This window comes from Vipera berus (genome assembly GCF_964194415.1).
Source record: "Vipera berus genome assembly, chromosome: 1".
NCBI lineage: Eukaryota > Metazoa > Chordata > Lepidosauria > Squamata > Viperidae > Vipera > Vipera berus.
In genome coordinates this window covers 335133543-335274264 of record NC_138202.1, presented here as the reverse complement: position 1 = coordinate 335274264, position 140722 = coordinate 335133543, and the positions used below count along the sequence as shown (strand labels likewise).

The 140722-nt window shown below is 40.9% G+C and overlaps 4 protein-coding genes across 19 annotated transcripts in view; 2 read left to right on the top strand and 2 right to left on the bottom strand.

Annotated features, from left to right (window-relative positions):
- The window catches only part of PTK2B (protein tyrosine kinase 2 beta), a 117856-nt gene extending 101991 nt beyond the window's left edge, over positions 1-15865 (top strand). For 6 of the 8 annotated variants that reach the window (XM_081318156.1, XM_081318162.1, XM_081318160.1 and 3 more), the window contains 5 exons: positions 3892-3919; positions 4553-4608; positions 12587-12733; positions 13432-13512; positions 14274-15865. In XM_081318156.1, coding sequence (XP_081174282.1) covers positions 3892-3919; positions 4553-4608; positions 12587-12733; positions 13432-13512; positions 14274-14489 — 528 coding nt within the window. In that variant the 3' untranslated portion in view covers positions 14490-15865. The remainder of the gene's footprint in view (positions 1-3891; positions 3920-4552; positions 4609-12586; positions 12734-13431; positions 13513-14273) is intronic. The other 2 variants (XM_081318159.1, XM_081318157.1) reach the window with 1 other exon arrangement.
- A 3550-nt stretch (positions 15866-19415) lies between these two features.
- Positions 19416-38048, bottom strand: CHRNA2 (cholinergic receptor nicotinic alpha 2 subunit; the record flags this gene model as incomplete). The annotated part of the gene is made up of 6 exons (XM_081320160.1): positions 19416-19887; positions 22665-23757; positions 28939-29048; positions 30846-30890; positions 32263-32420; positions 37979-38048. 6 exons carry the CDS (start codon positions 38046-38048, stop codon positions 19762-19764), a joined length of 1602 nt encoding a protein of 533 aa, XP_081176286.1. The 3' UTR covers positions 19416-19761.
- A 3143-nt stretch (positions 38049-41191) lies between these two features.
- Positions 41192-71501, bottom strand: LOC308665120 (uncharacterized protein; the record flags this gene model as incomplete). Of its 4 annotated transcripts, XR_014025825.1 has the most annotated exons (4): positions 70548-71501; positions 68074-68737; positions 60829-60936; positions 48652-49004 (listed from the first exon to the last, which is right to left on the bottom strand). XR_014025825.1 is itself a non-coding variant. In XM_081322786.1 (3 exons), the coding sequence occupies exons 1-3, from the start codon at positions 71413-71415 to the stop codon at positions 41327-41329; spliced, it is 1104 nt and encodes a 367-aa protein (XP_081178912.1). In that variant the 5' UTR covers positions 71416-71501. The 4 variants fall into 4 exon arrangements, 3 of the variants coding, with proteins under 3 accessions (XP_081178912.1, XP_081178910.1, XP_081178911.1); XM_081322786.1 differs by lacking the exons at positions 48652-49004; positions 60829-60936 and adding an exon at positions 41192-41341 and having other exon boundaries at positions 68517-68737; XM_081322784.1 differs by lacking the exon at positions 60829-60936 and having other exon boundaries at positions 48510-49004; positions 68517-68737.
- A 476-nt stretch (positions 71502-71977) lies between these two features.
- EPHX2 (epoxide hydrolase 2) lies at positions 71978-140334 on the top strand. Of its 6 annotated transcripts, XM_081314427.1 has the most exons (20): positions 72017-72112; positions 72841-72921; positions 79426-79510; positions 85484-85643; positions 88636-88826; positions 89840-89962; positions 92257-92331; positions 93206-93301; positions 93886-93964; positions 97990-98024; positions 100638-100664; positions 115201-115286; positions 116318-116429; positions 124312-124386; positions 125089-125137; positions 125858-125960; positions 126761-126830; positions 128670-128750; positions 129318-129376; positions 137376-140334. In XM_081314427.1, exons 3-20 carry the CDS (start codon positions 79484-79486, stop codon positions 137458-137460), a joined length of 1533 nt encoding a protein of 510 aa, XP_081170553.1. In that variant the 5' UTR covers positions 72017-72112; positions 72841-72921; positions 79426-79483; the 3' UTR covers positions 137461-140334. The 6 variants fall into 6 exon arrangements, with proteins under 6 accessions (XP_081170551.1, XP_081170550.1, XP_081170553.1 ...); XM_081314425.1 differs by lacking the exon at positions 72841-72921 and having other exon boundaries at positions 71978-72112; XM_081314424.1 differs by lacking the exon at positions 72841-72921 and having other exon boundaries at positions 72003-72128.
- The last annotated feature ends 388 nt before the right edge of the window (positions 140335-140722 follow it).

Sequence of the window (140722 nt, the reverse complement as noted above, 5' to 3'; positions counted from 1 at the left end):
CTTAATCTCTTCTGCCTCTGTTAGGTCCCTGCCATTTTGGTCCTTTATCATGCCCATTTTTGCATTAAACGTTCCCTTCATCTCTCCAATTTTCTTGAAAAGATCTCTGGTCCTCCCTATTCTATTGTTTTCTTCTATTTCTTTGCACTGTTCATTTAAGAAGGCATTCTTATCTCTTCTAGCTATTCTCTGGAATTCTGCATTCAATTGGGCATATCTATGTTTTTCTCCCTTGCCTTTTGCTTCCCTCCTTTCCTCAGCTATTTGCAAAGCTTCCTCAGACAGCCATTTTGCTTTCTTGCATTTCTTTTTCTTTGGGATGGTTTTGGTTGCTACCTGTTGTACAATGTCGCGAACCTCTGTCCATAGTTCTTCAGGCACTCTGTCTATCAGATCTAATTCCTTAAATCTATTTGTCACCTCTACTGTATATTCAACAGGGATATGATTTAATTCATACCTGAGTGGCCTAGTGCTTTTCCCTACTTTCTTCAGTTTAAGCTTAAACTTTGCAAGGAGAAGCTCATGATCTGAGCCACAGTCAGCTCCTGGTCTTGTTTTTACTGACTGTATAGAGCTTCTCCATCTTTGGCTGCAGAGCATATAGTCAATCTGATTTCTGTGTTGACCGTCTGGTGATGTCCATGTGTAGAGCCGTCTCTTGGGTTGTTGGAAAAGAGTGTTTGCTATGACCATCGTATTCTCTTGACAAAATTCTATCAGCCTGTGCCCTGCTTCATTTTGTACTCCAAGGCCAAACTTGCCTGTTATTCCGGTTATCTTTTGGCTTCCTACTTTAGCATTCCAATCCCCCATGATGATAAGGACATCATTTTTTGGTGTTAGTTCTATAAGGTGCTGTAGGGCTTCATAGAACTGGTCAATTTCATCCTCTTCAGCACTGGTGGTTGGGGCATAGACTTGGACTACTGTGATATTGAATGGTTTGCCTTGGATTCGAACTGAGATCATTCTGTCATTTTGAGGATTGTATCCCAGTATTGCTTTTCCTACTCTTTTATTGACTATGAAGGCTACTCCATTTCTTCTGAGGGATTCTTGCCCGCAGTAGTATACCTGGTGGTCATCTGAATTAAATTCACCCATTCCTGTCCATTTTAGTTCGCTGATACCTAAGATGTCGATGTTCAGTCTTGTCATCTCTTGTTTGACCACGTCCAGCTTTCCTTGATTCATGGATCTTACATTCCAGGTTCCTATGGAGAAAAAATCTTTACAGCATCGGACTTTCCTTTCACCACCAGACACATCCACAGCTGAGCGTCCTTTCGGCTTTGGCCCAGTCGCTTCATTCTTTCTGGCGCTACTAGTACTAGCCCTCTGCTCTTCCCCAGTAGCATATTGGACGCCTTCCGACCTGAGGGGCTCATCTTCCAGCGTCATATCGTTTTGCCTTTTGGTACTGTCCATAGGGTTTTCATGGCAAAGATACTGGAGTGGGTTGCCATTTCCTTCTCCAGTGGATCACGTTTTGTCAGAACTCTCGGCTATGACCTGTCCGTCTTGGGTGGCCCTGCACGGCATAGCTCATAGCTTCATTGAATTACGCAAGCCCCTTCGCCACGACAAGGCAGTAATCCATGAAGGGGATATATATATATATATATATATATATATATATATATATATATATATATATATATATATATATATATATATATATATATATATATATATATATATATATATATATATATTTGTTTTCTGAGGTTTTCGTGGGTGTTCGTATGTGGATCTTTGGTTATTCGGGTTTTTCCCCGCGTAGAACTAAAGGTGTAGGAGCGACGTTTCGACGGAATCCCATCCGTCATCATCAGGCTGGTGGCTTCTGCTTCCTTCTTCTGGGAGAAGCATGTGGCTGTTTGTTCCTCTTTTTTAAACTGCCAGAGGGGGTGTGTTCTGTGGGTGGAGGTGTGCTCTGATTGGGTGGGGGATTAAGTGTGTTCTGATTGGGTGGGAGTGTGTTTTGAATGGTGGGTGTGTTCTGATTGGGTGGGGGTGTGTTTTGAGTGGATGGGCTGGTCTCAGCTGCCAGCCTTAGACCTGAGCTGGTGAGTTGTGCTGCTTTTGTTCGGCTTCGTGTTTGTGGTGGTGCCATGTTTTTATAGTGGGTGTCAGTTTGCTTATTGTGTAGTTTGGAGGGGTTTAAAGTGGCTGATGTTGCAGCTGTAGTTAGGTTTCTGTTTTGTGGTTGTGCCTCGTTATCATTGTGGGTTCGGATTTGCTTTTTGAATGGTTGTGTGGTGGTGATGTCATGTGGTGTTATCATGAGTTTGGGTCTGATATCATTCTTGGTGGTTGGGACTCGTCTGTCAATCAAGGCGGGTTTCCAAATGGCTGGTAGGCGAGAGGTATCATCTCGTTTGTTCATGCTGTGGGGGCATTTTTCTATCTCAATGGCTTCTCTGATTATTCTGTTGTTAAAATGTTCAATTTTGGCGATAGTTTTGGTTTTTTTAAAATCAATTTCATGTCCCGTGGCTTCAAAGTGTTGGACCAGGGATGAAGTTTGTTCTCCCTTTCTGAGTGAGTTTTTGTGCTCTTCAATGCGTGCACTTATTCTTCTGTTGGTCTGTCCGATGTATGTGGTGGGGCAGGTGGTGCATGGGATTTCGTATACTCCTTGGTTTTCTACATATATATATGTAAACCTCCACTTACAACCATTCGTTTAGTGACTGTTGAAGTTGAACAGCACTGACAAAAGTGACTTATGACCACTTTTCACATTTATGACTGTTGCAGCCTCCCCATAGTTATGTGGTCTAAATTTGTATGCCTGGCAACTGGCATGTATTTAACACAGTTGCACTTTCCTAAGGCCATATGACAACTACTGGCAAGCAAAGTCAATGATTCAGTTAACCACTGCAGTGTTGCACTTAATAACTGTGACAAAAAGGACAAAAAGGGGAAGAGCCATGGTGGCACAGTGGTTAGAATGCAGTACTACTTCTGCTGACTGCTGACTGCCAGCATTTCGGCAGTTCGATTCTCACCAACTCAAGGTTGACTCAGCTTTCCATCCTTCCGAGGTTGATTGAATGGGGATCCAGATTGTTGGGGACAATATGCTGACTGCCTAAACCACTTAGAGAGGGCTGTAAAGCACTGTGATAAGTGGTATTACTATTGCTGTTGTAAGTCAAGGACTACCAGTATTTACTTTATTTTTAAATACCTCTTTCTTTCATTTTTGCTCCTAATACTAGATTTTTTTTTTCCAGATTGGCAGTTCACAATCTCATCTAAGACTTGTTACACATAATGGACCCTCCTTTATCCTTCCATATTTACTGCCAAACCACCCTTTGCTGTTATTCGGTGTTTCTCAACCTTGGCAACTTAAAAATGCCTGCCCTTCACCTCCCAGAATTCCCCAGTTGGTACAGGTTTGGGATACTGAAGTCCATGAATCTTAAAGATTGCCAGGGTTGAGAAACACTGCCGTAGTTCCTAGAACTTCCCAGTTCTTTTGAGGGTAGACTTCAAGACTGCAATATGATGGTACTAGTTTACTGAAGCATTGTTACACTGGGGAGCTGGGGAGCTTTGCTTGACTTCTGACAAGTGGGAGCTGTGGGGCTTTGCTTGACTTGTCTTCCTTCCTTCTCTCCAACATCAACTTCCCAATGGTTTATTCTCCAATGGAGGAAAAGGAAAGATCTTTTTACTGATGCAAAAAATGTGTTCCATTCCATATAAAAGAGGGGTCCAGAAGTGTCTGATCTGTCTGATGCTTCAAACCTCCAAATAATTTCTCTGCTTTGTGGACTTGGAAAACTGGAGCTTCCTTATGAAGCCTTTGTGTAGCATTGTGCTGCAGGCATGAAAGGCTTTATTTATTTTATTTTGTTTTATTCTTTTCAGAAACTGCCAGAGAAGGAGACAAGCTACAGTGAGTATCTCTCCCAGGCTGACCGTTCTTCATAAACTATTGTTATCTATTCTTTTTCACCTATTTTCCATTGATTCTATGTATTTTGCCTCTCCTTCTGTGCAGTGAAGGATGTTTACCCCTTACGCCAGTGGTTTTCAAATTTCACAAGTTTAAGATAATAAAATAAACCTTTATTGTCAAAGTACAACATGTGTACATTGAGATTAGCTGAGTGTACACATGTTGTACTTTGACAATAAAGGTTTATTTTATTATCTTAAACTTGTGAAATTTGAAAACCACTGGCGTAAGGGGTAAACATCCTTCACTCTACAGAAGGAGAGGCAAAATACATAGAATCAATGGAAAATAGATAAAAAAGAATAGATAACAATAGTTATAGATATGGGAATATAAGCTATGGAATTGTGAGAGTTGAAGCCTGCTCATCTTAAAGTTGCCAAGTTTGAAAAACATTGCCCTGTGGGCTGCAAAGTGTAATATATGTGTGTATATAATCTATTAACTGGCTAATTAAAAACAGGAGGATGTTTCAGCACTTTCAACACTTCATAGCTGCTGCTACAATCATATTATGATGCTCACAATGTTATTGATAATAATAATAATTTATTTTGTTTCTCTTTATTGATGGCTTAGCTGAGTTTACAGGACCACCCAAAAAGCCACCCAGGTTTGGACCACAGGTACATAATTGGTGCTTATTTTTACTATCTATTTCTTCTTAATCTGAAGCCAGAAATCAAGCAGTTCATGCAAGAGATCTGGTGTGATTTCCCAAATGCATTAATTGATCTATCCTCATACTTGGGGGAAAGATGAGATAGTTTTAGTATTCATGGTCTGGACTACCTCAAAGGTAGATTTGCAAGTTGGAAACTGCTTTCCCCCTCCTTGTATCAAGTCCTAGGGAGATCAGGACATCCAGGCAGTTCAAATGAGTATAAAAATTTATTGCAAGCTTAAGCTCGCTACAAGAATTACTAATGGGCCAAGCAATTTGGCCGGAGATAAGAGTCAAAGGAATTCAAGGTGGGCTGGACTTAGATCTCTTGTGAGTGCAAAAGTACTCATGGCTGATGACGCATTTGACTCCTCCCTCAGGTTGAGCCTGGTTATTTCCTATACCCTGCCTTTACATTCTAGAAAACTAAGGAAAGTTAATTTTGAACTGCTTTTTCAAAATGCATTACTGGTTTAGACTCAGATTTCAACTATGAGACATTGTGCTGGCTATAGTTCTTCCTCCTCTCTCAAGATTATTCACAGCCCATTACCTTTACAGTCCCAGCCTTGTTTCTCTATTAATATACTGTGTTTACCTGAAAATAAGACCCACCTGTTATGGAATTTATTGTGCAGAGGTCTCCTTGTGCTACCAAAGAGTTGCACAGACAAGGAAGGGCACTGAGAGCAGTAAAAATCACACACAGAAATACACTGAGTTCTAAAAGCAAAAAGTATTTTACTTTGAGGTGGTGTAAAAACAAAAATGCACAGTCAAAAATAAACAGTCCAGGTCATAAACAATAGCAACAGTCCAAGTAGCAATCCAAACTACAAAGTCTTCTTACCGGTCCAGAGGTCAATACACAGTTTAGGTTACAACAGTAGTAAACCAACAGCAGAGCAAAAACAGTAACAGTAGAGATCAGTGAATTCAGAGAGAGAGAGAAGCTACTTTCCTAGCTTCCTCTTATGGCCATGAGAACACTTACACACCCATTGGCCAATTAACTTCTTAAAGCCATAGCATTATGGTTAATATATTTTCAACCCAACATTGTAGGCTAACACCATATGCCTAACATTCTCCCCTTTGGGTAGAATAATATATAACTCTTACAATCTTATGCACATTCTTTCACAATTAGCATTGTGTTTCACAGCACTTTGTACCTTTGTAAAATGGTCTGCAATATTTACATCAGATGGACAATACTCTAACTGTATTAATTTATCTTTGACACATTGTCTGACATTTAAATAACGAAGATCAGTATGTTTAGATCTTGTTCTTACTGCAGCATTATTAGCCATCTTTATCGCAGCTTGATTGTCCTCATACACAATAAATGGATCATTTACATTTAAACCCATATCTAACAATAATTGTTTGTACACTAGCAGTTCTGTACATAACACTGATAGACATGAAAATTCAGCCTCCATTGTAGATAAGCTTATGTGTTTTTGTCTAATAGACTTCCATCCAATCAAAGAATCACCCAACATTACAGCCAACCCTGAGGTAGATTTACGACTGTTTGAATCAGAGGCAAAACTCGCATCTGCATATGCAGTAAGGATTAACTCACGATTTGGCTCTAAATATAACGAGTAGTGAATAGTTTGCTTCAGATATCTTAATACTCGTTTAGCTGATTGCCAGTGTCTAACAGTTGGATTATTGTTATACCTAGCTAATTGATTTACACAGTAAGAAATATCAGGTCTAGACCAATTACTCAGATACATAAGACTTCCTATCAAAGATTGGTACATAGTCTTATCAAATACAGGACTCTCAACATTAGTGTCCTTAAAATCCATAGCCATCGGAGTTTTAGCTGGTTTACACATTTCCATATTGTATCTCTTTAATAACTGAGATATTTTACTGGCTTGTGACACCTTAAAACCCCTATTTGTTTTCACAATATCTAACCCCAAATAGTGGCTAATTTCTCCAAGATTTCTAATTGTGAATTTATTTTGCAATCTTGAAATGATAGTTTGTGCTTCTAACTCAGTTTTTGTTATTATTGCAATATCATCTGTGAATAATAAAAGAAAAGATAATGCTCCGTTGTGTTCTCTTCTAAACAAACAAGGATCAGCATTACTGGCTACAAAACCTAATGCACTTAACTCATTAACTATACATTTATTCCACTCATAGCCTGATTGTTTCAATCCATAGAGGCTTTTCTTTAATTCCCAACAATCATGGTCTCTATCACTGGTCAATCCTGGTGGTATTCTTAAATAAATAGTATGTTGCAATGGAGCATGTAGATATGCAGTTTCAACATCTACATGGTTAACCATATATTGGTTTTTAGCCGCCCATACTAAAGCTGCTCTTAAAGTAGTCGCCCTTAGACTGGGTGCAAACACTTCGTCATAATCCTCAGTAGTTTGGGCAAAACCTTGTGCAACCAAACGTGCCTTATGGGTTACAGTCCCGTCTACACCCTTCTTTAACTTATATATCCATTTACAACCTATAGCTTGCTCACCAGGTGGCAGTTTAGCTTTCTCATAAACGTTAAGATCCTGCAAAGACTTCAACTCCCTGTTCATTGCAGCTTTCCATGATGCCTGTTCCTTTTCAGGATACATCCTGATCTCATCATAGTTAAAAGGCTCTACACTAACTTGACATATACTAGCTTCATAGCGATCAGGTGGATGTCTGATACGCATTGAACGCCAGGGAATTACAGGGCTTTGAGTTTCTGACTCCTTTCCTTCCTCTGATTCATCTATTATCTCCCCTAGCTCCTCTTCATCTTTTATATTTACAGGAGATGTATTATCAGTACTAGTTCCGTTATCAGAGGAGTCCTCAAACACTAGAGGATCAGTATTAACAGTTTCTTGCTCTAACCTATCCCAACCAACGTGCTCAAGGAATTTTGCATTCGCACTGTTATATACATTAGTTGTGCCTCGTTCCCAGAAACGATAGGATCTGTGGTTAGCTTCATAACCTACAAAGTATAATTGCCTAGCCCTATGTTGGCCTTTACTCCTGAGTTGTGCAGGAATGTGGACCCAAGCTGGGGTGCCAAACGTGTGCAGGTAATCAAGGTTTGGTTTTCTACCATGCCATATTGTATATGGTATTTTACCAGTAGAAGTATTAACAACTATATTCAGAACATGGTTTGCACATTTTGCTGCCTCCCCCCACAGTCTATCTGTTAAGCCAGAATCTTTTAACATGGTTCTCATCATGGCTTGTAACGTTTGCCCACGTCTCTCAACAAATGCATTATGTTGAGGCCTATAAGGGGCTGAACGTTTATGCTCAATGCCAGCTGATTCTAACATATCAACAAAACGCTTATTTGTAAATTCAGTACCATTATCAGTAATTATGCACTGAACCTTTCTCTTTGTTTTCCTCTCCACGAACTTCAGCCAGTTTGCAAATTGTTGGAAAGTGTCTGCCTTTGATTTAAGCAGATAACAAAAACCATATCTAGAGTAGTGGTCCAATATACTTAAAACATAACATGACCCTCCTAAACTTGGTTTCATGGGTCCAATTAAATCAGCAAACACAACTTCCAAAGGTACAGTTGTTTTGAAGCTGTTTATCCTGTTTGCCGGACTTGCCTTACTCTTTTCCTGATTACAGGCATTGCAATTCAAATACTTACTACATGGCTTCAGTTTAATTCCCTCTACTAATTCCACTGTTTTACGTAGTGAGTTAAAGTTTACATGCCCTAACCGCCTATGCAATAAATGTATACATTCATCATGTGGCTTCTTGTTCTCACATATCGAGTTAGCTTTAACTGTACTAACCTGGTTACTTGTGAGAACAAATAAACCATTTTTCAAATTTGCAGTTACACAGGTTCCATTCCTCTCAATAGTGCATTGCTCCCCTCTGAATGTTACCACAAACCCAACCTTAACCAATTCCCTTACAGATAACAAGTTGAATCTTAGTTTAGGTATATATAACATAGGTAACTGTTCATCAATGCATGGACAATAGGAATTACCTTCACCAGAGGCCTTCATCCTCCAACCATTGGCCAGTGAAACATATTGGTTGCTGTTTTTCATATTAACAAACCTCTTTTTCACTTTAGTAATGCATTGTGAAGCCCCACTATCAACAACCCACAATTCATTATTTCTGGATGTTGGTTTACCAGAAATAGCCAAACCAATGCCCTTCTTAGCCTTCCCACTGCTATTTACATTCTGTTTTCTACCCTTTCTACAGAATTTGGCTATATGCCCTCTAGCCCCACAAGAATAACATTTCTTGACGTTGTAAGCAGTGGTGAATTGCTGCTTCTCTCGTGGCTGTGTCTCTCTCAGCTGGTCTCTGTCACGCCTCCTTCTGGACTCTTCCAGCAATCTCCCAGTAATGTTAGTCAATGTCAGTTCCTCTCTGGTCAGGACTTCCAAAGAAGAAACATATCCATCATAACTCTCATCCAAAGATGACAGAATAATGTAGACCTGATGCAACTCTGAAAAAATCAGCTCCTTTTCATGAAGCTCTTGAAAAGTTGCCTTCATGTAATTTAAATGGGTCAGCATATCTCCATTCTTCTGCAGACGAGCCCTAAACAGCTTACGTGTAAGGTGTATATGTGCACCCACACTGTCACGAACATAAAGCCTTCGCAAAACATCCCAACACCTAGCAGCAGACTCCTCACCACGAATATGGACAAGCTGCTGGTCAGTCAGTGTTAGTCCAATAATGCAAAGAGCTTTCTCATTGCTACGTTTAAAGTCGTCTAACTTCTTTGCATCCTCTTCGTCATCTGGATCCCAAGCAGTAGTATCTGGTGGGTTATTTACAACAGCCCATAGTCCTTCCTTGCGCAAAAGCAAGCAGCATTTTGTGGACCAGGAAACATAGTTTGTCCCATCCAACCGGGTTATCCAGGAGATGCCTGACAACAGGTCTTGTGCCATTTTACACCAAAATAGTTAACACAAACTCAGCTAGGAAAACTGTGTGTATTAACTCTCAGTACAGGTCTGGGCCCATAACCAGTGTTATGGAATTTATTGTGCAGAGGTCTCCTTGTGCTACCAAAGAGTTGCACAGACAAGGAAGGGCACTGAGAGCAGTAAAAATCACACACAGAAATACACTGAGTTCTAAAAGCAAAAAGTATTTTACTTTGAGGTGGTGTAAAAACAAAAATGCACAGTCAAAAATAAACAGTCCAGGTCATAAACAATAGCAACAGTCCAAGTAGCAATCCAAACTACAAAGTCTTCTTACCGGTCCAGAGGTCAATACACAGTTTAGGTTACAACAGTAGTAAACCAACAGCAGAGCAAAAACAGTAACAGTAGAGATCAGTGAATTCAGAGAGAGAGAGAAGCTACTTTCCTAGCTTCCTCTTATGGCCATGAGAACACTTACACACCCATTGGCCAATTAACTTCTTAAAGCCATAGCATTATGGTTAATATATTTTCAACCCAACATTGTAGGCTAACACCATATGCCTAACACCACCCCAAAACAAGTCCTAGCCTGATTTTTTTGGGGTGGGCCTAATATAAGCCCTACCCCAAAAATAAGCCCGAGGGGGTGAACATAGCCAGCACAAACAGCAGCAAGCCAACAGAGTCCAGCAGCAACCACAGCCACCTAGCCCTTAGCACAGCGCAGTTAAGTCCAAGCATGGAGGCAGAGGCAGGGGGAAGCAAGCGATCTGGATACACCATGCACCTTTCACCCAGAGGTAGACTGGAAGCTTTGTCTGCTTGTGAATAGGGCGTGTTCTGTTCTAGCCTATGACCGGCCCTGTTTGTGTGACAGGGATAACGCCATTTTCCTTTTGACAAATTAATAGGCTGAAAAAAACCCAACCCAAATTTATTTACAGTTCCAAAATGATAATGTCTTTCAAACAAAAAAGCAGCAGAATATTTTCTTCAATAAATGATTCAAAACATCAAACAAGAGTCAACAAACAAGAGTCAAACAGATTAGCAAGAACAGACCAGGATTCTCTTTGAATATCTCCAAACGGTTGCCTTCAGCAAACAGCACCACCGACACCTTCCCCTTTTATTATCTGTCCCAAGGCGTAGCTTCTCAGTGCCTTCTCCTCCTTTCACTGAGTTGCCTCATAGATTTTCTGTGCTCTGCTCTGCTAGATTGCCTTCTGCTTCTAGCGTCTCTGAACAGATTCAGCTGTGACTCCTCTGAGTCTGACACCTCCTCCTCACATAGCTGAGCCTCATGAGGAACACAACTGGAGGGGCCAGGCTGAGAGTCCTGCAGTGCATCAGAGCCTCCCTCTGACACTGAAGGCTCTCCAAACCCCTCCTCCTCCTCCTCCTCCTCCTCCTTTTTAGATTCCTCAGACTCAGCTGCTGGGAGCACAGGCTGACACTGAATCACAACAGGGCGCTTGGAGATGGAGCGAATCACTAGGTTTCTAAGCATCTCATTTGCAAGCAGACAAAGCTTCCAGCCCCCCTCTAGGCAAAAAGTGTTTGGATGTTTAAGGGGCACTTGGGGCAGCTCCACCCCCTCCCACACCTGCCTCGCCTTATGGCGGCGGCAGGGCATGGCGGGCCACATGGCCTTCTGCCATGAGCAGACGCAGAAGTGTGCCGGCGGCCACACAAGCTTCTGCTGGATTGGGCTGTTGGTGCCGCCGCCGCAAGGTGAGGCAAGTATCAGGGGGGGGGAAATAAAACATCTCCCCAAAATAAGACCTACTGAAGGCAAAATAATATAACACCGGGTCTTATTTTTGGGGAAACATGGTAACACTGAGGGACCAAACATAAGAGAGATACAAAGGTTTCAGAGAGGAGCCTGCACCATGCATGGATGCTGTAAAGCTCCTTTCCTTGTAATGCTGAGATGCACAATGTAATGGTATGTGAGAAAAAGCTTGGGAGATGGGATGAATAGATGCTGCTCAGGGGACAGCCAGATAAGAGACAGTATAGCCCACAAAGCAAGAAGCTTAGGAGGGACCCTTCCTAGTTTTTAAGGCTGTAAAGGTGAGGGTGGAGAAGTTTTGCTCTTAGACTTAAAACATTCTGTTACAATAGCTTTACGATAAACTAGAATTGGTTTTGCTGACTGTGTTTCCTTTCTGGTCTACCTGGTAAGGCTGACCTATCCAATGAGAAATTCAGCATGGTCACTGCCTTTGCTTTCCCTGTGTGTCTCCATATTTGTTTTGTGTGTGGTGTCTGTGTCTGTGTAGCTTTGCTGCCTGTTCCAGGGGAAGTGTCTTATGCATACACAGGCTAGGAGAGCATTCAAAGCACTTGCTACTATCCTTTCAGAGAACACAACACCTTCTCGCTCTTGCTCCTACACATATTTTGGGTGCATGCTTGATGGTTTGTTTTTCACATTTTTTTATTTGTTTCTGTTTTTATTATTATTTTTTCTTGAATCTGTATTTTAATCTTGGAAACAAATAAAAATTTATACAAAAATAGAGGGGGGGAGGATTCTTTCTTTATGCCAAAAATTCTTGCAAAAGTGCCCAACCCAGCCTAGTGAACCCTGACAAAAAAAACTGATGCAAAAATGGGCTAACAGAGGAAGTGATATTAGCAAGCTTGGAGGAACCTCAGAATTGGTAAATCTCCAGTAGAATCTTTAAAAATCTGTTCATGTAAAGGGAAAAAGTTAATATCCTGAGAGATGGTACTGAATATGCTTAATAGTATGGACATTAGATATCAGTTAGAAATGAAATGGAGACTTTATCCTGGTAGATGTTCTATTGCATTTCTAATTGTTATTTTATGTCACTTTGAAAGTCCTCCAGAATCCAAAGTCTATATTACCTGGTAATAAAATAAGTAAAAAGGGGGATTAACAAGAATGATAAGAAATAAGGAAGAGGAACGCCTCTGAGTTGGGGGAATGCTGGTTGGAGAGTAACCGTGTACCCTCTTTTTCAGATGTCTCTGCAGCCAACTCCCACAGCCAATCTCGATCGAACAGACGATCCTGTGTATAGTGATGTCATGGGGCTGGTGAAGGCTGTCCTGCGGCTGAAGAATGAAGTCAGCAACCATCCACCTGAGCGATATATTCTGGTTGTTAAGGTAAAACAGTATGAGCTTTACTTCACCCAACCCTGAACAAGTTCTCAGAATGGTATCTGTCCCAGGAAAGAAAGCAGTGAGATGTATAGCACAAAATGAGGCTACCCTTAAGTAGAAACCAATCTAAGCCCATGCATTAAGAGAGGCCAGAATTAAGAGGAAGGAACAAGCAAAGAATCCAGTTGTTGGGACTAAGTAATAGGCAGTTGCCACGGTAGTCTGCCAGGATTTATAAAGTCGGTATTATCATTATATTGGTATTGCTTTAGGAAGTGCCAGTTAGAGTTGGCTGAGTTAAAAGAATCATTAAGGCAATAGGGAGTGTAAGAGAGACCTATCAGAAGCTCAGAAAAACCACAAAGGCAAGCTGAACATATGCTGTAGGCCAAGGAGTGTCAAAATTTATTCAGGTCTCATAGCTGCTAATAACAAAAAAAAATCTAGACTCAAAAGGCAAAACTGTAGTCATAGAAAATTGATGGTGTCCTAAAGAATATTTGTTTGTTTCTTTTCAGTCTTTCACAGAACTCAAAGTTCTGATAGGTTTCTGCAAAAAATAATAATAATACTCCAGGCAATTATTTTCTAGAATGCATCTTCCATTTGTGCAAGTTCTCTATCTAATTAGAACCTTTATGCGAAGAACCAAAACAGCTCAGAGAATTTTCACATTACATTATGACTTCTTCCTTTTGCAGGATGTGGGTCTTTCTCTTCGAAAACTCATTGGGAGTGTGGATGACATCCTTCCGGCTCTACCTGCATCCTCACGCACAGAGGTGAATCTTGCTCAACAATAAATCTTTCTGATTCCTAAGTGAGACCATCCCTCTTAAAACTCAAGAATGATCAGAAATGGGCCTGCCACTCTTGGCTAATTTATGGCAAGAGACTGTGGCCAATTATGAGAATAATTTGTTTGAAATCTTATATCTACTAGTCCATGTAGAATGCAAAAACTGAGATGAGTTTGCTTGGCCTGCAGAAGGTCCAAGATTCAATACTTGGTATCATCTCTTTAAAGCAGGGGTCCTCAATCTTGGCAACTTTAAGCAAAGCTGGCTTAGGGATTCTGGGAGTTGAAGTCCACAAGTCTTAAAGTTGCCAGGGCTGAGGACCCCTGCTTTAAAGAAATGAGATAACCTTTTATCCAAGATTTAGAAAGGACTTATTCTGAGAGTCAGTAACATCACCAGAAGATACTTAGATGGTATATATGAAATTAATGCTTATCAGAATAGACTAAGTTGCCAGCTTTGCAAGTCTTTTGTCCCAGCATCAAGAAGCTTTTAATATGCTGATAGTATTTCGTAGTTGTGCTTCTGTTTGTTAATCTACTTTGAAATAGTTAACAAAATATCCTTTTGCATTTTGAATGTATTACTTTTTTTCCTAAAAGCCAAAGCAAATAAATAAGGAATTAGGTGTTTTTCTGCAATACAGTTAATTGGGGTTGACTTAAAACACCTTATTAAAATTGGCCTTGAAATAATACTGGATTTAATTGCCACTTACCTGTGTGTGTGTTTTCCATTGGCAGATTGAGGGTACCCAGAAGCTCCTAAATAAGGACCTTGCAGAACTGATCAACAAGATGCGTCTGGCTCAACAGAACGCTATGACCTCATTGAGCGAGGAATGCAAGCGCCAGATGTTAGGAGCTTCACATACTCTGGCTGTGGATGCAAAGAATCTCCTGGATGCTGTAGACCAAGCCAAAATGCGAGCCAACCTTGTGAAGGTCTCCTTTGAGTGATCAAGAGGGCTGACTTACGGTTTTTTAAAATATCCCTCCACAACTTTCACATCCTCTCCCCCATCCTGCCTCACCAAAAACTGCTTGTGTCTTTGATTTTGTCACGTCTGTCTTATGAGAGCAACAGAGAAGCCAAGTTCAGGGCGAGGAAGAGACTTATTTTTCCCAGGGTTCTGTGGACAATGCTACTAAAGGGCGCTGTGCATGATAGGATCCTAGTCCCAAGATGAGGATACTTTCAACCAAACTTTGAACTCTGGATCTGCACCAGTAGTCCCATCATAGAAAGTGACTTCTGAATATATTCTGCTTCCTTTGACAGACAGTACCTCTGGCATCAAGTGATACAGTCTGTCCCTCTGGTGAAAGGAATCAAAGGCAGGGGTGGGTGGGGTGGCTTGTGAGCCTTTACACTGTTCTCAGGATAAGCCAAAAAATGACGTGTAAGATTTCTCCTTGGTTGATCCAAGGGTTCTAGAAAGCCTAGTGAGAGAGAATATGTTTGCTAGGTCTTGCTACATCTATTTTGATTGAGGATATTCCCATGGGGATGCTGGTTCCTCAGAAGAGACTGTTTGCATCTTTCTGTGCTGTATAGAAACATATATTTAATGGCCATATCTGAATGTGTGCACCCTCCCTAAATCTTCTTCCCTTAATAGCCTCATTTATTGAAATTTTGAATCAGTTTAAACAATAGGTCTCTCTCTGTCAATTACACAGATCCAAATAAATGTATAAAGCCATAAGAAGTGTGGAAGGGCATCAGGGTTTAATAAGTTGGAGGTGTTTCAGCCTTTATAAGCTGATTAACTTGAAAAGTTGCTTGTAGCCACAACAGTCTTTCTGGTTTTTTAGGTATAAGGTTGCAATTTTAGATGCAAATGACATTAGCTGCAGTGTGCTTGTACATATCTTCCTTCCCCTTATGAATATATATCAAACACAGATCTGATCCCATATTTGCTACTGAATTATAATTTGAAAAGAAAGATGTTATATCTCATAAATATGGGGCTTAAATTTTGCTACTGAAATTGACGTTTTTGTTGAAAACAACCATGTTTTGAAGGACTAGAAGCCATTAATATATTTGTAATTCTATTGTCTTGAATGCAAGTATCTCATTCCTGGGAGAGAAGTAGAGATGGGGGGTGGGGGAAAGGGAATCTGGAAAAGGTGCCTAAGAAATTGTCACGGTATTTATATTTCTTGACCTACATGAGGTCAGCACAGTTTATCCATACTTCTTCATATTATCTTTATGTGTTTAAAAAAAACAAGTTTAGAAAACTTTGTTTGCTATGTGGGTTTTGACCAGAAAATTAAAGCAATGTGGTTTATTTTGCCTGAGATAAATTAAATATAAAACTCCAGTGGCTGATCTTCCATTTCTTTGTCACAAATAACACTTTTTCTAAGTTAAAGATCTTATGTGGTGTTATAATGCAGTGTCATGCTTTACTATCTGCACACAGAGTTTGCAGGTTTGGCCCCTGACATTTTACAGTTGAAAATGCTCTACAGCCGGGAGGACTCCCTGACTGCAATCTGGAGAACTATAGTTGATGTAATCATTCTACAACTAGGCTGTTACACAAAGGACTTGATAGCTACTAAATGCAACAGTAAAGTAGCTACAATGATTACAGTAATGTAGTGGCCACTCCATACAAATTTTCTTGGGGCTTCAGCTTATTACAACTTCCATTCTATTGAAAGAGCCAAGCTACTTCTGTTTCAAACATCTCATGTGTAGCCTGCTTGTGATACTTTGCTACATTCACTAGATTCACAGAGAATTACAATATATACATATTTTTGGTTGTTCAGTAAGCCAGTATTAATAGCTGTCTCAAACTCCAGATCCAATGATTTTCTGAAGGCCATACGTTGTAACCCTAGCCAAAATGCAAGGAAGTGTGTGTGTTACTTCTGACTCCAATGCAAAATTCTCAAAGCAGATAGCAAAACTGCACAAAAACACATATGACTCTAATTAAGGTTACCCCCCGTTGATAGGGCTCGCAACTTGGGCGTCCTCCTGGATTCACGGCTCAGTTTTGAAGATCATATAGGAGCCGTGACCAGGGGGGCTTTTGCCCAGATTCGCCTGGTGCACCAGTTGCAGCCCTATCTGGACCGAGATGCCCTACGCACAGTCACTCATGTGCTCGTGACCTCTCGGTTAGACTACTGCAATGCCCTCTACATGGGGCTGCCCTTGAGGACCACTCGGAGGCTTCAACTGGTGCAGAATTCAGCTGCGCGAGTTGTGATGGGAGCTTCCCGATACTCCCATGTAACACCTCTTCTCCACGAGCTGCATGGGCTTCCGGTTGCCCTCCGGGTGAGATTCAAGGTGCTGGTGATGACCTATAAAGCCCTAAATGGCATGGGTCCGGACTATCTAAGGGAACACCTGCTGCCGGCATCATCTTCCCATCGTCCTGTGTGCTCCCACAGGGAGGGCCTTCTCAGGGTACCGCCGGTTAATGAATGCCAGCGGGTTATTCCCAGGGGAAGGGCGTTCCCTGTGGGTGTGCCTGCCCTATGGAACCAACTACCCACGGAACTTAGGACTGCCCCTGACCTTCGCTCATTTCACCAGGACCTGAAAACTTGGCTCTTTGAGCTGTTTGGCCCAGACTGTGGGGTTTTTAATTTAATTGGGTTTTAGTTCTACTTTTGGGGCTTGAATTTAATTTAATTGTTTTAATTGATTTTATTTTTTGTATTTCATGGTTTTAACTGCCCTGTAAACCGCCCTGAGTCCTATGGGAATAGGGCGGTATACAAATTCAATAAAATAAATAAATAAATAAATAAAATTACATTTCACGTAAAAAATGCAAAGCCAAGGGAAAAACAATTAAAACAAAATTGGTTATGCTGGATGTTTTAAAAAATGTTGTATATTCGCTTGCTGTTGGAAACTCCTTGGCAATTTATTGATTCTTACAAATACTCTGCATGATGGGTAGTTTGTGGGCATTTTTCCAATGCTTGAGGGTGTTTTAAAAAGCGAAATCAATGACTTAATCACCCCTTCAAAAATAAAAAAACCTATCAGCATTTTTCTAAGCTTGCCAGGATGAAATGTATTAAAGGAATAACATTTATAGTTCCTTGATGCCTCGTAAAACAAATGAAACATTTTGTTTATTGTAATGACATGTTACTGTTCACCTATATCCACTGCCCCAAATCTTTTAAAGTAGCTCCAAAATCCTGCATTATGGCTTAGTGTTACATATGAACCAAGCCCCAAAGTGACTAAATTAGCTGTATGGATCCCCATGCGCTTGCATCTCATCAAGGGAGATGGGTTGTACCGCCAAGTACACAATTCAAGAGAAAATTTTGATGCAGAGGCAAGATTACTCACCAATTTGGAGAGTGGAACAGGGTTCTCAATCAAAACTACAAATTCTACTTTCTGAAGTTTTGTAAAAGCAGCATTTTAAAAATTTGATTGCAAAGGTGTTATTCTAGCCCAGGGTTAGGCAACCTTGGCTGTTTTATGACTTGTGGACTTCAATTCTAGCTGGCTCAGGAATTCTGGGAGTTGAAGTCCACGAGTCATAAAAGAGCCCAGGTTGCCTATCCCTGAGCTAGTAAAATGATTTGCAAATTTTCTATGATCAGTGGTTGGCTCACAACCATCACAGATTGCACACACTCTGCTAGTCTTTGTCCTCTGTGAATCCATCCACTTTGCCTAACAAAGAGGAGCTGAGGCTACCGATACTGGCAAGCCATCAAGAATAACTGTTCGTCAGAAGAAAGAACTGTAGCAAAGGGGAAATCAATTGCCACTAGTCAAAAAGAAGGGCATTCTCTCATTCCACCCATCCTGAGATATTTGCAAACATTTTTTTTGCCTGCAGTTCAAAGCAAAATCTCTAAAAAGTTATTCAACAGTTACTCCATTTTCTATAACTACTAACTGTATGCATTCCTCATGCTCATAGTTTTTGGTTTTTTTTTGAAGGACAGAATATGATATTCTGAAAACCCGGTTTTAAAACTTTGTTCTTGCCCCCACAGATTTACAGAGATGTGTATAACAAGAAAGAGGAAGCCTAAAGGCAAATTATACAGGGACATCTTTGTCTCTTAACATCCTAGGAAAAGAGGGTGCTTGGTGTGATTTAAACAGGAGACTTTGCACACCCGAAACTTCTGTGCTTCACAGACAAGAAATTGGCCACATACAATAGGAGTCATATCTGAAAATCTGCACCAATGAATGGATCAGCTAATTTTCATGCATGAAGGCAGCAAATAACCAAGGAATGAATTAGAGTTACTTAGAGAGAACATTCATACCCTCTCCAAAGTGGTGCCCTCCAAATGTACCATTTTACAATTCCCATCATTCCCAGCCAGCACAACCTTCGATCAGAGTTGCAATCCAACATATCTAACAAAAATCACATTGGGAGAAGTTGCTGTGCCCTTATCGAGGAACAGAACCCAGGATGCAATAAGTTGGAAGCATTTTTACTTTCATTAACAGTGGTTCTCAGAGGGTATGGATGAATAGTTACTGTCTTAATAACATTTCTACTTTAAGTCCCTTAATAGAAAATTTATTATCTACCTGACTGCTTGCTAGAGCAGGAAGATGAGGTATAAACCAAATGAATGCATAATAAATATTTTCCATGCATCTCCAGAAATTCTCATAACTTATAAATCCTCAACACAGAGACTCCCTAGCACATTTTTCTAATACAAGGAATTAAATGCTGCTTCAACAGCAGATAATAGGGAGACTTTGTTAAATCAAAGTACTTTCCCAGTGTGGAAATTAGTCTAGCTCACATTGTGACATTTTCCCACTGCAACAAACTTTTTAACTTTCCTCTTGGCTTTCTGGAGTAACAGCAGAGAAGCTTAATGAGCAACAGCATCAAGAATTTCTGGCCACTGCACTATATGTGGCTCACAAGCCCCTTCTGTGCCCCACAGAGCTGCTCCCAAATAATGTACTGCTGAATAATGGTGACATGATTTTCTCTTGATTTTTGGTAAAACAAAAATATGTAAAATAGGTACACATTATTGTTCTTTGTTTAGGTTTTGGGGGTTTTATATGATGTTAATAATTGAGAAAAATATCTGTTAAAATTCCTGGGCAACAGATACAGGACCAAGATGATGATCCTGTTATTGGCTTCTTTAGGAAGGTGAATGGAAGTTTGGGTGGCATTTTTGTGGAGACTGTATGGTGGTATTGATATATTTAAAGTTCTTCATCCTGCAGCTAGATCATGCCTGCCAGAAATGGAGGAAGAAAAAGTCCAATTGTCCCCAGCAAGCAGACAAAGATAAACATCCAGAGGAAGATGCGGTCAATCACCATGGCAACATATTTCCAATCCTCTTTGACCTGCAACAAATGAAAAATCATGACTAGGGCAACTAATCACCAGGTTAACTGGAATTCATCATGATTGGGATAGGAATACTTAAAAACATACCACAAATGCTTCAGTAACTTAGACCTAGATGCAATAGGTTAAGTAAGCAAGTAGGCATAGTAAGTATCAATATGCCATACTATAGAATAATTATCCATCAGTTAAAACAGACCAAAAAAAAAATTCAGACTGGGCTGAAAAAAATCCAGCTGAGCATTAGATAGCAGCAAAGAGGATGCCTTATGTATCCTATAGTTATCTACTGAATAGTTGTCAAGATTTTGGTATTCCAGATCTGGCAGCTCTACAGAGTATAGAGAATGTTCTGGATGAAACTATTCAGCCAGTTGGGTTCCTTCGGGGGTTGGGAAGTTTGATTAAGAAAAAACAAAGTCTCCTGGGAAAGATTTTGGCAACCTGTGGGGAGAGGTATAACACTTCATCTGGAGCCCACAGTTCCATCTAAATTGGGCAAACCTGAAATGGGAGGCCTTCTTTAAAAAGGATGGGGGCAAGGCTAAAACCAGTATCACATGCCTTATAGATCAATGTCCCTACTCTTGTACATTGGGTGTTCAGAGAGAAACGAAAGGACAAACCAGCTATATTTCCTCTCTAGACCATTACCAGCCCTGTCTTTCAAACAGGGGGTGAAATCACAATATGTCCCCCAGGGTAAAAGAGTGAACCTTGCCCAGGAAGAAATTTTAGGGATGGAGTTCCTATGGGCAGATCAACCTGGACCCGTGATGTAAGAGAGGTATGGTCTGTGGGTGATACTAACCGTCATGGTTGGCTGAGAGGTTTGTGTCACAATTGTGAATGTGAATGAATCCAGCCTGTAGAAAATTATGGTAGCAGAGATGGCACTGCCTTAACTGTTCTGCCTCAAGGTCTTTTAATGCCACGCAAATTAAAGAAAGTAGGCAGCGGACTCTGCTGCCTTTGTTTCCCTTCCCACTGAGCGTTACCTGCAGCTTGGAAAATATCTTACCAATGCTGATGCTACTTCTTAATTTGTGATGAGACAACTTTAGGCAGGGGTAAATGTGTTCCTGGAGCAGAAAGTTTAACCACCGTCCAAATTTTATTACTTAACTGCTTGACTGATTGATTGCGGAGGCTTTACACTGCCTCAGTTTCAGTCACCTGTAAGAAATTCTCCAAAGCGCCCGAAGGCAGGACAAGAAGCAACGGATGGAAACTAATCAAGGAGAGAAGCAACCTAGAACTAAGGAGAAACTTCCTGACAGTTAGAACAATTAACCAGTGGAACAAGCTGCCTCCAGAAGCGGTGAATGCTCCAACACTGGAGGTTTTTAAGAAGAGACTGGACAGCCATTTGTCCGAAATGGTATAGGGTTTCGTGCCTGAGCAGGGGGTTGGACTAGATGACCTCCAAGGTCCCTTCCAACTTTATTATTATTATTATTATTATTATTATTATTATTATTATTATTATTATTATTATTATTATTATTATTATTATTACTATTACTATTATTACTATTATTACTATTATTATTATTAAATTCACAGCTCTAAAAAAGGCAAGGGGGTAAAACAGTATAATATAGCTTCCCACAACATTAATTTGTGGCAACACATCTTTCTCAGCAGCCTGGTCTCCAGAGGCCTTCAATAACCAGGAACCAGAATAAACTATTCCTTAAGGCAGGGGCTGGGGGGGGGGATGGTGGTGCATAGAGGAAGCCCATTTCTGAACTCCCTGCCATTGCCTAAGTAATAAGGTGCCAGTATGGAGATGCATTCAAAGAGTGTCCAGTGGGGGAGGGAATTGCACCAAACCAGTAAGAAAAGCCTAGCCAAGATATTTCCTTCTTCCAGGAAAATGGGTGGTAACCAAACGGGTTTGTGTATCCTATAACTGGATGTGCTATGCAGTCACAACACAAATATACACACACATATCTCCAGGTGAAAGCCCTTTCGGTGAAATGGGTTACTTCAGTTTGTTGATTCTTTCTGAAAAGAAAAAGGACCCTCTTGTAAAATCCCAGTGAGGTTTCAGCTGGAAGGAGCTCCTAAGGTTAAAACAAAGACTGCATGCCATATCTGGCAGACAATGAAATCATAAATTAACAGTGCAGCCCAATGCAGGCTGAATCAGCATAAGCCCATTAAACCTAATTGATCTTATGCGCAAATAAAAAGACTGTAGAATAAGTTAAATGAGTCAGCAAAAACAAATATGCGTTGTGGGGATGCAGTGGGAGAGGTTCATGAAATATTTGTCCTTCAATTACTGTGTTAATATTGTGATTTGTGATTTTGCACTAATTCTGGTTATATTCCTTCCTACTCCCCTTTTTTTTCACAAAAGGTTGTCAACCAGGCTTCTTTCTCCAATCCTTCTATCCTGCTGGGCTGATTTCTCTCTTAGATTGAATTCCATCTTAGAATTTTGGTCTAAGGCAGGGGTCTTCAAACCTGGCCCTTTTATGACTTGTGGACTTCAACTCCCAGAATACACTGGCTGAGGAATTCTGGGAGTTGAAGTCCACAAGTCATAAAAGGGCCAAGTTTGAAGACCCCTGGTCTAAGTGCTAAGAACATTCTTGCAGACAGGTCTTCAGTCTACTGAATTTAAGTGATTCCATATGATTTAAGTGGAAGCTGGGGCAATATTCCTCAGAGCTAAGGATATATGACAAAATATGTACTGAGTAGGCCAAAGTTCTAATCCAGAAAAACAGTTCTTAGTATCTTAAACTTAGCAACTCACCGAGAAATCTGCATCCTCAGCCCGCAGGTGATTTGCTATGTAGTGCACCCCTTCCAGCGCCTTCAAGATGCTTGGAGACAGCTGGATCCCCTGCTCAGATGAAGCTGAACTTTCTGTTTTGATAGTGGCTGGGCGATGAACCAGTTCCACAAATCTTCTTCCCAGATGTTGAGCACTGTTGTAGCGATATTGAAGGCATTGATGATGACAAATGCTTGGTAGGGGTAGTCTGCCAGCCTGAATCATCTCTTCGTGATTCTCCTCTTCCTCGTCCCACCTATCATCTACGTCTGTCTCCAGCCAACACTGTGAAGTGCTGAGATTTACCGGAGGCATGTCATATTGTGCAATTACTTCTTCACTGGTCACCCTCAACCCTGAAGCTATTACTGGAGGACGTTTCATGAAGAGCCAGCGGGGAATGAAATCCAAAAAAACATTCTGGACCCAGTGTGGCATCTTATGAGTACTGGGTGAGCGATGATGGACATTGAGAACGAAAACTGTGATGACAATGGAGAGGGTGACAAAGATCATGGTGAAAAGCAAATATTCGCCAATCAGTGGGATAACTAGGGAAGTGGATGGAATGATTTCAGTGATAAGTAGGAGAAAGACAGTGAGGGACAAAAGGACAGAGATGCACAGGGTGATCTTCTCACCACAGTCAGATGGCAGGTAGAAGACCAATACAGTCAAGCAGGAAATTAGAAGGCAAGGGATAATGAGATTAATGGTGTAGAAGAGAGGCAAACGGCGGATGATGAAGCTATAAGTGATGTCAGGGTAGATCTCACTGCAACAATCGTATTTCTTGGTATTATAAGTGCCCACTGCACTGATAATGGCCCATTCCCCACTTTCCCAGTAGTCCTTAAGGTCTACATGGTGCTCCATACTCTCCAAGTCAATCTTGGCCTTGTCATAAGTCCATGAGCCAAATTTCATTTTGCAGTTTTGTTGATCAAAGGGGAAGAAGGTTACATCAATGCTGCAGGAACTCTTATAGATGGCTGGTGGCACCCACTTCACACTGCCATTAGAGAAAAGGTGAGCCTTTATCATATGGGTGACAGCAAATTCTCCATCAGCACTTGAGAGAGAAAAAAGACAGGAGGTAAGAGGAGACTGTTTAACCTTAAACAAACTTCTTGAGTGTTGAGGCATCATATAGGGACAGCATTGTAGTCCACTGAGTTAAAGCCAATCAAGAAAGTCTTCTTGTATATTGATTTATTGTGACAAAAGCCTTGAGGAACCAGACAGTCCTCTCCTCCAAAACAAGACTATTTTGAAACTCACATTTTTCTCTGTTCACAAATATTATTTTACAAATACTAAGAAAATACATTTGCACAATATTTTGAACCCTAGGTTAAGAGTTAAGTATAAGTCATCATTCAGTAATGTTATAAGTATGTAAAATAAGGAAGATGAAATAAATATAACTAGGTTGCACTGTGCCTACGATCATAGCTGCATGGAAATTGTCCTTTTAGAAAGCTTGAGAAATGTTAACTGAACTACTTGAAGATGACTTTGGAACTAAAAAGCCACAAGTAAAGAAAAATAATAAATGGCGTAGATTAACATCAGACTGGAAATCAATATTCATTTTAATATCAGCTGCCAGAATTCATATTTATTAGCCCTCCTGCAAGCTCTGTTCATCAAACCATTTAGCTCAGATTTGTTGGCACCCACTTTTTCTGACCCTCCACTTCAGGAACAATGTAAAACTTGTTCTGTGCTGTCTACCAGTACTTCTGTAGGATTTCAGATGAATTTCTGAGCTCTGTCTGGTGATGCTGGTAAGCAAACCTGTGACTTTCCTCATCCAGAGGCTGTCCTCCACCACAAATACGAGTGGTAGACACATCTCACAGAGACTTGGGGTGTCTACAAGGTGCTTGTTTTGGGAATCAGAGGAATAACTGTCAACTTTCAAACAAAAGAGCTACTGAGAGCATTTTAGAAAGTCAAAAATGTCAAGTGATTTTAATAAACTGTCTGACCTTCAAAGAGGCACAGAAAATATAACTGATTCCAACCTCACAGCAACTGCAATGCATATTTAAGAGATGCTTTTCTGCAGGTTAATAATATATTGATGTATAAGCCTCAGCAGAAGAGAGCTGATATGGCTATTTGCTCAGAAAGCACATGGGTTTGCACATTTCACAACTAAATATTACTTTAATTCAAACATAAGTACTTTACAATTTGCATAGTTTAAGAATTCGTGGTCTGTTATTCCCTTCACCATTTCTGGTGATGACTGCTGAATTGGCTAGTAGTTCAAAGCAACAGCATGTGGGAAAGAGTTAAATGAACCACTCCCTCCCAGCTCCATAGATTATAAACAGAATATCAGGGTTGGAAGGGACCTTAGAGGTCTTCTAGTCCAACCCCTTGCTCCAGCAGAAGACCATGTATCATTTCAGACAAATGGTTGTCCAATCTCTTCTTAAAAGCTTCCAGTGATGGAGCACCCAAAACTTCTTGAGCTGTCCCACTGACTGGTTGTTCTCACTGTCAGGAAATTTCTCCCTAGTTCTAGGCTGCTTCTCTCTTTAATGATCTTCCACCTATTATTTCTTGTCCTGCCCTCTGGTGCTTTGGAGAATAAGTTGACTCCCTCTTTTCTGTGTAAAAGTAAAGGTAAAGGTTCCCCCGCACATGCGTGCTAGTCGTTTCCGACTCTAGGGGCCGGTGCTCATCTCCGTTTCAAAGCCGAAGAGCCAGCGTTTGTCCGAGGACGTCTCCGTGGTCATGTGGCCGGCATGACTAGACACCAAAGGCGCACGGGACGCTGTTACCTTCCCACCGTAGTGGTCCCTATTTTTCTACTTGCATTTTTACGTGCTTTCAAACTTCTAGGTTGGCAGAAGCTGGGACGAGTAACAGGCGCTCACTCTGCTACGCGGCACTCGGGATTCAACCCGCCAAACTGCCGACCTTCTGATCAACAAGCTCAGCGTCCCAACCCACTGAGCCACCATGTCCCTTTTCTTTTCTGTGACAGCCCCTCAAATACTATAAGACAGCTATCAGGTCTCCCCTAATCTTTCTCTTTAATATGCTAGACATACCCAGTTCCCTTAACCGTTCATCCTACAGTTTAGCCTCCAGACCCCTTATCATAATTGTTGCTAAATATACCAAATCTGGTATATTTATGTATATTCTGGACAATCCTGTCTCTCATCCTTCCCATCAAATGCTCCCCTCCTCACTCCTCTTCCTGCCCACAATTAAGAAAATGTCAAAGATATGAGACAAATAGACTAGAACTGAAGGCAGAACTGTTATTATTCATGAGGGCCATTTGATGGCAGCATAATACCAGCCAATTGAAGAAAGCCATTCCTCGCAAATTAAACTAAGATTTGCACACAGACAGAAAGAAGAAATTTTTGCCAGTATTCCTTGGAGGAGAACAGGCTGGACATCGTCCTTTAAGTTGCTACTGAGGGAATACAAAATTTCAGCAGCTGTTAAAATGCATCATCCTATTGTGTGTGCAGTGTGATTGCAGAAAGTAATTCATTAAGATCAAAATCTGTTAATGTTATGCTATGTTTTCAAGAACAAACCCAAAACACAGCACAAGTTTGGAACTGCAGAGGCCACAAATTTTGCTCAAGGCCATTTATGAAGCAGGAGAGATCGTATCTGAATAAAGTATGATTTGTTGGAGCAATCACAGATTCATCTAACTTAGCATCTCATTTCCACCAGAAGACAGGGGCTTCTGGTAAGCGGGATAAGAAAGGAACAACAAGGATATAAAAATAGCATGACTCACCTAAAATGTCTCCCATTCTGACAAAATATTTTACTGGATAGAAAATCTCACCACGAGGATGAAATGAATGCCCAATTTGCTTAACAGTATCCTAAGTCTCATGAGTTACAAGTAGCAAATTGCACTACATATTGGAAAACAACTGGAATGTATTAAGATTAAGCATCTTATTAAGCTTTTTCTTTACTTGGAATAAACAAATGATTGTTCATATGATATTGTACAAGTAGAAGGACTGCTAGTTTTCTGAATGACAATTATTACTCTGTACATCTGCATTTAATTTCTCTTAGAGCTTATTGTTTCATATCATCATGATATCACTCTCTAATATCATTTATTGAAGTCTACAGCTGGTGGGGATATATGTATATTTCTGAAATGGCAATACCTGCATTTTCTGCATGACTACAAGATGGACATAACTTATAGATATGTTTACATTTCAGGTGTATTGCTATTCTACTAAGAATGCAAGGATGGTTGACGCCTTTGGAATTATTCATGGTTGAAGGTCTTCATCCTCTTACTAGCTAACACTTGTTTCATTTATTTTTTCATTTTATGTTTTCATTTATTTTAGGATGCAGATGTAAATATTCATAAATATAAATATTCATAAGAGCGTCCAAAAAGATCTATCTTATGGCTGAAAAATATAGAACTTATCCTAACGAAGTGGTGTGGATATGGATGTGTATGTTCTGTTTTTGTGTCTTTTTTCTCACCTTTCAGTGGACTACTTGGACACGATCCACCAATTCAAAATTAACAAGTAAAATAACAGTACATATGACACCATCACTCTGTCTCTGTCACACACGCACAATGTAGAGGAACACAGAGATGATCTTGGAGAAGGTACATGATGACCATGAATGAGAAATAGGTTTAGCCCAGGGAAACAAAACAAACATGAAAAAAAAACTTAAGACTGCTTTTCTCTTGCTTTATGTAGGAGAGAGGGAAAGCAAGTCTGACAGGCTTTCAAGATTCTATTATTATAGCCTATATCAATAAAGTAGTATTTCTTGTGCTACCTATTTCCTGACCCATTTACCTTAAAGTGCTATACACATGCATTTGTGTGTATGGAAATGTACATACTTAGCATATCTCTGCCCTGAGAAACTCTTGGTTCTTAACTCCCACAGTCAGACAGGAAAATTTGGCTTATCTTCAGTTTAAGAAAATGAACTTCTGTGTAGCTTTTTTCTATGTAGGATGTTGCCAAGGCTCCTCTATTTCATTTGCATTTCTAACATCCTTTCAAACTGTACACAAGAAGACAGATGAATGCCAAGGACATGTACCAGAAGGCTATGGCTTTCCACAAAAATCTCTAAAATATGAGATGCAAAAAGCCACATTTGGGAGAAATCGTGGAATGTTTTTTTTTAAAAAAGTAAGACAGCAATCATGATCCTGTGATGGAAACCCCACTCCTTTTTTATGTGCATTGTGGAACACATTACATCAGGGGTGTCCAACCTTGCAACTTTAAGACTTGGACTTCAAATCCCAGAATTCACCAACTAGCCATGGTCAATTCTGGGAGTTGAAGTCCAAGTCTTAAAGTTGCCAGGGTTGGAAACCCCTACATTAAACAGTAATAGGGTTTTGACCACATGTCATGATCACCATCTTGATTTTTTTTTTTGCTTCTCCTTATGGATGCTTGTGGAAATGGAAAAGTCTCTCTCCCTTGAAATTCAGATCTGCTGTTGATCTTCATTCATGCAACAAAAGGAAAATTGCTCACTACCAATCAACTCCAAATGAAGTACAGAACTACTATATGTGGAAGCCAACTTTTGAAATTAAGTTAGAACAAAAGGGGACTTAACCTGTTCTTTGAAATTCTCTGTCTCCCCTTGACACCACTTTGCTCCACATCAGGTTAGTATCAGAGCAGTTGGCAACCACTCCACAAATCTATTCAGGCAATGTTAACACAACATATTTAATCTACTTACAGAACTAATTAATTCTCTGGTTTGTGTTTTATATATACGTTTACAAAGTCACAGAATGACCTTGATTCACATCATACATTAAGCCCCCAAAGAAAATCAGTGGAGGTCAAGAGAACCAAATTTAGCATCTGATGTTAATGCAGCCTTTACATTTGCAGATGTTTGGTCCAACTTTCAAAAAGCATCAATTTGGATACAGAACAGGCAGAAAGTTGGAGTTACCATCAACAGATATAAGTGGTCTCCACATTTGTTCCCATGGGTGAAAAATACATAATAGCCCTCTGTCTCCATTTCCCAGTGTGTATTATGATTCTGGACTATGCTTCACTCCGCTGCATTATTTTAAGATATTTAGTGAAATTTGCCTCTGTGTGTCTTTTCATTAGTCCTATGTTAGGTTTTAAGGAAGATTTTTTTTTATTCACTGCAATGTTGAGATCTCTTTACATCTGTACAGTTCATCCAGAAGTACAATGCCATCACCTACTTGTTATACAGTACAATATCTGGAATCCAAATCATCTCAGAAGGTACTCGAATAGATGTAACATTGTCGAACTCTGTTGGATTCCACTGAAGCTTGTAGTCATTCCATTCCTGATGGTAAGGAAAAAGTCTTTGTTCAATCCTCTCTAGTGGGATGATGTGATTATTTACAAGGGCACTACAAAGATTATTTATTTCTTTATTTACAAGAGTTATATGACCTCCCATCTCACACAATGATTCTAGGTGGCTCACAACAACTCATAAAACATAATTTTTAAAAAAGATATTGTTCTTTCCATGCACTGACTAGACCAGGGGTAGGCAACCTTGGATCTTTTATGACTCATGGACTTCAACTCCCAGAATTCCTGAGCCAGCCTGGCTCAGGAATTCTGGGAGTTGAAGTCCATGAGTCATAAAAGAGCCAAGGTTGCCTACCCCTGGACTAGACCAAACATCCTCATAGCTCAACCCCCATCTGAGATCAATGCTTAGGGGAAGAACCAGGTCTTTACAGCTCTGTCCCACTAGAGGGCCACAAGAAAGGGAGGGGACCTGGGGCACACCCATCTTATCTAATCTTGTAAGACAGATAGATATCCTCAAGGAGAGGCTGTCCTGCAAATAACCTGGCCCTGTGCCATGTAGAGGTATAAAGGTACAGGTAATCCTTGACTTACAATAGTTCATTTAGTGATTGTTCAAAATTATAGTACAACGGCAGTGAAAAGAGTGACTTATGAGCATTTTTCACACTTATGACCATTGCAGCATCCCCATGGCCATGTGATCAGAATTCAGATACTTGGCAACTGATTCATATTTATGACAACTGTGGTGTCCTGAGGTCATATGATCACCCTTTTGCAACCTTCTGATACATAACGTCAATGGGGAAGCCAGATTCATTTAGCAACAATGTTACTATAACTTAACGAATGTAGTGATTCACTTAACAACTTGGTAAGAAAGGTCATAAAATGGGGCAAAACTCAGTTAACAAATGTCTCACTAAGCAACATATATTTTGGGCTCAATTGTGGTCGTAAGTCAAGGACTACCTGTACTAATCAATACTTTGAATTGCACCAGAAAACAACTGGAAGCCAATGCCGCTCATACTACTAGTGATGCTACTTGGGTGATCAGCAGGGAACCCAAATTGTGTGCACTGCTGCATTCTGGACCAGTTGCATTTTTGGGATGGTCTTCAAGGACAGCCCCCAAAAGAGCACATTGCAGTAATCTCAATGACTAAGCCATGGGTGACTATGAGCAAGACCTCCTGGTCCAGCAATTGGTTCAACTGGTGCACAAGATAGATTTGTGCAAAGGCTCTCCTGGCCACATCTGCCACGTGTTCTTCCATCAGGAGCCACGAGTCCAAGGAGACTCTCAAATTATACTTCAGATCTGGAAGGGGGAATGTTAACCATCCAGAGTCAGAGATATAAATTTTCCCACAAGTAAGCTAGATTTATAGGACACACTAACCCAGAAAACCTAACTTAGGTTAACAGTAACCAAGACCATATTGTACAAAAGCAGCAGCTAGCTTTTTACTGAACTTGATGGTATGAACACAATGAGTGTGTGCTCGCCTCACACATTGACTTCTCTGGATTTTAAAAAGAATTAAATAAACAGATGATAGCTCTAAAAAAATAGAATACATTGACCAGCCTACAGTAGACACCCACCATGTTCAGATTTGGGTAAAAGTTTGAAAAACAGCACAAAAATTGCTGTAAGGCTCTTTGGATTCTCTATTAGAAGTGAAAAAACAAAGAAGGACACTAACCCTTTTTACATGACACAAGATCCATGTAATGTGGTTGTATTTGAATAATCAATCCTTGGAGTCTCCCAGATTCAAAATTACTAGATTGTACCTATCCTGCTTACCTGTTTCAGCCAAACATTTGTGGTCATCATTTGGTTCTTTTCATCCTTCATAGGCAAAGAAAAAAAAATGGAGGTATTTGGATTGAAGGGAAATGCATACATTAAATCTCATCACTGCGTTTAACCCTAGAAAGGAGGCCATATTTTGTACTTGTATGCCTGGCTTGTTCAGAATGCTAGATAAGGATAAAATTTGAAGTTTCAGCATAGAGCAGGACGTCAGCTGTTGCCTTAGCAGGTTGTGTGAAGCCATTGCACTAAACATAAGGAGGCTCATATTTTCAGGCACAATACATTGCACAAATACAGCAGTATAATTGCTGTTTTTCTAGATTTAGCAGGTTGTATGAAGTCAGTCTCTGGGAACTAAGGATAGCGATTCCCTTTTTTCATCAGAATGAAGAGCACAAATACCTTCTCTTTTGACTTCTAAAGATGATTGTTATAACTGGTTGTGTAAGAGGCATGGTGGCACAGTCATTAGAATGCAGTATTGCAGCTAACCCTGCCCACAGCCTGGAGTTCGATCCTGACCGGCTCAAAGTTACTCAGCCTTCCATCCAATCTGAAGAATCAGATTGTTGGGGACAATAGGCTGACATTTGTAAACCGCTCAGAGAGTGCTGTAAAGCACTTTGGAGGATTATATAAATCTAAGTGGTATTGCCATTGCTACTGTGCTTTCCAAAACATCTAAGGAAACATATATCCCTGCCGGTTTCCTGTCACAAAATATGTCTTCCATGATACATATAACGCAAATCATTTTCTAGAAAAAAGTCCCCAAACAAATTAATTTTGAAACCACAAAGCTAATTCCAAAAGAGGGCTTCAGTCTGTGAGAGGGACCTTGGAGTCTTAGTGGATGATCACTTGACTATGAGCCAGCAACGTGCAGCAGCAGCCAAAAAGCTAATACATTACTGGGTTGTATAAACAGACACATGGAATCATGATCACGCAAAGTATTAATACCGCTTTATAAAACCCTAGTAAGACCACACCTGGAATACTGCAACTAATTTTGGTCACCATATTAGATGGTGACTCTGGAAAAAGTTCAGAGAAGAGCAACTAAAATGATCAAAGGCCTGGAGACTAAAACATATGAAGAATGGCTGCAGCACTTGGGTTTGGCTAATCTAAAGAAAAGAAGAAAAAGGGGTGACATGATAGCAGTATTCCAGTATTTGAGGGGTTGCCACAAAGAAGACATCAAACTATTCTCCAAAGCACCAGCAGGCAGAACAATAAAGCGATGGGGCTGGACTAGAAGACCTCCAAGGTCCTTTCCACCTCTATTCTATTCTTATTTTCTTAGTACACTTGACAATACAATTAATATGTGTTTTCTCCAGCTGCAAATATTTTGGCTGAAAGTGCTACAGAAAGATCAGGTGCCAGTTTGTATACATACCACATCAATTAGCTGAGCTATGGACAGTCCAAACCTGACAATCACAACATCAGAGGTATTGGGGACCGGCCTGGACCATCGGTTGTAAGCATGGAAAAGATATCTGAAGAGCCGTTCTTCTGCCTGGGTCTGTGTCCGACCTTGGAGAGACGCAGATTCTACAAACAGGATCATGCAAACCTGCTATGGTCAGTCTAACCAAACCTTAAAAACTGGCATATCATTCCCAAATAATCCAAAATAAGTACTGCAAGTCAGTTTAAAAAATGAAATCAAATATTGAGATCAATATTCAAACATGGCCAAATGCTATTTTTTAAATACTTAAGCTGAACAATCCTTCCACATTTTCGACATTAATCATTCTGACAACCCTGTAAAGCCGAAATCAGCAACTTTATTGAGCCTTCAGCATCTGTATGATTTTGCATAATGGCCTAGGTGGCTTAAATAAATGGAAAAAAATCCACCCACAACTCTGAATCTTGCAAGACTACTTTATTGTGCAAGAGTTTAATCATCTCATGACAAGGTCTATGCAAAGACAACTAACTCCATAAACTCTTGTATACTGGTGTGAACTCGCATGAGACTGTAGTAATTTCCACAGCCGCTATTAGGTAAGGTAGTGAACATTTTAGTACCTAAGAATTGTTCGGGTGGATGGGCAGCTATATAAATTTGTTAAATCAAACAATCAATCACTAGAATCCTCAAACTGGAAGACGGATTCATTCTGCTCAGTGCAGGCATCCAGATTAAAACATTGGAAACAAATGATGGCTGAGACCGAGAGAGACACCGAACAAACTATCAAAACAAGTTAGAGATAAGCATTACTGGAATTTGCACCTATATTGTATCACATTATGCAAAAACGCATTTATATGTAGAAAAACACAAAACACAAATGAAACACAGATGTTTTATTACCCACCTAGGCAAAATCATCAGTGCTAGATATGAACCTAATTGGATAATGGAATGTCTGCAAGAAAACAACCAGGCTCAGAGAGTATCAAGACCCCACAGTTATTCTTTTCCTGTTCATATTATTTTCAACTGTTTTTAATATTCTACACCAGGGGTGTCAAACTCACAGCGTCACATGACGTGTCGCAACATATCGTAACTTTTTTCCCCTTGCCAGAGCTGGTGTAGGCACGGCTTCCGCACAACGCATCTAGCCCATAGGCCGGCAGTTTGACACCCCTGTTCTACACCAACCAGTGTCATTATGGTATATGTGCATGTGCCTTTATGTCACTTTTTGAATCCTGGTGACTGTCTGGATTAATTCCTGCACTTTTCTTGACAATATTTTCAGAAGTGGTTTGTCATTGTTTGCTTTGTAGGGTTGAGAGAGAGTCACTTGCCCAAGGTCACCTAGGCTTTGTGCCTAAGACAAGACTAGAATTTATGGTCTCACAAATGCATTTTGCTACGAAACCTTGAAAGGTAAGCAGGCATGAGGACCATCTTTCTGCATCAAGTCTTTCAATGGCAAATCTTTAAGTAACTCAAGATAAAATAAGATATGATTGCAGAGGCCAATTCTGAGGTGGAAGTACACTCAAGAGCAAAGTTTAAGACCAAATTATACCTGGTGAAGCTGCCAGCGGAAATAACTAATGAGACTTGTATTCCATCCAGGCTGGCTATTCCAAAGCAAAGATTTTCTGGTTCTTTGTTTATCTCCTCCATTGTACCGAACGAGTTCTTTCATTTGGACTCATATTGCTGACATCCTTAAGAACTAATGGTTCTCTATCTTTGCATTCTGAGCCAAAATACCTTTTGAAACAACATCATGGACAACACCTAACACTCAGGTCTTGAATAAGAAGCAGCATGATATATGTGACAGATTGCAATCTTTGGGAATATAAAGGAGACAGGAAGAAAGATACAGGAAGAAACAGGGCTATTGCAGAAAACAGTCTTAAGTCCAAGGGAGGCGTAAAACCTAAAAAAAGGACTTAGCAAAACTGCCTTAATTACACTAAAGCATACGTTGTGTAGGAGAATTGCTTTGGTAGGCTTTCAAGATTCTGATATGTTACCCTACTAGCAATAAACATATTTCCAAAAACTCAAATAGTTCTTGTTTCCTGAGTTTGCCAGCTTTACAGAATTTAACAATATAAGACACTATCCTTGTCTAAAACGTAATCTGAATATTGCACAGAATATCTACTTCAAACACCTTAGTTTTTAAAGTCCTGAATAACAGAATAACAGAGTTGGAAGGGACCTTAAATGTCTTTTATTCCAACCCCTTCCTCAAGCAGGAAGCCCTATAGAATTTTAGACAAATGGTTGTCCAATCTATTCTTAAAAGCTTCCAGTGTTGGAGCACCCACAACTTCTGGAGGCAAACTGATTAATTGTTCTGTCAGGAAATTTATTCTTAGTTCTATGTTGGTTCTCTACTTGATTAGTTTCCATCCATTGCTTCTTGTTCTGCCTTCAGGTGCCTCCCAACTCTGTTATTCTGTTATTCACATTCAATATTACTTTTGACTACAACAGTCTGTATGACATTTGTATCACACAGGAAAAAATGTTATTTATTCTGGTGCCTCCATGTTACATAGATCTTTGTCATCAATAGTGATGAGCTTTATTTAGTCATGAGGCTGGTGAAATTTGAAAGTTTGGAAATGATGATGATAGCAACTGAATGAAATGTCCTTTGTCCAAGAAAAAGGCCATATACTAGAGTGCATTTAATTGTATGTCTGATCTAGTTGTCAGGGATTGTAGGAATTTCTGAAATGCTATATCCCAGCAATTATTTTCAGCATTGGTGAACTATATGGGTTCACAGCTATCCATGGCCCCTAAGGGAAGCCATTTTGAGAGCTAAACTCAAGTCACAGTTGAATAAAATTAGTGTCCTGGATTTTGTCACTTGAGATGTCAATCAGAACAGAGCTACAAGGGACCTTGGAGGTCTTCCAGTCCAACCCTCTGCTCAAGCAACAGGCCCTATACCATTTCAGATGGTTGTACAGTCTTTTCTTTTAAAGCTCCAATGATGAAGCACCCACAACTTTTGAATGCACACTGTTCCACTGGCTAATTGTCCTCACTGTTAGGAAGTTTTTTGTAATGTGGTGACCAAAACCGAATACAGTATTCCAGGAGTGGTCTTACTATGGCTTTATAAAGCTCTACTAATACTTCATGTGAATTTGATTCTATGCCTCTGTTTATACAACCAAGGACTGTGTTAGCTTTTTTGGCTGTTGCTGCACACTACTGGCTCATGTTTAAGTGATCATCCAATAGGACTCCAAGGTCCCTCTCATAGTTACTGTTTTTGAGCCAGTTTTGCCTAATCTGTACTTTTACCTTTGGTTTTTCTCGCCTAGGTGTAAAACCATGCTTTTCTATATGCATTCTTTTTTAAGTGGGCATTTGCTTTTCATGCAGTTTATGTATTTATTTGCAAATTCATATTCTGGATCTTCAAGATGAGACAATGCATTTGGATATATAAACTGACAAACTACTGTGCCAAACAATTGTCAGGGTAAGAAACAAATCCACCAAAGGAAAAAGCTAGTAAATCACATAATAAATAGGTGGTGTTGGCTCAGACTGACACAAAGAAAAAGTAGCCGTTTTGCATCTGAGAGGCTTTATCTGGCCCTTGGCTGCCTAGATTATTATTTTTTTTCCTGCTACTGGCAAGTGGATTTGAAATACAGACACAGCACTACATCTGTATGAGTGGACTCATTTGGGGAGCACTGAAAGAAAGATCGAACAAGAGGAAGCTTGTGCAATCAACACTATCAGAAGCATGCAAGACCAAAAACCCCATCTGTTAACTCACAGCTGATGAAGGAAATTGCAGAAGGACATTTTACTTGTTTTGTAGCTGTTCATACATTTATTGCTATATTCGTACAGGTCGGGACTCAAGTCAACCACCTGAATTTTGCCTCTGGAATTCACTCAAAGTGAAGAACTGGCCGTAAGTGAATAGAGCTTTGCCAGCAGCACAAGCAAGGACAGGAGTTAAAATTGTCAAGATGGCAGAGGGTTGTAATCAACGATCACTCCCACCCTTTTGAAGATGCATCACACAATTTAAAAGGGGCAAACTGCATGCTTTATCTGCTATGGTGCTGATTTTGATACTTCCCCTCCCATGAGTGCCAGTGAGGTTTGTCATCAGAAAGAAGGAAACAAATTTGGTGCTAGGAATCTGGGTGGCCAGAGCTCATAATTAACGATCACTCCCACCCTTTTGAAGATGCATCACACAATTCAAAAGGGGCAAACTGCATGCTTTATCTGCTATGGTGCTGATTTTGACACTTCCCCTCGCATGAGTGCCAGTGAGGTTCGTCATCAGAAAGAAGGAAACAAATTTGGTGCTAGGAATCTGGGTGGCCAGAGCTCATAATTAACTGGACGTAGAAAAGAGGTGGGGAAGGGGAGAAGTATTAAGGGAACAAATGGAAAACATAGCTAAGAATCACAAAATGAAACAAAGAAGTTCCAACAGACAGAATGGAACCTGAATGGAAATCACGGCACTGGCCCTTCTGAAGGGATGGGAAGGCTCATTTCCCCAAGAAATGACAAGAAGAAACAAAACTCCTGGGAAAGTATCAAAGGTATGGAGTAAAGGAACAGACACATGGGACAAAAAGCAGATCTAAGGACTCCACTTGATATAGAGCTACCCCACAGATGGCCTTCAACATAAATCATACCCTCTGAGCAGTACAAACAGACTAGCCAAAGTCAGCTTGGATGAGATTGCCTCTTAGTATCTTGGGCTTTTTTATCCTTTAGCACTAAATAAGTTAAAACCGTCACTTGAATTGCGCTTGTGCAATAGTCACAAAATATATGTTCTATTGCTAAAGGAGCTGGAGCTTATCAGCACACAAGCCACTGCTTTTTACACCAACTGCAATTTCCCAGCAGTCATCAAGGCCAGTCTCTGATGGAGTGAATTGCAGTAACCCCATATGGAGATCATGATGACATGAATTACTGTTGCCAGAGTTTCCTACTCTAAAAAGTTGCAATTGACCCATCAGCCAAAGCTGCTTACCCATAATCACAGCTTCTACGTACAAATCTAGGCAAAGCTATCAATCCAGGAGCCTACCAAGCTATTGACAGGCTCTTTTGGATAGAGGACAACTTCTTCCAAAGCCAGCAGGAGAGCTACCCAACCATTACATAGTCAGTGAACAAACTGCCACACTATCTCATCAGGATTCAACTCCAGATGCTGGGAAATTACTTCTACAGCATCTCATATTTGGCTCTGGATAGAGAAGTACAACCAAAAGCCACCAATGAATTAATGATACCTCTCCCCCAATCATTGGGGGGAGCAACTTCTAATTAATGCTAAATGATGCAGGTGAGAGGATGGACCCTGCAGCACCCCATATATAACCTTGACCACTCGTCCCCCTGCCCCTGTTGACAAATATTACCTACCCAGATAGGAGTAAAACAAGTATGAAATCATTCCCCCAATTCCTGAAACCTTATAGACAGCCCAGAAGATACTCACTGAGAAATAACTCATTTGACATTTGGGATATCTCAAACTTTTTCTTTGCAACATCCCATTAATTACTCCCTACACTAATTTGCATAATAGACACTGTTTAAAGAAGGAAGTAGATCATTTTACAATTGAGGTGGTGAAAGGGAAAGCATAGTTGTCCCTTACCTGACAACAGCACAAAACAAAAAGATAGGATGATCCGGAAAGGTGAAGATCCACTCATAAACAGTTCCATCATCTCAAAGGTTGTTGTTCATCACTTTCCCTTGAAATTCTTGGCCCAGATATAGAAATTTGGTCAGTGCCTCTTTTACTGGTAAAGTCTCGCGAATGACACCTAGGAAGGGAATGAACATACACATTCATCCCATTTGACTCTGCCAAGGAAGGCAGCTGAGCTCAGTGCTACATCAATTGGGTTCCTTCGTGGCTGAGAGCTGGCTGGTCTTATCGTTGGAGGAGCTTCTTGTCACCTGAGATTTGTACATCTACAGGGACCTCCACAGTAAAGAGATAGTTCAAATGAGTTGTCCCATGTTTACAAGGAAACAAAAGAAGGAAAATGTTTGATTGCAGCTTAAGGCAGGACATTCAAGCAAATCTGACGGCAAGCACATTAGGACCTAGGACCCTAACAGAATGATATCATGAGGTAGACATCCAGAGGAAGAGAGTAGGACCGGTGTTAACAATCCAGTATGTTTTAAACAAGATATGCTTGGGGTTACAAGAGGGAAGGTGAGATTAATTCCTCATGGCAGGAGTGTGGGAGAGGTTTGAGCCTCCAGTACTAAAACTGGGATTCAGATAGTTGTTTCTTTGCTACTTTTTAAAACAGGATACATTGATTAGGACTTAAGCATCACAAACACAGACACACAAACACTTAAACAGAGAGAGGGGAGAGGGAGGGAGGAGAGAGGGCCCATGAATTACATACATTCACATTTTGTAAATCACATACATGTATAAATTCATACACACTGTGATGAGATAGATCCTTTCAGCAGATACAGGCACGTAATAGAGGGGTGAAGCAAATGGCTTTTTAGAAGCCTATGTACAGTAGGCAGATTTGAGCACATCCCTCACTTCTCTTTCCTACTTGCCTTTTTAGTAATAGCAGCAAGGAAGGGGGAAAAATAGATGGGAAGGGATGTGAGTGACAGTCATTCACTGTAAGATCAGGATAGGCCAAGGGTAGGCAACCTTGGCTCTTTTATGACTCATGGACTTCAACTCCCAGAATTCCTGAGCCAGCTATGGAATTCTGGGAGTTGAAGTCCACGAGTCATAAAAGAGCCAAGGTTGCCTACCCCTGGGATAGGCCGTTCCAAGAAGCACAGAGTAAGCAAGAGGATGAAACCAAACATATACAATACAATGCTTTATTTTCCATAACAACTAACTGAGTGAGCTTGGGCAAAGTCAAATGCAGGGGAAAAGACCAATGCTTCTCTCCTCATGGATCCACCACAATTTTCTTTCAAAGCTGTGAAGTTGGTAAGGCCAGGATCCATCAATTCTGTACATAATGTAAGACATTCATTTTTCTCTATTATTTCCCATTTTAAAGAAACAACTAAAATGTTGACATCTTCCACTCTGGGAGGGTTCTGAGAGCTACAAATACAGTAATGCAGGTCCCATAAGGCCCCAAGTCACATTCTTTACATAATATAATTTTATTGAGGTTCATCATAAGATAAAATATAAATTAAACTAAAGATAATAGGGAAACAGGGGAAGAAATAGAAGGGAAAAAGAAGTGTGGGGTAAAGGGGACAGAAAATAGAGCAATAACCTCCAACCTTTTTTAGGTGCGGTAAAATACAAAACACAGTTACAACCTCAGCTTTTTACTTTTCTATATAGAGCAGACAGTCGTCATTTCTATAACAACAAACTAATCTATACAGCAAAACTCAAAGCCAAAATTTCATATATATTTTTTTCTGGTTTGAGCACAAAATCTAGAAGTGGTCTCCAAGTAGAAACAAGCTGTGTGCATTAAAACAGCTAATTTTGCCCTCTCTACTAGTTCCATCACTTTTTCCATCTGTTCTTCCATTGTGGGAATTGATCACATTCTGTGCAGCCTTGTTTTTGGTTATAACAACATCAGACCCATTTGTAATATTCAGAGCATCTGGTTCAATCTCCTGCTCTTTTTCTACACTTCCTCACCCAGAGACTGGTTAGAACAGCATATAGGTATCAAAGAAGAGGTCATGACATGAGAGCAAGACTTCAAGTCTCTCTACATAAATTAATAGGCTTTGCAATTTTTTTTTTTAAAAAAAGGTTCGGAATTTTCTGTGCCATAAATGTATGGTATGAGGAGTGGAGGCAGTCATGTTTGAGCCCCAGCCAACATATCCTATTATAAAAAGGAGCCCAAAGCAACTGTCTGAATCCCAAACGGCTCTCGATGCTACAAAATATTTCTCTTTAAAACTTGGGAATTTGATAGCATTGGAATCAAGGCCAAAAAAAAGAAAGAACACCATTTGCATGCAAATCTTTCCCTTTCAGATCTATAAATCTGTTGCTACCGGAAACTTAGATATTCTTCTGACAATTTGGCAAATCACTGTATATTTCATTTGGCTCATAGGAATTTAATTTAATTTAATTTAATAATTTGATTTCTATACCGCCCTTCTCCCGAAGGACTCAGGGCGGTGAACAGGGCAATACACAATAAAAATCGAATACAAAAATTAAAAAGCCATTAAACATCATGCCCATAAAATCAATACATATTAAAGTTAAAACTAGTTTTAAAAACCCAACCCCATCCCGTCAGACCAGGCCAGCTTGTTCAAAAAAGAATGTTTTGAGATCGCGCCGGAAGGAGCGAAGGTCGGGGGCCATCCAGAGCTCAACCGGTAAGCGGTTCCAAAGGTCTGGCGTGCCCACAGAGAACGCCCTCCCCCTGGGGGTCACCAATCGGCATTCTTTGATCGGCGGCACCCTGAGGAGGCCCTCTCTGTGGGAGCGCACTGGACGGAGGGAAGTTGACGCCGGCCGCAGGTGTTGCCGTAGGTAATCCGGACCCATGCCATGAAGGGCTTTGTAAGTCATAACTAACACCTTGAACCTCACCCGGAGAGCAACCGGTAGCCAATGCAGCTCGCGGAGCAAAGGTGTAACATGGGAGTATCGGGAAACTCCCAAGACAACTCGCGCAGCTGCATTCTGCACCAGTTGGAGTCTCCGGGTGGACCTCAAGGGCAGCCCCATGTAGAGAGCATTACAGTAGTTTAGACGAGAGGTCACGAGCGCATGAGTGACTGTGCGCAAGGCATCCCGGTCTAGATAGGGCCGCAACTGGCGCACCAGGCGAACCTGGGCAAAGGCCCAGACTTCATGGCTGGTTTTACCTAATTGAAAATATCAGGTATCTCTTTGCAGTCATAGGAGACAGCACAACACCAAAGTGGTCAGGGTAAGCAGGTGCCTATTTCCAAGAGGATGAGCACAAGGGTATCTCTTTCAGGATTCTGCCCTTCATCTCATATAGACCTGAATGAAGAAGAAAAAACAAAATATTATAAAAATATCAGAATTATCAGCAGGCATGTGTGAAACTACTTGGACCTATTTCAGTGAAGAACTCTATGCCCAGGAGACCAGGCCATTCTCTTAACAAGGCAAAGAGGTGACACAATGGAGGCTGATAAGCACTTTGTGTCACTTGGCCTATCTTGACCAGCATTCACACCAGTTGGAAGATGTTTCTTCCAGTTATTGCAATTGCCAGTCTAAAGAGGCAGAAAGAAACAATGGTTGTAAAGTGTAAGGTCACATCTTCCATGTCAAAAAAACCCTATTCTTTATGGAACAAACTAGAGAAATTCTAGGCAACCAACCCAAGTCACCTCATTTTACAATGAAAATGAAGCTTCACCAGGATATTCTGACTATTTACAGTTATCTGGATGCTACAGGAATAGGTACATTTGAAAAATGAAAGAAGGAACAGACAAATTAGAGCATGCCATTTGGCCAGTAAGATGTATCACACATTCGCTTTTGCATCAGATCCCAGACAGGTCAAATATCCATCAATTTGGCAACCTTCATTCTGTCTGCTGTGGCTTATTTACCCAATAACCCTGATTTCCACTGCTATGCGGGAATTTACTGCCACAATGCTGGAATGCTGGCCAAGCTGAGTCAAGCATTCTCTTCAACGTTCCCATAATGTTCCATGCAACATTATTTGCACTACACTGTTGCTTCTACAGCATCATTCCTTGTCTAAAAATTGTAGCGATCCTCCTAATTGCAGCAGAAATAAGCTAGGAAGAAGCACAATAGTCACTGATTGATGGTCGTAGTAAAAAGTCAGCTTGCTTTAATAGCACAATTGCTTCTCCATCTGATAGCACCAAGAGTCTAACTTGGCCTGTTATTCCACTGCTTTCAGATGCCTTGGCTGTCCCACTAAGTTTGTTCATTTCAAGCACTCAGAAGGACTATATAACGACACATTCAGTCCTACATGCTGCATATTTATTTCCAAATGTCAAGGATACCTTTTAAAAAACATATATTTAAGGATTTGTTTGATAAGGCAAATGGAATCCCCTGAAAAAGCCAGCTAACCCCAATCTGGGGGCCCAGCCTGGAAGGGTCTCAAAATTTTCAGAAGATTGGGAGGGTGAGTTACAGCCACCCAACCCTCCTGCCTCTCAGTGGTGGTTCACTGTAACTGGTAGCAGCCAAATGAAATACCAGCTGAGAAAAGAATCCTTCAAAAAGACAAACATCTTTTCAGGAGTGCCTTCCTTCTCCCAAAAGACACTATTAGTTCTGATTTTGACTGGGCATTTACTGAGTGAAAATAAATCCAAACTTATTTGTGATAAAGTTGCTGCTTTGCCACTGAGCAGTTTAAAGAGTTGAAGGCAGCAGGGACCAATGAAGCAAAGAACAATCATTTCTGTGCTTCAAATGGTAAAGCCAGTTAGAAGCTGCTAGCTGGGGAGGTGGGGTGGGGGGATAGAAATCTATGCAGAATTAAAACAGGCAGAGAGTGATGCCTGCACAGAACCGCCTGTTTGGCATGCATCCTCAGTGGAGTTTAAACTGCAAAAACATTAATTAAAGGAATATCTAAGTAAAATAAGATCTAAGTTTGTTTTTTTAAAAAAAAAATAGTGTTAATATAGATGATAATGGTGGGGAAACCTCTTTCCTGAAATGTGGAAAAACAAAAACACTCAGCTCCTTTTAGCCCAGGAAAGAGACAATAGGAGAATGGGGACCACGTTTTGATAGCGGTGTAAAAAAGGATAGACAGGTGGGGATTTATTTATTTTTTTGTCTCTCTCCTCCATAACTCTGACATTTAAGATCCAACCAATGACATTCTGGGCAGCAGATTCAAGACAGAAAAAGGCAGTACTTTTTCACAATGCATAATTACTTCTAGCACTGACTGCCACATGATACCCACCGGTAATGGGCTTAGCTGGAAGGGGGAATTGGACACGTGCAATAATACCAAGGCAATGTTCTCCTCTGGGGAAGAAGCTGGGGGCACAAAGCGTTGGGCTCATTGTTGCTTTCATGCCAGCTTTTGGGGAACATTTGGCTAAACTGTTGGAAAGAATAATCAATCCCTTGTTCTGATGCTGCAACAAGGATGCTGCTTCTGTCCCAAATGATTAAGCAAACGATACCTCCAGCACTGCAAACTCCCACATCCTGCAAATTTAACAACTTCATACAAAGCAACGCACAGGTTCCCTGGGCGTATCTTTCAGCTTTGGTTTTGGAGGCAAGTCCTAGAGTTTGTAGGATTCCTCCAGTAGACCAGCTGCATTTCTTTTCCCAAAAGGGGGCTATAATCTCCAAATCCACCTCTTTAGTCCTGAATATTTCTATAAAAAGTTCTAAAATGCTGAGGAACTAAGAGTAAAGCTAGGCAGGGTCCTCATCCCACCTATAAGACAGAGATAACTGATCCCAGAATATGAGGCTGCAAGGAGGGAGGCAGGACACATTACTGCAAAAACCTTGTATTAGTAGTGATTGTCATTGCTTAATAGCAAAATGCCTATCATTGTAGTTGGTCAAGGAGCCTGCAGGACCAATGGTCACGGAGATTTCCAAACAGGGACACCTTCATTTGTATACATTTATGTATCCGTCACATGCATTCACTTACACGGTTATCATTATCATTAACACACACACACAAATCTCAAACTCTCAGGCAGGCGCAAGTGGGGCTCTGGTGTCTGGGCTGCAAAAATCCGAACCGTCTGCTGTCATCTGGTGGCCGTCCAGATTGCTACAGCCTAGATACGATGGCCCCAGGTACTGAACGCGAGAGAGCCGTCCTAGGATGCAACTTGTCGCATCCTCCCCTTGCTACCGCCGCCGCCACCGCCTGCCTGAAGGGACGGAAGGATGGACTCCTGGAAATCGGAACATTTTGAAAATGTGCGGGGGGCGGGAGCAGCAGCGCCTGGAACGTGTCCCCCAATCGAGAGCAAAAGAGCAAAGCTTGTTTTAGCTTCATAGGACTGAACGGGCTAGGAGGCAAAGGGAACGCAGACAGACAAGTTTAACTCGGAGTCTTTCCTGCCTACCCTGTATGTTTAGTAGCGCCCCCTAGAGCTTGGTGGAAAGAAAACTTCTTCCATTCTGCTATCTACTGTAAAGTTTTCAAGCGGACGGGAGGGGGAGGGAGGGATCACGAGAAAAGTCAAAGTAAATTGGAGTAAGCCAGGTGGAGGCGCTGTCCGAGCTCATGTAAATGCAACACTTTACATTTCTGAGTTTTATGCTCTTGCATACTCAACTCGCTTTCAGCCTATATAGTGCGCCAACATCATATAAATACGCATTGTGGCTACAGTTAAGAGTATCATAACTGTTGCCATCATAACGATTTTTGTTTTATTTAATTTTTATAGAGATATCCCATTAGTTTGATCACTTATAATCCATCCCGCAGGGAGCATAACTTGGGTGCCACTTTAAGGGTACAGATGAATTACCTTTGTCCTTCCTCAATTTAATCTATAGGTAATATGTTGCTTGGGCTTTTCAGAGTTCATGTTAATGGAAGCTTATGTTGGAGAATGTTACAGACTATCCCACCACTTTACATGTGTCTCTGCCCCTTGGCTGGGGATGTCCCACTTTTCCCCAGTGCCATTGCAGGTCTGAAGGCTCAGGGAAGCACAACAAATGGCCCTCTTGCAATTTCAGCTGCTTCTTTAAATTATATGTGTTTATTAAGTCTGACAACTGTCTTTCCCAGTCTGGTGCCTTCCAGATGTTGCCTGGAAGTTCTCAGAGTTACATTGCTCATGTTCAGATTGGCAAAATTATCTATAACCAACTCTGTAAAGCAGACCATAAGCTGTATTAACACTGTACAGGTGAAGGAACCACAGTTTAGCTTATGTTACTTGAACCATTGTTCAGGCAAGGCACCTCAACTGGCTCGTTCCTAAAAATTATCAAGATCTTTAGCTGGTCCCATAGAAGGCAGGTATGAACAGAAAATTGGTAGTGATCCATTCAATTTCAGGAAGTTCCACTCCTCTATTTATATGCCCATAGAAAGAAAAGTTTCTGCTTCAAGGTTTAAAATTGGCATCTTCTTGAGGAAACAAAATATATCGGGAAACTTAAGTTCTTCCACTGCTCCCATTCTTTGGAACAGGGTTTGTGTTAGAGGATTTCCTGAAGGATCCTGCCCTGAGAAAACTTTGCTTCCTTCTGCTGTTGCTGTGGCCAACTTTTTTGCACCAACCACTATGCATGGCGGTCCCTATGTAATGACTTGTGCCAACACAGAAAGCAAACAAGAATTACTTTTAATCCATTCCTCTGGATAGGTGCTAGCCTAGTAGCTACTCTGCAAAGATTAGAAACCAAAGGACTTACCTTCAGGGAGAAGAAAAGAGGAAACATGTGCTAGCCAGTATTAAATAGGCAGAGCCTCTTGCCCTGGAGAGCACTCTTCTGAATCCCTCGATTCATAAACTCCAGACGCATCTCCTTAAGAATAAGGTGGAAAATCCACTAGAGCAGAAGCAGGCAAACTGAAAAGCAAAATGTGCACAAACACCCTTCTGGGCATCTCTCTCTCTCTCTCTCTCTCTCTCTCTCTCTCTCTCTCTCTCTCTCTCTCTCTCTCTCTCTCTCTCTCTCTCTCTCTCTCTCTCTCTCTCTCTCTCTCTCTCTCTCTCTCTCTCTCTCTCTCTCTCTCTGCTGTTTCTTGGCTATGAGTTCAGCTCAAGTTGCCAAGTGAGCATCAGTCGTCTTTCTGCTCTGAAAGCTAAATGGTCCCAGGAAACCTTCCTATCCAAATGCAGCAATGTGTTTGCATGAAAGAGGGAGAGAGCATTTCTAGTCTAGTGACGACAGAGGCTGGAAGGAGGAGAGGCTCCCAGCTGGTTGGTCTGTAGGTGAGAAGAAGGAGAGAAAGATTTGGAGTTTGGCCATGGAATGGTAAACACAGGGAGCTACTTCAGGGAAGGGGCAGTTGTGGTTCTGTTGGGCTGCCTAGATTGCTTCCTCATCCTTTGGTGCAAATCCTTTATTCTCTCCTTCACTTCTGTAAAGACTACTTGCTGATGTGAAACAGGCAGGCAAATTTGATTAATTTTCAGTCTACGGGAAGAACGGAGAAGACCAAAAGATGTCTTGTTAGGCAACATCCTGAGCGCATTTCAAATCTTAACCCAAAAATTTGAGTCTCCCTCCCATTCACAACTTCTCCAGCTGAGAAACAGACATCTAGAAAGTCACCTATTCTCCGGCTATACATAAGGAAAAATCTTTGTGTGTTAAAATCTTGGAGTAGAAATTAGTTACAGTAGCTTAGGAAATCTGCATATATTGGGAAGAAGGCAGAGAGGACCAAGAAAGAGAAGTACTTCATCAGTATGCATTTTAAAAACAACATAAGATACATTTTGATATAAGGGTGGTCATAGATTGTCTGAACTCAGATTTAAATCTGGAAGAGGAAGGAGAAGAAGGAGAAGAAGAAGAAGAAGAAGAAGAAGAAGAAGAAGAAGAAGAAGAAGAAGAAGAAGAAGAAGAAGAAGAAGAAGAAGAAGAAGAAGAAGAAGAAGAAGAAGAAGAAGAAGAAGAAGCAGCTTATTCATTATCTTTCATTATTTATAGTTTCTATAAACCCAAAATAGCAACCCTTCCAAACTGTTGACATAATCGGTCACAATAATAGTCTCTCCTGAACTGGGATTTTTGGCTTAATGTACTATGTAAATACAACCCCACTGGGGTGATTAATATAGACATAGCTTATCCCAGCCTGGAACCCTCCTAATAGGTTGCGCTATAACACCCATCTTCCTCCAACAGCAACGCCAACTAACATGCTGTCTGCAGTAGGGAATTCTAATGTAACATTTCCAAGAGGCAGGTTTAGAGGATTCCCTTTTTAAGTATAAAAGTATAATGATGATGACAAGACTGCTTGGAAGTTTCAGCCTGTATGATGTGTCCAAATCAATTCACTGAAAGATGATTAGTATGATTATAGGATGACCATAATATATGAGCTGATCTAGTCTAGATTAATAAACAGATGTTTTCCAACTTCCCAGACTACAGTAGGGCTATGTGAGAATGATAGGCTCAAAGTTATGCAAACATCTAATGTGCCTAAGGGAGGACTAGAATGTGGGAGAAATTCCTTGTGATCCCACAATAGCTGATGATAGAAGAAGCAGCTTTTCAGTGGCAGTACTGTTGATGCGGAACGGTCTCTGCAGAGGTCAGGTTGCCCTCCCCAGCTTATGTCTTTCCAGTGGTTTTCACTCACTGCGACATCTTTAACTTTCTTTTTTCATTGCTACAGTGTAGGTCTGTAGGAGATTGGTAATTTATTTTCATTCTTTTTTATGTTCTTGTGTTTTCATCCTATGGATATTTTAATTGTTTTCTCTTATCTTGTACAGTGCTGAGAGTTATGAGATTGCAATAGGATAGATATTCAGTAAATAAATGCTAACGCACAGAGGCACAATCTTTTGTGTAACTTTCAGTCACAATAGTTTGAAGATGGTGGGAGCATTTTCTTTTTGCATCAAGTGGGAAAGGTGACTTTTATTCAAAACTCCCAACAGTTTAGGGGGCTGAGCAATGATTGGATAACATTTTTACAGACTTTTGCTGTTAGCTGAATGGTACTGCTTGGCCCAGGATGGTCTGACACATTCCATGGTTTTCAAGAGAAGCAGCAGCAATGAAGACAGATATAAATCAATAAAAGAGAATATTTGCAGCTCAGGGTTGAAATAAGAGGTCTTTGGGGCTCTGTGAGTTTGGTTGTTTTCTTGTGGACATTTGATTATCCAAACTAGATAACATCAGTACTAGCACTGATTATGTTACCTAGTTTGGGTAATGAAACATCCACAAGAAAACAACCAAGCTCAAAGAGCACCAAGAATCTCTTAGGTATAAAACAGGATTAAACTATTTTGGCATGATTGGGAAATAAAATAATAATAATAATAATTTAATTTCTATACCGCCCTTCTCCCGAAGGACTCAGGGCGGTGTACAGGGCAAATACAATAAAAATACAGTATACAAAAGTTAAGAAAGAATTAAATAATAAAGCCCAAATTAAAATAAAAATCAATACAATTAATATTAAAATAATTAATATTAAAATACCCCAATCCCATCAGACCAGGCCGGCTTGTTCAAATAAGTATGTTTTTAGGTCACGGTGGAAGGAGCGAAGGTCGGGAGCCATCCGGAGCTCAACCGGTAAACAGTTCCAAAGGTCTGGCACGCCCACAGAGAATGCCCTCCCCCTGGGGGTCGACAGTCGACACTCTTTGACCGACGGCACCCTAAGGAGGCCCTCTCTGTGGGAGTGCACTGGATGAAGGGAAGTTGATGCCGGCAGCAGGTGCTCCCGTAAGTAATCCGGACCCATGCCATTTAGGGCTTTATAGGTCATTACCAGCACCTTGAATCTCACCCGGAGGGGAACCGGAAGCCAATGCAGCTCGCGGAGTAGAGGTGTTACATGGGAGTATCGGGAAACCCCCACCACCACTCGCGTGGCTGCATTCTGCGCCAGCTGAAGCCTCCGAGTAGTCCTCAAGGGCAAATAACTGGTAGAATAGAAGTGCTGAAGCAAGAGCCATCTTTTCTTCCAGGAATTTACAATCTATAATGCATCAGGTGGGAAAGAATGTAAAGCCGATGAGGCAAGAATTACAAGGAGCATATAGAAATAAACAATGCAATGACATCTACCTAGTTTTCAGTGGCTAGCAAAGCAACTAAAAATGTGAACCAAAGAGTCTGGGGGAAAGTGAATGGTTTGAAAGAGATTTTGGGGAAAGAAAGAGAAATTTGCATCATTGAAAAATGTTCTAGTGGAGATTAGGAGCAACAGTGGGTATTATATGCAGGAAGCCACCTTGAATATTTGAAAGTCAATGAAATGAGTGAATGAGAAAAGAGTGAATTGAAAGGATGAAGTAGTAAGATGCTTTTTAGTGGCATCTGAGGATTGGTAACTTTGAACTGCATCAATGCAGCACTCATCCCTTCTCCAAAAATCCAAAGGGTTTTCTTCAGTGCAGGAAATCCAATATTTTCTAGCAGACAACTAATGATGGGGAAAAAAATCCTATAATCCTTCTAGATTTGTCTCCATTGCTGAGCTGCTATTACAAACATAATATTTCTTAAAACTTTTGACTGAAGCAACCTAGAACTAAGGAGAAATTTCCTAACAGTGAGAACAATTAACCAGTGGAATGGCTTGCCTTCAGAAGTTGTAGGTGCTCCATCACTGGAGGCCTTTGAGAAGAGATTGGAAAGCCACTCGTCTGGAATGACATATGGTCTCCTGTTTGAGTAGTGGGTTGGACTAGAAGACTTCCAAAGTCCCTTCTAACTCTGTTGTTCTTTTATTCTGTACATGGAACCATCTTCCGGTCGAGCTCCGGATGGCGCCTGATCTCCGCTCCTTCCGGCGCGATCTTAAAACCCACCTTTTTGAACAAGCCGGCCTGGCCTGATGGGATGGAGTTGGGTTTTATAAATTGGTCTTAACTTTTAATCTGTACTAATTTATTACGGGCATTGCTGTTTAATTACTTTTTAATAATTTTTAATTTTTGTATCTTGTTTTTATTATGTATTGCCCTGTTCACCGCCCTGAGTCCTTCGGGAGAAGGGCGGTATACAAATTAAATTAATAATAATAATAATAATTCCTGTAACTTAAATCTATTCAAGTTAAACCTGGCCCAGAGAACAGAAAATTACAACTTTCAAATTTTCTGTCTCAATGCTGCAGTTATCAGTTGCACAATAATTTAAAAATGTTTCAATTTAAATGCTTAAATAAATGAAGGTCTTAATGATATTGTGATCACCCACAAAACATCCCTATAAAATAGACCATTTAAAAAAATTGATAAAGAATTGTGTCTGGCAGCTGAACCTCTTTCTGTAGTGCCAAGTCAGCTACAGAACAGATATGAACCTGACCCCTGTGTTTATTCTGACCTCCACCAAAGTCTTTAGTGTCATTTAGTCCTGGCACAGAAAAAAAATCATTTTGGATCATGCCCAAAGTCTAATGAATTGTCAGTAAGTGTATTTGAATGTGAACGTTAACAACTTTGCTTTATTTCATTAGATTTACAGGGCAAGGCTAAATGATTTAAACAAACTGGCAATAGACTAAGATCGAGGCCTAGTGCAGGATTTTTAGCTTTAGAATAATTGATTTCCCCTTTTTTACTACAAAAAGAATAGGAGCCAATAATGTGTGCCACAAGAGGGCACTGGAGTCAGTGGCAACACATCCTGCGTATGGCACTGAGAGCTGTTCTACTGTGTTCCAGAACTAATATTGATCAATTTTTCTCACTCTCCTGGAGACTAAAGAGACAGGATATGCTGGATTCAAAAAGGATGATGATAGGCTGAATTCCTGGGAAATACCTGTGAGAGGCAGATGATTGAATACCCCCTCATCTGATATTAATAGTGCAGAAGCTTTAAGTGGGATTCCAATAAAAGAGCTCAGTATTTTACCTCAAGGTTGAAATGAGCAATCGTTGGTGCTCTCTGAACTTGCTTGTTTTCTTGCAGAGGTTTTATTATCCAAACTAGGTAACTTCATCAGATGTTACCTAGTTTGGGTAATGAAAGTTCTGCAGAAGACTAGTCCATGAACAAAGACACTAATTGCAATATAGCAATATAATTTAGACTTATAACTGCTCCATAGTGCTTTACAGTACTCGCTGGGCAATTTACAACATCAGCATAGTTCCCCCAACAATCTGGCTCCTCATTTTACTGAATTCAGAAGGATGGAAGGCTGAGTCAACCTTCTGCCCCATCACGATTAAACTCCTGGCTGTGGGCAGTTAGCCTGCAATACTGCATTCTAACTACTGCACTATGAATCAGTCAGATTTCAGATGACACCAGCTCATTTTACAACCAGTTTTTCCACAAATCTAGTATTTATAGTATGGCCACCTCCCTCCTGGCAGAGGAATGTGCTGATCCATAGTCTCTGCTTACCACCAGGAGCCATGGTGGCACAGTGGCTAGAATGCAGTCTTGCAGGCTAACTCTGCCCATTGCCAGGAGTTTGATCTTGACCAGCTCAAGGTTGACTCAGCCTTCCATCCTTCCAAGGTTGGTAAAATGAAGACCCAGATTGTTGGGGGCAATATGCAATCTCTGTAAACCGCTCAGAGAGTGCTGAAAAGCACCATGAAGCAATATATAAGTCTAAGTGCTATTGCTATTTATTGTGCAAAATGACAATCAAGCTTTTTAAAAAGATAGACCCTTTTTAGCTTCTAACTCCCAAACGGAATTAATCCATCATGCTAACCCATGGTATGGTTAACCCTATTTTGGAGTCCTTGGTGCTCCCCAAGTTTGGTTGTTTGCATGCAGACATTCATTACCCCACTAGGTAACCTCATCATTGCTAGTGACTGTGGAGTTGCCATTGGCAGGACAAGCTATTGCATATAAGCAGTAAGTAAACCCCCACACTCCCTATCAGTGTTGATGTTAGCTAAGTGGGTAATGAAACATATGCAAGAAAAAACAAAGCTCAGAGAGCACCAAGAACTCAACAGTTCAACCCTGAATTACGTATACTCCTACTGTAAACATGCTTTACCTAATAAGCCACATGTGTATGGATTTACACATTACGTTCAACCAAAATCAAACAATCCATAGCAAGGGATTGGATGAGAAGACTTCCAAGGTCTCAACTTTGGTTATTCTGTTATAGTGTGGCACCATTGTGGAATTCAACCAGAAGTCAACAATATCATCTAAGATGGGCAGCTTTAGATTTTTTTCTTTTGCCATGCCATATTGATAACACATGAAATGCAAATGATTAGTTTTTCCCATAGTCATATTATGAGTGATCTCAGAATAAATAAATGAAGGACACTCATTTCAACTTTCTGATTACTAGTTTCCTGTGCCTATAAAGGCAGCTAACTTGGCACAAGCAGATCCCAATACTGCAGATATATTCTCCACCAGTTTCAATGGATGTGCTCAGCACCAATTTCTAGAGCCTTGAAGACTATCTGATATAATGTTTCCACCCATTTAATGTAAGAAACCCATTGGGTAGCATGCCTAGGAAACTGGTGCTTAACCTTTATCCAAGAACTTTCAGTAAGAGAAAGAAACCAGGCCCCTTTAAGGACATTGGCTTGGTCTGAATGACATAAAAAAACTTGTATTCAAAGCTCTTTAGACTAGGTAGGACAAGGGTCTATTACAGTGTTTCTCAACCTTGGCAGCTTGAAGGTTCTGGGGTTTGAAGTCCATATATCTGCAAGCTGCCAAAGTTGAGAAATTGTCAGAATCCATTTATAATCACATTCATAAATGTATGTTTAAAACATTATCCCCGCCCCCCCCCCCCCTGGATTCTGCCATCTCCCGAGGAAGGAGGAGCGGATGTGGATTCAGCCTGCCTTAGGTTATTTCAAAGACCAAGGGAAACCTTTTAAACTGGGGTAACAAAGGGGAGGGTTAGGGAAGAGGGCATCTGGCCTGTGTTTCCATTTGAATCTGTAAAGGAAGAAGGCAATAACCATAAAGATCCGAAGTTCCCTTTTTCCCAAGAAAGGTATGACACGAAGTAAATGATGGGGGGCTGACCAAATGGGGTTGAAGGAAGTGGGGTTGAACTGGGAACTCTTTATAAAGTTTCAATCTGTAAAACAATACCAGGTCCTGTCTTGTATTTCCACAACCAAACATGTCCTAGTAAAAATTCCTTTTGGACTAGAACTGACTCCAAGAGTTTTTGTTTTCCTAAGACATGGATTGGGGTGGGTCCTGACAGAAATGCTGGTCTACTGTATTCAACATGTGGACTTTCAGCATTTCAACATATTAATGTGTATCCTGTCAGTCCTGTCTCTTTCAGATTAGACATATTTGTGTCTTTCAAATTCTTTTTATGAGACTTGTTTTTCGCTCTGCAGCTAAACTCTGATAATTTGTTTAGAATCCATTTTGTTTCCACTTCAAAAATGTTGCTACCCAAAAATCCAATCCTGGTTTAACTTTCTTCTGCAGTTAAGAATTACCTTGCTTGGCATAGGCAAAGCCCTGAGTTGCTTCCCAGGAGGAGGAAAGCTATTTGAGAACTCTTTTGGATGTAATAACCATAGGGGGACATACAGAAAGCAAATTAAATATACAGTTGCCTCAGTATATCCCTGCCTCTTCTGAAATTAATCTTGCACGTGTTTCCAAATGGGAAATCACCCAAGCTTGCATGAGAGAGAGAGATGTAAAAAGGAAAGGATGGAAGGGGGCCAGGATGGGAAACCTATTTCAAAACATTCAGAACAGATTTTGCCAGAGGAAGTATGAACACCTGTCTTGCAAGCCAAATGCTTGATTGTAAACATCAGCAGTTAAAAAGACAGTCTCTTTTTACCTATAACTTTGGAGAACCACTGCCAGTTGGTATCAGCTGTGGCAGATAAGACAACCAGCACATTTTTAATTTATTAAATAGATTTATATGGCCATCCAACTAGCACACAGTGATTCCAGTCAGCATACAACCTTAAAAATCAACAATATAACACCAACCAAACCACCCACCCACCTACCCCTCCACAAACCATGATTATACAAGCCACTTTATTGATTCCAAATCAACCTGCGGTCCCCAAGCCCACTGACAAAACCATGTTTTCACAGCCTTCTGGAAAAGTAGCAAGGAAGGGCCAATCTTATTTCCTGTCATCGAAGAAAGATGAAGCTAATTGGGTTGAAATTCATGGCCCCAAAGAAAATGCTGGCCCACAAGGGCCAGCATAAGGTGCTGGTTTAGAAAAACAGGAGACCTTTGCCACATTTTCCCACACAGGAATAGCTGTGAGAAATATACGGAGCTAAGAGAGAAACAGGTCTAACATACTTAGTGAAATTTCATAGTTGACAGTGAAACATCGTAACCTCTGCTTCGCATAATATTTCTTGTTGGTGAGTATTTAATTTTTAAATGATATGATCAGCCATTTGTTTGAAATGATATAGGATCTCCTGTTCAAGCAGAGGGTTAGATTAGAAGACCTCTGAGATCCCTTCCAATTCTATTATTCTATGTTTTATATTCCTTTTAAAGTACTTTATATGAAAGGGCCCCTTTGATTTGTGGTTCAAAGACAGAAAATCTGCAGTTGAAACCGGCTGCAGATATACAGTTCTTGTGTACTTTCAGAATCCCTAAATTCAACATAAGAGTATATTTTTTAAAAAAAAACATGAGTGCCAGAAAAAATTGCAGCCTTGCAATAAGATAACATATGTTTGTCCAAAATCAAGCATCTCTGTAGAAATTCCAAACTGATTAAAATAATGTTTTATTTGCACAACATACAGTATACTTAACCAGCAGAATTCACTGCCACCCAATATGACAAATTGGATGGTGGATTAAATTATAATAGTTTTGATGTCTGCGTATCATCTCCCAACCTAGAACTAAGGAGAAATTTCCTGACAGTTAGAACAATTAATCAATGGAACGACTTGCCTCCAGAAGTTGTGAATGCTCCAACACTGGAGGTTTTTAAGAAGAGATTGGATAGCCACTTGTCTGAAATGGAACAGGACATGCCTCCCACCGGATTTCGACAAACATCAGTTTGCCTACAGGGGGAATAGGTAGACAGACAGTGCCATAGCTACTGCCTTACATTCTGTAGCAAGCCATCTGGAGAAACCTGGAAGCTATGTCAGGATGCTTTTCATAGACTATAGCTCGGCTTTCAACAATATTCTGCTGAGCATCCTTATTGAAAAGCTGAGTGACTTGAATTTTTCCCCCTCCATCTGTGATTGGATTAAAGACTTTCTGAGGGACCGGCTACAAATAGTGAGGGTCGGGTCTGTTTCATCCACCCCCATGAAGCTTTGTACGGGCTCACCACAGGGCTGCGCGCTTAGCCCCTACCTGTACTCACTGTACACGTACGATTTGATTTGATTTATTATATTTATATGCCGCCCTTCTCCCTAAGGACTCAGGGCGGCTTACAACAATAAAAACTAAAAAAGAACATGAAAATACATAATTTAAAAAAGAATTAAACAGTAGATATGTTCAATACATAGTAATTTAACCCCATAAAACCAAATTTAAAACTATAGTCAGTCCAGGCCCGATTGTTGAAGCATCCATGTCTTCAGGTCACGGAGAAAGGACCGAAGGTTGGGGGCCATCCGCAGCTCCGGAGGCAACTCATTCCAGAGGGTCGGCGCGCCCACAGAGAAGGCTCTCCCCCTAGGGGTCACCAGCCGGCATTGCTTAACCGACGGAACTCTGAGGAGGCCGACTCTGTGGGAGCGATTGTGATTGTGTATCATCCAACCCGTTCACTGCGATCATTAAGTTTGCAGATGATACCACCATACTGGGTCTTATTACAGGTGGAGATGAAACAGCATAAAGGGGCGAGGTACAAAAGCTATCCTTATGGTGTTTAGAGCACAACTTGCACCTGAACATCAGCAAGACAAAGGAGATGGTGCTAGACTTCAGGAGGAAAAGAGAGGAACCTGCCCCACTTTACATCGGGGGGGGCTGTGTGGAGAGAGTTTCCTCCTTTAAATTCCTGGGAATCTACCTCTGTGAAGATCTTACCTAGAAAGTTAATATAACCCAGATGGCCAGAAAGGCCCAACAGAGACTCCACTTCCTCAGGGTCTTGCAGAAGAACAGGGTAGAACAACGACTAATGACCTTCTTCTACCAGTCTACTATAGAGAACATCCTCTCGCATTGTATTGTGGTTTGGTATGCTGGCCTGACAGCCGCGGATAGGAAGATATTACAGAAGGTGTTGAGCACAGCACAAAACATCGTGGGCTGTCCCCTGACACCACTGGATGACATCGCCAGGGCTCACTACCTTGGAAGAGTGAGGAAAATTCTCAGGGACTACTCACACCCTGGACGGTACCTCTTTACTCTCCTACCATTCGGTAGGAGATACAGGAGTATAGCCAGCTGTACCAACAGGCTGAAGAACAGCTTCTATCCATGGGCTGTCAGGCTCCTGAACAAGAAATAACTCTATGTATGATTGACTTGCGAGGCCAGTGTGTTGTGCAATTAGCTCACATGGTGTAACAAGATGGTGGGTTTATCATCACTGTGAGTTGTGGGGGGGGCACGAAGGGTGGCTCAGCCAATCTCACTGTACACATGTTGTACTTTGACAATAAAGGTTCATTCATTGTAGAACAGGAAAATATGAATTCAAGATTCCTTTTGGTGGGTCATGTAAGTTTAAAATGTTATTCCTGTTCTCTGAATATGATTGCTAAAGCATCTCCAATCCATAATTAGCAGGTTGTATGGAAGAGCCTAAGACAGAGAAGTTGTCTTCCTCACTATCAACCTACACAAAGGCATGGTGGCTCAGTGGCTTAATGATGCTGGAGATGGTCTCTGCTCCAGCGGTTCAAGTCCTAACACTGCTCCTATTACTCACCTCAGTTTCTGCCCACCTAACAGTTTGAAAGCATGTTCTATACAAGTAGATAAATATGTACCACTTCGGTATAGAGACAGGTTGGTGCTTCATGCAGGCAGTCAAATTCCTGCCAACTCTGAACCTTCCCAGTTGCAGCACCAGTTTGTGAGGTGGCTCTGGGAAGAGAGGATCCATGGATGACACTGCAGGAAGAGTTGCTTGTCTTTCTTTCTGGTGCAAAACCAGCTCCCCTTCCTGTGGCGCACCTTGGGAAGCACATGAGTGTGTTCTACAACAGAACTGGTAAATTGGCAGCCGACTACCCTGCAATATCATTGTGATCTTCTTGTGCTAATATAACAACAACAACAACAACAACCTACACAGACTCTGTGCATAGAAAAGTATTTAAGACTCTTGTATAGTTCCTATTTAATTAAACTGGACTTGTGCAGAAGTTATACTGTGCATTTGAGTACACAGTATTCAAAACTGCCATCAAACAATGTGCTCACTGTTCCTGTTTACTGAGTTAATTGGCAGTTCCTCCTATAGGGAAAAATAAAGGGGGAAAGGAAAAGAGGCCTTGGTGGAGGGAGCTAAGAAAAGATAGATGCTTTTGTACCATACTTAATCTCTAGCAAGCCCACTCCTTTCATGGTCTCACTTGTACATTTTTGTGAGCTTGACAGCATTTAAAGAGAGCTGTCTTCCAAGAACTTCTGCACAAGTCCAGTTGAATTAAATGGGAACTATACAAGAGTCTCAAATATTTTCCTATACAACTCCTGCTCATTTTGACTTGGATTAGAAAACCTTCTGCAGGGCAGTCCCCAAAGTTTGAGATCTAGCCTTGAAGTAGGTCTTCTGCTTCAGAGCAAGACATCTTGCTTGCCTAAGCTACTGTGATTGACAAGTGGCGCAATCTCAGAAATACGTGTTGCAAGAAGAGATGTTTGTACATTCAGCCTGCAGTGTTACAGCCAGGATCACTTGAATGGGATTTTTGCTGATTCTTAGAGGTTTCTCCAGGGGAAATCACATTTCTCAGGTTCAGTTTCATATCTCAGCGGAAATTTGGCTCAGAGTTCTTGAGTCTGCTAGAGTATGAGGGCCAAGAACAAAACTATTCCCTTGCTGTTTCATCTATGACCTCCCTTTCTTGTACTTATCCTCCTGGTCTCACAGTTCCATGTCACTGGAAACTCCTCCTGCTCTGTGTTGCTTAATAACTCTCAGATAAAGTGGATAAGCAATAAATGAAGAATCTATAAATTATACAAGAGAGCAAACAATTCTTCACACAATTTACAGAATTCACTGTTGCATAAGGAGGGTGAAGCCACTGATTTTGAGAATGTCAGGCTAACTGATTTCATGGAATGATCACTTTTTGCATTTGGAGATTTGATCATGGAAGACAAGTTCGCCAGTCTTTCTTGCCCCTCCCTCTCCCACCCCAGAGAAGCTGATCAGGCCAACTTATGGACAGAGAATTCTTTCATAATTTTTCAACCCAAGAGAAAAATAGAACCTCTAAAAGCAGAATAGTTATATCCTGTAGAGCCAAGCACAATCCTACATGCTACCCTCCCACACAAACACCTTAATTTGTTCTGTTGATAACACCAAATCATCTCATATCCCAACAGTAGGATTTTTCACCCTTCTCTGTTCGGGATCAACTTCTTATTTAACCAATCTAGGACCTTCCCAATATTGCTCCAACTACAACTCCAAGAGAGCTAATTTGATGTCATAGTTAAAAGACACTAGACTAAAAGCTTGAATTCAAATTCTGCCTTAGATCCAGAAACCAGCTGGCTGGCTTTGAGCCAGTCACTTTTTCTCAGCCCTAGAAAAAATAAATAGCATTCATTCTAATGTTGCCAAGAAAACTGCATGGTTTTGTTCATGTAGTTGACAGGAATCAAGTGATTCAAAGGCACACCAGCAGAGCCACCCCCACCCCCTCTAAGGATCTCCAATTAATACAGACAGTTCTAAAGCATGCATTCGGAAGTCACCATTTTCCTAACTCTGTATTAAGTTATCCTTAAGGATAACTTAAGTATGTAAGTATGTCTACCTTTCAATAGATGAGAATAGTGTATGTGCAGTTTAGGACTGAATTATGGAGTCCTTTCTGCTTTCTGAGCTTGGCTGTTTGAGTTTGCAGACATTTCATTACCCAACCCCCATTGAGGGGAAAAAGAATTCTAGAAATAAACCACTGGCTAAAGGGTTGGTGTCATCAAGGAAACTTTGGTTTCCTGGACCATGGACTGCATTTCCTACATGAAGGACTCTTGGCAAGGGATGGGCTGCACCTCACGAAAACAGGGAAAAATGTACTCAGAAAAAGACTGGCCCAATTCATCAGAAGAGCTTTAAACTAAAATTGAGGGGGAAGAGTGACCAATCTTTAGAACCTCTAGAACACAAAACCAGTCATAAATCCCAAGAAAGCAAATCAAACAACGAGGTAGGGAGTAGTGAGAAAAAAGAAAAACTCAAACAGCATTCAGGAGATGCAGGAAACATACCCATGGACAGGCATAAAGGTCTTAAATGCTTATATACCAATGCTCAAAGCTTGGGAACAAACAGGGTGAACTAGAAGCAATAGTACACAAGGGTGGGTATGACATAGTTGGCATTACAGAAATCTGGTGGGACGAAACCCATGACTGGAATGTACCAATAGATGGATACAAATTGTTCAAAAGAAATAGATCTACAAAAAGAGGAGGGGGAGTTGCACTATATGTAAGAGAATACTACATATCTACAGAAATGCATATGATCAAAGATAAAAACCCTCCAGAATGTATATGGGTCAATATAAAAGCGAAAAAAGTGACATTGCCATAGATGTATATTACAGGCCACCCAAGCAATCAGAAGAAATAGATGAACTCTTTGCCAACCAATTAACAAATGTATGTAGGAAGCATACCACAGTAGTAATGGGAGACTTCAACTATCCAGATATCAACTGGGAGACAAACTCTGCAGCTAGTGGGAGATCAGACAGATTCTTAACCAACCTAGCCAACACCTTTATCATCCAAAAGGTGGAGGAGGGAACTAGAAGTAAAGCTATACTGGAGCTAATGAAGAAGTGATAGAGGGAGTTGAAGTTGCTGGAACCTTGGGTGAAAGTGACAATGTCATACTGAAATTCAATATAATGCAAACACAAACAACAGAAAATAATCCAACCAGTGTCTTAAACTTCAAATGATCTGATTTTAACAAACTCAGAGAGAACCTAGGAAAGATTCCATGGATGAAAATCCTAAAGGGGAAAACAACTCAAGAAGTGTGGGAAACTCTGAAAAATACGATCATAAAAGCCCAGTCCAGCACAATACCACTAAAAAACAACAAGAAGAAATTCAAGAAGAAACCAGTATGGCTGCATAAAGCTGTCTCTGACAAACTGAAAGAGAAAAAGGACAAATACAAAAAACGAAAAGCGGGACACATAACTAAGGCTGATTATCACAGACAGCCAGAACATGCAAAGATGAAGTCAGGAAAGCAAAGGCTCAGAATGAACAAAGACTTGCAACAGAAATCAAGGACAATAAAAAACAGTTTCTTTCAACATATTAATAACAAGAAAAAAAATCAAGAAAACTGTATGTCTACTAAAAAGAGAAGATGGCAAGGAAGTAACAGGCAGTAGGGAGAAAGCAGAGCTGCTTAACTCGTTCTTTGCATCAGTCTTTACACAAAAAGAAATTATAACCCAACATACAAAAAAAAAACTACTGCAAAAGACAAACTAGAAACAAAAATTAAAATAAGAAGAAAATGCTAAGAGAACACCTATCCAACCTTGATGAATATAAATCACCAGGATCCGACAAATTACATCCCAGAGTTCTGAAAGAGCTGGCAGATGTTATCTCAAACTATTGCACCATATCTTTCAAAAATCCTGGAGCAACAGGGAAGTACCTGAGGATTGGAAAAGGGCTGATGTGGTTCCCATCTTCAAGAAAGGGGGGGGAAACAGACCCAGGAAACTACAAACCAATCAGTCTAACATCAATATCTGGGAAGATCCTGGGAAAAATAATAAAAAATCAGATCTGCAAACAACTAGAAGCAAACAAACTTATAATTAGCGGCCAGCATGGGTTTGTTAAAAACAGATCATGCCAAACCAATCTTATTTCATTCTTTGATAAAGTGACTAAATTAGTAGACCAGCGAAACGCTGTGGACATAGTATACTTAGATATGAGTAAGGCATTTGTCAAAGTAGACCACAACCTGCTGCTTAGTAAGCTAGAAAAAGGTGGGATAGACAACATCACCACCAGATGGAGCTGTAGCTGGCTGACAAACTGTACTCAATGAGTAGACCTCAATGGCACAGTACTACATCCACATGGAGAGAAGTAAGCAGTGAGGTACCACAAGGCTCCGTCCTAGGCCTAGTACTCTTTAATATCTTCATAAATGACTTAGATGAGGGAATAGAAGGGGAACTCATCAAATTTGCAGATGACACTAAACTGCCAGGAATAGCCAACACCTCAGAAGACAAGCTCAGGATCCAAAAAGATCTTGACAAACTTGAACAATGGGCCCTATCCAACAAAATTAATTTTAATGTGGAAAAAAGCAAAGACATTTAGGCAGGAAAAACAGGTATAAATACATATTTAGTGAGACCTGGCTCAAAAACAGTATCAGTGAGAGGGACCTTGGAGTCCTAGTGGACGATCATTTGACCATGAGCCAGTAGTGTGCAGCCGCTGCCAAAAAATCTAATACAATCCGGGGTTGTATAAACAGAGGCATAGAATCAAGATCATGCAAAGTATTATTACCGCTTTATAAAACTCTAGTAAGACCACACTGGAATACTGCAACCAATTTTGGTCACCATACTACAAAAGAGATGTTGAGACTTTGGAAAAAGTTCAGAGAAGGGCCTGGAGATCAAAGGCCTGGAGACTAAAACATGTGAAGAATGGCTGCAGGACTTGGGTTTGGCTAGTCTAAAGAAAAGAAGAAACAGGGGTGACATGATAGCAGTATTCTGGTATTGGAGGGGCTGCTGTAGGATTCAGAGACCAGTCAACGCAGTGTGTCCCAAATATGTCTATCTGCCTACACAGAGTTTATTGTATTTACACAGTTTTAACAAGCAGGAAACTACGCACAGCAAAAGCATTGTTTATTGGTGTACTCCCTAGTCAATCTTAGAGAACATCTGAATCATCCAAGCCAGGGCAGAGTCTTCCTTATCTTGCTGGTTCCTGGCAGTCCTTGGCAAGGCTAATTGGAATGAGCTCATAGAGCATGTGAATAACAAGATACTAAGGCAGGCAGTTTGCTGCCCACGGTCCCTTCATATCCTTGACCTCCATCTCTACATCTCACTCTTTTCTTTTTAGTTTGCCAAGCACTTACAAAAAAGGTTTAATGGATGGGTCCTAATCAGGAGAGGAATATCCTTGCAATTGCTTATACAAGGCACATACCTGGCCTTGAGGCAGTGTGGGAGGGGGTTTAGGGCAAAAAGCTGTGATGCATATGTTGCAAAAGGAAGGGAGACACTGAACAAAGTAGCATCCACCAATCAAAATAGCACAAATAATGACTAAATAGCATAGGATATTCCCCAATAAATTTGTGGGTAGCCAGGTCCATAGGCTCTCCCACCAAGATTTTAAAGGGTCAATTTTCAAATCAGAGGCCAAATTGTGTAAAATATTGAGCTGGTGTTGGATGGTTCGTGATTCATCTGACAGATTGAAACAACACATTCCTTCAAAACTTTCACAACCCAAATGCTGACGTAGAAGCAAATAATCAATAGCAGCACGATTTTGTAAAATACCTTTACACAAAGCTTGCAGCTTGTGGTTGAGTGCTGAAATAGCTATAGAAGTAGCATTAATTGTTTTTGCCTAATTGCATGCAATGGTTTCGTCCCGCGGTTCCGGGAACGAGGATGAGCAGCCACCTGAGCTCAGGCTTGTGTATTTTAATGCCAGGTCCATAGTCAATAAGGCTCCTCTCATCCGTGATTTGGTTGAGGAGGAGCGTGCGGACCTGGCTTGCATTACAGAGACCTGGTTGGGCCCAGAGGGAGGTGTCCCTCTGGTTGATATCTGCCCACCATTTTTCCGGGTGCTTCACCAGCCTCGGGCTCAGGGTAGGGGCGGGGGTGTGGTGGTAGTTGTGAGGGAGACCTTATGTCCGTGGGCTTGCTGCTGGTGTACTTTTCACCTAGTCGCGTAGCAGCAGCCCTGCCTGAGCTTCTCGACATCCTCTCGGGGTTGGTGGTTGAGTTCCCCAAATTTATGATTTTGGGTGACTTCAATCTACCATCCCTGGGGGGATCATCTGAGTTAGCTCGGGAGTTCATGGCTTCCATGACGGCCATGGACCTGATGCAAGTAATTCAGGGCCCGACTCATGGGGGGGGGATCACACACTCGATTTGATTTTTCTATCTGGACGGTGGTTAGATGATCTGGGTGCGGGTTCTCCAATTGTTATGCCCCTGTCATGGACCGATCATCATCACCTGCGGCTGGTCTTCCGTTTTGCCACTCCCCGTTGTGGGGTCGTTGAACCAACACGATGGTTCCGCCCTAGGCGCTTAATGGACCCTGAGTGGTTCCAGGCGGCGCTTGGGCCCCCACCTGCCGCCTTTGCTCACAGCTCGGCCGATGCCTTAGTGGAAGCCTGGGAAAAGGCAGCCACGGAGGCACTCGACCAAGTTGTACCCATGCGGCCCCTGACCCGGTGCAGATCCCAGTGGGCTCCGTGGTTCTCCGAAGAGCTCCGGGAGATGAAGCATCGGAGACGGGGCCTAGAGAGCTGTTGGAGGTCCAGCCGGTCTGAATCCGACCGATTGCGACTAAGGTCCTCTATGAGGTCTTATTTCACGGCAATGAGGACGGCAAGGTCTAACTACTTTGCTACCCTCATCGCTTCCGCAGATAATCACCCGGCCGCCCCGTTTAGGGTGACCTGCTCCCTCCTTAATCAGGAGGTGAGGGAGGAGCCCTTGCAGGGTCGTGCCGAGGAGTTTAGCCAACATCTGTCGGACAAAATCGCTCAGATCCGGACCGGTTTGGACTTCGACTGGGCAGAGTCTGACGGTGAGGACATGGGCGGTCTTGGTGATGTCATCTGGGAGGAGTTCGATCCTGTGACTCTGGAAGAGGTGGACAGGATTATGGGGAAGCTGAGCTCCACCATGTGTTTATTGGACCCGTGCCCCTCCTGGCTGGTTTATGCAGCTCAGGAGGGGACACGAGGCTGGCTTCAGGCAGTGATAACTGCTTCTTTGAGTGAGGGTAGTTTTCCCACCGCCTTGAAGGAGGCGGTGGTGAGACCCCTCCTCCAGAAGCCTGCCCTGGACCCAGCTGTTTTAAACAACTATCGTCCGGTCTCCAACCTTCGCTTTCTTGCGAAGGTTGTTGAGAGCGTGGTGGCGCATCAGCTCCCTTTGTTCCTGGAGGAAGCTGATTATCTGGACCCGTACCAATCGGGCTTCAGGCCCGGTCACAGCACGGAGACGGCATTGGTCGCGCTGGTGAATGATCTCTGGCGGGCTCAGGACAGGGGTTGTTCCTCTGTCCTAGTCCTATTAGACCTCTCAGCGGCTTTCGATACCATCGACCATGGTATCTTACTGCGGCGTCTCAGGGGGTTGGGATTGGGAGGCACCGTTTTACGGTGGTTCTCCTCCTACCTCCTGGGACGTTCGCAGTCGGTGTTGGCAGGAGGGCAGAGGTCAGCCTCGAGGCCTCTCATTTGTGGAATTCCTCAGGGGTCGGTCCTCTCGCCTCTCCTGTTCAACATCTATATGAAGCCACTGGGTGAGATCATTCGTGGTTTTGGGGTTGGGTATCATCAATATGCTGATGATACCCAGCTTTTCATCTCTACCCCAAACCACCCCAGTGATGCTCTCGATGTGATGTCCTGTTGCCTGGAGGCGGTTCGGGTCTGGATGGGGAGGAACAGGCTTCGGCTCAATCCCGACAAGACTGAGTGGTTGTGCGTGCCAGCATCTCGGGAAATTCAGATTATTCCATCTCTAATCATGGGGGGTGAGATATAACCCCCTTAGATAGGGCTCGCAACTTGGGTGTCCTCCTAGATTCACAGCTCTCCTTGGAAGATCATATAGGAGCTGTGACTAGGGGGGCCTTCGCCCAGGTTCGCCTGGTGCGCCAGTTGCGGCCCTATCTGGACCGGGATGCCTTGCGTACACTCATGCGCTCGTGACCTCTCGTTTAGACTACTGCAATGCTCTCTACATGGGGCTGCCCTTGAGGACTACTCGGAGGCTTCAGCTGGTGCAGAATGCGGCCGCGCGAGTGGTGGTGGGGGTTTCCCGATACTCCCATGTAACACCTCTACTCTGTGAGCTGCATTGGCTTCCGGTTGCCCTCCGGGTGAGATTCAAGGTGCTGGTAATGACCTATAAAGCCCTAAATGGCATGGGTCTGGATTACTTATGGGAGCACCTGCTGCCGGCATCAACTTCCCTTCGTCCAGTGTGCTCCCACAGAGAGGGCCTCCTCAGGGTGCCGTTGGTCAAAGAGTGTCGACTGGCAACCCCCAGGGGGAGGGCGTTCTCTGTGGACGCACCAGACCTTTGGAACCGTTTACCGGTTGAGCTCCGGATGGCTCCTGACCTTCGCTCCTTTCACCGTGACCTACAAAGTTACTTATTTGAACAAGCCGGCCTGGTCTGATGGGTGTGGGTTATTTTAATATTAATTTTATTAATTTTTATTGTAATTGGGCTACATTATTTAATTCTTTCTTAACTTTTGTACATTGTATTTTTATTGTATTTATTGCCGTGTACACCGCCCTGAGTCCTTCAGGAGAAGGGTGGTATAGAAATTAAATAATAATAATAATAATAATAATAATAATTATTATTATTATTATTATTATTATTATTATTATTATTATTATTATTATTATTATTATTATTACCGTATTTTCCGGCGTATAAGATGACTTTTTAACCCATGAAAATCATCTCAAAAGTTGGGGGGTCGTCTTATACGCCCAGTCGTCTTATACGCCGGAAAATAGTACATAAATCAATCGAGCGCCCCCGTTCTTGCAAAGCAACTTCAAGCCTCCTTAGTCCAGTCCCCCCTCCAACGTGACTCTCCCTTCCCACCCCCAAGAGCCTCTCAGCCCCTTCCCCTCCCCCTTGCAAACGCCAGACCCCGGGAGCTCTTGCGTCTATTCCAAAGGGTGGGTGGAAGGAAAAGCCCCTTTCGGCTCCGGCTTGGCTGCAAGTCAGCGAGCCCGGGAAGGCGCGCCCTCCCCTCTCACTGTGGAGGAAGCAGGGCAGGCTGGCGTCTGGCGGGAGCCGGCAGGGCAGTCCTGTGCACATGTGTGCTCCCCGGCTCCTAAGGAGTCCTTGGGGAGCCATGGAAGGCGCCTCACGCTCTTCCCTCTTGAAGCAGCTTCGGCGGAGCCGTCTGGCGTCGGGTGGGAGCCGGCAGGGCAGTCCTGCGCACGCGCACGCTCCCCGGCTCCTAAGGAGTCCTCGGGGAGCCATGGCAGGCGCCTCATGCTCTTCCCTCTTGAAGCAGCTTCGGCGGAGCCGTCTGGCATCAGGCGGGAGCCGGCAGGGCAGTCCTGCACACGCGCGCACTCCCCGGCTGCTAAGGAGCACTCCTTAGCAGCCGGGGAGTGCGCGCGTGTGCAGGACTGCCCTGCCGGCTCCCGCCCGACGCTCTTCCCTCTTGAGGCAGCATCCCCGAGGACCCCTTAGGAGCCGGGGAGCGATGCTGCCTCAAGAGGGAAGAGCGTCGGGCGGGAGCCGGCAGGGCAGTCCTGCATACGCGCGCACTCCCCGGCTGCTAAGGAGCGCTCCTTAGCAGCCGGGGAGTGCGCGCGTGTGCAGGACTGCCCTGCCGGCTCCCGCCCGACGCTCTTCCCTCTTGAGGCAGCATCCCCGAGGACTCCTTAGGAGCCGGGGAGCGATGCTGCCTCAAGAGGGAAGAGCGTTGGGCGGGAGCCGGCAGGGCAGTCCTGCACACGTGCGCACTCCCCAGCTGCTAAGGAGCGCTCCTTAGCAGCCGGGGAGTCCGTGCGTGTGCAGGACTGCCCTGCCGGCTCCCGCCCAATGCCAGACGGCTCCGCCGATGCTGCCTCAAGAGGGAAGAGCGTGAGGCGCCTGCCATGGCTCCCCGAGGACTCCTTAGGAGCCGGGGAGCGCGCGTGTACGCAGGACTGCCCTGCCGGCTCCCGCCAGATGCCAGCCTGCCCTGCTTCCTCCACAGTGAGAGGGGAGGGCGTGCCTTCCTGGGCTCGCTGATTTTCCGGCATATAAGACGAAAAATCTTGAAAATCATTTCAAAAGTTGGGGGGTCGTCTTATACGCCCAGTCGTCTTATACGCTGGAAAATACGGTATTATTATTAATGTTAAGATGAGCACGAGTAGCAAGCGCTGGCACACCCAGTATAGATATAGCCAAAGCTACATATTCTGCTTTATTAAGTAAAGCTGGTTCAGAATCACAGGTGTTATCTAGCGTGACTCCTCGTCGAAAACGATTGGAGTGAATTTGCTTTTTGGAAAGCAAAACAGGAATCAACCGGCTGAGACAACACTGTGCTTCACTAATATTAGCAGGAATGTAATTAAAAGTTTCTTGACCACATGTAAAAAACCATCCTTGCGGGAGCCATACATGAGCAAAATTAAAGGAAGTTTCCTCAAAAGCTGTACAATTTAAAACAGGTGAACTAATATAAAAACAGTGAGGTTTTTTACTTGAAGATGTACAATTAACTATTTTAGCACATGTCATATTTTCAGGGATTGCTACTATCGGGGTGTGCAAAGCAATTACATCAGGGGGTAGATCATAGGCAGTCAACCCCCAACTAGGTATAGTCCCATAGTTAAAGTTTTTATACAATAGAAATTTGCTCAAGCCAGGGAAATTTTGAATTACTGCAGAAGGAGTACAGACAGGGATCAAACATGTAGAAAGCAAATTTTCCATGTCATACGATTCAGATAAGCAAAAGAATTCATTTTGTGTAATGTTAGCTAGCTGCACCCATAGGTTTTGCTTCATTTGCTAAGTGAATGTTTGGGTGAGATGACAGCTGCTGACACTAAAGGGCAACAATTAATAATCAAGCATAAACAAATAATGGCTAAGGAATTGGTAATTAAAACCTCAAAAACAGCAGCGCATAAATTCTCGGGGGTTTGCTCCACATGCTGCTGTTGCAACACTGCCTGCGCTTTGGTGGTCAGTCTTCATATCTCCCCACGTTACTGGACGGCTGGTCTGGCAAGATCGTATTGGCCACTGTGTCATCTGTAAAATCATTTTGGCCATTTCTGAAACCAGATTCGGGGACTGGTGCCACGACATCCTTAGCTGGGCGGATGCAACGTGCTGGAATCCACAAAGGTCCTGTAGGAGCAAGCACAGCAGCATATCCTCCTCCCCAAGTAATTAGAGGGACTGGCCCTAACCATGTTTTGTCTGGCAATGCCCGATAATATACTAGAGGGAGAGGCAAACTTGTTTTCTGTTGAAAGTGTCTCTGATAAGCGGTCAAATTTTGAATAGAGACATTCAACTGATTTAAGGTAAATAAAACTTTTTTAACCTGTTGTGTTACCCACGACAAATTGGGCACCCGAGATGCCTCCTTTTTTATTTGCTTGTGAAAACAGTCCTTAAAGGACTGATTAGCACGTTCCACAATGGCTTGACCTGTGGAATTGTAGAGTAACCCATGAGTAAGAACAATATTCCAGGTTGTACAAAATTGCAAAAAGGCTGATGAAGAATAGGCCGGGCCGGAGGGTTTGCCCAAGGCAGTAATGGCTGAAAAAAAATGAGAAATAACATAATTAGCCGTTTACCCTCATTGAGGTGTGGCCCAAAGTGCTCCTGAATATCAATAGATAAGTGAATATACTTCCAGGGAGCCGAGGATGGAACATGAGTGACATCCATTTGCCATAGTTGATTAGAGGCAAAACCACAGGGATTAACTCCCGTGTCCCCTGAGAGGGATGCCCCAGAACATTGGGGACAGGATAAAACAGGGGTGTCAAACTCCATTTCATTGAGGGCCGCATCAGCATTGCGGTTGCCCTCAGGGGGCCGGGTGGGTATGGCCTACTGGGTGGGTGTGGCTAGAGTGCATATGGCCTACTGGGTGGGTGTGGCCAGCTCTACATCATTCGCATCAAGGGTGCCTATGGGGGCCTTGGCAGGAGTGGGACACATCTGGGGGTCTCTGGCAGAAGGAGGGTCTCTGGGCCAGGGCCAAGTCAGTGGGGGCTGTTCCCTCACTGTTTCCAGGATGGCTTCGCGGGCCACATGAAGCCACTTCGCGGGCCGGATCCGGCCCCCGGGCCTTGTGTTTGACATGTCTGGGATAAAACAATTTGCTTGGCTTGGTCAAGTGGAATATAGCAAGCTTGTGCCAGCCCCCTGGAATTTTGATGAAAAAAAGAGTGACTGAAAAAAGGATCTGAAAACAAAGTAGGTAAAACATGAACAGCAGTATCGGCACGACTGTTGCCTTCAGAAAAAGGTCCAGGAAGAGATGAGTGACTGCGTATATGAAAAACAAAATATAAATGCTTTCTGTCTTGTAATAATTGCTGTAAAGTTAAAAACAAAGCCATTAGATTGGAGTCAATCCTGGGTGTGATGTAAGCACCTGGAAGATTAAAAATAAGTTAACACACATAATGAGAATCAGAGATTAAATTAAAAGGCTGTTGAGGAAAAAGTATAAAAAGTCAAAAGTCAAAAGATTTCAAAAAGAATTGTCCAATAAATACTGTCTCCTCCTTCCAGGAAAAGAAAAAAACTGCAAGCTGAAACTGCAAGAGTGGGTATTAAATTTCACATCCACCTTCCCTTTCTCAAATCAGAATTCTAAGCAGAGAGAAAAAAACAGTTAAAACGGCCAGTTCCCCCCACCCCCTTCTTCTGTCTCTCTCTCATTCTTAAAGTAACACAGTGGGGAGGGGAGGGGAGGGGAAAGAGACTGGAGGGGTAAAAGGAATTTTACTGTTTCTTTCACAGCCTGGGACGAAGGTGGGGGTGGTAGGGTTTTGAGGCTAACACACACATTTACACATCAGCAAATTAACTCATTCACGTCCATTCCAACTGCTGGCATAAACAATTTCACATACAAAAATTTCATTTCATATTTTATCCAGGCAAACCAATCACTATTATTATAATTTCAGGGAGCTATTTACAAGCCAATGAGCTCCTTGTTCCAAATCTGTTTGTTTGTTTGTTTGTTTTTAAATAAGGCCTTTTTGTTTATTGTTATCAGAGGGGATTTATACCCTCTTCCAAGTCTTGGAATAACACAGAACAACATAGACAGACATATATACACAGATACTAGTAAAACAACATTCATTTAGACATATGGCCTGTCCTCCAAGAAGCGAGGAAATCAGGAGGTGATTATAACCAAACACAGTTTTATAGGGCCCTTTAACCATCTCCCATTTTTCTCACCATTCCAAGTCCAAGCTTAATGTTACAAATGTACAGATATAAGTATATAACAAAACAAAACACACATCAATTTGGAGTTTGAAGCCAAAACAAGCTTCCCCTTTTAACTGAAAGGAGAGGAACTTTTATGGTTACTTACAATTTATCCCACCAACTGCAAAAGACAGTGGGAAAAGACTAAAAGGAATATTGAACCTGGTATTTTTTGTAGGTGTGAAGTGGGCGGTGTCCTCACCTCCGACAAAAGAATCAAATAGTCCAAAGAGCCAGATTAAAAGAAAAAGACAGAAGAAAAAACTTGCTTTTGGTTTCAACCTCTGATAGAAAGGGCTGCAAGATGCTGCAGACATGTGCCCCCCCCCTGGATTTCGACATTCCCTTTTAAAATGACCGGATTTTCCACAGTTATAACACTTTGCTTGAGGCTTGCCGCTTTGCGATAAAGCGGCTGCCAATAAATTGGTTTGATAAAAGGCTGTTCCTATATCCTGTAATCTGTTAACAAAATCAGGATACGGCTCAGTAGCCTTCTGCCTGATGTTATAGAAGGCTTGATGAGGTTTGCCAGAAACAGGTACTTTTCCAAATGCTTGGTAAATGTATTCAGAAGAAACCTGTAGAGTGGCAGCTGGTAAAACAATTTCAGCATCAACTGGAACAAAGGGACCAGACCCGTCAGCAATTTCTTCTACATTCCCCCCTTCTTTTGCTAATTGTTCCTCTAAAATTTGCCTTATGGGGGTATACAATGGCTGTGAAGAAGCAGAAGAATTAACCTCTTCATGAGGAGCTGAAGGTCCAATTAAAGATAACTTTGGAGGAAAAAAAATTATTTGATCATAATCAGGTGGAGTTTTTGTGGTCAATTGTTGTCCTGCCGAAGCATCAAAGGCAAATTTTTCCACTGCTTGACGGCATTGAAGCCATAGATGTAATATCTGAACTGGAGCCCGGGGTTCAAGATGTAAAGTATGCCCTATCTTTACCCAGTCCTGTAAACGGAGCATCCCACACTCCGGATACCAAGGACAATGTTTTCCTATCTCTCCTACGAGCTTCTTTATCTCTGCCACAGGTGCTTTAAGCCCTGACTTTTGTAGCAGGAAGGTAAGTTCCTCTACATGCTGCTGCTGCTGATGAGATAGATTGCAACCCATACTTACCTCGGAGGGGTCCCGTAGGACGAAGGTACCTTCGGGGTCTATTCCAGACAAAGGTAAATATGTTGAAAGTTGCTCCCCCAGGGAGGTTCCTTTTGTTTGTCTCAAAAGATTTATGATCCCTATTAATTTGTTTTTAAAGATCTATTGTCCCTGTTCGGGCGGATTCAGAGACCAGTCAACGCAGGGTGTCCCAAATATGTCTATCTGCCTACGCAGAGTTTATTGTATTTATACAGTTTTAACAAGCAGGAAACTAGGCACAGCAAAAGCATTGTTTATTGGTGTACTCCCTAGTCAATCTTAGAGAACATCCGAATCATCCAAGTCAGGGCAGAGTCTCTCATATCTCGCTGGTTCCTGGCAGTCCTTGGCAAGGCTAATTGGAATGAGCTCATAGACCATGTGAATAACAAAATACTAAGGCAGGCAGTTTGCTGCGCATGGTCCCTTCATATCCTTGACCTCCATCTCTACAGGCTGCTACAAAGAAGAGGATGTCAAATTATTCTCCAAAGCACCAGAGGGCAAGACAAGAAAAATGGTTGGAAATTGATGGGGTGGGGAGTATGGTTTTCTCCTTAATATTGCCTTGATTAGGGTAGTTTTCTGCTTTACTGTTTCTCTGTTATTAATCTCTACTTATCTGAATGCTGGCTACTGGTAAGGATGTGTTCTGATCTTTTTGTTTCCTTAATTTATTGTCCCTTTTGAATGGCTGTAATTGTGATTTATCTCCATGCATCTATTGATGATTAATTTGTCTGAAGCCAAACTTCCAGGAATTCCCTAGAATTTTTGCATTTAGCTTGATCTAGGATGCTCACAGTTGAAACTATGGTTGAACTTGTCCATGTGTTGTGAGAATAAAAAGTTTTCATTGTATTTTTTTTACTACTACTTGGTGTTCATGGATGCACTCTCCTAGTCTTCTGCCCATCTATCCTACATAGGGACTGTTACAATCCTGACACTATATATTGCAGATGACTCCAACTTTTTTCATTTTGGGCTATTGAGTCTTTTGGTTTACTTGATGTTTTGGAGGGCTTTAGATGGTTTGTGTGCTACAATGATGATGGTTTGTGTGGTTGTAATAGTCTTGGTTTTTCCTGAGATTTTTGATGTATGGTAGTATTTTCCTTTTCAAAGCTTGTGTTGTTTGTGCTATAGTGGGTGAGTGGTCAGGCACTTTTTGATAAAATTGTGTTGGGAAACAACATTCTTCAAAAGGCTATCACAGAGAAGATTAAGACCTGCTCTATTCCCTAGAACAGGACTTTTCAACCTGTGGTATACCTTACGGACCATAGGTGGCAAGTGATACAGGACCGTCCTAGACAAGTATAGCGGGTGAGAAAGAGAGACGGAGAAGTGCAGCCTTCCAGAAGGCGGATTGTAAAAGAAACTAACTTGCAGAACAGAAGAACAAAGTATATATTAGAGAATTAACCTTTGCCATACTACTGTCTGAGGAAAAAAGTTAGGCAGCCATCTGTTGAGTCTCTTAACAGTAATGTGGACATTTGCCTCTGAGCAGAAGATTCATGGCCAATTCCATGAATCAATCAGTGATACTTATGGAATCTCCATTTCAGAGAAGAAGCACCTCCGGTTGGTAGCTGCCCCGATAAGCACCAACTTTTGTTTCATGCGTTGCTTAGAGGCATCCAATTCATCCAGTGTAAGAAGTAGCTGGGAGGACCTTTGCTGTGTCTTTCTTTTCTTTTCTTTTTTCCCTATAGAACCGATAGCGCTAGGACCCAGAATACTTTCGAGAAAAATCAGACCTATCGTCTCTCTGGTTTGAAGGAGGTCGCTGTGAGTCGCCGAGGGCGTGGCCCAATGAGTTCCTACACAGTGGGGAGGTGTGGCTTGCAGGAGGGCGTGGTTTGTGTTATGATTTCTCTTAAGTGAGAGTACAGTACTGAACTGTACTGTACTGTACTGTAACCTGTTTCAGAGCGTCTGGTCGGCCGTCTCGGAGAGCTATGGCGGGGAAGCGGCCGCTAGTAGTCTTGTTCGACCTGGGCGGCGTCCTTTTGGGTAGCAGTCAGATACTTTTGCGAAATCTGGAGAAGACTCTGGGCTTGCCTGGGTGGGTAATCGAAAGGAGTGGAAGTGGTGATTGGGGGGTCTGCCTGATTCTGTTTCTGTGTCTTTAGATATGTCGACTTTACCCTAACCCCCCCCCCGCAGTTACGATCCAAAACTTAATTTCTGCAAGTGCAATGGGCTTAATAAACATAAACGCCTGTGGCGCTTTCGCCGTGTACTTCAAGACGTGGAGGAAAAGCTTTGCAAGTTGACCAGTGGCGATTGACTTTCACTGCGTATAGGCAATTAAGTTTTCGAACGTATTTATTCAAAAGCTCCAAGTATGAGACGTTGACAACTAAGTTCGGTGTGAACTTCACGAAAGTCTCTGGGTGAATGGCGATTTTGAGTGCAGGAATAGGGGAATATAGCCGGCATTTTATCCACTGATCTGCAGCACTGAGAGAACAGATATGTTCAGTTCTTCGGGATTTTGAAGAATTTTAAAATAGGAGAGAGAAATCCCAATGCTGTCTTGCAGTTAGGATTATTATGATAAATGTAAACAAAGGCGTTGTAGTAATTGTTATTTTTTTATAGTGCCACTGATGTGTGTGATACATCTACAAAATTATGTATGGAAAATGAGAACAAAACGGAAGGAAAAGTAAATCAGGAAATAATGCACAATGATGGCACTTAAGATTTGTCATGACAGACTGCTCACTAATCGAGTGAAGATGTATATGCTGCTTTTTATTGTAAAAATCTCAAAAGTAGTTTACAACCATTATAAAAGCAGTCCATTGAAAAGGCAGTTTATATATTGGAAGTTACTGCTTTGGTAAGGCCAGTATAAGAGGATTTAATTTAGCTTAAAGGATGGCAATGTTGAGAGTCAGCAATACCTTAAAAGGGGTTGTCTATGGAGATTCTAAGTCATCCAGGTCACAGTTGTTCCAAATGTGCTTTTTTTTCTCAAAAGGCAGCTGGAATTTTTTTCCTTGAAGCTTCTTGGATGAGAAGCGAAACTTTGTCAAGGAAAAACAAAGTCCAGCTGCCTTTTGAGAGAGAGAGAAAAAAAACATCTTTGGGATACAGAAGGGGACTGTATCGCATTGGGCAGGGGCCACTGTAAAGAGGGTCCCCCTTGGTAATTGTCAAGCCCAAGAGTCTTTCCAAAGATTCTAGATGTCTGGAATGATGATAGTATAAATCAGTGTTGCTTAATGATGGCCCCATGATCCTTCCCACTTTTAAAAATTAGGGATGACCTCAAATGGTCTTCTGCTTCTGTGGGTTATATTTATCATATTAAAAATGAAAATAGATGCATTTGAATCTGTTTACCGAATCATGTAAAAATAACAATATTAAACCATTCAATATTAAAAAAAATAAAATAATTCATGAAAATAGCTATATTTTTAACAAATAATAACAGAAAATGATATTGTTTTAAATGTTTGCTAGTATCTTCACTATCTGGCAAATAATTTTGATTTTGTGAAGCCCTGGGAGGCTCTGTGGGGACCCTCAAGAGTTCCTTGGACCATGCTTTACAAAACATAGGGATAGAGGATACCTGGCGCCAGTTTTGAAAGTTTCTAAGCTAGTTAATAATTATTATTTCTTCTGTATATTGATTCCCACAGCTTATTTAGTTAGCATTATAAAAACCAAGGCAGTTTTTATAGTATTGCAAAATCATCACAGGTTACTTAAGGTATTTAATTACTTCCTTAATACATAATGCACTAGTTGTTGCTTTTCCCATGGATATTATGTATAACAGCTCAGTTTGGTAGAACATTATTATCCTTATAATAATTGCATAGGAGTCTGAGATCTGCTTAAAAGGAGATGACTTTGAAAATCGGGATGACCATTGGTCTCCTAAGCAATATGCTCTATCAGAGCTTATTGTAGGGTTTGTGTACATAAAAGACTCTTTTTTACCAAGAGGGCCTATGAACAGCTTTCATATCCTTCTGAAAAGGTAAGAAATTAATAATAATAATAATAATAATAATAATAATAATAATAATAATAATAATAATAATAATAATAATAATAATAATAATTTGGAAGGGACCTTGGAGGTCATCTAGTCCAACCCCCTGCTCAGGCAGCATACCCTATACCATTTCAGACAGGCTGTCCAGTCTTTTCTTAAAAACTTACAATGTTGGAGCATTCACAGCTTCTGGAGGCAGGTTATTCCACTGATTAATTGTTCTAACTGTCAGGAAATTTCTCCTTAGTTCTAGGTTGCTTCTCTCTTTGGTTAGTTTCCATCCATTGCTTCTTGTCTTCCCTTCAGGTGCTTTGGAGAATAGCTTGAGTCCCTCTTCTTTGAAACTAGATAATTGCTTTTTTAAAAAAAAAGTCTATTCATAGTACAGGGGGAGGCAGGATTTCCCATTCAGAACAGATTTACTTTAATTGGTTCATCTAAATTCCTTCCAAAGAAATATGGTAGTCTTAATAATACAATAGAGACAAATCAAAGATATATTTTTCTAGTTTAACATAAAGCATGTGATCACAAGAATATTAAACAATTATATGAACTTGTTCCATGTTGAGAGCAGGATCCTCACAGTAAATTAAGTCAACCAAATAAATTATTAAAAAGTTATCCAAAAGAACATAAAAATATTCATATATCACATGAAGACCTAGGCAATTTTTGTTAACCCACAATTGGTATAATGGGTATTCAAATTTCCCATAATAAGAGTTGAAGTGAGTTATACATTAAGGATCCTCTTTAATGCAAATTAGCAAGATCCAGTTGAAGGTGTTGAGAAGTAGTTTTGCTGGGACCAACCAAAAATATCACAGAAAGTGTGAAGCAGTACTTATTTATATATTTATATTTCATATTTCTTAAACCCTCATCTTCCACAGAGATAGTTTATTTTTTAATTTATTTTAATTTTTTAATTTATTTGACTCATATTTATGACAGTTGCAGTGTCCCAGGGTCATGTGATCCTCCTTTGCAACCATTAGACAAGCAAAGTCAATGTGGAAGTCAGATTCACTTAACAACCATGAAGATTGTAAAAGATTGTAAAATGGAGCAAAACTAATTTAACAAATGTCTCATGGAACAACATAAATTTTGGACACAATTGTGCTTGTAAGTCAAGGACTGCCTGTATTAACTTTTGTCTCAGAAAAATAGCATGTCAGAAAGATAGTTAAACTAGACTAGACCTCGTACTTTCTGAAGACATGGAGCAGTTTTCAGAAATTATAGAGACTCTGCCACTCCGTACATTATAGTTTTTAGGCATAGCTTATCCTACTCAATGATTACTATGAGATTCTGAGCTTGAAGACCAACATATAGACTGTATTGTATCTGGATGCCTGATTAGAAGAAAAAAACTTGGAGGGGCAAATGCAAATTCATAGGACAAAAAGTAATACTTAAATAGATGATCGTTTGAGGTTGCTAGAAGTACTGTATTGTAGGGCAGTGGTTCTCAACCTTTTCTTCACCACGGTCCCCCTTTAAATATATTTTGTGGCCACAGACCACAAGACTTAACTCAAGATTTAAATCATAGCATTTTTCCAAGCCTTCATGGGCCCCCTGTGAGGATATTTCAGCCCTACAAGGGTCCGCAGACCACAAGTTGAGAACCACTGCTATAGGGAATGGAGATAACAAAGATGTTTTGAGGTATATATAGTAAGTATGGAGGTGCATTTAAATCCAACGCTATAAAAGTCTTTGAAAACAAAGAATATGGATTTAAACAATTTAAGATGGATTCTAGACACATTTAAAAATTTAGAACTAGAGAAACAGCCAGGCAGAAAAAAAAGTTGTAACTACTGAACAGTGCAGTAATGAGTACCTTTTTCTTATCTGGAGGATTTGCAAGGAAAGGTTTCCTCCAAACTGGTGTGACAGTACTTGCACAAAGTCACTTTCAGGTTATAGGAACAAAAATGGTGAATTAGGTGGCATACAAATAAATTGAATTTTTAGGGCTACCTTTATTAAATTCATATGCTGCCCATCTCACTATCAAGGGACTCTGGGTGGCTTACAACAGCGTTCCCAACCTTTTCAGCTTTGTGGACCAGTGTGTGGTGGTGGGGAAGGGATGGTTCTGGGCAAGCACACATACTGCTCCATTTGCGCAAGCGGTGGGCATGCACACCTGCCGCTCATACAAATGGAGCTGCACGTGTGTGTGTGCTTGCCTACGGCTCGTGCAAGTGGACCTTTACCCCCGAATACAGCTTAGCAGACTGGTGTGGGGGAAGAGGGGAGGGTTCCATGTAAGAGGTGGGTGAGTGTGCACATGTTGCTCCAGTTGCGCAAGCAGCAGGCACACGTGTCCGCCGCTCGTGCAAATGGAGCTGCATGGGTGCACATGTTTTTGTCCACCACTTCTGCAACTGAGTTCCAAACAGGCCACAGCCTGGGGATTGTGAACCTCTGGCTTACAACATTTAGATTTCCACCCCAATCTAAATGACTGTTAGTTATATGAATAATTGTGTTCTCTATTGACATTCCAAATAGGTGAAATTATAGTTCTAGTCAGATTATACCTAGTTATACTTTAGGCTTGCTGATATTTTCCATGGTTACACCATACTGTATCTTTTTCTCCTTTCAACATAATGCAGAATATGGCACGTTTCATTGTATAAGCTCTGTTGCAATCTTTCTGAAAGGATTAGGATGCTCTCGCTTAAATCATATTTGAGAGCTAATGTTGCATAGGGTTATGGTTGTGTAAGATCCAGATTCAAGTAAGATAGGTCATGGTTGAGCAACACACAACTATGTGCAAGTCATTCCTAGTAGTCCATTATATAGAGCAGGGGTGTCAAACTCAATTTCATTGAGGGCCGCATCAGCATTGCGGTTGCCCTCAGGGGGCCAGATGGGTATGGCCAGGGTGGGCGTGGCCTACTGGGTGGGCATGGCTAGAGTGCTTATGGCCTACTGGGTGGGCATGGCCAGCTCTACATCGTTCGCATCAAGGGTGCCTATGGGGGCCTGGGCAGGAGTGGGACAGATCTGAGGGTCTCTGGCAGAAGGAGGGTCTCTGGGCCAGGGCTAAGGCAGTGGGGGCCGTTCCCTCACTGTTTCCAGGATGGCTTCACAGACCACATGAAACCACTTCGCGGGCCGGATCTGGCCCCCGGGCCTTGTGTTTGACATGTCTGATATAGAGCTATCAAAACAGTATATGATTTCCAGTATAAAATGGGATAATGTGTGTCCTTTAAACATCTTCCTGCTTTATAAAGGTTCTTTGGATGTCTGTGCAAATTCATTGGTAGGTCTCAGAAATATTACTAGATTTGAAAGAGATTTTATTTGATCCATATTCCAATAATACTCATTTAAGCCTAGTATGTAGCTATAAGAAGTCCTCCACAAATGTCCTCGGATTGATTTTGCTGTGTAAGACAAGAGACCAAGGACTAACTCAAAACAGTGACTCTTACATATTTTTTTTCATAATGTCAGTTTCTGAATAGGAACCAGAAAATATGAATAAATCTATTATTTCTTTTCCTATTGGATTGAATAGGTCAGTCCATTTCTAAATGTATATTATCTTGGGACATGCATATGGGAATTTAACACATTCATATTTTTCTAAGACTTGCATTGCATTTTACTGATATCCCCGTACCAAGGTCTGATTAATTATAGTTTGATATTTAGATGCACAGTGTTCTACCATTGGTGTGATGACTGAAGCCCAACTGCTGCCTGCCTTGAAAAGAAACATTATTCCCCTAATTTATGTGAATGTGTTTTTCAACTTCCAGAGATTTCTTTCAAAAGGTCATTCAGCACGGTGGCTCTGATGGACCTTTCTCAAAAGGGATGACTGGACAGATTGGATTAACTCAGGTAAGAGTTAGCTGCTATTGGAAGAGAACATAGTTCAAGGAAGAACAAGTTGTCTGAACACATAAAACACCAATGCTCCATTTCTGCCATCTCCCTTTACACAAAGCGTTTCTGGGCATCAGGGCTAGGAAATTCCATAGAGCAGAAAAGGGATGGGTGAGATGAGTCTGGTTCACATTGTTCAGGATACCACAGAAACTATTTAACAGCAATAGCAATAGCACTTAGACTTATATACTGCTTCACAATGCTTTGAAGCACTCTAAGCAGTTTACAGAGTCAGCATATTGCCCCCCAACAATCTGGGTCCTCATTACCAACCATGGAAGGATGGGCCAACCTTGAGCCGGTCAGGATCGAACTCCTGGCAGTGGGCAGAGTCAGCCTGCAATACTGCATTCTCACCACAGTACCACCACAGATCATGACAGTTCCTTGTTGCATTCAATACATTACATGATATTTCAGCTAGATCCTTGCCTTTCCCTCTTCAGATGATCTTGGGTGGTACACTTGCTTTTGATCAGAGATGCTCAATTACCAGGTTTATTGGAGGAACCCTTTTTCAGGTTGAATTCTGAGATTTCCCTAGAGCAGGGCAAAAGTACAGTATAGGAGTGAAGCAATTGCCATCAACACTGTGTAAGTCATGAAAATGATGTGTATAAATATCAGTGAGCTTAGCAAAGCCTTTTTTGGCATCCACTAGTCAGGCTTTCCTTTGATCTCCTATGAGGCCAGTGGCTAGGATGACCCCCTACTTACCAGATAAACCCTCCAAGATGGCTGTTTTGTGTGAATGCCTGAACCTGAGCATTCTAGATATCCTTATGGATCAGAAAAGGTTTGTGAGTTTCTGTAGATCAGACATTAATACACAGTTTAAAAACTCATATCTATAGAATTGATCATAAGCCATCAATTAGAATTTATACTTATATATTTATACTTATAAGTGAGGATCACTGAAATAGATTAACAATCCAAGTTTGCTATTGAAAAACACTCAGACATCAGAAACCCTTACTGAATGTACGGTAAATATTTCACCATTTACTTCCAATGTGTGTTTTACCAATAGAAGAAAATATTTGTAGCTCAGGGTTGAACTGTAGCATTCTTAGGTTGTTTTTCTAGCAGATGTAGCACTTACGCTGCTACCTAGTCAAGTTATGAAGCCATGGTAGGGCAGTGGTTAGAATGCAATACTGTATTGCAGGTAAACTCTGCCCACAGCCAGGAGTTTGATCCTGACTGGTTCAGGGTTGACTCAGCCTTCCATCCTTTTGAGGTTGATAAAATGAGAATCCAGATTCTTGGGGGCAATATGCTGACATTTTTAAACCGCTTAGAGAGTGCTTTAAAGCACTATGGAGCTACTTTTCACTACAATCTGAGACTGCTTTAATTAATGTGTATTTATATCACACTTTTCAGCTAAAAAGGCTCCTGGAGCAACAAACTAATCAATAGAAATCTTATTAAAAATGATAAAAAATAAAAAGGATGGGAGTAGGAAGAAATTAGGATATGTTTTAACTTGGGATCTCCTGGCCACACAGGACATTCCTAGTACATCCAAATAAAATGAACTCTGGATGAAGGATCTTTTGCTGAGACTGGACTTAAAGTGGGATGGGAGAATGACATCTTTCCGAATAGACAGTGCTACATCAATGCAATGCTAACATCCATGTTGTCATGCTTCATGGAGACATATCTATAAATGTCAGGTCTCCAAACACTTAAGGGCATGATTCAGTATGTCTGTGGGATGCCTCTATTTCATGAGCTATACTGACTGCCACTGTGGTTCCAGGTGTGATTCAAGATGCTACTTATCACCTACATAGCCCTATATGGCATGAGGCTTGGTTATCTGAGGGACCACTTATCTCCTGTAATTTTGCCCAGTCAATAGAAGCCTACAGGGTTATCATGCTCCTGGTCTCTTGGAACAACACAATCTATCTGAACCCAGGAAGTTGTTGTTAGTTGCGAAGTCGTGTCCGATCCATCGCGATCCTGTGGACAACATTCCTCCAGGCCTTCCTGTCCTCTACCATCTTCTGGAGTCCATTTAGGCTCACGCCTACTGCTTCAGTGACTCCATCCAGCCACCTCATTCTCTGTCATCCCCTTCTTCTCTTGCCCTGAATCTTTCCCAGCATTAGGCTCTTCTCCAGTGAGTCCTTCCTTCTCATTAGGTGGCCAAAGTATTTGAGTTTCAACTTCAGGATCTGGCCTTCTAAAGAGCAGTCATGGTTGATCTCCTCTAGGACTGACTGGTTTGATTGCCTTGCAGTCCAAGAGACTCGCAGGAGTCTTCTCCAGCACCATAGTTCAAAGGCTTCCATTCTTTGGCACTCAGTCTTTCTTATGGTCCAACTTTCACAGCCATAGCAACTGGGAAGACCATAGCCTTGACTATACGCACTTTTGTTGGCAAGGTGATGTCTCTGCTTTTTAGTGTGCTGTCTAGATTTGCCATGGCTTTCCTCCCCAGGAGCAAGCGTCTTTTAATTTCTTGTCTGCAGTCCCCATCTGCGGTGATCTTGGAGCCCAGGAAAATAAAATCTGTCACTACCTCCATTTCTTCCCCATCTATTTGCCAGGAATTGAGAGGGCTGGATGCCATGATCTTGGTTTTCTTAATGTTAAGTTTCAACCCAGGTTTTGCACTCTCCTTCTTCACCCGCAACAAGAGGCTCTTTAGTTCCTCTTCACTTTCTCCCATTAGAGTGGTATCATCTGCATATCTTAGGTTGTTGATATTTCTTCTGGCAATCTTAATTCCAACTTTTGATTCATCTAGCCCTGCCTTTCTCATGATGTGCTCTGCATATAAGTTAAACAGGCAGGGTGACAGTATACAGCCTTGCCGGACTCCTTTCCCAATTTTGAACCAATCAGTGGTTCCGTGTCCAGTTCTCACTGTTGCTTCTTGACCCACGTATAGGTTTCTCAAGAGAGAAATAAGATGGTCTGGTACTCCCAACTCTTTAAGAACTTGCCACAGTTTGTTGTGATCCACACAATCAAAGGCTTTAGCACAGTCAATGAAGCAGAAGTAGATGTTTTTCTGGAACTCCCTAGCTTTCTCCATGATCCAGCGTATGTTGACAATTTGATCTCTAGTTCCTCTGCCTCTTCGAAATCCTGCCTGTACTTCTGGTAGTATTTGATCCACATACTGCTGGAGTCTAGCTTGTAGGACTTTAAGCATAACTTTACTAGCATGTGAAATGAGTGCAATGGTGTGATAGTTTGAACATTCTTTGGCACTGCCTTTCTTTGGAATTGGAATGTAAACTGATCTTTTCCAATCCTGTGACGACTTTTGAGTTTTCCAAATTTGCTGGCAAATTGAGTGTAGCACTTTTACTGCATCATCTTTTAAGATTTTGAATAGCTCAGCTTGAATACTGTCACCCCCACTAGCTTTGTTGTTGTTCAGCTTTCCTAAGACCCATTTCACTTCACATTCTAGGATGTCTGGCTCGAGATCAGTGACCACCTAATCTTGGTTATCAGGGATGTTAAGCTCGTTCTTGTATAGTTCTTCTGTGTAATTTTGCCACCTCTTCTTATTCTCTTCTGCCTCTGTTAGATCCCTGCCATTTTGGTCCTTTATCATGCCCATTTTTGCATGAAACGTTCCTTTCATCTCTCCAATTTTCTTGAAGAGATCTCTAGTCCTCCCTATTCTATTGTTTTCTTCTATTTCTTTGCACTGTTCATTTAAGAAGGCATTCTTATCTCTTCTAGCTATTCTCTGGAATTCTGCATTCAATTGGGTGTATCTTTCTTTTCCTCCCTTGCCTTTCGCTTCCCTCCTTTCCTCAGCTATTTGCAAAGCTTCCTCAGACAGCCATTTTGCTTTCTTGCATTTCTTTTTCTTTGGGATGGTTTTAGTTGCTACTTCTTGTACAATGTTGCGAACCTCTGTCCATAGTTCTTCTGGCACTCTGTCTATCAGATATAATTCCTTAAATCTATTTGTTACCTCTACTGTATATTCATCAGGGATATGATTTAGTTCATACCTGAGTGGCCTAGTGCTTTTCCCTACTTTCTTCAGTTTAAGCCTAAATTTTGCAACGAGAAGCTCATGGTCTGAGCCACTGACTGTATAGAGCTTCTCCATCTTTGGCTGCAGAGCACATAGTCAATCTGGTTTCTGTGTTGACCATCTGGTGATGTCCATGTGTAGAGCCATCTCTTAGGTTGTTGGAAAAGAGTGTTAGCTATGATCATCGTATTCTCTTGACAAAATTCTATCAGCCTGTGCCCTGCTTCATTTTGTACTCCAAGGCCAAACTTGCCTGTTATTCCGGTTATCTTTTGGCTTCCTACTTTAGCATTCCAATCCCCCAAGATGATAAGGACATCATTTTTTGATATTAGTTCTATAAGGTGCTGTAGGGCTTCATGGAACTGGTCAATTTTATCCTCTTCAGCACTGGTGGTTGGGGCATAGACTTGGACTACTGTGATATTGAATGGTTTGCCTTGGATTCGAACTGAGATCATTCTGTCATTTTGAGGATTGTATCCCAGTATTGCTTTTTCTACTCTTTTATTGACTATGAAGGCTACTCCATTTCTTCTGAGGGATTCTTGCCCGTAGTAGTATACCTGATGGTCATCTGAATTAAATTCACCCATTCCTGTCCATTTTAGTTCACTGATACCTAAGATGTCGATGTTCAGTCTTGTCATCTCTTGTTTGACCACGTGCAGCTTTCCTTGATTCATGGATCTTACATTCCAGGTTCTTATGAAGAAAAAATCTTTATAGCATTGGACTTTCCTTTCACCACCAGATATATCCACAGCTGAGCATCCTTTCGGCTTTGGCCCAGTCACTTTATTCTTTCTGGCACTACTAGTACTAGCCCTCTGCTCTTCCCCAGTAGCATATTGAACGCCTTCCGACCTGAGGGGCTCATCTTCCAGCATCATATCTTTTTTCCTTTTGGTACTGTCCATGGGGTTTTCATGGCAAAGATACTGGAGGGGTTGCCATTTCCTTCTCCAGTGGATCACATTTTGTCAGAACTCTCTGCTATGACCTGTCCATCTTGGGTGGACCTGCACGGCATAGCTCATAGCTTCATTGAATTATGCAAGCCCCTTCGCCACGACAAGGCAGTAATCCATAAAGGGGACCCAGGAAGTATGCTTTCATTTTGCAGTGCCTGCCCTCTGAAATGAGGTTCCCTCTGAGATCCATGTGGTTCTCACCTTTGTGTCATTCCAGAAGCCTTTAAATATCTGACTGTTCTCCCAAGTCTTGGGCTAGCGTAGATGGCGGCTCTTGATGGTTATGTTTTGTATATATTTTTCTCTGTTGTTTGGGCAGATTCTCATCTTGCATTCTTTATTTTGTTCTCTGCAGTCAGTGTGGAATGAGACAGTGTCTAAATTGAAAAATAAATAAATAAAATAAAACAAAATATTCAGATATTGGCTTACTTGGCAGAAAGCTCGGAAAAATATCACCCAGCAAAATTATGTCTTCATTGCAGGCAAAAATGTACACATAGAAATTCTATCCACTGAAGCACATATGAACCAAATCTCTTACATGGTTGATGATACGGGATTTAAATTCTAGACTTTTCCCCCCTTCCCCATGTTTCTAGTGGATTATTGACCATTCTCTTGATGGCCTTGGGAGGCATCTGATCTATGTTGGCACAGTGCTCTCTCTATTGTGAGAACAGTTACTTTTTCTCTCATCAGTTTCATTTCTTAGAAATATAATGTTTAGGAACCATCATATGGGGATTTTTCAGGAAGCCCAAACCAGAGACCCCTTTATAGCTTATGAAGTGTCTCCACTTCTATTCCTAACATAGTCATCTTCCTTGTTTAATGTGCTTACAATGGATATCCTTATCACTTTGTTCTGTCCCACTCTGTTTGTGTTAAAATAAAAATAGTTGTATTTTAACGTCTCTGTTTTAGCTTATTGCTGACTTTGAAGATGATTGCAAGAAAGTTTCTTCTACTTCTAATATCCCCCTCCCTGAAAACTTCTCATTGAGCGAGAGCTTTGTTGAAATGATGGCAAAAAGTGGCTTGAGTGTACCCTTCCTGAAGGCTGCTATGCTTCTCAAGAAAAATGGTAAAACTTCAGTTGTGCAGGGCAGTGGCATAATGCCTGCTCTATTTATTACACTTTATTTATTGTCAAATCAATTCAGTAATTTTAAAACAGAAAATACTCTATTTTTTTGAGAAGGTGACCATTCCCATAGAAGACACATTCCATTCTCTGCATGAGAATGAAGGGGAAAGACTAAATTGCCTTTTCCAAGAAGGTGCATGTCCTCTGTGCTTTTTATAGTTATTTTAGCTTTAAGAATCATTCCTGTAGATACTCAAGGATAAGCCAAAGAATTTTAGGTTGTAAAATACTACTACAAAGATTGGGTTTCACTTATCCGTCGATGGGTTTATTTGAGAGTATATATGGTAGTTTTTTTTAAATATATCCATATATTCTCACAGATAATCTGACCTTCAAACCCAAATACTGTGAAAAATGTGCTACCTGCCTATAAGCCAGTTGTGAAAATTAAAATGTACAAACATTTTGAGGGTTATTTTGGTTAAAAATCAAGGTTAGCTTATTCATGCATATGAATATTTTCATTTATTATTGTTGTTGTTGTTGTTGTTCACAGTCTCCTGTTTTCTAGGCCAGCACCTTAACCATCACACCAAATTGGCTCTCAAATACATATGATATTTTTCTGCCAAGTGTCAGGGTAGTGATCAAATGCCCAGGCAATTGGTTCTTTTGGATCCTGAGATAATAAGCACACCGGTAAATAAAGAATTTTTAAGCTTGTTTATTAGCTCAAGCACACAAATTTAAAAACATAAAATTAAAAGCATACATACCAAGCCAGATGATAGCCAAATCTCTTACAAGGTGTTAGGAACTCCTTAATAACCACAGTAGATATACCTCAAGGGCAGTCAATACCTAATGCTAGGTTCTAGGCAGAAGCTTCCAACAAACTATAACAACCCCATGGTCTTTATCAAAACCTGGCACCATGATTTCATGGCCCTGCTGTGGTCATGAAATTGCAAGACCTGACCTTGATTGGGTAGCTCATGACTCTGGGATGGGAACGAAAAGTGATACTTTCACAGGTATCAGCTATGTGAAAATTCTCTTCTCCCCCCCCCTTTATTCAGCAAGAAAGAGTGATGAGCAGGTTAGCTCAGAATGGGCTCTGAACTTCAAGACTTTTCTTAATATGACTGTCACGGTTCCAATAGATGAAGCCATTTAAAACAATTTCAAGGCAAGGATTTCTTCCTTAAAGAACATTTTATTTAGGAAACAAGATATCGGCATGTACAAAGGTGAACCCAAGACTAAAATATCCCCCCCCTCCCGGTTACAAAGTTACAGTTGCATTTCCCACCCCAATGTGCTGTCATTAATCACATTCACCAATTGTTACAAAAATGGGCTCTCCTCCCAGTTCTCCAGCCCACCAAAAACGTTATCGGCACTGACCTTGGTTCTCACACAGATGGATTGTTTTGGTTAACTGAAAACTAAACATCCCCCCTCCCCCTTCTTCATCTAAAATCTCTAAACCAGGCATGTCAAACTCACGATGTCACGTGACATTGCACACGTATCCCGACTTTTTCCCCATTGCCGGCAATGGGGTGGTTGCGGTTTCGGCATGACGCATCCAGCCCGTGGGTCAGGATTTTGACATGCCTGCTCTAAAGTAAAATGTGACAATGAAGACAAAATGAAAAATGGCTTCAGTTCGGTTTGTCACAGCATTGACAATGACAGAGAAATCAAAATATGTCACTGAATTCCTCAACATAACAATAGCCTTCAACATTGCCGCTACAGATATCTTTCCTGAGCAATAGGCAAAACTTTTGTTGTTGTTTATGTCCTCTTCTTGTTGGAGCCTAATAATCATGTCTGCTTTACTTATCGTGTATCAAGTTTCAGTTTTGTGGGAGTAAAAAAATATATTTTTGAATCTTGTGATCTATGTAATTAATTGAATTAGGAGTTATCAAATTTCACAATATCACTTCCCTCTAAAATAATAAAGAAATAAATATGTAACTTACCCAAAGATTAAAACTTCCATTATTTATTTTTACTAAGACTTATCAGCATGACCAGTTGCTAGGTTATATTTAGTGTTTTGTACAACTCAACAAAATATTTCCCATTTTTTATTTTATTTTTATTTATTTTATTTTTATTTTTAATTCCATTTATATCCCGCCCTTCTCCGAAGACTCAGGGCGGCTTACAAGCTTAGCAGTAGCCTTCATTCTATGTATATGCCTGCTTATTAGGGCTTTCACACACACACCCAAGCGGCATTATTACAAAGTCAGCTTATTGCCCCCAACAATCTGGGTCCTCATTTTACCTACCTCGGAAGGATGGAAGGCTGAGTCAACCTTGAGCCTGGTGGGATGCGAACCTGCACTAATTGCAGGCAGCTGGTGTTACTTAAGGAGGCATTAGCCCACTGCTCCACCAAGGCTCTTTAAGCTAACAAATGAAAGTGCTGAAATTCCTTAACACATACATGTTGACACACACACACACTTGGGTATAGCACTAGCGCTTAGACTTATATACTGCTTCATAGTGCTTGAAAGCACTCTCTAAGTCAGACATGTCAAACACAAGGCCCAGGGGCCGGATCCGGCCCGCGAAGTGGTTTCATGTGGCCCGCGAAGCCATCCTGGAAACAGTGAGGGAATGGCCCCCATTGCCTTGGCCCTGGCCCAGAGTCCCTCCTTCTGCCAGAGACCCTCAGATCTGTCCCACTCCTGCCCAGGCCCCCATAGGCACCCTTGATGCGAACGATGTAGAGCTGGCCACGCCCACCCAGTAGGCCATACACACTCTAGCCACGCCCACCCAGTAGGCCACGCCCACCCTGGCCATACCCACCCAGCCCCTTGAGGGCAACCGCAATGCTGATGCGGCCCTCAATGAAATTGAGTTTGACAGCCCTGCTCTAAGTGGTTTACACGGTCAGCATATTGCCCCCAACAATTTTCATTCCTCCTCATCTGTTCAATTTCCTACCCCTTCTCAGGTTTCAGAATTGCTGTCCTGACAAATAACTGGATTGATGATACTCCTGGCAGGCATCACACAGGGTTTGCCTTATGTCTGCTGAGGAGATATTTTGACAAGGTGATTGAATCATGTCGGATTGGCCTGCAGAAACCAGATCCCAAGATTTATGAGTATACATTACAGGAACTGAAGGCAAAGCCTGAGGAGGTTAGTGACTTCTCAACCTTTCCTCTAACGGATTTCCAGCTTTCTCTGTCTGCATCATTCACTACCTCAGCTTCTAGTGTGTAGTAGAGATGATAATGTTCCAAGGTACTCTGTCAGGGTCTGGAGATATTTTTGTTGGGATTCGGTTCTCTCTTGCCAGTTTAGATTTCAGAGGTGATTCAATGAAACCTCAGAGCAGGGGTGTCGAACTTGCCACGTCACATGACGTCGCTGCGACCATGTTGCGACTTTTTCCCCCCCTTGCCAGAGCTGGGGTGGGTGCGGCTTCCATGTGACGCATCTGGCAATTTGATACCCCTGCCTCCAGAGGAACACTTTGAAGCCTTTTAAACACGATGATACTTTGAGTATTAATGAAACCTTGGAGGTCTATTAGCAGATTTTATTTCTCATTTTAATTTCTTTGAAAAGTAATTGTGAGGGAGGGAGATTTGACTAGAATTCCAGTAAGAAGATAGGCAGTTTCCCATCTTTTCTCTAATACAGGCAACACTGATTTGCTCTATTAAACATTTTAGTAAGGGCAAATAGTAATGTGCACAGTATGTGCCTCAAGTGTGATAAAGATGCAATTAACCTAGTCCTCCATGCCACAAATCTTAATTTTCCCCTCTTTCCCCCTTCCCCCAAAAGATTAAAACTCTGCAAAGAAAAAACTCCAAAATACTGTATTGTCTAGTTTTTCTACCTAAATCTTCTTCCCTGTTACCTTCACATTGTAGTCCTAATGGTTGAAGATCTGTTTAAAAATTTGTGCAGCAGTGGCTATTGATCTTTTTAAACATAGAGGGATTAATGAACAAGATCCTTTATTTTGAGGGAGGGCATGCTTCAGTGCAATATTTTATACCTTATTCTTTCCTGTTCTGTAAATTCATTTTTCATACTTATTGCAAAGTTCCACTTCTCTGGATTACCTGAATAAAGAATATTTTCTTTGTAGAATATGGGCCCTCCACCTGCAGCAGAACTTGATTCTTTCTTCACTTTAGGTTATTTATCTGGATGACATTGGTGCAAACTTAAAGCCTGCTCAGAAGATGGGGATGACAACCATCCTGGTGAAAGATGCTGATTCTGCTTTGAAGCAGCTTCAAGATCTGACTGGGGTTCAGGTAAGTAGTCCTTATCTTGGTTTTGGTATGAGCAGTTTCTTTGATCTCATATGGATCTGTTTTTCAAACTTTGCTACAGGATTGTTCCAAATAAGCAAGTCAAGAATTAGAATTGTCTTAAAACTGTACCCAGATTTGTATTGTAAAGCAATGGGAAGTCCTTTAGATAATTTGGATCCAAAATATTTAGGGCATTAATCAAAAACAACTCTATGAATTGGGCTTGGAAGTAGCTAGTGAGGCTGGTATAGATATCTTTAAAGTGATGCCATCATATAGTTAAAGGGCTGGCCTGGTAATATGAGGCTGTCAAACTGCAATTACAGGCATCCCTTACTATTGTACATAACAACATTTGTAAAGAAGGCTCTGAAAATCTTGCTTAGAAAGAATTATTTCTGGACTGAGGCAGCTGTCAAAGGATCTGACCATATTCCTCCTTTCAGGATCACAGTGTTCCCAAAATGGCTTGCAAGCAATATAAACAACTGTAAATACAATATAACAACCATTCCTGAGAAATAAAAGTTCTAGGATCCTTTCCTTAGGACTGTTGCAGGCAATATCTAAGGATGTGGGAAGGCAGGTGGAAGAGAAGGAAAGAATCCAACTGGGCAATTTCTGGAATAGCTGTTGCCTTTCTACTTTCATCTCTTTTGGGGTCCATCCTCATGGGATAACTATATGTGTGGCTAAGAACTATGGAACCTACTATAATTTCTCCTGATTGATAGCTGGTTCTGTATAGGTCATAAGCTTGCATGCCTCTTTTGCTACTACTGTGCAGTTACTGTTTTGACTAATCTGCAAGATGAACGTGACAACAATAGCTGAACCAGGGAAGAGATTAAGCAGGCAAGAGATGGCTGCCCAGGACTGCTGATTTTCATATGCCTGGGTATATAATATTAACCTTGTAAACCTAATTCAGTGGCTGGCCATTTCAAGCCCAGCAGGATCTGGTTACTTTGTGCTGGAATGGACACATTTTTCTGTAGTGCTTTCATTGTGTCTACCCTAAAATACTTCATCCAACTCACGTACCAGCTGATTCTTTGAAAGTGGATCTGCTTCTTCCCCTTTAAAAAACAAAATGCAAAGATTTGCATTTCTCTGTGGATCCAGGTTTCTTTCTACCTTTGCACTAAGCAAATTGCTGGGATTTGTGCTACAAAAATTTAGAAGGGCATTTTTCCCTTAGCACGATTGTTTTTAAAAGCAAGCAATTTAAATATGGGCTTTTAAATCATTTTAGCTGGATTTCATTATCTTCCAGGAATGGATTTTTTATGAGGAATTGAGCAGAGTGAATTTGAGCTTCCTTTTTACTCTTTTAATTGGGTTTTCAGTCCTTTTGTTACACTGTAGATCAGGGGTGTCAAACTGCTGGCCCACGGGCTGGATGCGTCATGCCAAAACCGCACCCACTCCATTGCCGGCAATGGAAAAAAAAGTCACGATACGTCACAACAGGTCATGTGACATTGCACGTTTGACACCCCTGCTGTAGGTACTCAAAAAATATCTATTTTAGCAGAAGGTTCTTGCATACTTGCATCAATTAAAGCTTCTCTATTATCTATATTTATTACAAGAGCTGTTAGTCTGAATATTTGGCGTTTTTGTGCCATTTTCCTCCAGCACTGGCCATCCATCATTCGTCATCCATCCATCCATTTTTAATTTTGATTTATTGCTGGAATAGATAGATTTGCTCAGTGCATTCAAATATGTTGTTGTGTGAACCTAGCCAGTATGATTAGTTTATGTTTGTGCAATCGACTTAATTTAGCTGCTGCTAGTAAATAAGTGAAATCTCCTTCAAGTTCACATGTTTTTTTAGTTTTTCTGGGAGCAGTACAGAAAAGATGATTCACTGTTTTTTTTCTTGATGTTATGAAATGAAAAAATGTTGCATTTTGTCCTCTTTCAATTCAGCTATTATGCGTCTGCTGAAATTATTGGCAGATTTTATGCATTAAGTCTCTAACCATTGCTTTTTTAATTAGTGGCATCAAAATGCATTGTAATGATAGAGACAGATTATGAATGTTTAAAATAAAAAGATACTAGGTCTTCCTCAGTAGTGAGCATACTCTCTGTATGTTGAAAGCTTTAGTTTCAATTACTGACATCTCCCTTGATTTTTTTTAAAGGGAAAGACTGCAGCAATGGGGGGCAAAAATCTTGTTACTAAACATCATAGAGATTGGTCGCTAATCATAATAGATCCCCATCCTGAGCAGACTCATGTGGTGCTTAAAAACTCACTCATTTAATTAACTATTCCACAGCTTCTTGACCAGGAAGAATATCTTCCTTCAGCATGCGAGTCCCAGGATGTAGCCCATGGATTTGTAAAAATCAAGGTAATGATAAAAAGACTGTATTTAAAATTGACATTTTAATTGCTTTCAGTGGGGGAAATAATTCTGTTTATTGTGACTGGATCGTGTAAAAATGAAAGATCATGTAATGTGTGTTTAGTCATTTCATATAGTGCAAACAGCAGCCTTAAACTCATCCCAAATAACTAGCAAGACATGGCCTCAGTCACCTTGTGACTGCATTCAACTGAAAGGCAAGACAAGAAACAATGGATGGGAACTAATCAAGGAGAGAAGCAATCTGGAGTTAAGGAGAAACTTCCTAACAGTGAGAACAATTAACCAGTGGAACAGCTGGCCTTCAGAAGTTGTAGGGCAGGGGTGTCAAACTTGCCACGTCACGTGATGTGTTGTGACATATCGTGACTTTTTCCCCTTTGCCGGAGCTGGGGTGGGCGCAGTTTTGGCATGATGCATCCAGCCCACGGGCCAGCAGTTTGACACCCCTGTTGTAGGGGCTTCATCACTTGAGGTTTTTAAGAAGAGATCGGACAGCCACTTGACTGAAATAATATAGGCATTCCTGCTTGAGCAGGGGGCTGGACTAGAAGACCTCCAAGGTCCCTTCCAGCTTTATTCTGATTGATTAATTGAAAGCAAATCTGGTCATCTTTTCTATCTCTTCATTGCAGCTCAGCAAATGCTTTTTCAACCCATCTTTCCCTTTACATATAAATAGTGCCACTTAGCTGGGGCTGTCATGTACTATAAGAGAGAGGGGAAAAATGCCATTTTCTTTCTTGTTTTTGTTATTACACCTGCCCTACATTTTAGCAATTTACTCTGAGGTTTAGAGATTCAGTTTCTTCTGCCTTTGATAATTATGACTCAAACCTTCCTTCCTTCCTGTCTTTAGCCTGGCACAGAGTTGCACTTTGTGGAGATGGGGAGTGGTCCAGTGATTTGCCTCTGCCATGGATTTCCAGAGTCCTGGTTTTCTTGGAGGTTCCAGGTGACACAATTTTTAAGCGTTTTTATTCCTAATCTATCAGGGACACGGTGGCTCAGTGGGTTAGGACGCTGAGCTTGTCGATCAGAAGGTCGGCAGTTCGGCGGGTCGAATCCCGAGTGCCGTGTAACAGAGTGAGCGCCTGTTACTCGTCCCAGCTTCTGCCAACCTAGCAGTTCGAAAGCACATAAAAATGCAAGTAGAAAAATAGGGACCACTATGGTGGGAAGGTAACAGCGTTCCGTGCGCCTTTGGTGTCTAGTCATGCCGGCCACATGACCACGGAGATGTCCTCGGACAAGCGCTGGCTCTTCGGCTTTGAAACGGAGATGAGCACCGGCCCCTAGAGTTGGAAACGACTAGCACGCATGTGCGGGGGAACCTTTACCTTTACCTTTTTATTCCTAATCTGCTTGAATGCCCTCCTTCAGAATAAGTTCAACTTACTTGAAAGAAAAGGTATATTCATTTCTCATGCATAATATATGGCAGCTGCAATGTTTACATGGAAGTTTTGGGTTATAGGAAGACAGGGCCACACTACCTGTGCACCAACAAGGTTACTTTTGTCTTTTCCTCCATGTTAGATTCCTGCCCTTGCTGATGCTGGCTTCCGTGTCATTGCCTTGCAAATGAAAGGCTATGGAGATTCTGTGGGTCCACCAGGTATGTTTCCTGTATGTGTGTGCATGTTTTAAAGCAGGTTCACTGTACTGGTCCACTTTTTAAATGTGACCTTGCTATTTAAGTCACTTGTTCTTCAATCATGACTTCCAGATGAGTTTTAGCAATACAAGAAACATCTTGCTAAGGAAAGAAGTCACAGTAATAATTTAAAATGAATGAAAGTGCATTGCAGTGACATTGACCCCTTAATCTATTTAAGCCTGCTCTGAAAGACCCTGAAATCAACTGTTCTATCAGGATCCAAGAGATGAGCAAAGAGTTTAAATATTCCCTAACTAACCCTTGTACCTTTGCTGTAGTTTGAACCCTGCAATTCTGTTTGCATTTTTTAAAGCTTACATATTAATTGGCTTCATGCAGTAAACATTTCTGTAATTGATAGCAACTCTCAAAGGTCACAAGCCAAGATAGGCCTTTCCCAGCTCTACCACTGTAAATCCAGTATGGTGTAATCGTTGATGTTTTGGACTAAGACTGGGAAAGTTAACTATAAATGTTTTGTTGTACGCAACCCAGAGTCACTTGTTGCAAGATGGGCAGCTATATAAATTTAATAAAGGAAAAGAAAGAAAGAAAATTCTCTACCCTCAGGCTTGGAAACTCACTGAGTGACTTTGGGCAGAAATTCTATCTTGGCCCAACCTACCTCAACCATCTTGAGTTATTCAAGGAAAACTAATAAAACAGTAGATATAGAGATATCGGAGTTTGAACTTTGCATATGTATACCATTTCCAGTAACATTTTCTTCAATGTACAGGCATACATGTAGACTAGTGCTTACTGGTAGTCCTCTACTTATGACCACAATTGAGCCCAAAATTTCTGTTGCTAAGTGAGACAGTTATTGAGCTGTGCCCTATTTTCTTGTCATAGTTAAATGAATCACTGCAGATGTTAGCTTGGTAACACAGTTGACTTCGTCAGAAGGTCACAAAAGGTGATCACATGACCTCAGGACACTGCAGTGGTCATAAATATGAATCAGTTGCCAAGCGTATGAATGTTGATCATGTGACCATGAGGATGCGGCAACTGTCACAAGTGTGAAAAACAGTCATAAGTCACTTTTTCCAGTGTTATTATAACTTTGAATGGTCACTGCTGTTCTAAGTCAAGAACTATAAGATTGGAATCTTTTCCCAAAATAATATCCTTGACTGGCCAGAGCCTAAGTCAAACAAGGCTTTTAAGATAACAACCAGCGTCTTGAATTGCACTCAGAAGCCAGCTAACAGTCAATACACCCACAGTAGAGCTCTCATAGAGGCAAACAGCCTGTTCCTACTTGGTTCAATGCATTTTGAACTAGCTGAAGCTTTGAATAGCCTATAAAGGCAGCACTGTGTAGAACATAGTCCCACTGAAAAGCTTCTGCAAATGTTAGGCCAGATGGCATGAAGTAGAACGAAGCAACTATTTGAATGCTTGGCATGATGCTAACTATAAAAGCTCATTGCTCCATTTTGCCATTTCTGGTATATCAAACAACAAAACCCCCAAATCAACACTGCATTTGAACATGATTTTTAAAACATTTTACTGATTAACCTGCATTTTATATATGTGTGTGCCACTTTGTTGGCCAACACAACTAGGAAGAACTTATAAGTAAGCATGACATTTTCTCATCATATGTAGATTTGTAATCCTCTCATTATCGAAATGCCAAGCATTATTTTCTCTGACTATTTCATTTCATTTCATTTCATTTATTATATTTGTATACCGCCCTTCTCCCGAAGGACTCAGGGCGGTGAACAGGGCACATAAAAAATACAGAATACAAAAATTAAAAAGAGAATTAAATAAGAGCCCGAGCTAAAAACAGTAGAATAATATAAAAATCCCCAATAAAAACCCCAGCACATCCCCCATCAGGCCAGGCCGGCTTGTTCAAATAGGTAGGTCTTCAGACCGCGTCGGAAGGAGCGAAGGTCAGGTGCCATCCGGAGCTCAACCGGCAGCTGATTCCATAAAGCCGGGGCACCCACAGAGAAGGCACCGTGAGGAGGGCACCGTGAGGAGGCCCTCTCTGTGGGAACGCACAGGGCGGAGGGAAGTTGACGCCGGCAGCAGGTGATCCCCGAGGTATTCCGGACCCATGCCATGTAGGGCCTTGAAAACCATTACCAAAACCTTGAACCTCACCCGGAAGACAACTAGTAGCCAATGCAGCTCACGGAGCAAAGGTGTAACATGGGAGTACCGGGAAACTCCCAAGACAACTCTCGCGGCTGCATTCTGTACCAGCTGGAGCCTCCGAGTGGTCTTCAAGGGAAGCCCCATGTAGAGAGCGTTGCAGTAGTCCAGACGAGAGGTCACGAGCGCATGAGTGACCAGGGCATCCCGGTCTAGATAGGGCCGCAACTGGCGCACCAGGCGAACCTGGGCGAAAGCCCCCCTAGTCACAGCCACTATATGATCTTCCAAAGTAAGCCGCGAATCTAGGAGGACTCCCAAGTTGTGAGCCCTATCTACGGGGGGTAAAAACTCACCCCCCATGGAAAGAGGTGGAATATTCTGAATATCCCGTGATGCCGGTATGCACAGCCACTCAGTCTTGTCGGGGTTGAGTTGAAGTCTGTTCTTCCCCATCCAGACCCGAACCGCCTCCAGGCAATGGGACATCACGTCGAGGGCATCACTGGGGTGGTTTGGGGTCGAAATGAAAAGCTGGGCATCATCAGACTATGTGTGGGCATGCAATTATGTGTCAGTAAACAAGTTCCAGTAACAGTCAAACAACTGAGATGTAGCAAATTTTTCTTTTTATATGTTTGCAGAAAATTCTAGGATCAGGTTGTATTTATATTTCACATTTCAGATTGTAAGAGTCATTCTTGCTTTTAGCTGTAAAATTGCTCCAGATTCTCAAGGCACAGTGCCCCTGACTTCTGCTCATGGACAGTCTTAGCAGCAGTGGCAAGAAACGAGAGTGCTCCAATCTGGTTGTTGTCATTTCATTTCCCACACTGCCAGAGTGATGACAGTAAAGGATATTGTGGGAGATTAAAATGGAAGGTTGACACAGCTGGGCCCTGAGTGGAAAAAAGACATTAAATTGCCCTGAGCAGGTGACTTATGGGTTGTGGTGGCTACTAGGGATGTAGAGGGCAGACATAAATCCTTTGAAGCTTGTTAGAAGTACAAAAACAGCTTGCTTCTTCATTTCTCCCCACCCCCAGCCCTTTTCTTTCTTAACTGGTTCTGTTTAGAGTTTCTTCTGAGTGCATGTCATATCCTGAGGGAAGCTGTTGTGTCATCATTATGCAAGGTCCATGACCCCAAAAGGAATTAAATTCTAGCAATAATATTGTGGTCTCAAGAGCTTCAGGGTGCAAGATTCCAAGCCAAACAGGTTCTGTTCAATAGCCCAGAGATAAGGTGGAATTTAAATGGTCAATATGTTTGCTCTGTTGTTGGAAAGTTTTGTTTGATTTTATTCTAAGTTTTGATGGAAACTTTCCTGCTGGCTGAAACTTCTCACTTCATTTGTAAGATTGGTATTTCTATTTTGCCAGTCTGTAATTTCCTTTTTTTTCCTTTCTAAATTGTCGTGGGACATGAATGCTCATGCATGTAGACTTTTGGATGGATTGGAGAGAGAGGCAGATCAAAGTAATGGCAACTCCAGGAGTGATGTGTTCCAAGAAAAGTCTAGGCTTGCTGACGGGTGGATGGATCGTTGCCTTCTGCCAACACAACTAGGAAATTGAAATGCTCCTTGGGTGTCGCTCATAGCCTAAATAGGACAATTTTTTTGTTTTTCCACTCTATGGTATAGTGAATATTTGAAATTGGTTTCCCCCAGTTTTGATTCAACAATCTACTACTCTACCATACAGCCTTCTGGAGTCTACGAAAACAAGCCCACTTAGGGTATTAAGCTGAAAGTTTCAGAGGGGCATTACACACATGAAGAAGCCCATGGCAAGTCTTGCATTTTAAAATCAATTTATGGGCATATACAGTGGTTTTAATACTATCTGTTTTTGTTGCAGATATAGAAGCATATTCTCAGGAAGAAATTTGTAAGGTAGGTCATGATCTTCAATAATATATTCTTCACTGGTCATGATTGAGATACACTCAATAGCACTTATTGTATATTAACATTAAAATGGTTAAGTAGTATTTAAACTAAAGAAAATGGTTGTTCAATATCCATCGGAAGTTACAATGGCACTGAATAAGGTGGGGGTTATGATTTATCCTCATATTATATCAGCATCTCCACAGTCACATGATGTCATTTGTGACCTTCTCTGCTGTGTTCTGATATACAAAATTAATGGGGAAGCTAACAGGATGTTATAAAGGTGATCATGAGATTTCAGTAAACTGTGACCATGTGAGATTCATCTATTGATAGCAGCTGAGACTGCTGAAATCGCCCATTATGAATCAACACAGACACATAACGTCACACCTTACAACCATGTTGCTTAACAATGGAGATGCTGGTCCCAGTTGCCATCAGTAAGCGAGAGCTATATTCAGGCAACTGAGTATTCAATAGTGAACAAAGCCATAAGAATATGACTGATGTGATACTCTTCAAGTGTATAACTTCCATGTATATAACTCATAGCTTAGTTTTTTTACATGCAAGATTTCTCTATAGATAGTCCTCGACTTACGATAGCAATTGCAACCAGATTTTCCATCACTAAGCAATGCAAGTCCTAAAGCATGGGGATGCTGGGACAGCAGGACTCCGAGGACCAACTGTAATCACCATTCTTCAGCATCGTCATGACTTTGAATAGTTGCTAAATGGATGGTTGTGGGTTGAGAACTATCTATATACAAGAGATAGGAAAGAATAACATTCATATGCTAATCTGACTCAGCCTGAAGTGGTTTAATATAGCAACCAGACTATTCCATACTTCATATAAGGCTACATTGGCTCAGCAAGAAGATGCTAATATGCTGCTATTGCTATTTTTGTAGTTACTTAATGGCAGCAGTATTGTGATTATTATAGTAAAAAATCTGGTGCATTTTCAATAAGTTCTAGAGACAAAAGCAGATAAATTGAGGCTTTGGTAATCCAGCACAAATTCTGGCAGGATATGGGATTTCCAGCAATAACAGGAAGTATGGGAATGAAAAAAGTCGACGGAACTTTCAGGATTCATATCTAGTTTATGTATACATCATAGCCCATTTATTTTTTAGGAATTGAGGATTATAAAATAAAGAGTTGCTGCTTTTTCCTAGGTAGATAAATCACATCACATGGATTTTAATGAATTATACTACAGGAATTGTAACTTAGCCAGCTTTTCTTCCTCCATATTACCAAAGCTGTTTAAAGCTGAATGAGAGTGATTTCCACTTTTTCAATTCTGCTAACAATCCACACTTGAGAATTGTTAATTCATCCAGCTCTAAAACATCAATGTCCTGAACATTTTAAATAACTGTGGTGATTTGTGTGAGAATTTGCAGGATTGTAATTATGGTTTTGGAACACCACATTCATGGGCAGCATTCTAACAGTGAGATTCCTGTATTATACTTTTGATTGCAAGGACAATTAAGCCTTTGATAAGCAAGGCAGAAGATGCTATACCAGTGATGGCAAACCTTTTAGAGACCGAGTGCCCAAACTGCAACCCAAAACCCACTTATGTATAATTGGGTGCTGGGTGGGTATGGCCCATTGGGTGGGCGTGGCTGCAGTGGTAACAGCAGACTGGGTGTGACTAAAAAGTTCAATCAATTCCAACGTTGCGAGATCTTTTTTTCCCCGCGAGAAGTTGAAATTGATTGATTGAACCTTTTTTTTGTGTTTTTTGCACACGGCGGCAGAGGCCTAAAGCCAAAAGGTTTTACAAAACCCAGCTGAAGGCTTAGGACTGGGGTGACGGCACGCGTTCCCACATAGAGGGCTCTGCATATCACCTGTGGCACGTGTGCCATAGGTTCGCCACCACAGTGCTATACTTATACATATAAATTATCTGTCAGCTTTCTGTTAAATCAGTAATAAGGAATCTAAAGTTCATGAGCTAGATAGGCCCATGTTGCTTTTTTTATATAGTATCTGGTATACTATAGCCCAGAAGGAAGTTTCATTCCATCACTAAGAGAAGCCCATCCTTAGGGATAGTCTTTTTTTCCATGCAGACAAGGATAGGGCAGGGAGCAATTGCACTGGGGAAAAAAGAGCTAGTAAAAGATGCAGGTTTCTACTGAAAGAGTGTCTCCACCTATCCTGAAGCCATCTGGACCTTAGGAAATAGCCTAAGTTAGAAGAGCTGAATTTCAACTTGGAAAGTATCCACACTTTTGTCAAAACATAGTGGAGTATGATTCAGAAGGTGACCAGTGGAAGCCATAGGAAGATTTCATTTCATATACGGATGGCGTTTCAGGTTTTAAGTGGAGAAGATACAGTGTCTACCCTAGGTAAATTGAATTGGCTGCATGCCCAAAGTGCACTATTATGATCTGTTAAAATTCAACTATGATGCAGTGCAAATAGCATTAAGAATATGCATGATGTTGTGTTCCTGCTGCTCCCAATCTGGGCTGGGCTGACCTAGGATGGACTAAGCAGTGAAAGACAAAATTAAGAGGATTTTTCTCGAGAAGAACTTGATGTTAATGTCTGACTTTTTTTGCTTATTTACCTCAGGATTTGGTGATCTTTCTGGACAAAATGGTAAGTTCTGATAAGCGTAATGCTGATTTGTATCTTACAACATGTAGTATCAATAAGGTCATACCATCCCTAGGATTCCATAGTGTATTTGAGTCTTCAGTGTCAACTGGCCACAGGTGACCAGGTATGTTATATCATTTCATCTCCGCATGATAGAAATTAGAGTCTAAAAAGACAAAAATGGCTCCCCATATTTCAATAATCAAAGTTAACCCAGTATATTTATATTATGCAGTGGTGTCTGCATAGAGAGGTCCTAGATCCTCAATTATAGAAAAGAGAGAGAATCCTTGAAACAGGATTTATCAGCACAGCTATGTCTATTGTCAAAGTGTCAGGAAAAAATAGTAAATTTTCTCCAATTTTCCTATGTGAGCAACTAATTTTCTCTCAGTGACTGATACTGTCTCTTACAAATTTAATAGCACAGGTATCCTCTGTCAAGAGATGGTTGCTTTATATTCTTTTTTATTGCTTTTAAAATAGAGATGGGTGCTTTATGTTGGAGATGGAAGAGTCAGTCAGCTGTCCAATAAAACATATGTGCATTATTGCTTTCTGCCACAGTTGGGTCATAACTAACCTGTAGGCTTCTTTGACTCACAAATTTAGATTACCCTGATTTCATCTTTACATACAAAATCACCTGATGCTGACAAAATGGGCAAGATGAGCTTAATAATCCTTTATTAAGCCAATGGCAGCCATGGAATTTCAGATGTTGATTTTCAAGGTGGAGATTTGGGGACATAGAAAGGGTTTATCTGGCAAATGAATAATTTCCATCAGTATTGGAGGAGGCTGTGATTTGCTACGTAAAGGTAAAGGTTCCCCCGCACATGCGTGCTAGTCGTTTCCAACTCTAGGGGCCGGTGCTCATCTCCGTTTCAAAGCCGAAGAGCCAGTGCTTGTCCGAGGACGTCTCTGTGGTCATGTGGCAGGCATGACTAGACGCCAAAGGCACACAGAACGCTGTTACCTTCCCACCGTAGTGGTCCCTATTTTTCTACTTGCATTTTTACGTGCTTTCGAACTGCTAGGTTGGCAGAAGCTGGGACAAGTAACAGGCGCTCACTCTGTTATGCGGCACTCGGGATTCGACCCGCCAAACTGCCGACCTTCTGATCGACAAGCTCAGCGTCCTAACCCACTGAGCCACCTTGTTTCGTGCCTTTTTGCACATACAGTATCGCTTAAAGCTAGTAATATTATACAAAATAATAAGTTTCTATGAGAACATACATTTTTATATTTAATTTGCCAGCTGTTTGAGATCTACATGGTTATTTGCTTGTGTGCTTGAAACTAGCTGATTGTGAGGAAGACACTGCTTTCTGTATTACAATATTGTCATACATGAGGGGTAGCAGGGAAATGGATGCTTGCAAAAACGGGGAACAGAAGAACCATTTCTATAATTGCTTGCATGGTTCTCTGCTTTCTAAAGAAGTTGGTTTCATCTTCCTAGTTTGCAGGACTTCTAACAAACTATTGAAAATAGACTTTCTTAATTCTATGCAAATAGATTCTTTTTTGTTGTTTGCTGATGAGGGTGTGAGTAACTGGTCACTAAGACTGTAAAGGGCTGAAGCTCATGCATATCAGCAGAAGCTAATATGAAAATTGTCTTTGACTAATTGGGGAGATACCAGTTGCAAAGGCTCTTCTGAAGGTGTTAAATATGACACAAGTTTGTGAGTTTTAAGGTGTGGGCTTATGGTTCAACAGTTGTACAGTAATAACCATTTTCCAGACAGACTTTCCATACAATAATGTTTACCTTATGAAAAGATAATGAGACATAACCTGGTGGAGTAATGATCGTATGACTTGGATAATGACTGAGCTAAGATTTCAAAGGGTTTATGCATTTAACTTAATTTAATTAATTTAATGTAATTCTATTTAATTAAAAGGGCTAATGTGTTTAACTAAGAAGAGGATTAATTTTTTCACTCCAGCCACTTGAAATATGGCAGTCCTGTGTCTCTGACCTTTCCTGACAAAATGGCTTCTTTTTTTACCCCTGATAAATGGTCTGTCTCAAGCAGAAACTAAAGAGAGAGGTCACCAGATCAGCACCATGACATTAAATAACAATTCCTCCTTTAACCTTTCTGGGAGCATTCATCTGTCTTGACAATATAATTAGGATTATAATTCAGATTGCCCGAATGGAGAGAAAGAATCAATTTGGGATTTATTAAAAAGGGATAGGTACATAAAGAAAGAGTATTTGAAATGCTGGCAACTGATTAACTGAAACATTAATGTCAGCAGATTTTTGTTTTCCTGGTGAAACTTAAAATCTTTTAAAAGATTTAGAACAGCTTTTTAAAAAGTTCTATTCTATCCCAAATTTCCATTTTTCTAAATTAAAAGAATAATCCATACGCAGCACTTTCCAACTGCCCCTGCTGCAGTTCTTCAGAATTGTTATCTTCTCATATAAGCTCTTAGTCTACGGCAAAGATGGGGAATGATGGCCCTTTTATGACTTGTGGACTTCAACTCCCAGAATTCCTAAGCCAGCAGTTGAAGTCCACAAGACATAAAAGGGCCATCGTTCCCCACCCCGGTCTAAGGCTTCATAGAGATGCCCCCACCGAAGCAAGATCTATTTGAGAGAAACTTACCAGATGCTTCCATCTTGGATAAAGAAGGTGACAATTGGAGACACATATAAAACAATCCCTTTATCTACTTAGTCTATCAGGTAGGAAACTAGCTTGAGAATTTTCCTTTGTGGTTGTTTTTATTTACAAAGAATTTTGAAGATTTTTTTCATGGAAATTTCTACCTACTGCCTACAGTAATCCTGGTCTGGAATTGGCTTACACTCAAGGCACTTGGTTTTTACAGGGTTACCAGGTCGATGCCTTCTAGAATAGTTATCGTTATGTATTTTATATTGGTTCTGAACAAATACATGCAGAACCTGTGTTCAATAACAGGTTGACTTTATGTAGAAATTTGGCTTTTTCAGTAATGGCACACTATTAGAGTGACCAGCTGCTTTTATTCTTGGGGATAAGAGTATAATTTGAACTGGAGAGAATAAAGTCTTTTACTTGTATGAAGTAGTGGTGGATAATATAATTGACATAGATGCAGAGTGTTTCATGCAGAGTCCTTGATAAAAAAAAACCTGTCTCTTCACTGAATATTTAGTGCCTTTGGAATAGCAATCAAGTATTCTAATTGCTCAGGGTTACTGAGAGTAGTTTTGCTGACAGAGTCTATTTTTTGAGCTAAATAATAAACAGTTAGACATTAAAATTTACACATAGAGTTGGAGACTTGAAGTTTGCTATTGCAAGACATCATTGGCCAAATCTGCTTTAAATGGGAACAAATGCACAGAAGCAATCTATTTGAAAGTATTAGGTATTAGTGTTAGGCATATTTCTATATGGGAACTCCTGGTTCAGGGGCAGAATATCTGGAGCCACTTCATTGAAATTCTGGTATCAGAATTGGAACCTAATTAGTTAAAGTTTCAATAGTTGAAGGAATTAAGAAAACATAATGATAAGACTGTTGAGGAACATTAAAACACTGAGAGACACCATGAAACGAAAAGCTGTTTTGTCCTAAAATCAGGAAGAACTTTAGAATATGAAATGTTTGATCTGGACTTGGTACAGTACACTCAAATAATATACTGCAAGTCACGAACTTTCCTGAGAATGTTTTGTATACACTATTAGGGTTGCTGTGTCCTCTCAGGTTCTTTTAAACTGAGAAGCAGTTGTCTATTTGGCATTTTCTAGCTATACTCTTTTTCTCTGGCGCCTCTAATTTGTGAGAGAATTTAGCCATGATGCAATTGCTGTCTTTCAGCTTTGAAAGACAGAGAGGAAACACAGTGCTAGGAAAATGGAAACAAATATGCTAAATTCTCTGCCTGATGGAAAGACAAGAAGGGACCAAATCCATATTTTATATAGGACTGTGCCAGTGAGGATTGAAATGTCTTCTTAACTACGAACACATTGAAAAGATGAGAAGTAGAAGGGTAAATAGTTGTCTGTGAGTAGATTGAGGTAAAGACAACTGTTCTCAGAGTCTTGTAAAACATACCAGGGAAGTGGGGACAAAAATGGGCCAATACTTCTTTTTGGAACTCACATTTTTTTTTATTTGGCTAGGAGCCACTCGCAATTACTTTTATAGAATATAAAACTTTGCATAATAAAATTGGAAGGGACCTTGGAGGTCTTATAGTCCAACCCCCTACTTGAGCAGGAGACCCTCACTATTTCCGACAAATGGTTGTCCACTTTTGGTTTTTTTTTGAAAGCCTCCAGTGATGGAGCACCCACAACTTCTGATGGCAAGCTATTACATTGGTTGATTGCTCACACCATTAGGAATTTTCTCCTTAGTTCTAGGTTACTTCTTTCCTTGGTTTGTTTCCATCCATTGCTTCTTGTCCTGCCTTCAGGTGCTTTGTAGAATAGCTTGACTCCCTCTTCTTTATGGCAACCCCTGAGATATTGAAACATTGCTATCACATCTCCCCTATCCTTCTTTTCAGTCGCCCGGTGCACGCGCACCTCTTCGAACGGGCACTGGTGCGCACGCACCCCTCCAAATGGAGAGTGGCACCGCCCGTTCCGAGAGGTGCGCACGGACCTTTCCGAAGGGCAGAGGTGCGCGCGCACCTCTCCCAAGCTGCAGCCATCCTGTTCGGAGACCTGCCGCGTTCATCAAACATGGACGAACACGGAAGCTGTGCAAACGGGACGGCGGTGGCTTGGGAGAGGTGCGCGCACCTCTCCCAAGACGCCGCCGTCCTGTTGGGAGACCTGCCGCGTTCGTCAAACATGGACGAACGCGGCAGCTGTGCAAACGGGACGGCGGCGGCTTGGGAGAGGTGCGCGCGCACCTCTCCCAAGCCGCCGCCATCCTGTTCGGAGACCTGCTGCGTTCGTCAAACATGGACGAACGCGGCAGCTGTGCAAACGGGACGGCGGTGGCTTGGGAGAGGTGCGCGCGCACTCTCCAAACCGCCGCCGTCCCGTTTGCACAGCTGCCGCATTCGTCCATGTTTGACAAATGCGGCAGGTCTCCGAACGGGACGGCACGCACCTCTCCAGAGGGGAGACCCGTCGCCGTGCAGGTGCCTCCCATTTTGCGCATGCGCAAAATGTTTTTTGTGCACGCGCGTGAGTGGACACGCGCACGTCCACTTTTTGCGGCTCCCACTTTTTTGTTTGTGTGATGGAACCGGTTCTTAGTGGCTCTTTTCCTTTTTCCGGTTGCCGACCCCTGGACTAGACATACCCAATTCCTGGTACCATTCTTCGTATGTTTTAGCCTCCAGCCCCCTATCATTCTTGTTGCTCTTCTCTGCATTCATCACTTAGAATTCAAATGAGATTAGGAAGAGATGTCCCCAGTGTGTGTTTTCCTATAGAAATATTGGTCCTCAGTACATCAGAATGGCAGCATTTGGGAGAAGGCTGTTTTAGGAATCACAAAACTTTAAACTCCACCCAGCTTCCCTATTCCTGTGAGCTTTTCATGTTCCATATGTCTGTGCTGCTCATCCTCTTGCCCCAACCAACTTGAATTGACTCAAAAACTTGCTGTGTCATCTGTTCTTTTATGGAAAATAGTCCTTGTCTTCTGTCTACTGTCTTCTTGCTGAGGTTAGCAACTATTTGTGATGTCCTAAGAATGAGATCTTGCTGGCCTAATCACTATAAAAATAATTTGCTCAGGGTAGTGAAAGTTCAGCAATTAGTGGAGCAAGAGCACTGGAATTGTATTAGATACAGCAGTTGTGATAGAAAAAGAAATAGTCTAATAAAATTGCCAAAAGTAAATGAACATCTTGCCATGCTTCAGATGTTTCGTTTCATGCTGTAAAACTGTTTGCTGTTCTAATATGTGGCTTAGTTAACAGTAGTGTGTCTTTGTAAAAGCAGAGGGCACCTCTGCTGTTCCTGCTGCAATCCTACTAATTGACAGAAATGTGGCTGGCTTTACGTTTTAGGTTACATTATAGTTGATTGCACGGACAGCCAGGTGGTTACACTGTATTTAGCATTTTTGTCCACCTATTGAAGTCCTTCCCAAGGACCTGGAATAGGCAAGATGCTATTGTTTAATAATGTTAAAAGTATCATTGCAGGATGTAAGCTGTTCCAAGTAAAGTGCCTTCTGCAATTGACCGATGATGATTTTGTCAGTGCCGATGGGATTCAAGTGGTGGCGCAGATGGTTTGGAATTGAACCCGAGGCACCTATCACTATTAGAACTATCTTTGCTTTCTTTTGCCATTTTGCCACAGTGGTTCTACTTTTATTTGCATGTCTTTATTGTTTGTGATTTTCTCCAGTTCTTTCTCTTCTCTTCTGCTATCTCCAGGTACTGCTGTCTCCACTATCCAGACTTTTCTGTCTTTCTTATCAGCCATTGTTAAGTCTACAATACTGCATTCTAACCACTGCGTCACCACAGCTCTTATTAACCTATTTAAATGACCAAATAAAATTCAAGAGAGTAAATAAATGTGGTAAATATGGAGAGGTAGAGTGGCATAAAAGTAAGATAAATAAATCTCTGCAGAAACACAATTAGAAGAAGTGCAGATACTTAATCTTCCACTGAAATGGGCAGGGTCTCTGAGGCTGGATGGAGAGACCTAATCAGTAAATCTAAAGATTTTCACAGCATTACCAGATATAGTTTCAGATTTGCATAGAATACTAGTGAGTCCCCAACCAATTACTCAAAAGTGTCTCTGGACTCTTTCCAATGCCATCACAATAAGAGAAACTCAAGATTTGACCAATGGAGAGCATCAGGCAACACCATTAACAAATCAGCAGAGGTTCAATTTGCTTCCTAGAAGATAGCTGGCTGTACTGTTGAGGCAGATGACATTGACCTCAATATATGCAACTGCAGTCCTCAGCAGCACAATTACAGCCATTATTGACCTTTGTGTTGATTTGAATTTCTTGCTCTGCACCCATGAAAAAAAGTTCCAAGTAGCTTATGTTCCCACCCTGTGACCCCAGTTCTGGTGAGCTTTGCTTGACCAAACAATAATGTGCAATGCATATTCTTTAGTCCTAGATCATTATAGACAACCTTGTGAGCTTTGGGGGTAGGTGTCAAGAGTGGGGATAGGATGTTAGGCATAATAACAGAACATTGCAGTTTGCCTAGAGGCCGAAAGCAAAATCATGCACAGCTAAAAATGTATCAGATTTAAGTTCCTTTGTGTGTTTGTGTATAAAGATAAAGGTCAAGTTGTAGAAAGACAACCCAAAATAGGGAGAAGATGAGTTTACGATTATTGTGGTGTTCTGATCACTGTTGAGTAGTCTTTGTAGAAGTCTAATGTCTTCACCTCCAAGGTCTCTTCCATATTCTATTCTATTCTATTCTATTCTATTCTATTCTATTCTATTCTATTCTATTCTATTCTATTCACACCAGTCAAAATATTGATGAATGTGAACATGAGGTGAGGGGTAGATAATGCAATACTTTGGATCAGAATGGCCAGATTCAAATCTGTGTTTAGTTGTGAGGCTTATTGGGTAATTCTGGGATACTACTAGGTATGTTTAAAATTAATTGATTTGGAAATGGACTATTCTGGAGATTTCCAGAATGTTTCCATTTCCCTTTGAACCTCTTCTGAACTGTACCATTCTGGGTTGGGGGATTCAGTGGTTTCTTGAAGTAAATTCTCCTAGGCAAAAAGGGTATGAGGTAATCCAGAGATGTTCTGGGCCCAAATAAACCTTTTTTGTGTAGATCATTATTTCCAGGACACTTCATATCATTTCTTGTTTGAAAGATTTACTTCTGAAATCCCCCAAAATACCTTTCCCTCAGATCTGTATGTCCCCAAAAAACCAGAATGTTCTGGTGTTCTCTGGCAAGGGCCACTTCCAAATGGATGGATTTTACACATTCCTAGGCACCGCTATCATTAAAACTAAGTGTTTTATGGAGAGATTGTGATAATATAATGGAAGTATAAAAACTAATTGTATGTTTTTCTGAGCTTCTTGCCAAAAGGTATTACAATGAAAATCTTGAGAAAATCTACATTAGTATTAAGTTGTTGGAGAGTCATTCCTCCAGTTATTCTTCTCTAGATATTGGGTCTTTGCCTCTCTTTCTCTTTCCTTATTCTTTTCCCCCTTGTTTGTCACCTTTGCATCTCTCCTGTGTCCCTGGGAAAAGAAGCTTTAAACAATATACTTTTCAAAGCAAGGCTTTGAACTCAGGAAAAGTCCATGTGAAGTCCACAGATGCTATTTATTTTTTATTTTTTTTATTTTAATCCCATTTATATCCCGCCCTTCTCCAAAGACTCAGGGCAGCTTACAATTTAAGCACAAACCAATGTGCTTAGCAATAGCCTTCATTCTATGCATATGCCTGCTTATTAGGGCTTTCACACACACACACCCCAAGCGGCATTATTACAAAGTCAGCTTAATTGCCCCCAACAATCTGGGTCCTCATTTTACCTACCTCGGAAGGATGGAAGGCTGAGTCAACCTTGAGCTGGTGGGATGCGAACCTGCACTAATTGCAGGCAGCTGGTGTTACTTAAGGAGGCATTAGCCCACTGCTCCACCAAGGCTCATTTTAAAGAGTGATCAGTAAATGTCTTTCTTGCTTTGTTGGACAATATTTGATTTGGGAAGCTTTCCTAGAAAAGGAGAAGTCCTTTGTGTCACACTAATTCATGTAGCTTCTTTGTTGTGCTCCTAAAGATGACTTAGCCAACCCTCCTTCCTTTCTGAAGAGTTCTCAGTTACTTGCAAATCCATTTGCTATTTTTAATTAAAAGTGTGTGATGTTTTTTTTATTAAAAAGTTTTACAATACATTTTATCTTTAGCAAACCAAAAAAAGAAAAAAAACCCTCCCAACCCCCTCCCCCCCACCCTCTTCCCCCTCCCCAACCCTCCCCAACCCCTCCCTCCCTTTCCCCTCCCCCCCTCCCCCCCCCCCGGCTTCCCAGAGCAAAATACAGGGTATAAAAATACAACAATCATAATCTAACTTACGCAAACAATCCTAAACTATTTAAACTACCGAACTTTAACTCATATAAGAAAACTCCAAACATATATATATATATCATATCAATAATTATACAAATACAAAATAATACTTTCCAATCTAATACCAAAACACAGGGTATAAAAATACAAACAAACAATCATGATCTAACTTACGCAAACAATCCTAAGCTATTCAAACTATCAAACTTTAACTCATATAGGTAAATTCCAAACATACATATATATATCATATCAATGATTATTCAAATACAAAATAATACCTTCACATCATTCTTATATTCTTATATTCTATTACCTACTCCAATATTGCCCATAAAAGTATTACAAATTAATTTCAATCACACATAAAACAATTTATATCAGTTTTATAAAACTATTCTATCCAACTAGACTTTAACATACTAAAACCAAATTAATACAACCTTTCCTTCTCCTAATATATTATACAACTTAAAATACCATACACTACCTTCCAGGCTTAAAACTTTCCATCCAAATAACAAAGCATAACCTACAGAATATCAATAAACACTACTACAAATCTTCCCAATTAAATTTTCATAATCATCTTCAAACTAAAGCAACACAAAATATTATATAATTATTTTATAAGGGTGAAAAATGAATCCCCACATACTTAATCCTTCTAGCATCCTTATTACATTATTATCTCTTGCAATTATGCAACTAAATCCTCAGGTTTGCTTCATTCTTCCAGAAGCAGCACACCTCTTCCAATTTCTGGCCTTCTCCCGTAGTGATAAAATTTGACCCACTCCTGTAACTTTCACATCTGCGTTAACCCTTCAACATCTTGTGGATTCTCTCTGGAACGTTGAGGCTCTCTGTCACCTTTTTTCTTTGTAGACTCCAAAGACGATATGGGGACTGCTTTTAAAACATTACTGTAAAAGTCACGTGCCTGAACCACCGTGGTAAGACAATGCCTTGTACCTTCATAAGTCACCACCATACCCTCTGGTATTTGCCATCTAAACTTAATATCACGTCGTCTCAATTCTTGTGTCAAAAAAGCAAATTCCTTCCTTTTTCTTAAAATTCTTGCAGGAATCTCTTTTAAAATCAAAACTTTTTGCTCATCCATTACAAAATCAATATTATAGGAGGCCTGAATAACTTCATTTCTAATCTTTCTCTTTGTGAAATAAACCACCACATCTCTGGGTAATTTCCTTTGTCTTGCAATCCACGAATTAACACGGAAGATTTTATCTATATCTTCCATTATTTCATCTGCTGGTCACTCCAACACCCCTTCCAAAACCTCAGAAACCATTTTCGTCAAATTTTCCTTAGGATTTTCTTTTAGGCCTCTGATTCTCAAAGCAAGCTCCATCTGAAAATACTGTGTCGAAATCAAATCATAATCCATTTTCGCTATCATATTTTCAGTTTCTGTCATTTTGGCTTCCATTCTAGTATCATTTTGAACAAGATCTTCCACTTTTTCATCCAAAATCTCAATGCTTTTAGCCATATTTAACGTTGCCGATGTGATGTCTGCTCTCATTTCTGCTAATTTCTCTGTAAACTTCTCCTCCAACTTTTTCTCCATTATCTCAACAAATTGTTGCATTTGCTTTTCCATAGTTTCTTGGAGCAAACTCTGCAAATCTTTTACTGTAAAAGCTGATACAGATTCAGATGCAGAGGACAATAAAGTTTTCGCCGAAGCCTGCTGCCTCAGGGCAGGAACTTTAGAAGATATAGTCGCCATTTTCACCCTCTATTGTTAACTACTCACTTTCACATGCAGATTCAGCAAAGTCCATTGAGTTAAAGATCAAAACATCATCTTCACCAAAATCTCCTGCATCGCTCTGCCTGCGTCCTCGTTCTCATAAGCTCTTCCTTGCTAGCAGGGATGGTTGCGAACACCCTGTTCTGCTCCAAAAAACCCGGAGCAGAGACGCCTCGCAGTCCGGAGCATGCCCAGGCTTCGGGGGGGCTCAATCCTTCCACCACCAAAACTCTAAGTTCTGGCGGACCCGGAGAGCTCTACCCCTACCTGGATGCTCACCCCCTCCTCTTCTCCCGAGGTGGGGGCTTCCAAGCCGCCGAACAGCTGATCGGCGCTGTTTTCGGCGGCTCTACGGAGCTGCGAGGCTGACAGCCAAGAAATGGCTGCCTCCGGCGTCGCCTTGCCATCCGGAAGCCCAAAAGTGTGTGATGTTTTAAAGGCTGCTCTAAGCTTTAAATATACGTGCCGAAAATAGTATAACAGGATATTATTCACATTCTGTTTTGTTTGGATTTTAATTGTGTTCCTACTTTTTTAATTTAGAAACCCAGTCCAGATAACATTCACGAATAGGTGGATTAAAAATCTAATGATCTGTTTGTTTGTTTGTTTGTTTGTTTGTTTGTTTGTTTGTTTGTTTGTTTAGAAAATTTATTTATTTTAAAATTTTGTATTACCACCTACTTGCACATGGCAACTCAAGGCGGCTTAGATAAACTAAATTAAATGATAAAAGTATCCAACTCTTTACCAAATTTCGAAAGGAAAAATGTCAGATCATTTATTCATTTATTTCGTCTTTCATGTGTGCTTTCTTATTGCTGCATTTATTACTCAAATACATCTAAAAGTAATACATTAATTCCAACATGAGAAAAATGTGTTATTAATCTAGGCAACATGATACTAAGCTATGTTGTAGAAGGTGAAGGATGTGAAGAATATTTGGAGGACTTGAATGTTTTTTTTCTAAAATAGTTCTTACTGCTTGTCATAGTGGATCTAGTGCATGGGTGTCAAACTCACGTCACTTGACGTGTCACGACGTATCGTGACTTTTTTCCCATTGCCAGCAATGGGCTGGACATGGTTTTGGCGTGACGCATCTGGCCCGTGGGCCAGCAGTTTGACACCCGTGATTTTAGTGGATCTTATGTATTTTCCAACTGCTTTCTTTGTCATCCAACCTGTCCAGCTATTATGCTGCCTTTTTTATTGCGGCTATAGAAGCTTGCATCCTCTCATTTGTTGGTTTGCAATTTGTAAAAAGCACAAAACAGTGCAGTGAGGAGGAGGAGGAGGAGGAGGAGGAGGAGGAGGAGGAGGAGGAGGAGGAGTTTAGTAGTGCCTTCAGGATTAACCAACTTTATTAAGACATAAGTATTCATGAACAATAGCATGGTCCAGCTTAGTTTAGGGCATAGTTTTTCATGAGCAATAGCTCAGAAAGAGAAAAAGAACATTCACAGCTCTGATGGAAAGTGTAAGATTGACACCATGGTAAATTTTGTGCTGTGTGAGCAAGTTCCACTTTGTAGGTCACACTGGACATCTGTTCTACCTCACAGTTAAAGAATAAAAGTGCGGGCTCTTTTATAAAACTACTTCAAGCTTTCCAGTGCTGCAGTATGCCGAAATGCTTCGCTATCTTTTGAACTTCTTAATCTTTTTCTTTCTCTGCCAAATTATAAATTGCTGAAAAAGCCAACCCAGTTTCTAGCCTGCAACTCTGCTAATGTCTCTTATTGCATTGTTAAAAGGTGTGTGTGTTTTCTGATAGAGGTGATTTTTTTTGCTAGCTTCCCTCACTGGGGGAGGTAAAATGTTCCTGACTGCTCTCAACAAGAGAGGGAGATACCATGGCCAATTAAATGTTTTGCATATAGAATCCCCAAATTCAGTTGATGGTATCTCAAGCTGTTAGGCTCCGGCAGTACATTGATTTGAATTATCTCCCTCCATCCTAGGTCCCTAAGAGCCAGGGCAGGAAGATGGACGGTTATTTTGACATGTCGTGGCTTCTATAGTATACAGGCATACAGTATTCCTGGATTGCCAAATGGGCAGGAGGAATACATAAGGATGGAGAGGGTTTGAGAAGACTTGGGTTTGGAAAGCCATGGATTTGCCAGGAAGCTTTTGATCTGTTTTTTCTATGATGTAGTTGAAATGAGCTTCCTCCACAGGATGGTTTCTCCCCTCTATCCTGGGCAGCTGCTGAGTTTAACCTTTCAGCTCTTCCTAGTTCCCTAAGGAAAACTTTTTATTGAGCAAGTAATGAACTTTGTGGAACTTTGACGCATCTCCTTTTGCAATAAGCAAGGAAAGAGACTGGAAGAAGAATAGCTGAGCATGAGGCCCTATTTTGTACAAACAGATGGTGCTTAAAAGTAAAAAAATGTCTCTCAAGTTAAGTGAGGAGTTGATGCTCAGAATTAGATTTTTTTTCCCCTCCCATTTCTTCTTTTTCAAAGTAATTTGGCAGGCTGCTTCCATTAAGTTAAGTGACTGAACCAATGTGTGAAGGCATCCTATTTAGTAACCTCAATCTAAAAATGCCTTTTTTTTCCTTGAAGTGAAATAGTAGTTTAATAGCTGGAGCTTTGTGCTTTGTTCTCCCTTTTCCATTGAAATATAGCACCGAAGTAATGCTATTTCCTTCTTTATGTAAGGGATAGCACATTTTCTTGTCTGGCTGAAACCATTGGTTAAATTGCTGTGATATTGTCAAAGCCTTGGTGGAGCAGTGGGCTAATGCCTCCTTAAGTAACACCAGCTGCCTGCAATTAGTGCAGGTTCGCATCCCACCAGGCTCAAGGTTGACTCAGCCTTCCATCCTTCCGAGGTAGGTAAAATGAGGACCCAGATTGTTGGGGGCAATTAAGCTGACTTTGTAATAATGCCGCTTGGGGGGTGTGTGTGAAAGCCCTAATAAGCAGGCATATACATAGAATGAAGGCTACTGCTAAGCTTGTAAGCCGCCCTGAGTCTTCGGAGAAGGGCGGGATATAAATGGAATTAAAATTAAAAAAAAAGGTTCCTCAAGCTCCAGCCTCTGGGGAGGAAAGATCATAATAAAACATTGGTAAAAAGTAAAGAGGCAAGAGTAGAAAGTTATCCTCAGACAAACGAAAACCGGATCTTTACAATTTTAAGTTATAAGGTATTAATCATGATTAAACAAACCAGCAGCTGCTGGTATTTAGAGTTTGCAATCCTGGCATCAGTAGGTTTGTCTGAGTTCTCAAACTTGGGTGGCCTGTGTCCATATCTGAAATACTGAGATCCTATTGTAGGCCTCCTCATAAACAGGCTGTCATCTTGTGTCTGTCCAGTCAAGAAAGCCCATTTAAAAATATTAAAATGATATTTAAAAAATGTTTATCACTAAAGAATTTGAATATCCTATTGTTTATCATTTGGGAGAGGGGATGCTGGGCACCTTTCCAATAAATAAACGGGTGCTGCCTGCAATATACATTACATACGAAAGAAAAGAGAAAAGAAGGAAGGCAGGAAGGAGGAAAGAGAAAAAGAAAGAAAGAAAGAAAGAAAGAAAAAGAAAGAAAGAAAGAAAGAAAGAAAGAAAGAAAGAAAGAAAGAAAGAAAGAAAGAAAGAAAGAAAGAAAGAAAGAGAAAGAGAAAGAACTATGCTTATAGGAAGACATGAGTATTGAAATTATCCTTTTTTTTTCCTTTCTAGAGCATTGTTCAGGCTACATTCATTGGTCATGATTGGGGTGGTGCCACAGTGTGGAATATGGCTCTCTTTTACCCAGAGCGGGTCAAGTAAGTTAATTTCTCTGTGACATTTGCATGCAAAATGTCTGATAGTGATGGATCAAACACCAAAAAGTGCTCATCACTTGGAGTTATGAGCAGAAGTACAATATATAATTCAGTACTATGTCTTACAGTGTATAGTACATACTTAACCTTAACAAAATTCAATATGTGGGTAAATTAGCTTTAGTTGGTAACTTTCAACCTTTTTTGCATCAAATTCCATTTTTATTTGTTTCTAAATTTAATTAGAAAAATCCATGAAAATGTCATGAGTCTTACGTTAACAACTTGTCAGATTTTACCCTCTTTCTTCTTTGTCCATTACTTTTTGAGCCATTTTTATTTTGTCATTATTCATCTGCCTAAATAATATATTACTAGTCATCTTGGTTCGTCTCCCTTTCATTGTATTTTTTTAAATTCTATTTCATTGTTGCTATCTGTCCAGGATTACTTATACTTTTTTCTCCTTAAAAATTATGATGTATCAGAGACCAGCCTTCTCAGTCTGATGCTTTCCGCATGAGTCTAGAGCAGCCATCCTCCCTTAGATGTCAAGTTCCTCAATTTACTTTTGTCCCAGATTTTAGCATTCAGCAGGTGGATAGACCAATAAACATATGTGACTGGAATTTGCCTTCCTTCCTCCCTCCCTCCCTCTTGCTCTTTTCCTAGCCTGATACCTCCGGATGTCCTAGCACTCTTATTCCCAGAATACCATTCTGCACAACTGAAAGCCACTAAGTTGGGAAGCACTATATTAATATATTTTCTATTGCTACTCCTATCTCAAATAGTTCTTTAGATACTCTACATAAAGTAATAATTCTTCAATCCTGTAATGTTATCATTGACATTTAATGTAGGACATTTAATTGTATTTAAGGTACCCAAGATACTTTTAAAATTGTTTTTTGTTGTTGTTGTTGTAGCATCAGGCATAGAGGGCTGCCTCTCAGGTCATGTGCACTTTTGTATCAAAATTCTCACCTCATTTTTCATCTCCTCTTCCTAATATCTTGCTGTTGTTTTAGGGCAGTGGCTGGAATAAATACACCCTATTCACCTTCAAAGCCTGGTGTGGATATTATGAAAAGGCTGGAAGCCATTCCTGTATTCGATTATCAGTTGTACTTCCAAGAGCTAGTGAGTACTATAAGATACAAATTTGTACTGTATAGTTGTAAGACTGAGGCTGTATTGGAATCCAAATTTGGAGTGATCCTCCCATCTTCTTGGGTCCTTATCAGAGCATGCAGTCTTATTGCACTGAGGTAACCCAGGAGTTAACACACTAAACAGTAAACTGGTCTATATTAAATGGTGGTTTATCTTACACTATCTACAATATCATACACCAGGAACAATATACCTACACATGTTAATACAGCAGTCTCCAACACGGAGCAGTTACAGCAGGAAACAGAAGAGAGAGCATTCATGTGCAGAGTCTTCCATTTTATACAAGGCTCTTAAAGAGATGCAGACCCTGCTTGCTTTTAAAGGGACATAGACCCTGCTGAGTGATTCCCAATATTACATCATACATTACACCAGCTGGTTAGCTTCTAAATCAGGGGTGTCAAACTCCTGGCCTGCAGGCTGGATGCGTCATGCGAAAGCCGCGCCCACCCCATTGCCGGCAATGGCAAAACCATCCCAATATGTTGCGCAACGTCACATGACATCGCGAGTTTGACATGTTTGTTCTAAATCATTACCTTGACAGTCCATTCTAAAGAATGATGAAAAAGAGTTTGAGACTGAATGTAACATACAAGAAATGGAACATCTGACCAGTGAGCAGAGGAAGAGCAGGAGACAGTCTATAAGGGAATCCTTAAATTACAGGCTTTCTATCTCCCTAGTCAGATATCCTATATAGCAGTCAGTCAGTTTTAACATATACTTACTGTAGAAACACGTAGCTGACCTTGACTAATCTCAAATAAGTTAATCAGGGTGAGATCCACTTAGTAAAATAGTTGGACATTCCAAAATAGAAAAATATTCCCAGACAAGGCTCTGCCAAGATTAGCTCTGTACTTGTTTTATTAGTGAACAAATGGTAAAAAAAGTCATACAAATGTGGCCTAACATAGTTTGCCATCCAATCTATTAATGTGGTCACCATGTAGTTATGGGAGTTTCAGGGGCCAAGTTAGGGAAGGCTGAGAATTCTGGAGTAATGCTCTCTTAATACTTGCTTAGTTTAGTAATAGTAAATAATAAAATATCTAACTCCATTAAATTAGTTGGATGACTTAAATGTTATAATTCTATTGATACAGCTATAAATGAATCTCAGTAGAAAAAGGAGGGAACTGAAATCTTGTCCCCCACCCCACCCCAAGCACTCTACTTACTCAAACTGCTAACAAATTTTATTTTGCATAATTTAGAACTTTTAGTACACTGAGCTGGAGGTTTTTCTTGGCAGTGAATGTGTGTTGGCAAATTGTAAAAGAGAGATTTAGACCTGAGAACTCAAACCCAAACTTGCAAGACTGCCATAAACCTTTTTTTTGCCTAATTGTAATTTTTGTAGACCACTGTAATGTTGCTTCTCCAGCACAAAGTGGTAGTCCTGGCCGAAGGTTGCACCAGGAATGGCTATTCCTGGAAAAGAGAGAGGTTTTTTTCCCATTTGAAGATGAGATCCTGATGGTTTCTGGGGGGTGGGGGAGAAGTGGGAACATACATAGTGAATCAGGTACATCTTCCCTTGTATTAAATTCTAGACCACTACAGTATATTGCCTTGTCATTTTTCTCGGTGCTCACAATTTTAATTTAAAGGATGAGTATTGAAATTGCCCAGTTGCTGCTCAGGTTTTCTTGATTGTTTTATTAGGCCTTTCTTATTAAAATGGATCATGGGTCCCAGTTCCTCATCCTCTTTGTATTAGTGTGCATAGGCTTACAGCACTGTTTGATGTCTAAGAAAGATTTATATCTCTTTAGCAGGATTTCTCAACCTTGGCAAATTTAAGACACATGGACTTCAACTCCCAGAATTCCCCAGCCAGCATCTTGAAATCCATGTGTCTTAAAAGTTGCCAAGGTTGAGAAACACTGCTCTATAGGGGCTACTCAACTCTACTAGCCACTTCAGTATGTTTGAGGAGTGCTTGTAAGGTTAGCTAAGAATAGGCAGCTTATAGCCTAGAAGTTTGATTTCAACCTCCTGGTTCCCCAAGCAATTTAAAATTATGGTCGATTGTGATAAAACTCTGTTTTCAGTTATAAAGGAATTTTTTTCTAACACTTATGAGAGTTGTCACATCAGTGTTTTTAATGTATAATACATGTGAACATTACATTGTATAGATGTCTTATTCCTGTCATGCTCCCCCCCTTTATCAATATAACATCAGCAAATGAATCAAATTGCCTATTTCTTCTGCAGTCTAGCAGAAGAAATGGAGGCAGAAAATAAAAATTGGCTGAATGTTGTGCTTTCTCTGAAAATATTAATTCTTGTTTGCCCATAAAATAATTTCAGAAAATCATAGTTTAATGTTACATGTGAACACAGCCTCTCTGTGTTTACCTGCTTCTGTATTTGTTAAGAGAGGATTGTGAACTGATTTTGACTATTGTAGGGAACAGGTTGTGATATTAAATAACTTCATTTCTTCAGGTCAGACGACTATTTGTTTTACTGTATGTGACTATTCTCTCCTCTGATGAATTCTGGCTTTTATTTATTACTAAATTTCTATCATGCCATTCCTTTAGGATGCATAGGCAGACTTTATGTGTCTTCCTTCACTTTAATCCTCATAGGAAAAGCAACACTGTAGGTGGGAGTACAAATCATCCAGGAAGCTCAATGGTCAAGTGACAATTTGAACTTGGATCTCTCCAATCACAGTCCATCACCTATACCAGCCTACTCCTCCACCATACTGGTTTACAAAAGAAAACATGGTGAACATGAATGCAGTGTGATCCTTAGCTCATAAAGCTACCCACAGCCAAGGGAAAACTTTAAGTACTGGAAATGAACAATCTAAGCCAGTATTTCTAAAGATTGGCAACTCTTAAGATGTGTGGACTTCAACTCCCAGAATTCCCCGCCCGGCTGTATTGAAATCCAATTTAGGTCATCTCTTGCATTCTACAGTCATATCTCATCAGCAATTCAGCTTGCAGAGTTAGGAAGAAATACTGCTGAGGCTGAGCACTGAATCACAGCCCCACTAGGCTACAGAGTAATCTAATTTAGTTTTGCAAAAGAAGGCTCTATTAGTCAGAGATCAGAGAATGACGCTATTCAGGCAATTGAAAATTCGAGCCGATGGTTCTCTCAGCCCAAAGAGACAAGGGGCTACAAATTTGTTCCTGACAGAATCTATTTATGAGAGAATCTGTTTGGCTTTTTTTCTTTGATTCTTTTAAAATATATTGTGTAATAATAAAGTGGAGGATTGGGGCCAGTGGGCAAAGTCTGTTCTGAATACCATTCCACATATAATATTTTTTATGCATGGCCAAACAAACCAAAGAACAAAGTACAGATGCAATTTTAAATATTTATAAAATATTACAGTTTAACAAATAAAATCAATGAATTTTTAAAATGATTTATTGATAAATATTGTATATATTAAAACATATAAAAACTTAAACTTGTTACTTTTTTAGTAAATATCTTGTTTTTATAGCCATAGTTAAAATTTTGGCTGATTTTAGGATTTTTGTATGAAAGTAAAATTTTAACAAATTCAGAAATGCATCTTCTTAGTCTTGATTTTAAAAGAGGCCAGATAAATACATGCTGAAAAAGTGCAATGAAATATGAGCCAGTTTCAAAGTCAATACCATTACAGGAAAAGTACCTTTGAGAGATGGGAAACTTTTTGAAATCTGCTATATAATACATTTGATGGTGACACATTTAATCTGGCTTTTCAAAGGATTTTTTTACATTTACTTATATGTAGCAATAGCACTTAGACTTATTTACCACTTCACAGTGCTTTACAGCCCTCTCTAAGCAGTTTACAGAGTCAGCATATTGCTTCTAACAATTTGGGTCCTCATTTTACCAACCTTGGACGGATGGAAGTCAACCTTGAACTGGTGAGAAACAAACTCCTAGCAGTGATCTGAATTAACCTGCAATACTGCATTCTAATCACTGTGCCACCACAGCTTTTGTAAACTGCTAAGAGATAAAGATAGCTGAAAAGCCTCATTGTAACGTATCCAAAGGCCAGGAGTGAAGCCAGAAAGTTGGTTAGTAGAGTGTCTTGCCTGGGTTATCTGGGACTTGTTGCTCATGTGTTGGCATCAAGGGTGTCTACAGAGTATGGTCAAACAAATTCAAGATGGTGGCCATAACAGAGCAATCAAAGCTGTGCCTTGTTTTTATATGTGTTTCAACGAAAAACAGTGTTTGGATTCCCCTCCTCCTCTTCCTTCCCATACTCTGCAGATAGGCTTGGTTGGGATGGAATCCAGGCACAGGAAGTAAAATCTAGTTGTATTTAACTGACAGAGATGATGCTTGCACTTATGTTGAGTGGTACCTTAGAGTGGTTTGTGATGATGATGATGATGATGATGATGGTGATGATGATATCGTAGTTTTCTGAGAGAGCTCAAGGTAATGTAAATTGGTAAGTCTCCCTGAATTCTATCCCCATAGTAACAGCATTGTTAATTTTCACTGAAAGAGAATGGCTGGTCCAAAGCCACCCAGTCATGTGGGAATAGGGGTGAAGACGTTCAAAGCAAATAGCAAAAGCCAATAAATAAATAGGCTCTTCTAATCTGGCATTGTTGTTTTAAAATGGCCAATTCTGCCTTTGAAAAAATGTGGCCAGATTTTGAAGATAAGGGAGATCAAAATCTTCTTTTATGAACTATTTGGAATTGGAGGCCAACACTGTTTTTTAAAAGGCTTCTTCTCCACCTGTCTGTAAACTAACTGCAGGAATATTACTGCTGTAGTCATGTATTCCATCTGATAGGATTGTAGTCCTAAGAGCTTTTAATAGCATTTAGCATTTAGATAAGCACTCTCTAAGCAGTTTACAGAGTCAGCATATTGCCCCCAATAATCTGGGTCCTCATTTTTATGACCTCGGAAGGTGGAAGGCTGAGTCAACCTTGAACCAGTCAGGATCGAACTCCAGGCTATGAGCAGAGTTAGCCTGCAATATTGCATTCTAACCATTGTGCCACCACGGCTCCTTAATATTCCAAAAATAAAATAAAATGACTGAAAAGTTCACCTCTCTTGGATGGAGACAGAGAGAAACACTTGTTCATAAATGTGACATAAGTGCATGCATTCTTCTTTTCTAGGTCCAAATTGCATATTTTTAGAAGCGGCATGAAAATTTGAGCAAACTTCTGAATCACTTACAAAGGGCAAAATTCTATCAAGAATAGGAAAAAATGAAGCCTTTTTATATGCAAGAGCCTTGGTGGAGCAGTGGGCTAATGCCTCCTTAAGTAACACCAGCTGCCTGCAATTAGTGCAGGTTCGCATCCCACCAGGCTCAAGGTTGACTCAGCCTTCCATCCTTCCGAGGTAGGTAAAATGAGGACCCAGATTGTTGGGGGCAATTAAGCTGACTTTGTAATAATGCCGCTTGGGGTGTGTGTGAAAGCCCTAATAAGCAGGCATATACATAGAATGAAGGCTACTGCTAAGCTTGTAAGCCGCCCTGAGTCTTCAGAGAAGGGCGGGATATAAATGGAATTAAAATAAATAAAATAAATAAATATGATTAATGAGATTGTCAGGGGACTGAGAAAGTATAACTTCAGAAATGCTTTATGGAGATATTTGTATCTCAGAAATGCACATTTTTCTTCTTTTGTTTCCTTTTCTCTTTTATTACATTAGACAAAATGAAATCAACAAAGGTGTCCAGTTGCCAAAAGGGTAGTTCTGTCTTCCCCCCCCCCCCTCAGATGGCAGCTGCACAAAAGTGAAGTGAGCTGAGAAGGGCCTCCAAAGTTTTGTGCTATAGAAACAGCCTTGCACTTTAAATGGGGCAAGAAACAGGAGAAGCATTGGCATAGATAGGTTTAGATCCATTTGGAGAAGGAAAAATGCAGGAAAAATAAATAGTAAAAGATTCAAAGTCTTTCTGTCATCATCTCAGCCAACATGTAGAGGTAGTCCTCGGTTTACAACAATTCATTTAGTGACTGTTCAAAGTTACAATGGCATTGAAAAAGGGACTTATGACTTATGACCGTTGCAGCATTCGTATGACCATGTGATCAAGATTCAGGCGCTTGGCAACTGACTCATATTTTATGACGGTTACAGCATTCTGGGATGGTTTGAGAATCTTCTGTAACCTTCTGACAAGCAAGCTCAATGGAGAAGTCAGATTCACTTAACAACCATGTTGCTAACAACTGCAGTGATTCACTTAACAACTGTGGCAAGAAAGGTCATAAAATGGGCTAAAACTCACTTAACAAATGTCTCAACAACATAAATTTTGGGCTCAATTGTGGTCGTACGTTGAGGACTACCTGTAACCTATGAGTGCATGTGACTTGATTTGCTTTAAAATTTCATTCCAGTTTAACTACTGGGACTTTGAGGATAATCAAAAGGAGGGGAGGTTATTGGAGATACCATTAAAATAAATGGAGAAGTTAGGCTGGAACCAGTTTAATCTGAATGCAGGGCTTGAACTGCTTCTTCTGAGCGCCATTCAAAATTATTGGTACTATTTGCAAAAGCCCTAAATCAGCCTATCGCAATCTGGTATATTAGATGTCAGCCCTTTGATCCAAAGGCCATGCTGTGATTGAGATTTATTGAAGTTGAAGGCTAAAACATTTGCAACTAAAACAGTTGGAGGACAGGATGTTTTGAAAAACATCCTCCAATACATATCCCCTGGTGACAATCAACAAAGAGATACCTTTATATCCTGTTATCAGAACTATTTCCTAAATTGGGAGTCCTGGTTTGTATTTTGGTGGAATACCAATTGCCCCTGCTCTCCCCCCCATGTTTTTTTCCTTGCTGTGCCCTTGTCTTAGGCTGTGATAAGACCTCTTCTTTCTGAGGTCTTAATAGATGCTTTCTCCATATTTTGCCTATTTTGTTTTATGGGTTTATTTCTTTATTGCCCAGTTTTTATATACTGCCAAATTATGAAAACTGTACTTGTCTTATAGACATAATAAATAAAAAATCCATTTAGATACTGTCATACCACATAGATTGTAACTAACAGCAGACAAAGTTTTCTGAATGTAGGCACTTACATAACCAACTGCAGGACAAGTCCTGCCAGAGGTGAGGTTTGTGGAAGCACACAGAAAGGAGTATTCTGAATTTTTTTAAAAAAAAACTTTTGGAGCAAAATCTTCTCAAAAGTCTTTAGTAAAAACTGAGCATGCTCACAGGCTGAGACCCCTGAGAGAGAAAATAAAATAAAATCATTGGGGAGATGAAAGAGGAATATTTTTTTTTTAATTTTAATTCCATTTATATCCCGCCCTTCTCCGAAGACTCAGGGCGGCTTACAAGGTTTGCAATAGAATAGAATAGAATAGAATAGAATAGAATAGAATAGAATAGAATAGAATAGAATAGAATAGAATAGAATAGAATAGAATAGAATAGAATAGAATAGAATAGAATAGAATAGAATAGAATAGAATAGAATATCCTGAAAAAGGGAATGGCTGAAGAGTAACATTTTCTTGATGATTCCACTGATGGTATTTCAGTTTAATGATGCATGTTTTCAGGGATGGGGTCAGGTTAGTGGGAGATGGGAGAAGATCAGGAGTGATGGGATCTTCTATAGATTAGTGTTTCTCAACCTTGACAACTTTAAGATGTATGGACTTCAACTCCCAGAATTCATGCTGGCTGGAGAATTCTAAGAATTGAAATCCACACAAATATTGAGAAACACTGTCTTAGATAGCGGATGCTGGGTGCCAGAGAAAAAAGGAATTGTTCAGCTCCTTGCATGCCCTCCAAGAGCAATTTGAATAACTTTTTTCTTTTTTTTTCTTTGCTCCGGCAGGGAGTTGCAGAGGCTGAACTGGAGAAAGATATAAACCGAACTCTGAAGATTTTGATCCGATCTAGCAGGAAGGAGGTCAGTCCTCTGCATGAATGACTTTGTCTCAAAGGGAAAAGAAGGGATCCCAGATGGTATTGGATGCTAAAAGTCTGTAAAGAAGTACACTGGTAATGATGTTTTTGGACAAGTTGCACTCTTTAGCTTAGATTCACACAAGTACAGCCAGGCCAGAAATATGTTTTTCAGCTGTCCAGCATAGGAATATGGAGGAGCAATCTAGAATGCCTAGTGGACTTCTGGTTTTTGTTAAGAGAACATTGAAGGTACTGGTTTTTCCATTTCGAAACAAAAACAATAGTCAAAATCATTTATTCTTTAAATTAATCTTCAAAATAAAAGTGTAAATCAAGATCCGATTTTTTTAAAAAAGCAGAATTTGCTCAGCTTGGAACTAAAAATAGTTTTCTAGGCTTAGCATATGTGGGGTGGCATCATGTCTCTTTATCTCCAACAGATACAGTAATACTGTAGTAGTGAGCTCAGGAGAATTTGACATAGAGGGTAGTGCTACCTGGCTGCTAATACTGCATGAATTATGCCAATTTGATTTAATTGGCACAATATTATACCAAATGCAAAATTAAGGACTTCCTGAATTAAAAGCAGTTTAACCACCGAAATAAAAACTGGCTCAATGTATCTTTGTAGCTCAGTTATCAGCCTTCTCTGGTTTGCCCTAAGGTTTCTCACATTTCATTCAAAATGCTTTCCTTACAGGATAAAATTGAAGGACCTTCTCTTAGTACAATTGGAGTTAGGAAGCGAGGTAAGGCAACCCACCCATCAATGGAAGTTAAATGGCAATAATTGCAATTTTAAAAAAATAAGATGGGAAAACTCTAGAAATCCAGAAATATAGACTAGTCTGGGAAGTTGAAAAACATCTGAGAAGATGGTAATGGCAAACCACATCCATATTCCAGCCAGGAAAACCCCATGGGCACAAGAATTTGACCTGAGAGCATCTTTACCTTTTATTTTAAAAATTATTCTCTTATCACATTGAAAATTGCAGTTGGCAGTGACTTGCAGACAGGTTCCAGGTGTTGCAGTCAAACCTTTGAGGGAACAGAGTTGTGCCCTTATTTAAATAGCGTTACTTTCTGAAGCTGCCTCAGAAAGCCAGATTTTTACTCAGAATTGGAGTGTTTCAATCATTTGTACAGTTAGCAAGGCAGTCTGATCCAGTGCTGTGAGAGGGCCCGTGCATTTTGGCTTCTGCCTTTTGCAGGGAAGCCTTTTATCTGTTCTAAGGAGCCAAGCACATTGGACAGCTCTGCCTGTAAGGCTGTGTGCCTCTGTAGCAGTGCCAGATAGTCTTAAAATGATTCAGGAAGAGGAAAACATTGATACTAAGCATGAAGTTTAAACAAGTGAAGGGGTTTATTCTGAAAGAGCTTTCTAGCTTAGTTTTAAGGTCTCAGCATTTGCATCTGAGGCAGGCAATACTGCAATACTTTTCATTTCAATCTTTTCTGTAATGCAGGCGGGCTGCTTGTGGGACTTCCTGAGGACCCACCTCCAACTTCTCTTCTTCCAGAGCCAATCCTCCAGTACTATGTAGAACAATATCAAAAATCTGGATTCAGGTAATGCAGCTTTGGGTGTGTTTATTTTGGTTTTACTGGGGTGCTCAGTACCCATATTATTTATACTGAAGCAATGATTTGCCTGTTTTATTGCTGGAGACAATGAATGGTGATGGCCGTATACGGGCAAATTTATGTTAAGATACTCTTGCAGCGTTCTATTAGATGTTACTGAGAACAAACTGTAGGGATTGGTAGACCATCATTCTCAAAAGAGGGGATCTCTGACTTTTCAACTGTTGAGCTGTGGAAGAAGTGGTAGAGATAAAAAGAACAGGAACTCAAAAGTTCTCATAAATTATTTTCAGCCAGTGTCTTTCAAATTCAGTGGCAGCTGGTTTTAATCCACACAAGGGATAACTAAAACTCATTGTATGTGCAAATACCACCTTGTTTAAATGTACCTTCAGGTCTCCTTCCTCTTTATTTCTACTCCCGACCTTGTTTTTCTCGTCTCTGCCTATCACTTCCTTGAAGCAGGAAGCCAACCCAACCAAGCATTTTTAATGCAATGCAAATTTTTGCCTTCTGTTGGGGGATGAGAGGTGAGAGGAGAGCTAGGAAATGACAGACAGCAGCTGACAGAAAACTTTCCTTTGCTCCATGTGTCAGCTGAGAAAGAAAGAAAAACTACAAATGTGTCCCTCCACTATTATTGATCATGAGAGAGATGCTGGAGAATTGCCTTAGCTATACATATTTGTATTTGGAGGACTCGGGATTTGGTGTAGATGCTTGGAGTTTGGTGGTAACCCAGAAAAATGTATGCTAAGTCCTGCTTTTTTTTCTGACTCTTTCAGGGGTCCACTGAACTGGTACCGAAACATGGAAAGAAACTGGTCTTGGGGTGCTTCTGCCCAGGGCAGAAAGGTGAGGGTTGAAGGGAGTATTAGGCAGCCTTAGGCTTTCAGGAAGGAAACCCCCATAGTTGTTCTTTTTGGTTTTTTGCATTGTACAGAGCTCAGAAACTTCCCACAAAAGCTTCTAACTCTGAAATTGATCCCATCACCTCCTCCTGAAAGAGTTAATTATGGCCAACATTGGCTGATGTTGACTAGCCTCAGATGTGGTTAATACATGGATGAGGGAACCCCAGAAAATCCCAAGATAATACTATAGGTTGGGAAGGAGAAGCAAAAATTAGAAGGTGGTATTAACTAATCAGTTCCATATTATTGCTAAGAAAGTTACAGTGACATACCTAAAAATCTAGCTCAGTTCAAGAGATACATTCACCTTCCCTGAAGAATCATAAGTTAAAGTTTCCTAATAAAAATGAACAAGGCTGAAATGAAAAATTGATCTGACCATCACACACTGTTTTGTTGTAGTTGTTATTTTCACACACAAATATTGCCCCTAGCTATTCACACAAATGTGTAGACATTAATACATATTTCTGTGATTTGTATTGGGGAAAATATCTGTTCATTCCAGTCAAGGGTTTTTTTTTCCTTCAATGCGTGCTGTAGGCAATGCATTCCTTTCCACTGTGGTATTAGAATAGCCCTTAGACTTGTAAAAGGGACACGGTGGCTCAGTGGGTTAGGATGCTGAGCTTGTTGATCAGAAGGTCGGGGGTTTGGCGGGTCAAATCCCGAGTGCCGCGTAACAGAGTGAGTGCCTGTTACTCGTCCCAGCTTCTGCCAACATAGCAGTTCGAAAGCACGTAAAAATGCAAGTAGAAAAATAGGGACCACTACGGTGGGAAGGTAACAGCGCTCCGTGCACCTTTGGTGTCTAGTCATGCCGGCCATATGACCACGGAGACGTCCTCGGACAAGCGCTGGCTCTTCGGCTTTGAAACGGAGATGAGCACCGGCCCCTAGAGTTGGAAATGACTAGCACGCATGTGCGGGGGAACCTTTACCTTTACCTTTATCTATTTCCCATAAAACATTTCAAACTGTTGTAGACTGTTTTAACACTTACACTTTGGGCTGTGCATCAATCAAGATTACGAGCTTGTCTTTTCCGGGAAAACCCCACATTCAATTTAATCAGGGACTATTATTTGGACTCCATGTATACCCCAAATCATATTTTCCCTTTGAATCCAGCCTTGGTTGAAAGAGCAAATGCAAAAATATAAAATGGAAAGAAAGAAACAAAGCCATAAAACTGAATGACAGCTGTCTCTAACAGTTGCACAGCTTAATAGCCAGGAATGTGTAGATTCTGTATTAAATTATAAAAGCAGTGAAAGTTCTCTGCCTAGCAAAGCCTTAATCATCTCATCAGCATCTCTCTCTGTCAAACTACAAGATTAAGCTATTGTTTGGAATGACAAGAAGCTGTCATGGGGATGAGTTGAGCTTGCTTTGTGCCCGTGCCTTCTGGCAAAAACATTCTTCATTCATATAAGAGTTACAGTATTGGATTCCTGCAGGGATAGGAAATCATTATGAATTAGTGGGCGCAGTCAAAATGCTGACAGCACGCTGGGGGATTGATTGCCATGGCTTGCCTGATCACTAAACGGTGCTACATTGAGGTCAGTGAGTCATAAAACGTTAATTCCTGTGAAGAGAAATTAAGGAGGCGGCTATCTGACTCTACAGATGATCTCTAGCACCCCATCTTGCTTTTACCTTTTATCGGAAGGAGTAAGTATAGCTGTTAACATATAGCTGAAATGGTCATACGTGTCAGTGTTTGCTGATCACCACTGCATATGGCTTCAGATCTCCACTCATCTCTAATCCACAGATCACAGTTCCTGCCCTGATGGTCACTGCTGGAAAGGACAGAGTTCTCAGTCCAGAAATGAGCAAGCACATGGAGAACTGGGTGAGTAACAGATGTGTTGGGCTGATCCTTTCCGTAATTAAATACAATAGATCAGAGGGCAGGAAAATGTCTCTCTACACTGAATTATTCTATTTCATTTAATGGAATGGAGTTGAAGCAATTCTTGTTACTGGAAGTGCTGCAGCAGTTCAAGGTCAAACAATTATTTTTCTTTCTCCGTCTCTTGTTTTGAGATTGACAGACTTGAAAATTTGCAGTGTGAAAGCCAAGGTGATATGCAAGTGCCTTTTACCTCCTGGTTTGTCTTCTCATAAAAGTCATCCCAACTTTTCATTTCACTGTATTTTAATTTCATTCCTCTGTTTAAGAACCACCAACTATATAGTGACTCCTTAGTTATCACACATAGGTTTAGGTTTCTTGAGACAGGGAAAAAGCTCTCAAGAATACTACTGAACTAGGGTTATTTGTCATTTCTTTGTAGGTGAGATGACATACTGTAGTTCCTGACTGACATTTCTTGACATAGCCAAGGGACCTTTCCTGTTTCACAAAATAGCAAAATGATTTCAGTTGGCCATGACGTGTACCTTTTTCTCCCCCTAGATTCCACAATTGACTCGTGGCCATATTGAAGAATGTGGGCATTTCACACAAATGGAGAGGTAAGTAGTGTTGATTGCTCAGCTGAAGGGGAGAGAGAGAAAGATGCAAATGGTTTATTTTAAAATGCATACCTGTAAAAAGCACATTAGCTTATTGTACTGCATAGGTTGCTGAGATCCGTTGTTAAACAATCTGCATCAAGATTCCCTTCAAATTCAAATTAAGCATTTTCAAAAAATTCAAGGGAAGAGGGGCGAAGTTGTCCCAGCATGAACCAATTTGATCTGCATCTCCAACATTATACAATCATGATAATGTAAGTTATTCACTGGCATTTTTGGTGTCAGGCATAGCAAATCAACATCCAGGATAAAATTCAAAAGCTCTGAAAGTTTATTTCATGCTACCTATTCACAAGAATGTGATCCACTAATGGTCAATGCAAATTGGCACCAGAAAAAAGACCCCGCCCTTGGCTAAGACTGGTCATCTCCTACATTTGGTTCCTAAATATTCTAATTCAGTCTTCAACTCAAAACACACATGCTATTGTTTTTTATAAATTTTGAGAGAGATTTCATTTGGAAATGCACATGTGAATGCATTTTAAGATATATATATATATATATATATATATATATATATATATATATATATATATATATATATATATATATATATATATATATATATATATATATATATATATATATATATATATATATATATATATATATATAACTATTTAAATACCTTTGGATTGCATTAAAAATGTCACAAACTAAAGTGAAAATAGGATGAAATGCACTTACTGGATGAACATACATAAAAATATGTGAATATAATCTTTGTTAAGAAGTTTAATTACAATTATAACAAATGGCAACTAAACTTAATAAAATGGAAAGAAAGAATAAAAAGTCTAGGAATAAAACAACAAAAAGAAAAGAAAGAATATAATAAAAAAAACAAGAGAAATGTATAAAGAAGTGACTTACAACTTTCATCACTATTATAACTCATCACCCTCTATAAGATTAGAAACCAATATCTCTTCCTTCCAAATCCCATCCCTTATCTATAAATAAATCCATAAAACATCAATTTTAAAAGTATCTGAATGCAAATGTCATTAGTTTATAGATCCCACCAAGGGTAGCAGAGTTTGTGGGAATGGGAAAAGAATTCCAGTAGCTTTCATATGTACCTCGAAGAGAAAGATTTAAAATAAACGAAAGAAATCTGGAATTGAACAACACAAGACAGAATTAGAAAGTGAATTATGTGCAGATGATAAGTATGTACAGGTAGTCCTTGATTCAGGACCCATTGCTTAGCAACCCTTTGAAGTTACAGCAGCCCCCCCCCCCAAAAAAAAAAACAATTTGTGACCTGGTCCTGAAGTTAGGCCCATGCAGCAGCCACTCAGTTGTCTGCACTTAACAACCAACCGCAGAGATGCTGCAGGGATACGGTACCTCTTTCCAGAGCTGAGAACTGTTTAGTGTTGCTGAACACTTCAGATTCTTGCTGCATCTAATCCAGGGATCTTCAAACTTTTCAGTCTGAAGGCCATATTGGATGTTTTGCAAACATTCAAGGGCCGGGAGAAAAAAATCGATTTTATAAACGAGTGAATACAATTTAATTGAATGAACGTGTTTTATTTTGTTGAATGTGATATGACACAACAACAGAAAAAAATGTGACAAAGAAATAATATCGTATACATACATATCATATACGTACAATATTGCGTGCATACATATCATATACGTACAATATTGCATACCTACTGTGCATATATGTATATTATGATATAAGAAAATGTCAAACATTAGCAAACATAAAAACAGAGAGAAGCTATGTGGATCAGGCCCAATCAGTCCAGGTCACTCCTCTCCCCCCCCAGCCCCCCAGTAGGCAAAGGAAGCAATCCTCCAGCTGGCTTCCTCTTCTCCGTGCTGCCAGCCCTTAGCCAGTTTGGATGGGGTTTCTTTCCATGGGGGAGAAACGATTCAAGGGATCACCCCCTCTCTGGCAAAGAAAGCAACCCTCCAGCTGGCTCAGAGCTGGTGCAGATTTTAAAGGTGAAGAAGCTTCCCCTTGGTTATCCAGCAACCCTCCACTAGGTCACCAACTCCGCCCCCCCAACCCTCATAGCAGAAATCAAGGGAATGGAATCCTAGCTTCTTTTCCAAACAGCGGTGAATACAATCCTGCTTTCTCTCCCTGTGCTGTTTGGAAAGGATCCAGAAGGCCAGTTATAGCCTATGGGCCAGAGTTTGGAGACCCCTGATCTAATCCGAGATCTACAAGGTTTTGGACAGAGGGATGTGTGTGTGTATGCAAACATGCATGTAAGCAGAGTTTACAGTTCACCCAAAACTTTTATCAAAGACTTCCGTACCCCTGTGTGCAAAGTAATGTTTTAATTATGCTATAAAATCTTTTGTCTCGTTCTGTGTACCCCTTTCCTGCTCTATTGTTCACCTGCTTTTTATAAACTGCCATCTTCTTAATGTCATGGCAGTTTTGTTTTGTTTTTAAAAGAGTACTATGGAAAAGGCCATTACATGAGATACAGGCTGCAATTACATAATTACATTTCGGTAGTGTTCCTATACAAAGGATGATAAATTCAAATAAAGAATGAATAAATTGCAGTAGGAAGATGAATTATTATAGTTTCTCAAAAGGGTCAAATGTGCCTTTCTCTCACACCCCACATTTTACAACATGGCTTAAAGTATCACCAGTTAAATAGAATGGGAAAAACATACTTGAAAAGTACAAAGTGGGTGAGGGAGCACTAGGGACACACTGAATGGTGAAGGCCATGCGTTCCGCCGGTAGGCAGAAATACCAAAATAATGTACTTTTAGGTACCTTTAAAAATGGGTTGATTTGACTAGAATTACACAGATTCAACCAAATGGAGATTTGATTGTTCTTGTAGTTCTTTTTACAAGGGACGCGGTGGCTCAGTGGGTTAGGACGCTGAGCTTGTCGATCAGAAGGTCGGCAGTTTGGCGGGTCGAATCCCGAGTGCTGGGTAGCAGAGTGAGCGCCTGTTACTTGTCCCAGCTTCTGCCAACCTAGCAGTTCGAAAGCACCTAAAAATGCAAGTAGAAAAATAGGGACCACTCCGGTGGGAAGGTAACAGCGTTCCGTGCGCCTTTGGCGTCTAGTCATGCCGGCCACATGACCACGGAGACGTCCTCGGACAAGCGCTGGCTCTTCGGCTTTGAAACGGAGATGAGCACCGGCCCCTAGAGTCGGAAACGACTAGCACGCATGTGCGGGGGAACCTTTACCTTTACCTTTACCTTTTTACACAGATTCAACCAAATGGAGATTTGATTGTTCTTGTAGTTCTTTTTAACTTCTTCTTATCTAACACTTTTCTAGTCTAGTGCCTACATTTGGCTAAGGACTTTCTATGGAGTCCTTGGTTGTTTGCTTGCAGATGTTTGCTTGCAGATGACTAAGTAAACATAATCAGTGCTAGTGTGTGCGAGCTGTTTATAGGTAGTCCTCAGTTTATGATCACAATTTCTGTTGTTAAGTGAGACATTTGCTAAGTGAGTTTTGCCCCATTTTACAAGTTTTCTTGTTGCAGTTGTTAAGTGAATCGCTGCAGTTGATAAATTAGTAACCTGGTTGTTAAGTGAATCTGGCTTCCCCATTGGCTTTCCTTGTCAGAAGGTTGCAAAAGGGGATCACATGACCTTGGGACAAAGCAAGGGTCATAAGTATGAACCAGTTGCCAAGCATCTGAATTTTGATCCCATGATCATGGGGATGTTGTAAAGGTTGTAACTGTGAAAAATGGTCATAAGTCATTTTTCCCACTGCCATTGTAACTTTGAATGCTCACTAAATGAACTGTTGTAAGTTGAGGACTACCTGTATAATATAGTAACTTGCCTTGCCAGAGTGTCAGTAAGAGTGTGTGGCTTTCTCCTTGGCAGTGCCTGAATTAGGGTTTTGATTTCTGTTTGATTGTCTTTTGTTAATCTCTGCTTATTTGGGTAGCAGTTGCTGGAAAAGATGTGTTCTGGTCATTTCATTTATTAGCTTTTTTATTGCCTCATTTGAATGATTTACAAATGTGGTTTATCTCTATGTGTCTATTGGTGACTGATTTGTCTGAATGCCAAGCTTCTAGAAATTCCCTATCATGTTCCAAAATTGGCATGGCCAGATAATTTCCATTCCTACTCTGCATTCCCCCTTCATGGATTACTGCCTTGTCGTGGCGAAGGGGCTTGTGTAATTCAATGAAGCTATGAGCTATGCCGTGCAGGGCCACCCAAGACGGAAAGGTCATAGCAGAGAGTTCTGACAAAACGTGATCCACTGGAGAAGGAAATGGCAAACCACTCCAGTATCTTTGCCATGAAAACCCTATGGACAGTACCAAAAGGCAAAACGATATGACGCTGGAAGATGAGCCCCTCAGGTCGGAAGGCGTCCAATATGCTACTGGGGAAGAGCAGAGGGCTAGTACTAGTAGCGCCAGAAAGAATGAAGCGACTGGGCCAAAGCCGAAAGGACGCTCAGCTGTGGATATGTCTGGTGGTGAAAGGAAAGTCCGATGCTGTAAAGATTTTTTCTCCATAGGAACCTGGAATGTAAGATCCATGAATCAAGGAAAGCTGGACGTGGTCAAACAAGAGATGGCAAGACTAAACATCGACATCTTAGGTATCAGCGAACTAAAATGGACAGGAATGGGTGAATTTAATTCAGATGACCATCAGGTATACTACTGCGGGCAAGAATCCCTCAGAAGAAATGGAGTAGCCTTCATAGTCAATAAAAAAATAGGAAAAGCAATACTGGGATACAATCCTCAAAATGACAGAATGATCTCAGTTCGAATCCAAGGCAAACCATTCAATATCACAGTAGTCCAAGTCTATGCCCCAACCACCGGTGCTGAAGAGGAGGAAATTGACCGGTTCTATGAAGCCCTACAGCACCTTATAGAACTAACACCAAAAAATGATGTCCTTATCGTCATGGGGGATTGGAATGCTAAAGTAGGAAGCCAAAAGATAACTGGAATAACAGGCAAGTTTGGCCTTGGAGTACAAAATGAAGCAGGGCACAGGCTGATAGAATTTTGTCAAGAGAATACGATGGTCATAGCAAACACTCTTTTCCAACAACCCAAGAGACGGCTTTACACATGGACATCACCAGACGGTCAACACAGAAATCAGATTGACTATATGCTCTGCAGCCAAAGATGGAGAAGCTCTATACAGTCAGTAAAAACAAGACCAGGAGCTGACTGTGGCTCAGACCAGGAGCTTCTTGTTGCAAAGTTTAGGCTTAAATTAAAGAAAGTAGGGAAAAGTGCTAGGCCAGTCAGGTATGAATTAAATCATATCCCTGTTCAATATACAGTAGAGGTGACAAATAGATTTAAGGAATTAGATCTGATAGACAGAGTGCCTGAAGAACTATGGACAGAGGTTCGCAACATTGTACAACAGGTAGCAACCAAAACCATCCCAAAGAAAAAGAAATGCAAGAAAGCAAAATGGCTGTCTGAGGAAGCTTTGCAAATAGCTGAGGAAAGGAGGGAAGCGAAAGGCAAGGGAGAAAAAGAAAGATATGCCCAATTAAATGCAGAATTCCAAAGAATAGCTAGAAGAGATAAGAATGCCTTCTTAAATGAACAATGCAAAGAAATAGAAGAAAACAATAGAATAGGGAGGACCAGAGATCTTTTCAAGAAAATTGGAGAGATGAAAGGAACGTTTCATGCAAAAATGGGCATGATAAAGGACCAAAATGGCAGGGACCTAACAGAGGCAGAAGAGATTAAGAAGAGGTGGCAAAATTACACAGAAGAACTATACAGGAATGAGCTTAACATCCCTGACAATCACAATGAGGTGGTCACTGACCTCGAGCCAGACATCTTAGAATGTGAAGTGAAGTGGGCCTTAGAAAAGCTGAGCAGCAACAAAGCTAGTGGAGGTGACAGTATTCCAGCTGAGCTATTCAAAATCTTAAAAGACGATGCAGTAAAAGTGCTACACTCAATTTGCCAGCAAATTTGGAAAACTCAACAGTGGCCACAGGATTGGAAAAGATCAGTTTACATTCCAATTCCAAAGAAAGGCAGTGCCAAAGAATGTTCAAACTATCGCACCATTGCACTCATTTCTCATGCTAGTAAAGTTATGCTTAAAATTCTACAAGCTAGACTCCAGCAGTATGTGGATCGAGAACTACCAGAAGTACAGGCAGGATTTCGAAGAGGCAGAGGAACTAGAGATCAAATTGCTAACATACGCTGGATCATGGAGAAAGCTAGAGAGTTCCAGAAAAACATCTACTTCTGCTTCATTGACTATGCTAAAGCCTTTGATTGTGTGGATCATAACAAACTGTGGCAAGTCCTTAAAGAGATGGGCATACCAGACCATCTTATTTGTCTTCTGAGAAACCTATATGCAGGCCAAGAAGCAACAGTGAGAACTGGACACGGAACCACTGATTGGTTCAAAATTGGGAAAGGAGTCCGGCAAGGCTGTATACTGTCGCCTTGCCTATTTAATTTATATGCAGAGCACATCATGAGAAAGGCAGGGCTAGATGAATCAAAAGTTGGAATTAAGATTGCCGGAAGAAACATCAACAACCTAAGATATGCAGATGACACCACTCTAATGGCAGAAAGTGAAGAGGAACTAAAGAGCCTCTTGTTGCGAGTGAAGAAGGAGAGTGCAAAACTTGGGTTGAAACTAAACATTAAGAAAACCAAGATCATGGCATCTGGCCCTCTCAATTCCTGGCAAATAGATGGGGAAGAAATGGAGGTAGTGACAGATTTTATTTTCCTGGGCTCCAAGATCACTGCAGATGGGGACTGTAGCCAAGAAATTAAAAGACGCTTGCTCCTGGGGAGGAAAGCCATGGCAAATCTAGACAGCACACTAAAAAGCAGAGACATCACCCTGTCAACAAAAGTGCGTATAGTCAAGGCTATGGTCTTCCCAGTTGCAATGTATGGCAGTGAAAGCTGGACCATAAGAAAGGCTGAACGCCAAAGAATTGAAGCCTTTGAACTCTGGTGCTGGAGAAGACTCCTGCGAGTCCCTTGGACTGCAAGGCGATCAAACCGGTCAGTCCTAGAGGAGATCAACCCTGACTGCTCTTTAGAAGGCCAGATCCTGAAGCTAAAACTCAAATACTTTGGCCATCTAATGAGAAGGAAGGACTCACTGGAGAAGAGCCTAATGCTGGGAAAGATTGAGGGCAATAGAAGAAGGGGACGACAGAGAATGAGGTGGCTGGATGGAGTCACTGAAGCAGTGGGTGTGAGCTTGAATGGACTCCGGAGGATGGTGGATGACAGGAAGGCCTGGAGGAACGTTGTCCATAGGGTCGCGATGGGTCGGACACGACTTCGCAACTAACAACAACAACTCTGCATTCTGACATTCGGAGTTTTCTTTTGAGGATCAAATGAGAAAAGGCTTATTTTTTATACCATGTTGAGATTCCAGAGGAAAGGCAGAATGTAAATGTAATGCAAATCCAAATTCAGTCTGAATACTAGACACACATTGGGAAAGGAGAGGAGACACAACAGTTTTATTTCAATTTTGAGCAAAACATACTGTATGCTTCACGTTGATAAAGGTTTATAGAGCAGCATTCCCAGCCTATAACTCTCTCTAGATGTGTTGAATGTCAGTTCCCAGTTTCTCCAATCATGGCTGACTAGGGGCTTTCTGAGAATTGAAGTCAATTCGTCTGAAAGGAAACAAGCAGAAAGTTGATTTATAATTCAGTTTTCAGTCACCCCAGTGGATCAGATCTCTTATTCTTGTATATCCTCTTTATTTCTCTGGATGCATGAGAAAATAAGACTATTAAGCTTGCAGGGAATCAGAAAAATGTGACTTCACATTAATTTGGGTTCTTTGGGCACTAAATTCAGTTTTCCCCCTGCATGAATGTCTTCACATGCAAGTGCACATACTGAAAAATACCTGCCTTGCCAACATGTACAGTATTTTTTTTTTGCAGGCCTGCAGCTTTGAACAAAATCCTGATCGAATGGCTGGAAGATGTTCACAAAAATGCTTTGCTGCAAACAACTGCCAAGCTTTGAAAACAACTTCAGCCCCCATATTGGCTGAACCGTTAGCCAATTCATTTACGGAAGGAGGAAAGAATTCATAAGATAATTGGTTATGGAGCTCTCATAGTGCTTTGGGAATTAAAATAGAGAATTTTTAGTTGATGTTTGAAAAATTCAATGCATTAGAAGGGATGGACTTTTAAAAAATAGCCTTGGTTCAGATGCTTAAAATGTAACTATGCTGAGATTATGCTATCCTTTGATCTTTATACTTTTGATTGTTTTGATGTAAGAAAATTCTTAATGGCCAAGGTGTTCACACATCGTTTGGATCATAATTTATTTAAGCAGAGTTTACTGAATGAATCACAATTGGATGGGTTATATAGCATATTATGTCCAAACCAAACAGTACTGCTCTTTAACACAATTTAAGATCTGAAGTGGCGCAGTGGTTAGAAAGCAGTATTGCAGGCTAATTCTGCTGATTGTGAGGGGTTCGATCCTCACCAGCAAAAGGTTGACTCAGCCTTCCATCCTTCCAAGGTTGGTAAAATGAAAATCCAGATTGTTGGGGGCAATATGCTAACTCTGTAAACCTGTTGCTAATTTGTGATCAAGTTATAGTTTCCCTAACATATTGGAACCATGTTTTAGTAATAATTTGTGGGAAGCTTCTCGGTTCAGATGAAACTGAAAGTGATTTAACAAATTCAGAATGCATCTTCTGAAGCAGGCACAAGGCAGGACAATAACGATTGATTAATGCTGTGATTGAGAATGGGGTTGCTCTCCAGATGTTAATATCAATTCTATTATAAAACACTGTTTTTGGCTGTGGCAGATGGGAGTTGTGCTTCAGAAACCTCTGGAGAGTCATAATTCTGATTTGCCACCTGTACTGAACTGAGGTTTCTAATTGTGTATTCAGTTTATCTTCATGATTATGAAATTTCAAGTGTATATGTTTTGCAACAGTTTGGGTTCATTTGTGGAAAGATACTATTGATTAGGGTTTTTCAAATTGGTTCCACTAGAACCCTAAGATTGCACAAGAAACTAAAGAGGTTCTGCAAGAAAGTGAGGAGAAAAATTCATTCAAACTTGGCTAAATTTCTACCACTGGAATTTCTACCACTGGAATTGCTTTTTGCCTTTAACTAACAAATTTTGCCTGAAAAAGTTTGAAGATGCCATATGTTTACTAGTCTTTCACGCAGCTGAATTTTTTCCTGGGATCACAAGGGAGAAAAGATGGCTCCATCAAAGAGCTGCAGATTTATTTGCACGTCTGCATATTCCAACACACACCTCCTTTTGTGAATTGAACCTGAAGCACTACATGTATGTGTTGTGTAGTCATGTTGAGCAAGCACTTAAAGCAGGGCTCCCCAGTCTCCAGTTGGGGGACTGGCATCAGTCTGTGGCATGCCAGAAACTGGGCCGCAAAAACAAGCAAAGCCCCATCCATGGGATATAGGCAGCACCTGAAACCACGCCCCTTCCGCAGAAAAATATCTCTCCACAAAAACGGTCTCTGGTGCCCAAGAGGTTGGGGGCTGCTGACTTGAGAGAACATGAAGCCCTTATGAATTTCTTGTACAAAGTAGAAGGACATGAAACATAAACAAAAGTATTTCTTCGCTTACTTTGCAAAAGTCATGGATGCTGCTTCTTTCACCTCAGGTTTGTCTGTATTTTTCAGCAGGGATTTTAAATAGAAGGATTTGGTTCTGATAGCAGAAATTTTTCTGCGTATTGGTATGCTTTGGTACTGCTGAGAAAATAATTAGTTTCTTAAGAAGCACAGCTTCTGTTTCTTTTTCTTAAAACAAAGCATGCTTTAAGGCACTGTTTCTCAACCTCAGCAATTTTAAGAAGAGTGGAATTCTGGGAATTGAAGTCCGCCCATCTTCAAATGAATTATGAGAATGGTTGCAGACTCTCTTCAGTCTCTTATTGGTTTTGGATGATACTTAAGCTAATATCTTCCACCCAGAGTTTGAGGAAATGCTGAGGAATGTGTCTTTTATACTTATTTCACAAAGATCTCTGCAATAGGTTAATTAGAGCAGTATTTCTTGACCTTGGCAACTTTAAGATGGGTTAAAGATGACTTTAACCCATCTTGACAGTATGACTTTCATACTGTCTGAGGAATTCTGGAAATTGAGGTCCACTCATCTTAAAGTTCACGAGGTTAAGAAACACTGCTTTAAGGCAGAGGTTCCCAACCTTTTGGGCACCAGGGACCGGTTACGTGGAGAGAGGTTTTTCCGTGGACCGGAGGGGGCATGGTTTTGTGTGCTGCCTGCATCCTGCAGATGGGACTTTGCTTGTTCGTGCAGACAGGTTGCTGGCATGCCGCGGCCCAGTACTGGTTCACAGGCCGGAAGTTGGGGACCCCGGCTTTAAGGCAATTACAAGCTGGCTTGGAATTCTGGGAGTTGTGACAAAGATAACGGAATATTTGAGATCTTCTTTTTTACATACCAATATGTGCCTTGTTACAGGATAAAGCGGCTTGTCTTCACTGAGTATTGCTCTAAGGCGCCACTAGAAAATGCCTAGTTAGCACTTGAATGGCACATTCTTGGGTATGCGATTATATGCTATTACTTGTAGAATACCAATCAATAGAATAAAGTTTTGGAAACAGTATTCTTGGGTTCTTGAATAAAGTTTGCTGCCGAGAGAAATGGATCTACAAGACATTCATTCCTAGAGGCAGTTCCAGGGATTTACTGGTGACTTAAGAACATAATATTTGAATATCTTGATTTGCTTCAGTGTCTAGTTTCTTATGTCCTCTGGTGCAAAACCGTAATGATGGTTCTTTGCTTTTGACTTATAGTCCATCAGACTTACAGTATATGGGATCAAAAGCAAAGCTTTTGAATTAAATATTCCTTCTGCAATCAGAGTTCTTTTCCCTTGTCTGTAGCAATCTGTTGTCTTTCTGCTACAGTACTTATTATGCAAGATGCTTAAATCATAAAGTAAGCAATGGACCAAGAAGGTACCAGAGTTGACACTAAATTATATTTTATTTCAGCAAAGGATCACGACTAATATTGTGTGAAAAGATTCAGGGTAAAAATTTACCAGGTGTACCTACAGTACATAATACAAACTTTAAAAATTGAGCTGGAGTTCATATGTTGGCAGTTCTATGTTCTGGCTCTTATCCAGCTACCAATTCAAACAGGTGAAGGGCACACAGGTTAAAGGCCCATTCCACAGTAATCTGGAAGTATTGTATATGGTGGACGATCTTTTCACATGTTATCAT

Bases quoted from the DNA above. Each gene is read 5' to 3' on its own strand.
- EPHX2 (XM_081314423.1), top strand. From the start codon at position 73,560: ATGGCGGGGAAGCGGCCGCTAGTAGTCTTGTTCGACCTGGGCGGCGTC. The intron at 92,332-93,205 runs GTAATGATAAAA...TCCTGTCTTTAG, and splicing joins ATGGATTTGTAAAAATCAAG to CCTGGCACAGAGTTGCACTT. The intron at 125,961-126,760 runs GTAATGCAGCTT...TGACTCTTTCAG, and splicing joins TATCAAAAATCTGGATTCAG to GGGTCCACTGAACTGGTACC.